Source organism: Corvus moneduloides, chromosome 2, assembly GCF_009650955.1.
Source record: "Corvus moneduloides isolate bCorMon1 chromosome 2, bCorMon1.pri, whole genome shotgun sequence".
Taxonomy (NCBI): Eukaryota; Metazoa; Chordata; class Aves; order Passeriformes; family Corvidae; genus Corvus; species Corvus moneduloides.
The window spans coordinates 29,438,428-29,577,562 of record NC_045477.1 but is presented as its reverse complement, the minus strand read 5'-3'; the positions used below and the strand labels follow the sequence as shown (position 1 = coordinate 29,577,562).

The window sequence follows — 139,135 nt, the reverse complement described above, 5'->3', positions numbered from 1 at the left end:
AGTCACCAGGTTAACAAGCAGTGTTCTGTGGCTATTTAGAAAACACAATTAGAATAATAAGAATGAAAGGAGACTAATTTTCTTCATAATCATATTTAATTGTTTAAACACAGAATTATTTGCTTAGTTCTTTGAATGCTATATATTCTTCCTTGCTAGTAAGAGTGACTGGGATATACTGCATGACACAGATTGTGCAGCTTCAGGGGCAGTTCAGAGCAACACCTCTGACAGCAGTGAACTATCACAGACTTTCTTACCAACTACCCAATTATCTTGGATCTCCATCTTATCATTGTACTGCCCTCATTTACCCCAAACCAAATTACAGCCTGGAAGGAGACTGCAGCAGTGATTTGTGTAACTTATCTGATGAACAGTTACATCATGTGGTCAACTCTGGAAAGGGTTCAAGAGAAATTAAGACAGAACCTTGTATAATTGCCCATTCATAAAGAAAGCACGTCAGAACAATGTCACTGATGCTTTGCCTGGGGAGAAAGGGATCCAAGGCCCTGACAATGCACCTAATGACTTTTGCATTCCCACGGCTGTTATACTATTCCTCTTCTCTGTATTTTCAATAAGCAAATGGACGGTTGCCTCACATTGTCATTTGCAAGAACCCTGGGTATATGTAGACTTCACCCACTTGGAGGCCCCATTCTATTGCCATACTTAGATATACATTAATTCATTAAATAATGACTACTAATTATAGTTATTAAGTTAATTAAATAGTCATTAAATTGTATCTTTTTCTGGATAGGCCTTGGATCATTTCACAAACAAAAAAAAATTAGCATCTACATCATAAAAGCTGAATAAAAAAGAGAGGTAGGGATATATGCAGATTCCATGGGAAATGAATACAACTTGCATTGTACAAACACTGCAATGCCTTCCACCAAAAGCCTACCGTGCATTTTTTGAGTCCCTGGATTTTTTGAGCTTTTTAAAAATTAGTTCCTAGATTTCGGTGCTAAAGAGAAACCTGAAAATATTAAGCACATCTATTCAGAACAAAAGGCAAAAAATATTGCCATATTGTGTTTCTTTAAATCTTAGATAGTTTATTAATTTTCTTAAGAACTTGCTTTTATGACTTTCACTTCTGAAATAATAAGAAGCTGAAATTCTTTTCAAGTAATTTATGTCTTATATTGTGTCTAAATTTGGTCAGGGTAGCCAGAAGTAAATTAGAAAAAACCCCATAGAACTGCTTTAAAACCAGCATAGTAAGGCTGTTGTAAAGGAGATTTCAATATTTATTGAATGCACATTGAGATGGCTGATGACAGACATAAAGATATTTGGATAAATGGTGTGAGGCTTAACAGTCCACACAGACCAGTGCCTCAACAATTAAAGCTTCTTCTGACTCCTGTGTTGATGGTGAAGGAATTGGGTGCTTTATGTATTTGAAAGAAGTGGCCCAGCAATCAGTGGAGTTGTTCTGATTTAGAAGCTTCCAAATGTGAACTTCCTCTTTTATCTAAATTCACTTTTATCAAAATTACAGGCAGGGTTGTTTTTTCCACTTAAATCTAGATGTTTTAAGAAATTAGTTAAGTCTCTGAGTAAGTGTAAAAAGTAACAGCTGTTTGAGCTGGTTGGAAAGGAGTGCCTTGTGGAGGTGACTATTTCTCTTGCTCTTAATACTAGATTTAATACAGGTTTAATTCATACTATGTATCTTGCATATGACTCTACTGTTACTGTTTTAGATAATTAATAGCAGTCCAAATGAGAGCAAACGAAAACAGGAATGGCACAAGAAGAGAATGAGAAGAGAAAGTGCTAGTACAACCCATGCCTCAGTGGAAATCCAATTTGCACTATTTTTTAAAATAATCATCTATCACTCCCAACTCAGGAATTTTTATTTGTTGTTACTGTGTCGTGGTGAGATAGACAAAACATTTGGGGTATCATCTCTTGCATGGGATGATACAACCTGGCTGCTGCAATCTGCTCTTAGAAGAAGCAAGATATTTCCATTTTCAGAATCCAGTATTAGTGGTGAAAAATGGCCACACTTCAAAACCCTTCTTCTCTTTTTGACCCCTCCTTCTAAATTTTCTTTTCACTGATGACCTCAGAAGCTGTGAATTCTGCATTAGAAAGCAGAGAGTGAGAGTACCTGCTTTGGGATATTCATGAGAAACAAACACCCACGGATTAGTCAGCATTCTGATGATAATGTGTGACAGGTAAAAGAAAAGCCTGGTTTGCTAGAGGGGAACTAGTTTCTGGGAGTTTGAGGTGCACTTTATGATTCGCTGCATCACAAGAGCAGTAGCCATAACACACAAGTGCCTGCAGTCCCTTCACCCCCGCCCTCTACTTACAACTGTCTGTGGCCCAAGCTGCAGCCATTGATTGATCTCAAATCTAACATCCATCATTCCTGTCTTGCAGCTGCCAAGTCATTCCCACCCTATAGTCATAAAACCCTCTGCCAGTTCCCTCTGTCCTGTCCTGTGTGTCTCCACTTATTTCTGTTCTAGAATCTTCACGAAGTTCTGCTTTTGCCGTTCCCCACTACATATTGCCTGGCTTTTGTAGTTCTGGGCACTCCCGAGGGAATTTGCTTTCAGTCATGTTCTGGAGTTCCCCGTTACAGACTGCAGTATATCCAAATTCTCCATCTCTATCAGTTTCTGATCCCGACATCAAAATCAGCCAGTAGGTGTGCCTTTAATTTCCTGGCACTATCCTGTTCTCTGAGGAATACAGCCTTGGGGTAGGATGCAGAAATTCACTGATTGTGATCTTTCGGTCCATTTCCTTTCTTCCCTTCATTGGCTCTTTCTTGCCTCAAGGCCCTCACTGCTCCATCTTGGGAATGACTTTACAGCCTCATCCACCTCCTCATTACAAATCCAATGGGGTTTTGACCTCACATAGGAGAGTCATCTGATGCAGACAGTGATAACCTTCCTGGTGCTGCCAATTGTCCTGTGCTTCACTGGACCGGAGAGCTGCTTTTACTGGATTTCATGCACCAGCTCTTTCAACCTGATGAGGGAGAAAGCATACATTAACTAGTCTGCTTTATCCCCCTCCCCCAGCCCAACCTGAGAGCAGTGGCCCATGTGCTGTTCTGACTTGGGTATTTTCATCGTCTTTGCACCACACACTGAGTCATGTTGCAGAATTTGCGAAGGAAGGAAAACGTGAAATACTGAGTCACAATCCCTAGAGAGAGAAATTATTGCTCTAACTGGTTTATCCAATTGTTTCAGTGTAGTCATCTCCCTCAGAGGCTGCTCATTCCCCATCTTTGTACGGACAGAGGAATCCATATCCACTGTTGTTCTCTACCTTGGAGCCTCAGCTTCAAAGGACTCCAAGGGCAGTCCTTTGGACTACTCTAAGAATCCACTCCACTGGCTACAGAAATGAACCTGTATCTCTTGGTCTGGCTAGAAAAGCACAGCCTTAGGCAGGAATCTGTTTTCCAGATCAGTCAGTGTGACAATAAACAGAAAGGACCATGAAGGATTCCAGAAAAGGACCAGGCCGTGTGAAGTGAGATTTTTGAAGGGGGCTCAGTCCTCTTCAGAAGCAAGAAGGGAGCTTATCCTACTCATGTGCAGACCAGGAGAGCCAAAGCAAAAAAAGGTGTTTAAAATATGTCCAATAGGCCCAATATCTAAAAACTTTTAAAACAGAACAGTTTATTGAGGATAGATTTTAAGAACATAGTACAGTCAATGGGGTGGCAGTGCTGGCAAAGGGTGATTTCAGTCTGGGAATAGAGATAAAGTGCGGAAAAAGGTAATTGTTAATTTAATTCTTTCAACCTTTTTTTCTCTATTGTGCTGGATGCATACAAATTGAAATTTTCACACATACTTGCATTTACACATGCAAAACACTGTAACAGAGAACAGCTGAAGAAATATATATACAAGGTCTGAGATGGTCAGATAAATATTCTATTACTGTCAGCCACACTGAGGAAAAAAACATTTGTCAGACAGTCTGATTCTCCATATTTATTTTTCTTTTAAAGGAATTTTGATTTCAAGAACTCTTCAGAGATGGAGCTGTGTTCGGAGAGCAAATCTTTCTCATTTCGCATTTCATCTTAGCACATCCTTTTCCTATTTTCATTATGCATCCTTTTCCAGTGAATACATATAACCACAAACAAAGGAAAACAGGAGTCAGAACTCTCTGTACTCGAGGAAGAATTGCGTAGTCACTGTTTCTTTTTAAGGCCACGGCCTCTATTGAATTTGTAGTGTCTGTCACTCAGTAAAGGGCAGTCCAGCCTTCCTCTGTCCCGCCCCAATCATTTGTTTCTGCTGGCTCGCTGCAGAGCAGCCTTTGTGTGACTGCACAGTTAACTGCATCCAAAACACACCCAATAGAAAAATGACCGAATAAAACCTATGTTTAAAATGGTTTTGTCACCTACTACACCGCCTTAACTGAGCCACACCAACACTAGTGTCAGCAAAGGAAAAGATGTAGGAGCGAACATCCAGTGGCAGGAACCCTTGTTGAGGCAGGAGCATGGGCTTATGCCAGAATGAATATGCCATCATGACCTCAGCCATAGTAAGAGTTTTCACATCTAGCATCTGTTTACTTACCTACTTCGGTGAAATAAAGAATTTCAGAGGTGCGGGTGAGGACTTGAAAGTATTCCACACTCCCTGTGAGGAATGCAGAGCACTTTTGAAACACAATCATATGCTGATTTGGGTACAGATTCCTTTACATGCAGACATCTCTGCAGGGAGCATGCCCCTTGAAGTTGCTTTACTAATTGCTCTGCAGGACTGAAAATTCCACGTTCCAGTCCCACTCCCTCTTATCCTTTCTGATGCAGATCTGTTGAAGCTTCTGTCCTACTCCTGTGTTAGAGCATATACCTACTGGTACCCAGTGTATTGAACTTGTTATTACAACATTCAGTAGGAGACAGTAGATAAGAAATTTATTTTAGAGCCAAATGCCTTATTTGTTTGTTGAATGTAGCATTCAACAATTCCACTCAATGAGTATTTCTGAAAAACTGATCTTCTAACCTCCTGAAGTATATTTCTAATGAGCACTTTCTGGGCTGAGTGTAAAATCTTTTCAAGACTAGCAGGGAAAAAGATCATTGAATGTCTTGGACAGCAAGCTGAAACTGACCTAAGACCACCACCTGGTGCAGAAATCTCAATGCCTACAAATCAGAGTGTATATATCCTTGCATATGCTTAAAACGGACTGTAGTAACTGTCATAGGCCTGGGATAATGATTTTCTTCGTTTGACAAGCTCATTTCCTTACCTGCCTAAATTCCAGACAGGTTTGTGGGCATTTAGGAAAAATATGTGAAGATCTTGAATGAAGGGACATTGCTAATAGTAGAAAAGAAAAAAACAGCACAAACAAAAAATGACAACCACCCCCTGACACCACCAAAAAACCCCTCTAACAAAATCAACACAGGCCAAAACCAAAACCAAACAAACAAAATGAAAGTAAAATCCGAGGGACCTTAACAGAAATCTGTATGTAAATTTCAGGAGTGTGAAAGAAATTTGGCACAGCAAATAATAGTTGGGTTTAAATGTGAGTTTGAAATAACCAGAAAATTGTCTTCCAGGCTACATGGTGAAAAGCCATCATCAGAGTTCTAAAATGCAATCTGGACAGAGATTTAATTAGAGTGGGCAATTTGGTCTGGCAAAGTCAGTGGCAAGGGTTAATGAGACACAAGATGCGCTTTTTCTCTGTAGAATAGGTGCTTTGCAAGATGAGCTGTTTCTGCATTGATGTTGTTAGATCACCATCTAGAGGTCATTTAAAACACATGCTTGTCATTAGACTGAATTTTTAAAAAAAAAATGTATTTCTATTCACTGAGGCTGTTTGAGCCAAACAACACAAATTACTGATAATTGTTTAAGCACTGAAGTGGGAAATTCATTACATTTTCCACTCCACTTTTACCAGTCTTATAAAACACTTCTTGTTCACTTTCAGTCAGTTGTCAGCTACAGAAAGATTCAGGATTAAGTGTGATTTTTTTCACATTAGGTAGCATCCTATTTTTGTGATCCTATCCCCTTCATTCTCTTTTTTACCTTTCAGCAGAGACATAATTTAAAAAAAAAAAAATGATTCCCAAAAACTTTCATACACTTTTCTTGCTTTGGGATCTTCTTAGCTACATAGGGTGAAAGTCCACAGTGTTTTTGTCGAACAACATGCGACACCTTTGTATGTCAGGTGCTGTCATGATGTCACAATGCGCCCCAAACCAAGCTGTGCTGGTACTTATCTCCAGACTCCATTACCTGAAAAGCAGCAAGGAGCAAAAGTATCTTGTGCTGGACAGGAAAATAGGATGGGCAGTAATGCAACCCTGATAATTTTCCTGGGATTTGCCGTCTATCTGACGAGTTTGTTCCCAGTCACTTACTGCTCAGTACCGGTGAAAATCCAGAGCACGATTCACACTGCCAAGAATGAACCACAAGAAGAAAGCAGTCCAACAGCAGGTGAGAGGATGGATTGAAGTGTGATGATGACAAATAAGGGGCTTGGAGAGAAGCTAAGGGCAGGATATGAGACTAGGTGGGGACAGAGAAGCTTGGTTTTGCAAAGAGAAAATCAGAGGAGGAATGAGAAGATATATGCCAGAGGGAAGTGGAGACCAGATGATCCCTAAGGAATATGGAGCCTGCAATAGAGTGGGATAGCAAGGCCATCCCACAGGCCCAAGCAGGACAGGCCTGGAGATGGCAGTCAGGGTGAGACAAGAGGTCACCAGGGAGGTCCACGATGTTGAGACAAGTCCAAGTTCAAGAAGGAATACCAGTCAGTGTCAAGACCAACCCTAGTGACGGTGACCAGGGTCAGACACCGTCCAGTGACTGCCCAACCCTACACTTACACGGGGCAGAGGACGTGGGCAAGGCACAAATTTAGGCTGGTCATAGATGTCAAGGCCTCTTAGATGGCCTGCAGTCCTGACTGCAGACTCCTGTCTCAGCTGTCCCCTGACACCCTACAGAGATCTGAAAGGAAAGGTCCAGGACACCCCTGGGGAGCAGGGTGAAATAATGAAAGAAAGTAGAGTAAAACACAGTCCCATGACTGCCAGACAAGTCCATAGTGATAAGGCATGTTCAAGGTCAAACCAGGAGGTCAGTTTGTAGGTCAGGATCTAGCACAGAAGGGTCCAGGCACAGCTGTGATGGAGATGGAGCTGGAGATAAGTATACTTGCAGCAGACCACAAATAGAGATCTTAGACCCAGACCCAAGCTTAAATGCATCTCCTGGATGCATGGGATACAGGTAAAGGCTCCAGCTGAGGCTTTTAAGGGCTGTTACAGTGTACTGCTATAGTCAAGGCCCTGAAAAGATAAAATGAAAACCTGGAGTGACTTTTGTAATGGAAAAGTACAGGAAAGGAGAAAAACATGAAGATGCAAGAGAGAATGAGGAAAAAGTGATTTCTAAAAGGGAAGATTTCAAAATCAGAATCATAGAAACAAGAAAAGGACAAGGGAAGCAGACAGTGGAAAGAGGTATGAATGAAAAGCTGCTTTTGAAGGAGGAAATGCACATACAGTGAAGATGAAATGGGTTTGAAAGTTTAGAAAGCAGGGAGTAAAAAGCAGGAGGGAAGTAGAGGTAAAAAGGATTCAAGTATGAAAGAAGTGAACAAGAAGAAAGGTTATGTTTTTCCCTTTTTACCTCATTTACAGGTTGGGAGGAAATGGAGGAGGCATTTGTGGCCTCCTCAACTGGGGAAGGAATGGAGGTGATCGATATGGTGCAGCCTGAGGACTCAGAGACACGGAGCAATTCAGCAGTGAAGGTTTTACTCTTGAATCTCGCTCTTCTCCTGGAGATTGTCCTTTTTTTATGCATGACATAGAGCATGAAATAATTTCTGTGATCGTGGATGATAACAATTTGAACATCTACCTATGTTTCATGATCACCTACTGGACAATACAGCTTATCTTCACCAACCACATCCCAGGGAATTGAACTAGAACACTGAAGATAAGGGCAAGGACCCTGTGCACATACTGAAAGTGTTTTCCTTTCTTCTTGAGAGACACAATAAATTCTCAGTACTTTTTTCTAAGCCAGACTTCCCTGCTTGCACTTCTCATATTTTCTTTGTGTAAAAACGTCATAGTTAATAAAAAGAACTGATTCAACTCACCAATTTCAGGGGTGAACCTGTCTTTTAAACGGAATATTATTAAATTCAACATATATTGGAAGAACAAGAAAAAAATAAAGCATATTCCAGGGAACTGTGCCTCCACATACACTTAACAAGATAGACCCCTCAAAATGCATACTGTCAGTAGCTTTTGCTTTTTCTAAACACTATAAACACAGAAGCCAAGTAGTCTCAGAACACTGAAACAATGTCTACATTACACACAAAGTGTTATGCAACATTATTTGCTATTGGCATCTAAAAGAAAAACTGTCTGGACATGCTGCTAGGAGAAAATCAATTGAAGGAGTGAAGGGAAGGAAGAGCATACTCTGTTTAAATGGTAACAATAAGCACGAGCCCAAATTTGTTATTTATAATGATGGTAAATAAGTCAAACTATTTTGAGGTATTCTTATTTATTACTTGTGAAGTTCAGCTAACAGTGCCGGTCATGTTGTGAACAGTACAAATACAGAAAAAAGAAACAGGCCTGATGATAGAGAGTTTGCAATCAAAGTAATTTTTTTTTCTCAGAAGCAACCAGTTTATTAGTATTTTTGTTAATTAATGAAAACAAAATCTCTGAACAGTCCATTCTTGGAAAACATTTTGCTCTGTTTGTCAGTACTTGAAAAGGATTAACACAGTTATTTTTACAATGCTTACATTGATAAGGGATGTTTCCACTTGCCATCACCCATTCCACAAACAATCCCCAGGCAGTCAATATAATAAGTAAAATAAAAATGTTCCCATAAACAAAAACAGTTTGAAGAGTATGCAAAAGGTGTCTTTTTTATAATTACTAACGTCGGTAAATTTTAGAACATTGGTATAAATTTTCTATTTATGAGAATGTGAAATAGATGTAGTTATTACACTGCTCTTAAGAATGTACTTTAGGCACTTCTGCTCCAAACCATGTTGCTTCTTACTCTGCTTTTGCTCTAAAGCAAATTAATACCTAAAATTCAATTTCAAGTAGAAAGTAAAATCCTGTAACAGCTCTACTCCTCTGCTTGGATGGTAAATGTTTACAAATGTAAGGAGAGAACCAGCTTCAGGATCCAGAGAAGCTCTTGGAATTCTAGTTGTTCAACCTTCAGAAACTTCTAGAAACCCCTGTGACTGTCCCACACTGCAACCTCTACCATATCCTCAACCCTAGACACTAAAAAAAAAGAGTCTTGTTGGAAAGAGAATCTGTTCTCAGCTCCCCAATCCCCCTACCATTAATGGGGATGCTTTCCTCTTTCCTCTTATGTCTGAGTTTTGCTGATGAAACAAAAACAGAGCAGAGAAGGCCTTCAGTAAACTTCATTATTAAGTGACTTACCTTTCAGCCTACAAATTGTAGCCACTGAGCCTTTCCTAGCACCTGTCTCCATTTATTAGCAAAAGAACAGAAGAGAATTCTTCCCTCTCTTGTAAGTTCTGTGTGGTTTGCCCGGTAACCCACAGGATTTTCCCAAGAGCTACTGTAAGATACAAACAAGTCTTACAGCTCCAGGTTGTTGACTTGCCCTTTCAACATGACAGTGAGGCTGCTGGAGCAGACAGGTAAATGCACTGAACAGAGGGACTAACAATGTAACAGTATTTCTGTACACAACTCCTCACAAGCTGTTGCCTACTAGAAACTGACCAGTCACCTTGCTGCCCTGAGAATTGTCACACATCTGGGACAGAGAGCTGAGAGCCTTGGAGGAGACCCCCTCCTTACGAGATCAGTTTAAGAATTTCCCTACCACCAAGTGCTGAGGAAAGGATAACAAGAAAACGAAGCCAAAGGAGTGAATAAGAGCACCATGTCACCCTAGAGGCCCTGAGAAGACGGTCATACTTTAATGTGCCAGGCCTTCCTCTCCCTGGGATCACATCTCTCTTCCTCCTTTTCCATGTGCATTACCAGATGCGACATTTGTTTTCTGGGTTCATTGGGGATCCACTGGGACATTGGAAGCTCTTGGAAAAGTCCTGGCTATTGCTGACAGGCCCAGACACACGAAGTGGCAAGGGACTATGTGGATCTGTGTTCAGGGAAGACTGGAGTTTCTCTGGATCCTGATGTCCACACATTGCCTGAAGGGAAGCAAAATAGAAAAGTCAGTTTGGCCGAAAGTCCTCGTGTGAACAAGACTTACGGCTTCTCACGCCTCTCACATCAGAGGGTGCTGGAGTAAACAAGGAAACATGCTTACGTGGCTGCCAACAATGTTCAGATCTTTCTTCTGATTGTTTTCCCTTTCCTTAAACTTCTCTGTTCCCATTTCACTCTCTGACAAGCCATCTGCACTTTTTCTATACTTCATAGTCCAGAACACAGAGAGTTTAGGCCACCCTGGCTAGGCTCATGCAACCTTGGACTCCATCTAAAATAGTGGTGAAGATGTCTCAGTGCCTAGATTCAGCTTCTTAAGTGAAATCAATGAGTGCTCATCAACAAAGGGGAGCACTTGCACAAAATCCCATTACTACTCAAGAGACTTGGGGGAGGATTATATGACTTTTCTGGTGTTAAGCTGGCAATCCAAGTCTTCATTCTCATTATTTCAGTCTTTATTTACCAACAAATGACGCAGTAGCTGCCAGACAGCCTCTGAAATGCAAATCTTGCCACCAAGACCCAATAAGCTGTTTATTTACACACTGCTCTGACTTAATGAACACACAAAACTTTTCCCTTTGCAGTTACACTGACTTACAAGGATGTGATTTTTTGAGCACAGAAATCCAACCATCTCTCATGAGGAACTTGACAGCACAGCTACGCATAGCTCCACAATTTGCAGAAATCCTTACTGCAGATTCCCACAAAAACCACAAACTATGTGTGCGTGTACTTCTAGTTCTCCAGCTCTAAATAACATTTGAACTCTTTTTTTCACTATCAGTCACTCAGAGTGACGTGACATGACATCCAGCCGTTCACCATGACAGAGAAGTGAATGAAGGAAAGGATGGACAGATACACTACTTTTGCAGTTAGGTTTCTCTTTCCATGTGTAGGATTACTCACAACAGAAAGGAAAGTAGTCAGAAGCTGGCTATGAAGCCTGCTTTCCCTGACACAGTTGGTCTGCTATGACTTAATTGTGGTGGATTTCAGTGCTTTGTAAAATATATATTTGCAGACAGGTCTTTTGTTAGCTTTGAGATCCATAACAGGTTAGGAGCTGTAAATATGAATTTTAGCTTCTAAATAAGATTCTGGATCTCGCAGAATCATTGGTCATTCCCAGTTCTGTGAAGAAGGAGAAAAGTGATTGAATATTGAGAAAGAGTGTGGGAGAAATGGAGAGTGAGAAAGACACACGATTAGCATTCATTACATGAGCAAAACTGAGGTAGAAAAGTTGATCATGTGAAAGTCCAATTTTAGGTAAATCCTTCTCTTCTTTGTGCTTTTTCATCCAATTCTTATAGGCCTGTGGAGAGATAAAAGGGATAATAATAAAGCTTCCTTTAGACAGTATTGCAAGCTCATGTCTTCTGTCAGTGAAATCTATTAATTTGATAAATATTTAATAAATTAGCAACTTTTTATCTCACTCTGAGGCTTTCTGCTGCTGGCCATGCCCTTAAAAAATCTAAAGTGGGAGAGTAACAATATAATTACTTTCTTTACCATTTCAGATGCTACTACACCGATACTACCACACACATTGTCATAAGATGTTGTAATTGTACTATAAAAGAATGAAAATTAGTTTCAAAACAAATCACAAATATTTGACTATAGATTAAAGAATTTCTACCTCCCAATGTCCTTCATGAAAAATGTAACAAGTACCGTCTTAGACCTAGGGGTCTCACACTACCCTCAGCAGTTAAACTGCTAAAGTACTGTATGAGGAAACAAAAAATTCTCTCTAAAGTACTGCTGAAAACATTGTTATAGTCATTTCACCACCACACAAAATTCTGTTTCATGTCTCAGCTTACTTCCTCAAGTATAACATAAGCGTATATACAATAGCATGCCTTTGTATGCATGACATAAACAGGGAAGTAAAGGTGGTGAAGGAGAGAAGCTGTCTTACATGGACATATAGAGACTATGAGCAAAGCTTTGTGAGGAACCTCTCTCTGGACTAAGAGAGGACATGCTGGGCTCATGCTTCACTGGCACAGGTGGTGTAAGAAACCTGGAACTGGAGAAGGATGTGGGAGAGGGAAGCAGCAGGGCAATCTTGTGTGTTATGTAGTGAGACTATGAGATTCCAGAAGTAAGAAAACCACAATACCTGGTAAGCGACAGCGAGCCCTCCAGTGTCAGCTGTATTCTCCAATAGTGTGAAGGTGCCATTGACATTAAAGCTGTAGCTTTCATAGTGTTCAACCAAGCAGTCTGTAGATCTTTGTAGTGCACTCCTGTTGCATGCAGGACAGTCCACAGGCAACACTGTGGGGGAAAAGTCCTAGAAGTAAAACTATTTATGGCATTCACCTGTGTTCCTCACATTAATCACTGATTCTTCCTAGTAACCAGCATGGACTGGAATGTGTTTTCCTTAAGTTCATCTAGCTCAATAATATATGTACACACTGATATAAGGACTGGGATTTCAGATCCTCTAAGCGAAAGTACCAGTGGGACCTAGAAGAGTAAATAAAGACACCACAGCCAGTACCCACCATAACCATAGAATGAGTGAAGAATTTCATGTGCCATGAAGACCCCGATGGCTCCAAAATTCACAGCACTGAAAAATAAAGATGAAAAGAGTGCTTTTGGAAAGAAAAAGAGGGCAGAGGAGCATTCTTTATAGCCACTGAGCACGACTGTGTGCTCCACAGGAGCATTCTGCTCTGGGACCCCACAGAAACACTTTGATTGTGTTGTCACTCAGATGTGTAAAAGTGCAAATACAAGTGTAAATTATCCTACCAATGCTTAAAATTGTATTATGGGCTTATTTTAAAGTATTTGTAGCTAATAAGCCATCATAACAATGAAGAGTCTATGAATGAGATTCTGCCTTCATTAGCTGTAATGACAGGTATTGTTGTTGAAGTATGTCCTTATTGACCCTCTACTGTCTGAAATGCTGCACAAACAGCAGCTACAATGGTAACCATACAAAAGCAGGATGTTTGGAGAAGCAATCTTGCAACTTTTGTCTAGTGAGAAAGAATACATAAAACTGGCAAGGCAAATTAAAATTATGATGATTTGACTGCAATTACTCTGGTCTAGCATTGGCAATCTTGCCACAAGCATGAGGTTGTCCTAGAGACCTCCAGTAGTTATTTCCAAATGGAATTTCTATGGTTCTATGCAATGAATTTACAGATACTCTCAAAAGGAAGAGAACACTCAAAATGCATTTCCATTATATGAAATTATGGACTCATTCTATCTTCCCGTGCACTGATTAACACAGCTGAAGCATGAAATTATCATACTGGATCATTACTTCATCACTGGGAACTCAGTAAGAGTTCTATAGCTGATAATTTATAAATGTTACTCAGAGAAGTTGTGGATGCCCCATCCCTGGAAGTGTTCAGGGCCAGGTTTGATGCGGCTCTGAGCAACCTGGTCTAGTGGAAGGTGTCCCTGCCCATGGCAGGGGGGTGGAACTAGATGATGTTTAAAGAAAGGTTCCTTCGAACCCAATTATTTCTATGATTCTATGATACTGTAACAATTGTACTGCTTTGCTGAGTTCTTGTTTTAAAAATTATCTTCATAGTCACCTGAATTAGCTTTTGCCAGTAAAGTTTAAACTCCAGAGCATCATCTGAGAAAATGCCATTGTACCAACTCACCAAAAGCTGATTAAGTTTTACTTATCAGTCTATTCAACTGAGGTGACAGTGAAAAGAATGTACTTTACTAACACTGAATACAAAAGGAATAAGAAGGCATAGACATTTTTCACAGAGGAAAAATACAGTGACAGCCCATACCACTGGAAAAAAAAATTATTTTCTACTATTCTTTTGAGATGTCCTTTTCTTCATACTATAATAAATTAATTAAATACTGCAAGGACTGGTGACTTCTAGATCACTACTGAGAAAATAATTACTTTTAAGCAATCTTAAGACATGTTTCTTTCAAACTTCAGCCTCTTGCCACAACGTGAGCTTATCTTTCAGTACAATGGTATTAGGACAAGTATCTATCCACTATCAGGCAAAAAGGACATTGAATGATATGTTTACAATCAACTGCTTGAAGTGCTTTTATTATCAGAAAAAATATTGCTTAAGAGATCTGTTCCATGTGATGAAAGAACACAACCAGAGGAGTATGATCTAGAGAAGTGTCATTATTGCAGGGGAAGACTCAGAATGAAACATCTATTTGCTTGGCAGAAAAGGTTTCTTAAAAAAAAATGAGAGAAGAACTGTGATACATTTGAAAAAGGCTTCTGACAAGAAGTTGCTCTGTGAGGCTCCTGTTTTCTCTGGGTTAGATTTCAGGAATCCTTGGAATCTAGAAAATGAGGGGCAAAGGTGAAATGTCTTCTTTGCAGTTAACCTACACATGACTTCTGCCTCTTTGCTCTGGAATAGTATCTTTGTCTTAGTTTAGTTTCACCTAGATTCTGATTTTGCTTCAGCAGAGTCAACGATCACTCACTCCAAGAATTCATCAAGCTTTAGAAAAAGCTGGGTTTCCCCCCGGGATGCAGTAAGAAAAACAGATTAAAGACAGACCACCCACTAAGATTCCTCCTGGAACCATGGTGCAGCCCAGGGACTACATTCAGCTTGAACCTCTTAAGCCCCTCCATACCTGGGAAACTCCATGTGGAAAAACGGACTGCGGAACATTCCAGCTGGAAAGACCACCATGTGGTGCCTTACTGAATAGTATGAATGCACACTCCAGGGGTGCACACGCCAGCTAGAAGCAAAATAAAAAGAGAAATTAGAGAATGTATTAACTCCTTATCTCAAACTTTGATCCTTTCTTGCACCGGCTTGCAAAAATAGTTCAACTGTTCACACAGCACCAGCAAATTATGAAATTCACATTATCTAGAGTTACAGGTGTTTGAAATAAATCTTCAGTTGTTTACAGATGGCCAGAACTAATAGCTCAGTTTTCATAGACATAAAGAGATTCTCCCTCACAATTTTCCTGACAAGTAAATTAGGATTAGTAACCTCCTGTGAAGTCCTGCACAGAATACTCTTCAGGAGGACTTAGGTCCAAAGCACGTCTGTCAATGCTGCCTTCCTTCTGAAGCATCCTATGTCCTGCCTTTGAGGTGACTCCACCAGCATTCATGTCATCACAGTGCTTTGCTGTTTGCTTTGTTGTGAAGCCCAGGAGAACCAGCTATCCCTCTTAATCAGGGGTGTATGGTCAAAAAAAGTGGGGTTTTTTCAGGGGTCTGGTGGTCTCTTCACAATGATGGGGTGTTTTGGTCGCATTGCTCAAGCTGAATGTAGGACAGGCTGCCAAATGCAAGGGTTTTTTTAAAGCAGGATGCAGCAATGCAGAGTTGCAGCAACATTCAGAACTGGTGAAACCACATTCAGAAGTACTGAGTCCAATTCTGCCCACTGGCCCCCGCCTGCCCTTCCTCCTCTTCCACAGTAAAAGAGAGCTATAGACATACAGCTATCACAGTTCTGAGTGACCTGAGCTAGTTGATCCTGCCTTGAGAAGGATTGGACTAGGTGATCCCAACAGGTTGATCTCCAACCTCAGTTGGTTCATAAGTATGTGATTCTGTTATATTTTTCAGATCACTATCTTACTTACTTATCCTGCGGGTGATGCTGAAGGAGCTTCAGGTAGGAATTTTCCCTCAATATTTTCAAGCAAGCCACCACATTGAGGAAAAAAGTGTCTTCATTTATCTCCAACTGAGGGAAAAGACAGGGAATGTGACTGTCACAGGGCATAAGCAAGGAATGAATTGAACAATTGAGAAAAAGAAAAAATTAGAAAAAAAAAGTCCCATGGATCAAAAAAGGGTTTATCAAAAGAGAAACCAATGGGATACTTGTAGGTTTTTTCTCTCCAAGTTCTAAAGACCTTCAATTTAAGATATGACAGGAATGTTATCTGAAGGCCAAACAGAACATACAAACAGGTAAAAAATTACTTCGATCAGGCCAGCCACTCTAAATAGGAGACAGTATAGGCAACAGCATAGAAGCAACAGATTAAGGTTCTCTGGCCCCATATGTTCCCAAAAAATGATAAGTAGGAAATGCGCTCCAGAGGTCATAGCCTCTTTTGTAAGCAGACAAGATAGCAGCTGATACAGGTAAACTGCCAGTAATGAGGCAGGCATGTTTACATTATATGCCTCACATTCTGGTATTCCAGGTTCACTTTGTCAGTCTGGAGTATGTGAGCTGGATAACCAATCTCCACTTGTAGTTTGGAAACCTAAAATAATAATAAACAAACAAACAAACAAACAAACAAAAAGAAACTTGATCAATAGGAGGCTTTACATTCTGCAAGTCCTTTTAAAGGCTATTTCCAACCAATGCAAGCAAGATCTGTGAGTCAGCTCTTTAAAAGGACAGCTACTCTGTTTCAAGAAGATATCTTGTCCTGGTGCTCTGCTGTCTCAATTCTACGACCTGAGGCCTAATGTTGTTCTATTCTTTTTCTTTGTATTGTCTTCTGCCATTCAGCTTTTTAGCTTTTAACCTTACTAGATGTATAAAATTGAATTGTATCTCAATAAAATTAATTCAGAGTATCTGTGGACAAACAAAAACTGAGCCTCTCTATGCCTACACATCAGTGTATGTGTACCTATGGCACTTACAAAACCACCTTCAATATTTAGTATGAATAAGACATCTATTTAAGATTGTGTGCCTGTAGAAGCAGGTAGGAATATATAAAGGTGCAGGTCTCTTCTCTTCCTTCTCCAAAGGCTTCAGGGAAAGGAAGGCCTCAGTACTTCCTGCCTTGTGCACGCACCAAGGCTTTAGCATTTTGGCGAGTCTGTTCATCCATCCACTCCACCTGATCCAGGCGGTCGTAGAGGGCATCTTGGATGGCAGAGAACATCTGCTCAGCCTGCCGTGGATAAAAAAAAGAAGGCATGGTCACAACTGCACAAAAACATTGCTCACTCTTAGCTACCATCTTCGCATGTTCCAGCAATTCAACCACAGAATAACTGAGGGAAAATTCCTTTCTTTTTGTGATGAAAGAAAATATTTCAGTTTCTACAGTGATTTAGGCTTAAGTTATTTGGCATCCAGTTTTTCCTCACAGGGCTCACTGTTCTCTCCCACACACCTTTTCATCTGGCCTCTCACAGTAACTTAGAGGGAGACAATTCCTTCTCATTCAATAATGAATAATTGTACCCCTTCATGAGCAAAATGAAAATTCAGTATCCACAAGTATTTCTTGCTGGTGTCTCCCTTTTGAAAATTATGGCAATCTGAGTTAATCCTTCTCAAAATTATGCTTTATTAATCAAAATTTATGCTTCACTACATGTAGTCTTGGTTTTCCCATTAGCTTTTCTTGGTGTTATTTACTCTTGCCACCTTATAGACTTCAAACTGTTTGCAAAACCTGATGCTACACTAACTTTCCTCAAAAGAGAAAGGAACTCTGACCATCACAGGATGAAAAAAAAGAAATCTTTTCCACACTGCAGGCAGGTGTTCTTTTTTACTGTAGATCCATTCAGAATGTTTTCATTTGAATGCTTAGTGTTCTTGTTGAGATATATCATGTTGGTGATGAATAGTGTTAACTAACTGTTAACTAACTCTTATTCCAGGGAGCACACAGAGATTGCATGCATTTGTACCGCTGTCATAGCTATTGGTACTGCACATATGACTTTTCTAACAGTTGGGACAAAGATAATAGCTGGTATTTAGCATTGATCATTCTAGAATGACAGCAATATCTTGTTCTGACATATTCCAAAAAAAGGAGGGAACTTGCGTAAGCAGAGGAATATATAAAGAGGCAGGAAACCTACACATGATTTTGCTGCCTTGATGTGGTCTTAAGGTGGCATGTCAAAAAAAGAAAGAGGTGAATCTGAGCTCTGCTTGGGGGTTAAGGTGATGAATACCTACAAATTTCTTGGTCTGCTCAGGGAAAATTTCTTGCACAATCATCTTCCCTAGAACTGGCTCAAAGAAAGAGCTGGTATCAGTCAAGCACTTCCTCCAGCGCTCAGCTAGCATCTGTAGGAACAAAGTAGAGACACATGAGAGTGAGGGCAAAGAACTAGGAAATCAGTAAAATGATATGTAGATGTGTGGTCGGTAGCATATGCACTGCTGACTAAGAATGACAGCAGTGAATATGTAATGTAGTTCTATTTAAGCTACCTCAGTAAACATTTCTACTAAAACATTTATTTCCTTATGATCTACTCCACTTACCTCAAGATGAAGATTTGTACGTTAGCAGAGAAAAATCCATAGAAGAAAGATGACCATCTATATATTTTTCCTACTCCATGATACAGTACACTCAGCTCTCTAAACTTTTGTGTGTCATGTCTACTTCCACATTTCTTTTGAGAAAAAAGAAGCACTTAATGGTTTGGGGAGAGTAGTTTTTCTCTCCAAATCTAAGAAACTCCATTCATCTAAGGCATCAAGGGAACATTCAGAAGGTATGACCTACAGTGTTCAGCTGTCAGGGAGGCTGAAGAAGCTGATAAAAGGCTGACTCACCATTCTAGATCCCATTTTTCCATAAAGGATCTTATACAGCTCCAGGCGTGCATCTTGGAATCGACTGTCAAGGGCTGGGGAGAGATTCCCAATCAGACAAACAATCATATAAATGTGAGGGACCCTGTAGGCAGAAGATTGAAGGCTGGTCACCATAAACACACAAGTGAGGCAAGCATCAGAGGAGCAACTTGAGGCAGAGAAATCCTAGGAACCTGAACAATGACAACAAAGAACTCTGAATGGAATACACCTGGATGCTATCAAAGGAGGATGATTGACAGGAGTCTACTAAAGAAACTCCACAAAACACTGTGGAGACTTAAAGGGTAACTGCCTGCTGGGGCACAGGATTCTTTACAGGAAGTTGGAGAAGGATAACTTTTAGGACTGGGTGAAACTTAGAGAATATTATGAGAGGTCTGTGGGATTCTGTAAGATTTATGATGGCATGTTTACAGGAAGGACCAAAGGCAGGGAAAGGAAAGGATCATAGTGGATTGGGAGAATATATGTGGGAAAAAGGAGAGGAAAGGTGGTAGAAAGGGATGGTTGAGCATAAACTTGTGCTTGCCAGGGCGTCTGTCTGATTGAGCTCTGCACATGGTCACCAGGATACATCCTATCTTATTAAATGCTGTTGTTAAGTAACATTCTACTCACTGTGTGTGGGGATGGAACTGGATGCTGGAGAGACAACGAGCCTGAGACTAGTGGAGGAACTTTGGATCCAGCTGGCTTCTGGAGAGAGCAGGAGTCTGAGAGCTGGCTATTGGAAATACTAGTGGTTTGGACCAGCTACTGAAAAGACCTGATAGGAGTGTTTGTAACAGGAAGACACCAGAGTACCAGCAACCAAAGTTGCAAGGGTTGCTTGCAAGTTTCTCATATATTCCATGCAAGACTCATATATTCCGTGTGATATATCCAAGTGGACACCAGGAGATCTTGGCCAGCTTCGTGACAGACTGAATACCTAAGACCAGCTATTGGAGTGAGCCGTATCATGTGTGTGCACACATATTTCACTAGTATTGAGCAATCCTGATCAGCTGGAGCTGAGGAATAGGATTAGTCTGGGTTCATGTTTGTATGAGTGCTATGGGTGGATGGGTGCCAGTCAATACACTGTGTTCCCTCTCTGTGTGACACACATAAATATATTATTTTATATGTGTGTTCAGACATGGTACATGCATATGCAAGCCTATTGGGAATATATGCTAAGCCATAGCACTGGCCAAACCTGTGGATATAAAGCCACAGCAGTCTTGCAATTGTTAGACTATTGGATTTAGCAGCCTCTAAGACAGACCTATTAAACCTATAGTATTTGAAGTAAATATTTCTTGGGGCATGAGCAATCATAGCTATCGACTCCTACCTTCCCTCGTGCCATTTCTTGATGAGCTGTGACATTTCTCTTAAGTAATCCATGTCATGCACTGCAATTGGCTGAGAGAGGTTCATTGGCATAGGATGGAAGACAGCCTGGAGACATGCCAGCCAGTCAATAGCAGGTGCCTTTTCCTGCAAGCAAAACAAAACTTACATGCTGAATTATGAATCTAAACTCGCTCACAAGAAATAACAGGAAAACTAGGATAGTCATCGTAATACTGTTAAGAGATACTTTTGACAAGTTAAATTGTTTTTATAATGTGTATCTTGAAGAGGGGAATTGACTTTTTTGAAAGGGAATTAGCGCCGGGGAGGGGAGAGAGTTGTGGGCCTGAAAAAATCCTGATTGTCAGTTAAAGACCGTAAGTTAAAGGGTTATTTAAAGCTCAACAGGCTCCAAGTGTAATTTGCAAGACAATGGCATGTAATAAGAGTGTCTGATATCTCTTTTCATCTGGATCTTCAGAATGAAGACATGAATGTCACGTGTAATTGTGTTGCTCAAATTCTAAGGCACAGATACCTGTAGCTCCCTAATGGTAGTGCGAAAGAACAGCATCCCCCTCTGCTGTCTTTTCTGCAGTGGGGTGACAACTCGCTGGAGGTTAGAGATGAAGGACAAGGTCTTGGAAAAGGAATCAGTGGGATCATCCTCTGTCCCTCCAAGTAGGACCCCCAGTTTCTCCAAATATGAAAGATACACACGGAGAACCTGCAATACAGAATATGTGACCAGTGGAAGATACATGACTGAAAATTAGTCACTCCATCCATCCATCCATCCATCCATCTTGACCGTATAAACTTCAATCTTTGAAAGCTACTGCAGGCCCGCCCCATTCCTAAAACTGTCTTCTTTCTGCAACATCCTTATGTAATTATTCATGTGGAATACACCTTGCCAAGTACAGTTCCTCTCTCAGTGAGGAACACTGAATTCCCAAAAGATTATTTTTTCTCACAATTACTTCACAATTACAGCTCACAATTACTTCAAATACTTGAATAATTTTAGAGATATAGGCCTGCCATCTCTGGAGTCAAAGGAGAGAAATTCAGTGATATAATGAGCCAGCTTTTCAATGGAGAGAAAATGTCAACTTCTTGTTTCTATCTTCATGAGGTTTCAGAGTAATGTTTATGCTGGCTCAGGGGTTTTATTGAGGACTTTTCTGAAAAGCTCAGAACAAGAAACTGAAATAACTCAGTTTATATGAATTTGGAGAAATGACAGGGTTTATTTTGTTGCAATGTCCCAAGATCAAAGTTGTTTATTGTTCCCTCAACTTATATTCAAACTTTTTAAAATATGCCTTAAAATGCTAGCTATCCCTCCCTACAACACACAAATTTTGTTATAAAGCCTTATTTTGGACAAAAACATCTTTTAAAAAACATTCAGGCAAGGCAAAAGCTAAAATGAAGCCCAGATTCAGATTACTTAGCAAGTAGAAATTAAAATTATAATTATAACATTCTGTTTCTACACTAGAAGTTTTCAACTTGGGATCTAAAATGGGCTACATTTTACAATCTATCCTTTGGAAAAGTAGAGTTTTGTAAAGAATTCCATCTGGATGCATTTTCAGAGGTCACTGACCATAACCCATGGAAACAGACCACTCTGAACCAGGAGGTAATTCAAGGAGATCCCTGCATCAAATAGCTATATCAGAGCTTCAGGCTCTGATATGTTACCTTAAGATAATTTTTCTCTTTGAATTCACTCTCAAGTGGAATCTCAAACTCAGGATGGTCAATCTGCAAAAAGGAGTAAAGGAAAAACTTATTATTATTTTCAGAAAGAATGGAAATGTGAGGATATTTTGGTAATCAAAAATTATCATGGAATTTGAAATGTTATTAACTTGCTTTTACTTTTGGAAAATGTTTGTAAATTCTTCAGAGAAGAACAAAGGCTTAACTTGAGCAAGCCTTGGTCTGACTCTTTACTCACAGGGCTTCCTTGATAATGCTCTTTCTTTAGCATACTCACCTGAATAATATTGGTCTTGGGGTCAAACGGACTAGGTCCCACAAGGACTCTAAAAAATGGGAAGGTGCTGTATCTGCCCATGAGAATCTGAAGAGTTTCATTAAAATCTTTTGTTTCCCCCACACCTGTGTTATGCCATCCACCAACCTAGAGAGAGACAAAAATGCTGCAGGTGAGAAAAACGGGTTGGATCTGTATTTAATTTTTTTTCTTTTACACCTATAAGCTTAGTCATTATGATAACTGAGAAGCAACAGAGCAAAAAGCACCAGGGGAAACTCATGAAGTGTTCTACATATGCTGCTGGCTTTAAAATGACCTGACACTTTCCCCTAAGCAAAGCAATGAACTGCAAAATGACACAAGGAAAAGGAATTGTAATTAGCAACAGAGTAAAGTGTGCAGGAAAAAATACTGGGTAAGCAGGAGACAGGAAATAGGTCTCATTTTTCTGAAGCCATTCAGAAGGACAAACAGGGATCAGCGATTAAAGGTCCCACCTCCCTGACAAGCAGATTCATAGGTGGGCCTGTAGTCACTGTTCCTCCTGCTGGAAGGTTCTGCATCCTCTTTTGACACAGGGCCTAAATGCTCTTTGTCGGAAGGAAGAATGTGCAGCTCCCCTTGGCATTGAGAGGAATCTCCCAGAATGGAAAGAGAAGGATTTTCTCCTTTAAACAAGCTCTCTTGGAAGCCTTGACTACTGAATGATCATCTAATTTTAGACACAAAAATTTCATCCATTCCAGGTGTTCCCTGAATATTGAACTGAATTTCTGAGATTAAACATGATCCCTCTTTGCAGTATTGGTTTTTTTGCCATCCTTAAGTAATACATAAGGTCATGAGGAAAGATTCAAGTACCTGATGTCAGAAAATCAGTTCTTGAAACAGCATTTAAAGCTACAGGATTTATCACTTAGAAGTTGTGCTGTGAACCATGACTAGGGTCAGATTCTAGAAAAATTACATCATGTAGGACTGTATGACCCTAACTGCCCATTTTCCTTCTCCGTGCAGGAATTCTCTTCCTGAGGGAGAGGAAATAGCACAAACATTCACCTGATTTAGGAGGTCCTTCAACGTCTGAGCTCCTTGGGATTCTATTCGTTCAGTATCCATGCAGGAACGATAAAATTTCATTGCTTTCTCCTTGGCTGAGCCTCTTATCCCAAACTGTGGACTTTCTGAAGAAAAAAAGTAGATTTAAAATTTAAAAATAAGTTAAAAAAGAAGTTGGGACAGTATTAGAGCAGAGAACGGTTTTAAGAAAATACTGTACTTTGATCCAGAACATTTTAATAAATACATCCACATTTCCCACAGTGACTCAAAGCAAGGGACCTTCTAGCGCCATGACTCTTCCTGAGACCAAATATGTGAGTTTCTTTGCATGGAAGCAGGAGTACAACAGGAAGATGGTGCATATCTAGGCTTCAGTCCCCCACAGAGACAGGACACATCATCAGAGTGCACTTTCAGACTAGCAGAGCAATAATGGCCTACTTTGACAAGGCAACAGGAAAATGGTTTGGGTTGCTGTCAGAATTTTAAAGCGTGACTTTCATCTGTTACACTTGGCAAGGGGAATTAAAATGTTTAAAATGCAGCTACTGTAATATGACATGCTCAAAAACAAATCTGTGCCTGTAATGATAGAAGAACAAAGAGAGGGGACTCAGTCCCTGTTAGGAATGATTGTGCTCTCAGTTACTACTATTGTCAGCTCTGACCGAGGCAGATGCCGAAGGTAACACACCAATCATCTGTCCCTACCTAAAAGCCTTTTCAGGATCAACAGGTTTTCTTCCAACAACACATCAAATACATTTAGTGATTCTTCTCTGATTCTGCTTGACTGTTTGCCTTCCCATCTGCCACAGGCATATTTGTAGAAGTTCTCACAGGGGTTTACAGTGTCATTCCTAGAATTCAGAAGTCTTTCCAATAGACCAAGATCTGACTCAGCATCACAGGATCCTGAAGAGGAGGTAAATAAGAGAGAACTGAGAAGTGACAGCGGAAAGTGAGAGCAACTCTGAACAAAACACTTTTAGGGGACATTTACCCCAAAAGACTTTTTTTTGGTACAAGCTCCTCTGCATGCAGTGTTGAATTCCTTGTAAGGTATTGCTGAATATGGATGAAGTGTGTTTTCTCTTTCACTTCCCAGGGAGATTGTCCTCTGTTTGTACTATCTAGGCAGCCACAAGTTGGATTATTTTGCATTTTCAGTGTCCTTCCCCTGGATCAGCCAAATTTGGCCACATGATAAACAAGAAACAACTGATGGTGTCAACACGTGATGAAAGGGAAGGACATAGCCCAGTGAAAGTAATGACATAAGATTAAAACAACTTTTTTTCAAGCATGGGAAACATTTCTCAGCAATGACATTTGCCAAAAGAGGACAAGGACTTTCTAGAATATCTTGCTTCGATCTATAACTCTCTTTTTCTTAACTGCTGCAAATCACCAGGTATATGTTCTCATTTTAGTTCAGTATCTTATATCAACATCAGATCAGATCCATTATTTACTGAAATAATCCACTTGTAAATCAAGGTGAGACTTCCCATACTATGGTTTCAAAGTTGACATGGGAGAAGGTAGGCAGAGTAGAAATGGACTAGATCTAAACTAACAGTTTTTCCTTGGTCTCTGAAGTGAACTGTCTCCAACACATAACAAGAGCTAAAGAAAAAAGCTAGGCAAAGAGTTAACAGTGCTTATTTTGGAGCAGGGAATACCTGTATCCACCAATATAAATGCACCTTCAGTATTGAGCTTTCTATATGCACAGACATTGACATGGACCATTCTGCAGATAGTTCTTTAGCAAATTTGGAAGGTAAATTAATGTTTCTGGTCTATACTCACAGCTTCTCCATTAGCAAGAAACTATAACTTCTTTTACTCTATGACTGCACTGATCTGTACTAGAAAACCAGGACTAAACTTAAGTCAGAGATAAAAGTGCAGAGGAGGAGCTCCAAGTGTCAGATTCAGTTCTGTTTCCTGACTATAGACAGAGCAGAACACACTGATGAGGTGCAAGACAATAAAACGCTGCTCTCCCTCTAAACTGGGCTCAGGCATATTAAATGGCAGGCAGAGGAGAACAGATGTGGAGGATCTCTCCCCACTGTGACCCAAGGAAGAGGTAGAAAAATGTACCTTTTTGACAAAAAGTGTTATGATTCCTGGAGATTCTGAAAGTCTGGTTCTTAATACTGATGTTAAGCTTAAAACAGTGGAGGCAGGTAAGAGATAAAGGGGTCTTAAAATGGGGTGGATGAGGAAGAATAGAAAAGGGTATCTCATATTATACCTAGAGCACAAGTCATCATGAGGTAGGTGATAAGCAATGTAAACCCAAGGAGAGTACTGAGAAGAAGTGCACACAGAAGTACGCTTTTCCCCTGAAGGCATCGTTCTTTCTTTGCACCTGTTCTCAGCTCCTGGTCACAGGTCTGAAGAGACAGAAAAAATTAAGAAAGAAAAATTCATATTAAGGTTAGCACTGATAATATACTCCATCTCCCACCTAATCTACTAGAAAATCACTCACAGGACTACTGCCAAAACGCAATAGTCATCCAAGTCATCTACATGACTGTATTCCCAGGGGCTTTCTCACTTCCTCATTTCCCTTTCTTTTCAAGCTATAACTGTTGCACAGTGTTATGAATTATGCATTGAAAATCCAGCTTGCTATGAGGAGATTTGTCCCTCCATGTTTCATTCTGTTTTATGGAATCACCTTGCATGTACTTCCTGAATATATCAAAGCCTTTTTGCATCTATAAAACTAGTAACAGGATGGCTAGGACTGGTGGTTCTTTATACTGCTACAGTCTGGCAACCTGAGCACTAATTTCAGATCTCTCCTGAAGAAATAAAATACTGCATCCTAAGCCCTCAAGTCCAGTTCAAGTGAGAGAAAAGATTTGTTCTGTTCTACAAACTGGAGTAAGCTGTAAATCACTGAGAAGATCTTATATACAGAGAGGTCTTATCTCACTCTAATTTAGTTTTGTTCATAATCTAGGTGTGTCTTTTTAGTCAGTGGAACAGCCTAGGCACCTAATGAGTACACCTTCTGTTTTAGATATCTGTTTTAGCATGAGCTGAAGCATTCTCCAGAGTTATTTGTCCTTTTCTCTGTTGACTGCAAAGGAAGCTAGATGACTATCATAGGATACACCCCTAGCATCTACCTGGATATAGTTATAGGAGATGACATTTTCTCTGGGTGTTCACTCCTTCTGCATACTTTGACGTACATAAGACTGGAGAACAGCAGTTTACAAAAGAACAGACATGTGAATGCATGCTGGTAATATATAAAGAAAGGGAAAGAACTGAAAAAAATGAAAAGTGGAATGACTAAATAAGAATAAACAGTGAGAAAGGGGAGGCAGAAGGAGGGAAAATACCCCAGAAGATAATGGAAAACCTCAGCTGTAGCAAGGAGAAAATCTCATAGCTGTGAAAGCTGATGGAAGTGCTACTGGGAGAGTCCTACATGTCAGCGTCAGGGCCTGTCCTGTACTGTCCCCACAGGCTCAAGTTTAGCTCCCTGTTCTATCCTGGTCCTCTGATACAAGAAATCTGTTTGAGAAACCTTGTCAGGCCTTGGAACTCTTTGAGGCAAAGCAAGAGGCAGCCTTAATGAACATGCCCCTTCTTCACTTGGCCTTTCTCCTGTGCAGTCTCCATCTGAGCTCTGCTGCAATGGCAGCCATGCCTTCATCTGGACAGGCATGCCACTGATCTGGGTCCTGACCATAACCTACAGACTTGATTCTGCAGGTTTGACCTGGAACCTGTCTCCTCACAAGGGACTTGCCTGGCAATCTACACTCTTGGTTGACCCTGGGCACTGTCACCAGGCCTGCCTTACACCCATACTGGCGTGCACCCCATGCTTTTTGAGGCATTGCTTCTTGCCTGCCTAGTCATGACTCTCAGGTTGCGGACTGTCATCTCTCTTCTCATGCTCCCTTACATGCAGTAGCTAAACCGCATTTGTCACCACACTCAGTATCTATGTTCTTTGCCACAAAACACGGAAACATGGATCTCAACAAAAATCACAAGAAATGGAGCAAAATCTTACAGGAATTAAGTACATCACAGTATATACCCTTTCACCTAAGGGAACATTAAGGAAATGAAGGAGTCTGCTGTTAATCATCTGGACTAATATACTACGGTACAACTTCTGCACAAAAACATTAACAGAACAGAAAACAAAAATAAGCAATAGAAAAACAGACCTCATAATTTTATAATCTTTCAAATGTGCATTTTATTCAATCTTGAATAAAAGCTTCTCAAAAGCTTACTCAGCTCCTGGAAATTGCTAACAAGAGTTGAATGCCTAACTGCTTTTCTTGTATAAATCCTATTCTCCTAACTTCTTCAGCAGGATACAGAATAACTAAATGGAGAGCAAGTACTTACAAGTGACTCCTGACATTAGAAGGTACTAGATACAGAACATGATCATACTGGCAAGGTACAGTGTACAAACTACAAAGGAAGAAATTCCTTTCATAAGCCCCTGTAGCAAAACACTTGTTTGAGTCCTGGAGTAAGAGAGTAAGTGTCACAACTTAACAGTATGGTAGGGAAGTGAGTGAAAGAAAATTAGCTTAGCTGATAAAGGAAATAGAAAAACTATTCTTTGGCATGCAAGCCTTCATGTCTCACCATTTAGGAAGAGTGAATGATTCATGATTTACATTCACAATTCTCCAGACTTCTCTGTTGCAACAGACCTTGTTTTTCACACTGAAAATCCAGCCTATTCCTACCATGAAATAATAGTAATTTTGCAATTATTTGGTTTCATGTTATCAGAGGACACCTGTTTCTCTCTTTTGAGTAATAAAAGGCATGGCTGTGGAGATGCTAACAAGAAATTGGTATTTCAAGACTGTTGATGCAATTTCTTATGAATTTCTGCTTAACAGTAGTTCTATTTCAGGCCCATACATTATGTTTATTTTGAAATGCAAAATGCATCACATAACAGATTTTTAAAAATCTCTAAGAGAAACAGCACTGCCCCCCTAAGTCTCCATTGCGAAACAACTAGAGAAGTACCTGGCTGAGAGCAGCATGCCCAAAATAATAACATAGCACAAACGAAATGACAGGGGAGTGGAAATGGGCTGTGGACCTGTACTTAGAAACTGGATTATGGCCGGTGTTATGTGAACCATAAGCATAAAAGGCGTTCTTCAAACACTTCACCTTCCATAATAAATGTCTTTCTAATCTTGCCTCTGTAACTGGGTTTGAGAGAAACAGTGGACCTACATAAACAGAGAAAAAAGAGGAGGGCAGTCATATTTAGTTCTCCTTTATGTCTTTTTCATGACAACAGCTGAAACAAATCTAGACACACAAATACCTGCTCTTTCAATACTCTTATACAGATGGTGACCTGAGCAAAATCCCCATCAGACTCTTTATCCAGAATGAACTTCACTTTTATGCCACACTGGATTAAGTGGTTCATACGCACTGAAATACAGACCCCTTCCTAAGTGAGTGATTCTTGGCCAAGGCAGGAGTGTGGATTGAACTAGATGGAACCAGAGGTGGCATACCAACACTTCCAGGGCACAGGCTGCAGGAACATTACATAGCTTACAGGAAGCAGCAGCACTTTATTGTGGTATGTTTTGAGACCTGGTTGCTTCATCCACCATGCTCCATATAAAGATACAAGTGAATGGGTTGAACAAGACAGTGGAAAAGGATAAAAATACTTCAATCTCTGACAGGGCTTTTCCTTATAGGCCTCACTTATGGATGAGAAGAATAATCAGTATTTGCATAAAGATGAATGCAATTTCCAGTACAGCTTCTGTTCTTTCATGTTTTTAAGCATGTGCAAAAGCTCAAATTTAAATGGCCTCACTGTAGCTAAGTAAAAACAAGTGGCTGTAAAATCGTTAAAAGATTAATTTTAATTTTTGTAAATTAGAAACATTAATAATTATAAACATAATTATAATTATAAAATTATGATTTTAAATTAATGTACTCTATGTATTGTCTGATTCAAATGTGAGCATGACTTAGGATAGCAGAATCATGACAAGTACTGTTATCACTAAAGTAAGAACTGTTTGATACAACTAAACCAGCCAAAGAATTTGATTTTCCTTCAGCATCTCCTTCTTTCTGTTTGTGAGCCGTTCCTGAGTTCTGAAGTGAGATTGAAGTTACTCTGCCTAATTCTTCCTCACCTTGCATTTTCACAATGTTTAGTGTATTACAGAAAAAAAAGCATCTAGCTTTCATGAAAATAAAGTAAATTAAAATAAAGAGATCAAAGGCAGAGAGAATTTGAGTTATTTTTCATAACTATTTACCAGAAAATTTAAAGGTATTATTTTTCAGCCAGTAGATTATTAATGAATTATCGACTTTGGCTGTTACCCAAATTGTGTTTATCACACTGCTCACATGGATGACATATTTTCAGACTAATGCCCCAATACCACAAAAACCTTCATTTTCTTAAATTTATCTTTTGTCAGCAAATTATTTAAGCACATAAATTGAGCCCATTAAATGTCATTTGAGAAATATTTTAGCCTATGTTTGAAATAGAGTACCTGCTCACATGAAATATGAGACAGAAAGATTGCTGAATTATATTCTGGAATACTAAAATTGTAGACCAAAACTATGGCCAACGACTAAAATTATGATTATGGTCTGATCTTCATCACACAGATATTTGGGAATAGATATACAAAACAAGCATTTCTTCAAATTCTTCAGCTGTAAAAATGCAGACAAGATAAAGATAAGTGACCGTTTGCATTACAGCAACAGTCACACTGAACAGATCTCAATGTAACAACACATACAAGTTTCTGTGTTTGTATTACTTAGTAACATAGAACACTTATCTCTGTTGCCCTTGAATGTTCTGTACTTTTTAGCAACCTTGAGCTAACAGTTCAGTGCAATTTGTCTGTACATATGCAATTAAGGCTTTGCTAGCTGTTTATATAAGACATCAAAGCAGAAAAAGGATACCATGCTTCATGGGAAGCAATTAGGCTCACCATGTCATTCTCACATTCCAAAAACTATGCCTTGCTTATCCACAGTTATTTGGGGGGGGGGGAGGGGAACTGCACGTTTCTGTGTAAGTACTTTCTTATAATACCCTGCTGAAAAAATGGAGATAGAATAAAAGATGTCATTATTTTTATTGTTGTTGTTGTTTTCATTATTACTACTACTAATACTTTTACTATTACTATTATTACTTGTTGTTCGGTGCTTCAAACAGTCCTCAGAACAGCCATTATGGTGACTAACAGGAAGGGCAAGAACCCCTAAATCATGGCACCATATCCCACATCATTAATTCTGAGACCCAGACAAGACCTTTCTGGATACAAACTGAGTCAAAAACTCAACTACCGCGGTCCTCCAAGGCAATAAGCAGTGTAGCTATGAAAGGGGAAGGAAAAGAGAGGTGAGCAATGAAGGTCCCTGAGCAGACTGCAAGACAGACCCATTTCCTTACCTGTGGAAGACTGCTCATCCTTGTCACTGAGCAGGCGTTGCTCCTGCGGCTACCACAGTTGTGAACTCTGTTTACTTGGTTGCTATCAGTCTTCTGGGCCCACACACTTAGCGAAGTTCAGAGACAATCTCGTCTTCCCAGCTTGGCTGTTTGCTGTGGGGAGGAGAAGAGAAAGGAAAAGCTCTGAGAAAAACACCCTTAGAGAAAATGGGAGGGAGGGAAATAGTGTTTCTGCAACTCTCCGCCCACCTTCTTAACACCTCTACTCCTCATAAAAGAATATTTTTCTTCCCCTTCTGTGTCTCTGTGACCCACCTGCCCTTCTGTCTCTTGGAGCTCCACCGAAATCTTTTTGAACAGAAGTATGTGATTCTCTATCTCCCTCTGCCTCTTCTCAGCTATTTGCTGTTTCTCTTCTCTCCAGCAGCCTCACTATCCTGCCCACCCAACAAGCCTGTTTTGGTCTGATATTCTCCCTGCCACTAGCCTGTTTCAACCTGCTGCTGCTCTGGGGCCCGGAGGCTTCTGCCTATTGCTAGATAGTGTGGGGTACAGATCCCAGCGCTCCTCCTCCCACAAGAAAAGCCAGGGTGCTGACTTGCTTCTTGCTCTCTCTCTCTCATCTGCACCCTAGTGTCCATTCGAGGGGTGAACACCACCTGACTCTTTCTCTTTCCCATTAAGAGGCATTAAAAAAAAAAATCATTAATTACTTATTCTATTTACAGTTATTCATTGTTTCTCAGGTGATGGCCAGCCTGTGTGTCTTTGCTTATTTAAGGAGGCACAGTGAGAAGATTTGGGAGGGAGGTTTCTCTGCTTTGAGGACTGGGAACCTGGCTCACTTCTCTGGCACATTAAAAACTGAGTAGTGGATGTTGGGATTTGAGACCTTCTCAAGTGGCAGCTGTGAGCTGAGAGAGATGGTGGGGACTAGCTTGGTGTCAGCTTCCAAAGTGCTTGAAACAAGCAGAATACCAGGATGGAACTGTTCACTCCCCATCTTGCTGGTCTCTGAGGGGAGTATGATATCTTGGTTCACTAGTCTGAAGATAATTTGGTATCTGCTCAGTTGTTCAGAGCTCCCATCAACCTGATTTTTTCCCTATTTCTGTACTGCTTGCATAATTTCTTAACCCTCCACCATCACAACAGATTTCTTATACAGCTGAAACCAGTTACTTACTCCCAGCTGTTTTTAGCATTCGGGTTACTGGTAACTGTGTATTTCTATATTTACCAAACAGCTCTAAATACAGTAAAAAAAGTCCTTGCATGCTGACAAAAAGATCCCTACCGACCTTTCCTTCCTTGCAGTGTGTCACTTCCCTTCAGCTTAACATCAGGATCTGTTTTGCAAATACTTCTCACATAAATTGGTTGAGATTTGACTTAATGAAAGTAACAAGACAGTCTTTTGTTAGCCACAAGTAAGATCTTACAGTGAAGATACCTTTGTAAACTGTCTGGAAAAATTTGTTCATGACAATATCCAGTTTATTTATCTGTCTTAACTGTATCTGAACTCTTCTACCTTCATAATTGCAGCATCTAACAGCTCCCAAGCTTTATGTAATGAAGCAAATTTCACTTCTCTTTTCTCTTTGAGCACTATCTAGGTTTTAAAATTTGCTTGGGCAAGGAATTTATTGCCTTTTTTGGTTATAAAATGGTTATGATAATTTTGAACATAATGTAATTAAAGCAAGTAATAAAACCTTGGCTGAAGTATTCACTTTTAAAATGACACTTGAGAAGACAAAAAAAGCCTTTTGTCAATATGCTGTAAGCATATGATTGCAGTTAATGTGGTTTCACATACCAGTATCTTTTAAACAGGCACTGTCATCTCCTCTTGATTAAATGAAAGTTTACCACATAATTTGGCAAAAAATTACATTGATATTGCCACAATGCATGAATTATGCCACACATGCTATCTAGAAACACAGAATGTGCATGTATGGATGATTTTTACAAGACCTTGTAAACTAATCAGGACGCCTCCTGAAAAGCAGATGGATCACAACTTCATTGCAAGAGTGCATGGAATGTGTCAGGAAAGGAAATGCACTCCTCTCTCAGTGAAGAGCATGGCTCTTTGAATTAGTACATGTTTCAGTGGTGCTGTGATGCTGAGAAAGCTGCCTTGTAAGATCAAGTGTGGAGGTGATACTTCTCCCCCAAAGGCATTACATACCATAGTAACATTATATATTGGATCTAACAGGCACTACTGTTGGATTCTGGATACTGTTAGAAAAGTATGCTCCTGAGTAGAATTCTGCTGTGTCAGAAGGAGTAGTGGACATTTGGGTTTGAGTTTGTTAAATAATTCAGTAGGAAAGTTGTGCTGTTATGGGGAGAATTAAGCTGTTAAAACTTCTATTTATTCCGAATTTCCTGTATTTCTTTAGAAAGAATGTGTATTTATTTCACATAGATGCTGCCTCTGTGATTTTAGTCTGAGATATCCAGGTATAAGACATATTTTATCCTAAATGATATGATCCACACTTCAGAAAAATCTGTTTGGCCATGGTTATCAGCCATGGTTGCGAAGTAATTCAGACACTGTAGTTATATATGTTTTCAAGCAGAGTTTCGTGAATCTATCGGGGTAAGGACAGAGCATATTTGCATCTGGTAGCAATAAGGCGGTGAAGCGTAGCTTACATATTCCACATTACCAATTGGATATGGAAATCTCTTTCAGGCTATGTGCTGCAGGACAGTGGCACTTTCTGTCTGAAAATGACAGCCTGTATATATATCTAGGCCTCCAAAAGCTCTGCCTTGGAGGGGATTGCATGCTGGCAGGGTATATCCAGTAAATACTCTGATGTGGTTTTGAACATAAAACCTGCAGAGCTTTGGGGATCTTGAGAGTTGAATGTGTGAAGTATTCACGTATACATGAAAATGGTGCTGTTGTTTTTCCTGCTAGCATGAAGGTTTCTTTGAAGACACTTTTATCACCTACAGAAAGAAAAGACAAAAAGTTTCCCCTAATTTTTCTAATTACAGAAGCAAGAAGAGGGGCTTGGGGGAGGGAGGGCAGGGAGAGAGAAGACGTCATAAGTAATCCTTATCAACTCATTCCCTTCTTATCTTTAAGGCACATATGACAGGTCTGCTCCCTCGAGTCCACGAATTAGTGAGAGAACCTCTGGCTTTTTTCTCTGTGACAGACACTTTCTCTTCTCTATACAGTGCATTAGCTTTTTCCAAATCTAACACCGATCAGCACATTGAAAAGAAAATAATGTTGGACATGCCTTCCAGCTGTTACACATAAAAAAGGTTAACAGCAATTATCTTTTAGATACCTCTTAGTATTAAATAGACATATGATTCAAAGAAAGATGAATGTATTAAGTGCATTGATGTGCATTTAACAGATGTCATTGCAAGTATTTCTCATGGTAATTTTAAATGGTTAGTATTTCAAATGGTTTGGAATCTAAAGCAGATTTCAGCAAATTATTTTCTTAATATCGGTCCTAAAGTGAAATTGAATTGGGACTTTGATCTTCTACATCATGTGAATAGTAAATTCCACTGCAACAGTTCAGTAGAGTGAAATTTTGCTTCATGGATTGATATTCCATCTTCAATGTTCCAAAATATGTATGTATCACACACTGCACAAAAGATTGGCAGCTTTATGTAATTAAATTTAAAAACATGGTGAGGCAATATTAATGTCACTGGCCATCTGGAAAGCTCATGAAAAGGCTATCTCTTACAAAGAGGCTGCACTTAGGTTTAAAAAAACTTATTTAACTCAAGCTCTTCTACCTCAAATGGTCCCTGGTGGTACTACCACTGAGCAGTGTAACTTGTGGAATAAAACAACATGAAAGGAAATCTCCTTTATATGAAAGATTGTCTGCTAAACATTAGTAATAATTTCAGTAACCATCAAAAGCACAAATTTGGTGTGAGAACATCAGAACACTGTAGCACTGGAAAAGCTTGTTCCTTCACTAAAGAAGTTCAGAAAACTGGAGGCAGAACAGTCTGGAAGCCATAATATTCCATTGTAGACTGGAGGACTGATGACAGGATAAATTCAATTTCAACAGCCCCTAACTGGAGCTGTCAGTCAAGGATCTAGCAGAGTGCTCTAACTGCCCCGTGGGTGACAGAGATCCCTTCCAGGGGAAAAGTGCTCTCAGACACTCTTCAGTCACATATGCAGATGGCAACTTTTCACTGCCCTTTTGTCCACCAATCACTTGCTCTCTCATCTGGCATCAGTCCATCAGTACACAGACTCACAGAAAAGCTTGGTTGGAAGAGACCTTTTAAAAATCATCCAGTTCAACCGCCCCACCATGGCTGCTTAAACTCTGTCCAGGCCTTGAACACTTCTAGTGATGGGGCATCCACCACTTCCCTGGGCAACCTGTCCTTCCACCTTTCTGGGACATCTTTATTCAGGAAAAAAAGGACAGAAAAGTCATTGATACACTTCTAACCACAGCTACCGGTTAATAGACTTTAGGTTCAGAGGAGGCAGGAAGAAGGGGAAAGACCAAAGTTTGTAACCACAGATTAGCTCAATACGTGGCAGCTCAGTTACCTGGAAGAATTTGTTAAAGACAATGAGGAAAAAATGTGGAATAGCCTGACATTTGTGAGTCCTTCAAACTAAGGATTCATCAGCCCATCCATAAGGAAGACTATACTCAAACCTGTGATCCAAGTGGGAAAATGGATATAAGGTATGTGAATTGGGAGGTAGGCAGGAAGGGTATCCTTGATGACAGAAAAGAAAAGGGATTGGTTTCAGGTACTAGAGAAGGGAAGTCAGAGAATGAAGATAGGAGAGTAGAGAAGATTAGGCAAGAAAGACAGGAGAAGCAGTTTAAATAAGAATGGCAGAAAACACTGATGTTGAAACTAAAAACACCTTATTTTTCCCTGTCCTACATGAATGTACATGAGTTTCCCTGGTCATAACCCTATCCTACATTAATGTCTTGTATTATTTTCTGTATTAATTTAATATCTCATTTGTTGCTTCATTGGGCACAACCTCTAATAATAAATAGCATAATTAGAATTTTACTTCAGGCTACTGTTAAAGATTTTGTAGTTTTTGTAGTTTCTCTTCTAGTGAGAACTTGATTTTTTTTTTCTCTGCAGCAGGGTAAAGATTGATGTTAAAAAAAGATTTTTGTGGTTGTACATCTTCTTACGGGTTCAGACATTTACTGTGAAACCATTCCAAAACACCCAAGAGGCATAGTTTTCCATTCAGATAAGTAAGTCCTAGCCTCTGAAACTTTTATTTAACATTAAGGAGAGCAAAAAAGAATAAAAGCATAATCACTGAATAAATAGCCACACAATCTTCTATTGAGGAGGCATGCTAAGACAAATGAAATATCTGAGTCCAGCAGACTGCCAGAGGGCTTCTCTTAGAATTGAGTATGTATCAGCTCTGTTCTCACTCCTTCACAGTGCACCACCTTTCAAAATACATCCTAGAAAACCATTTTCCGTAGCTCCTTAAAGTGCTTGCTATTGGCTTTGTTTTTTACAATTGCTTGCAGGCTGATTTAAAGGGATATTTCCTGTAAAATTCAGTGCTGATTCTGGAAAATGACTACAACAAAAAATACCCTTTCATATTCAACATAATCAAAAGTGGTGAATTTCATAATATAAAAGCTGTGTCCTGTGCTTTACTGTATTAGCCTTACAGCTATAATTCAGATGATAGATGACCTTGTGTGAGATGTGGAGTTGTACCTACTTATGGAAAACTCAGGCTAATTACGGTGCTTGGTGACAGCAAAATAGAAAAAATCCTTATAACCTAAATGATGTGTGCTAAAATGTGAGGCTAGAAAAGCCTTGAATTCCAGAGATTATGGGGCTATCAAGCGGAATCGATTACATTTCACATGTAGATAAAGTCTTTCTGGTGCAGAATCACTTGAATCATGACTGTTACAATGCAATAGCCACTAGATCACAACTCAGACTTATGTCTGAGTTGATCAAAATGTGTATTTTAACTGTAATGCCACAACAAGAAGTTATATGGAAGCATAGCCTTTGCAGCTACATTTGAAACTGTATGAACTTCCTGGCCATTCAAAATACTTTAGAAGGTGTCAGCAAGACATTGTTTTTTCAGGGTTTTTTTTGTTAGAAATACATCCATAATCTCTACCATTAGTTACACCTGTGGACCAGACAGTGAAGTGTCATCACTCATAAAAATTCTCTTCTGTTCAGCCCCCAAATCTGCTGTCCCCATTTGTGGTGTAGATCAAACTGAGATACTAAAGCTCTTAATATATTTTGCAATATCTCAAAGTAATGCTTGTGAAATCAAAGGCTGACATATTAAAAAAAAAAATTACCTCCTCTCTCCTGAGCAGAACCCTCAAGTCCTTTCTTCTATATTTCCACCAAAGTTTCATTTTATGTCTCCTCTTCTTACCCTTTTCATCCTCCTCAATATCTCCAGTTATTGCTCTGTGTTTCAGAAGTTAAGGCTTAAACTCAGGATTCTGGAGATTTCAGGTTCCACTCCTACCTTTGATTCTGATGCAATATGTGGTTTTGAGTCATCAAGTAACTTGCCAGTGCATCTGTAAAGAGGAGTTGTTTGCATTTGCCCAGCAACGTGGCATATTTTGAATTGAACTGAATAATTTCCTGTGTGACTATGAGGTATTATTAAGTATCAAAAACTTTGGTTCACCAAACAGCCTAACTAGCTGGGAAAAATTTTTGCCCAGACTGATGAAATGGAAACAAATACGTTTTTAGTAGATCGCTATATAGTTGGATGAGTAAGCTTTGCTTTCATTCTCTTCTCCAAGGCAGGATCAACTTTCCCTGTGACATTCCTGCAGCTTCTTGTTCAAACTCTCTTAAAAAGTTTGCAGTGAGTATATACATGACTTTTTTTCTCTAAGTTTTAACACTGTAATTGTAAAAAGGATCTGGCTGTGTAATTATGAAACCAGCCACTCCTTACCCTCTCCATAACGCACTTCAAGAAAAGTTTATTCCTGTATCTTCAGAGTTATTTTTGCATGTATTAGCCCTTTTGCAGATTTCTTCTTTCTAAACTAAAAAGGCTGTTGCTTGCAATTTTTATAGTTCCACAACACAACTTTATTTGAACTATATGGAAGAGTATGGTGCCTTCATTTATACAACAAACAAAAATTTCTGTCTGCATCTCCCAGCATGGCATTTATTTTTATTACAGCTTTCTTCACAAATTTATATATGCATGTGTTCATTCATATCTGTGGGCATTTTCCATATTTTATCAGACTGCATCTCCAGCTTTCCAAGATGATTTTGAATTCTGAACCTGTCCTCCAAAATTTCGTGGTCAGTCTAAGCCCGCTGTTATGTGTATATTTAGTAGTGTCCAGTCACTAGGAAAATAAAAGCCCCTCCAAATATTAGATGCAATATTCCAGATACTGCCTTAAAAAGCATGGAGGAAGAGAATCACTTTCCTTAATCTACTGGCTGTGCTCCTGTTAAACCAGATTAGAGTGCTGTACACTGTGTAGTTATTCTCTAGGCATTTATTGAACTACTTTATGCACTTAACTACCCATCTATTGTAGTAATTAATTCTGATTTCTTTGTCAAGCCCTTGGAATTTACTTGCATTGAATACTGCTGATATAATTCATTTTACCACCAAATGATAAAAAGATGGTACTGGCATGGACTCATTGATTTGATGTGTGTTGCTATGGTGAATATCTGCACTGCTTTTGGGATTTGGGCTGCTGGGTTTCAGAGCCAGTTTCCACAGGGCAGCCATCTGACCTTTAAACAAATTTCTGGGAGAAGCCTCAGTGGGGCTCGGACCCCTCTCCTTTCAGGAGCTGCTTCTAAGCTGGGTGCTCAATGCTTGAACTCTCCCTGAGCTCTGCTGCAGCTTTGCCTGGGCCTTTCCACCTGCTTAGCTGACCTGGATACTGATCCTGACCTGCAGAGTGGAATTACTGGCTTGATCTTGCACATGTCTTATCCCTATGGACACATCTAGTATGTCTGGACTGCTGATGCTGACCCATCACAGAGCTTATTTGCTACCCTTGCCCATATGTGGTGGGACTGTGTGCTTGACAGTCCTATCCTTGCCTGCCTTGTGATGCTGACTTTTTAGGTCCCCTTTCCTTAAGGAACAGCTCCTCCTCCTGCTCCTTGACACACATGGCCATTGTAATTTATGCTTCAGCCATAATTCTCCCTGTGGGCTTACAGGTTGTTGAGCAGCTTTTGAAATAGATATGCTGATAGTCTTTCTATAAACAGTGTATGGGGATATATATGTACTTTGCTAGTTGACTCCATGAAGATGGGGTGTTCAGGTTCAGCTAGCACCCACCCAATCTCTCTGATGTTGATTTTGACTAATGGGTAGACATTCTGGAAGAGGGCCTTAGTGACAGGCATGAGTTCACTATATAGAACCTTAAAGTGACCCTTTTCAGGTCAAAACTTGTCACTTCCTGCTGTTCCACCCAAGTGCATAGCACAATATGATCCCAGGAACTGGATAGTCATTTTCCACAGTGTGGAGGAATTATCTACTCATCAGCAGCTCACTTTGACCATTCCTGGAGAAAAACACTGGTCCGGTAATTTCTAGATAATTCCTGAGCATGAGCATAGTTGAGAGTACAGCATCAGAATAAAATCCAGCAGCTGGAATGGCAGCAGTGTCATTCAGATTGTCAGGCCATTGCCAGACAGGGTAGACTTGGCCTGGCGTTTGAGGTCTGCAGTGAGTAGAGGCATGTGAGTCACCCTGGTTCTCTTAGCTGTGGAAACAAAGGTCTTTTCCTGGTGTGGGTTACCAGGATAATATAAAGTTGCATGAAACAATTGCAAGTTCTGTAGTTTGCTGCATATGGGATGAATTGCAATTTACCAATACCCAACCAAATCTAAATTTGGAATTATTTCTGTAAGCAGTCTGCTGACACCATCTGTGTCCAATTCTTTTATTGTACAACATTAGGAGGGTAGTGCAGTACGTTAATAACTACTAACAGATGTAAGTCCATTGTTACATAATTTCATTAAATGTCTAACCTATCCTGTTGAAACATCTCCAGCAGAGATGGTATTTATGATATTTGCTTAGAGCAGTCTCTATACTTGCTGTTCTACTTAGTTAGATTCTGTCAAGTATGGGCTGTATTGCTACAAGTGGATGAATCCATTATCCTGATGATGCGTGGATGCTATGGCTCTGTTTTCTGGAAGCCAAGCTAAGAAGTGAGGCTGAGCACATACTCCTTGGGCAGGTATCCCCACCCATGGTGGGGAGGTTGGAACTAGGTGATCTCTAAGGCCCCTTCCTATCCAAACCATTCTATGATTGTATCATTCTATGATCTATAGAGACACACTCCAGCGCATACAGTCAGAATACTCAAACACACAGCTGGCCATGCAGATCACACAGACACGAAGTATTTGAAAATTTTACTTTGGGAATGCTTTGAAAATCTAGCTAATGTCACTTTGAAGCCATCAGAATTAGCAAGACATTTAAAATCTAATCATCCAGAGCATAAAGACAAATGTCTACTATTTTTTCAGCAACATTTCAAGCCATGTGACATTCAATTCAGTACTTTACAAAATTTCACCAAACTTAATGACAAATTTGTAGAAGCCTCCTTTGAGGTTTCTTGCTTCACAGTGATGCCTTAGGTTTTAACTTCCATATTTTTCAAATCCTGTACTGCCTAGTGGGTAAATCTGAGGTTTCTTCTGGCCTGTTAATTTCTGCTCTCTCATGCTAGGTAGACATAACAAAGTCTCTCCAGGCCTGCTCTCCAAGGACACTCAGGCCACCCTAGGCCCAAAAAGTATAAACCAAAAGCCTCTAAAGGGGGGGCAAGCTTGGGAAATCTACATCATTTACTGAAGCTTTACTTGGAGAATTAACCCCAATATGCAAATGAACCAAAGTTATGAAAGTGTAAAGAACTCGTGACCTGGGGTCCATCTTGGGGTCCTGCTACAGTAATCCCCACTGTAACAGGGTCCATCTTGGCAGTAGCCTCTGACTCCCCAGGGTGTACCTTTGAAGGCCCTTCAAATAAATACCTACCTTTATTCCCTTATTCTTGTCTAGTCTCTGGTTTTAGGTAGCCACTTCAGTCATAAACAACAAAAGACAAAATGCCACATGGTACCAGGAAAACACTTATTCTTCCTGCCATAAAAGGTAAAAATGGCTGTGATAATACACAGAAAGCAACAGAGCAGCAAACTGAAATGCATTCCTTTGTCAGCAAACACCATTAGCAAACGCATAGAAAATACTGCTGAAGGTTTGAAGAAACAAGCATCAGTACAAATTACACAGTGGAAGAGGATTCCTGAGTGGATGGATGAAAGTACAAATGTTTCTAAAATGCCTCAGACTATGGTATTTGACAAATTCCAGTAGTGAAATAAATTAAGAGCTACCTTCTGTAAGCTACTGAAGGGAAGATCTATCACAGAAGCTGTATCCTCGACAGTAAATCATTTCTTTAATAAAACTGCTTTCTGGAAGAGCTGTGCAAGTGTAAAGACCAGTGGAACAGCTCCTTTGACTGACATAAGAGAGGGATTGGGTGGTAAGGTTACATAGCCACTATTACACCTGGAATTCGTTCACTGCAATGCTCATAGAAGAGTTATTACAGCAATGAAATTGGAGCCAGACCTGCAAAAGGTGCTGCAGGATGTCATTGACTTAGTTCATTTCATAAAAACATGAAATGGTAGAACCCTTGCAATACTTTGCAATGACAGGGGAAAGACCAAGAAAATCCTTTATAACTGTGGTGAGTTGACCTTGATTTGCTGTTACATGCTCACCAAGCCTATTAGCAGATATTTGAATACAACTGATAAAGACAAGGACCTGTCCCAGTATTAGAAGAGGCCACAGTAATGACTCTCATAAACTAAGAAGCCATGACAGTGCAAGACATGGAGAGATTAAGTCAACAGACATAAAAAAACAAACCTAGGCATGTAAAGCAGGACATCAGAAACTGGACTGCAAACCTGCAGCTGTAAACAATGCATTTCAGATGCTGCACAACCTTTCCAATGCAAATCCCTTCACCAAACTGAAAACACTGTAACTGAACCTTTATCCAATTTGCATGCTTAGTCAAATCATCTGAGCTATCAACTCCAAAAACAACATGTAAAATAGCAGAAATATTAAATGACATTAGGATACTCCTGCCTCTGAGATAAATGGGTGAGCATTGCCCATAACAGCTCCTTGGAGCTGGCAGTGCCTGGCAGATCTGAGGCTTTCAGGAGCCCAGGAGAAGCTGAGCAATAATTGCAAGCTCTTGAGTTGCAATGGTCACATCTTTTGCTCTCCTTTGTCTATCAATTGCCATAATTGAATCCATGGCAGGAATTCTAGGAAATGGAATTATCTTGGCTGTCAGTGCATCTAGCTGCATTGGGAGCAAAACATGGTCTCCATATGATATGATCATGATCTCTCTGAGTTCATCTAGAATCATTTTGCAATGCTGGAATACACTGGATTTCTTAATGGCTATATTTTTTGAAACTTCCTATTATAAAGAAAATATTTTCATAGTTTCCGAAGTAATTTTTACATTTCTGAACTACTTCAGCCTCTGGTTTGGTGCCTGGCTTAGTGTCTTCTATTGCATCAAGGTTGCCAGTTTTACACGGCCTTTCTTCATCTGGATGAAGCAAAGAATTGCCAGGCTGGTACCCTGGATGCTGCTCACATCATGCCTCCACTCCTTTGCAGCTGCAATTCCCTTCGCCTTAGATCTCTACAATGAGCACAACAACTTCACTGCTCCTTTACCCATGACAAACTCTTCAGCAATGAGAACCACAAGGAAAGACAGCTTAACTTTATTGATTTATCTCTGTAATGCAGCTGTAAGTTTGCCTTTAATACTGTCTGTTGTTTCAAGTGTCCTGCTGATTCGGTCTCTGTTGGTACACACCAGACAGATGCAAAATAATGCAAGTGGCTTCAGGGATCCCAGCTTAGAGGCCCATACCAGTGCCATCAAGTCAGTCTGTTCCTTCCTCATCCTTTACATTACATATTTTATGTGTGTGCTTCTCCTCTTATTCAGTGATTTTTCAACTTTAAGCAGTGGAGAATCTATCTGTATAGTTTTAATGGCTGCCTGTCCTACTGGACACACATTGGTCTTAATTTGGAGCAATCCAAAATTTCAAGCGCTGACAGCTAGGATTTGGCACCACACTAAATGTCCATTCAGAACCACATCCACACAAAAGATCATGATTTAGCCATGACTTAGGGCTTTCTAGTTTAGATCCAAATGACTTAAAATGAAGTTGTCAAAGATACATAGTAATAGACACTGGGATGAGTAGATTAGAGCCCTGATCTGGAATCATGAAGAAGGTGGAAATTTGCTTGACTTGGATGTGAGTCTTGTTACGAAGTGTGAGTCGTCTCCTATTTGCTGTATTTTCCTTGGAAATAATCATGGTTTCTCTAAGACAACAGGAAAACAAGGCCACGAATCAGATTCCAGCATTATTCAGGAAAGAACAAGAAGGCCTTTTGATCCTCCTGCTCTTGCTGAAATAGTGATCAGTGCCAGTGCATTATTGTTACATCAGGACTGGAGCTTTGGGACCCTTTCCAGCTGCAGTGGGAGTTTATTTACTTTTAAACTGATTGTCCCTGAAGCATACATCACTTGAGCCTTGTGTTCACTAAGCCCATCCTGATGTAAAACAGCTGGCTTGGATGTTGTCAATCTGTTTGAAGCAATTTGACCTGAGTTTGTGACAGAATTGTTTAACTTTAAAAATTAAAAAATACCAAGTCAAAGGATAACTTGTGTTGGAGTCTTCCTTCCCCTCATGACAGAAATGTTTCACAGGTGACAGAAATGGCTTGCAGGAACGTTTTTTATGCCATTTAACAGACTTGCTGAACATTCAGAACATGGCAATGACACCCCAGCATGCCATTGTCAGCACCACTGAAACGTGCTGGCTCCCAGCTCAGGACCATGAACATTAACTAAGCAGAAGGACATCATGCAAATCATGTTCTCTTGTACCTCTTTCCAGTGAACATCCAGGAAAAAAAACCCACAACATTTTCTAGGAAACTGCTCACATGTAACATAAAACAATGAGGTCAGCATTTGAAACAAATCTCTTTCCCATTAAAGACACTCCTCTGGATTTCTATAATTTAATGATAAAAATAATCATCAGTGAGTAATTCAAAGAAAGACAGCAGTCCCCATTTATTTTCTAAAGCACAGGCTTTTCCAAGCAACAAAACAATAATTTGAGTCATTAGCTCAAGTCAATAAATGCAAATATCTACAGGAGAAATCACTACAGGATCCTTTTCTGATTTGCATTTCCAGAAGCACAGCTAGAATTTTCATAATGGAAATTCTGAACGACATGCAATGGACTCAGTTTTCAGTGCCCATCACAACAGGATTTAAAAAAAAAACAAAACCTGAGTGCCAGGCTGTACTGCTTGAAAAAGTCTCAGAATTTCTCCTTTGATCACTGTCCACAGCTTCTTACTGTGCTACTGACAGCTACTTCATCACTGCGTTTCTGAAGAGCCTTTGTGTGTTTTCTTCTGTGTTCTATCCTACAGATAAAATGTGAGTCCCAAAGCTTTTCACTAAACCCAAGCCTCTCCACTCACTTAGTAGACCTCCATTTTCTTGGATGTGGAAAGTGTTTGAATTCAAATTTTTTAGCAAATATAATTGAGTTTTAAAAGCATGGATGTTCCATATGGAAGCAAAATTGACTCAATTAACACTTGTGCCATTGCTCCTGTACGTAATGCTGTATATTGCCAGATCCTAAATTCATTAGGTAAATTCCACATCTTTTCAGGAGGCTCATGAGAAATGGGCCAGTGAAGAACTCTGGTAAAATTATTTTTCTTTTTTCTGTCCTTATCTTCCGACAAATTTATTGTTCTCTTTCAGGAGACTCAGAGGAAGCACACAATCATAATTACAACTCTTAAAAATCTCCCTATACAAAAAAAAAACCCAGGACAAGCCTCCTTCCAGCAGCCATTTGAAGATACCTGGTAAAGAAAAGGAGCTGCCTCAGAATTAGAAAATACCACAGTAATTACTCTTAAAAACTTTGAATTGATAACACTGCAAGACATGGAGAGATTAAGGCATCTGACATAAAAAAACAAATCTAGGCATGTAAAGCAGGACATCAGAAACTGGAGTGCAAACGTGAGGATGGAAAAACTCCACTTAAGCTGCTGCACAACCCTTCCAATGCAAATCCCTTCACCAAACTGAAAACACTGTAACTGAACCTTTATCCAATTTGCATGCTTAGTCAAATCATCTGAGCTATCAACTCCAAAAACAACATGTAAAATAGCAGAAATATTAAATGACATTAGGATACTCCTGCCTCTGAGATAAATGGGTGAGCATTGCCCATAACAGCTCCTTGGAGCTGGCAGTGCCTGGCAGATCTGAGGCTTTCAGGAGCCCAGGAGAAGCTGAGCAATAATTGCAAGCTCTTGAGTTGCAATGGTCACATCTTTTGCTCTCCTTTGTCTATCAATTGCCATAATTGAATCCATGGCAGGAATTCTAGGAAATGGAATTATCTTGGCTGTCAGTGCATCTAGCTGCATTGGGAGCAAAACATGGTCTCCATATGATATGATCATGATCTCTCTGAGTTCATCTAGAATCATTTTGCAATGCTGGAATACACTGGATTTCTTAATGGCTATATTTTTTGAAACTTCCTATTATAAAGAAAATATTTTCATAGTTTCCGAAGTAATTTTTACATTTCTGAACTACTTCAGCCTCTGGTTTGGTGCCTGGCTTAGTGTCTTCTATTGCATCAAGGTTGCCAGTTTTACATGGCCTTTCTTCATCTGGATGAAGCAAAGAATTGCCAGGCTGGTACCCTGGATGCTGCTCACATCATGCCTCCACTCCTTTGCAGCTGCAATTCCCTTCGCCTTAGATCTCTACAATGAGCACAACAACTTCACTGCTCCTTTACCCATGACAAACTCTTCAGCAATGAGAATCACAAGGAAAGACAGCTTGACTTTATTGATTTATCTCTGTAATGCAGCTATAAGTTTGCCTTTAATACTGTCTGTTGTTTCAAGTGTCCTGCTGATTCGGTCTCTGTTGGTACACACCAGACAGATGCAAAATAATGCAAGTGGCTTCAGGGATCCCAGCTTAGAGGCCCATACCAGTGCCATCAAGTCAGTCTGTTCCTTCCTCATCCTTTACATTACATATTTTATGTGTGTGCTTCTCCTCTTATTCAGTGATTTTTCACCTTTAAGCAGTGGAGAATCTATCTGTATAGTTCTAATGGCTGCCTGTCCCACAGGACACACATTGGTCTTAATTTGGAGCAATCCAAAATTTCGAAAGCTGACAGCTAGGATTTGGCACCACACTAAATGTCCACTCAGAACCACATCCACGTAAAAGACATGGGCTTAGCCTGGGCTTTCTAATTTACATTGAAAATATTTCAATTGAAGTCATCCAATGCATAAATAGATGCTGGAATGAGTAGATCAGAGCCCTGATCTGGAATCATGTAGAAGGTGGAAAATTGCTTCACTTGCATGTGAGTCTTCTTATGAAGAATTGTGTAAGTTGTCTCCTATTTGCTGTACTTTCCTTGGAAATCATCACGGTTTCTCTAAGACAACAGAAAAACAGGGCCAAGACTCAGGCTAGGATGTAATCACTTGAAATTATGTAAGTTACAATTTATGATACAAACAGAACAGACTTGTTTGAGCCCAGGCATGGTCTCATTTTATTTGTGAATATTATGCTTGAATGCTGTTTCTGCTTACTACAAGCTCCTATTGAGGATGCTGAGGTATTGCAAATAATTTTGGAATATTTTGCTGATAATTTTCAATTCTGGTTGAATTCTAGAAAAATATTTGTTGATTCTAAAGGTGTCTATTACATCCCAGTATGGTACAGGAAAGAATGGCATGGCCTTTCAAGCATCGTGTTCCTGCTGAAGTAGTGATCAGTGTCAGTGCATTATTGTTAAATCAGGACTGGAGCTTTGGGACCCGTTCCAGCTGCAGTGGGAGTTTATTTACTTCTAAACTGACTGTCACCGAAACACACATGACTTCATCCTCATGTTCCCAAAGGCCCTTCTGATGTAATGTAGCTGGTTTGGATGTTGTCAATCTGTTTGAAGCAATGTACCTGTATTTGACCTGAGTTTGTGCCTGCCTTAAGACTTTAAAAAATACCAAGTCAAAGGATATCTTGTGTTGGAGTCTTCCTTCCCCTCATGACAGAAATATTTCACAGGTGACAGAAATGGCTTGCAGGAACGTTTTTTATGCCATTTAACAGACCTGCTGAAAATTCAGAACTTGGCAATGACACCCCAGCATGCCATTGTCAGCACCACTGAAACGTGCTGGCTCCCAGCCAAGCACCGTGCAACACCCATGTTGGGAGGGTTGGTCCATCCTCTGCCCTTCCCTGCTGTCCCCTCACCAGCCTTCAGGAACAAACCTCAGACCTCTCCAACCCCACCAACAGGCAAAACACGTGGGCTGTGCCCAGCCCACAAACCGTGTGTGCTGTCCTGCTCCTGGCTGAGCTCTGAGGCACACGGCTGCTCAGCAGGGACACCCTGAACAGCTGCTCTCACATGGTTTAATTTAACTTCCATTATTCCACATTCCTCATGCCCATGAGAATTGAAAGTGCTCCCTGTGCTATTTTCCTGCCTCTTTCAGTACATCTTCCCTCCAAAGCTTTCTTTGCATACAATTAAGTTAAACACTTACCAGTTCATTAACCTGCATTTGGGAATCTAGGAGGGAAAGCCGACAGAAATACATGTAAAATATATAAACAAATGTACATATATCTGAGGTGGATGCTCACAAAGTTTTACTCCTACAGGTGCATGATCAAAAAGGTTTGATCACTGCCCTAGGCAATCATTGATCACATTAAGCACTGGGAAATGCAATCTGCTCAAAGAAACAGCCTTGAAAACACCTCAGAATTTCTCCTTTGATCACTGCCCACAGCTTCTTACTGTACTGCTGACAGCTACTTGTGTCACTGCATTTATAAGAGCCTGTTGATGTGTTCTGGGCTGCAGATAAAATGTGAGTCCCAAAGCTTTCCACTAAACCCAAGCCTCTCCACTCACCTGTTTCTTGTTGTCTGTGGAAAGTGTTTGAATTCACTTCTTTTAGCACATACAAAGAATTCTAAAAGCATGGATGTTCCATATGGGAGCAAAATTGATTCAATTAACACGTGTGCCATTGCTCCTGTATGTAATGCTGTATATTGCCAGATCTTAAATTCCCTAGGCAAATTCCACATCTTTTCAGGAGGCTGGTGAAAAATTGGCAAGTGAAGCACTCTGGTAAAAGAACTTTCCTTTTCTCTGTCCTTATCTTTCTGCAAATTTATTGTTCTTTTCTGGATCATTCAGAGGGAGCATGCAAAAATAATTATAATGCTTAGAAATCTCCACACACAAAAGAAAAATATGATAATCCTCTTTGCAGCAGCTATTTGAATATATCTGATATAGAAAAGGAGATGACCCAGGGTAAGAAGAGGCTGTAGCAATTATTTCATACCAGCTTGGAAACCATCAACAGTGCAAGACATGGAGAGATTAAGGCATCAGACATAAAAAAATAAATCTAGGCATGTAAAAAACAAATCTAGGCATGTAAAGCATAGAAAAGGAGATGACCCGGGGTAAGAAGAGGCTGTAGCAATTATTTCATACCAGCTTGGAAACCATCAACGGTGCAAGACATGGAGAGATTAAGGCATCTGACATAAAAAAACAAATCTAGGCATTAAAGTATAAAAAACAAATCTAGACATCAGACACTGGAGTGCAAACGTGAGGATGGAAAAACTCCACTTAAGCTGCTGCACAACCCTTCCAATGCAAATCCCTTCACCAAACTGAAAACACTGTAACTGAACCTTTATCCAATTTGCATGCTTAGTCAAATCATCTGAGCTATCAACTCCAAAAACAACATGTAAAATAGCAGAAATATTAAATGACATTAGGATACTCCTGCCTCTGAGATAAATGGGTGAGCATTGCCCATAACAGCTCCTTGGAGCTGGCAGTGCCTGGCAGATCTGAGGCTTTCAGGAGCCCAGGAGAAGCTGAGCAATAATTGCAAGCTCTTGAGTTGCAATGGTCACATCTTTTGCTCTCCTTTGTCTATCAATTGCCATAATTGAATCCATGGCAGGAATTCTAGGAAATGGAATTATCTTGGCTGTCAGTGCATCTAGCTGCATTGGGAGCAAAACATGGTCTCCATATGATATGATCATGATCTCTCTGAGTTCATCTAGAATCATTTTGCACTCTGGGACTATACTGGTTTTGTTCATGAGTATATTTTCTGAACACTTGTATCGTGAAGAAAATGTATTTGTAGTTTCCAATACAGCTTTTATATTTCTGAACTGCTCCGGTCTCTGGTTTGGTGCCTGGCTTAGTGTCTTCTATTGCATCAAGGTTGCCAGTTTTACACGGCCTTTCTTCATCTGGATGAAGCAAAGAATTGCCAGGCTGGTACCCTGGATGCTGCTCACATCATGCCTCCACTCCTTTGCAGCTGCAATTCCCTTCGCCTTAGATCTCTACAATGGGCACAACAACTTCACTGCTTCTTTACCCATGACAAACTCTTCAGCAATGAGAATCACAAGGAAAGACAACTTAACTTTATTGATTTATCTTTGTGAGGCAAGTACAGCTTTGCCTTTAATACTGTCTGTTGTTTCAAGTGTCCTGCTGATTCGGTCTCTGTTGGTACACACCAGACAGATGCAAAATAATGCAAGTGGCTTCAGGGATCCCAGCTTAGAGGCCCATACCAGTGCCATCAAGTCAGTCTGTTCCTTACTTATCTTCTACATTACATATTTTGCTTGTTTGCTTCTTCTCTTAAGCAATACTTTTTCATTTTTAAGTGATGCGCAATCAGTGTGTGAAGCTGTAATGGCTGCCTGTCCCACAGGACACACATTGGTCTTAATTTGGAGCAATCCAAAATTTCGAGAGCTGACAGCTAGGATTTGGCATCACACTAAATGTCCACTCAGAACCACATCCATGTAAAAGACATGGGCTTAGCCTGGGCTTTCTAGTTTAGATCCAAATGAATTAAATTGAAGTCATCAAATGAATAAAGTAATAGACACTGGGATGAGTAGATTAGAGCCCTGATCTGGAATCATGAAGAAGGTGGAAATTTGCTTGACTTGGATGTGAGTCTTGTTACGAAGTGTGAGTCGTCTCCTATTTGTTGGGGTCCCTCCCCTGCCATGGAGCCCTGGGAGAGGGGCCCTGAGGGCACAGACACGGGGTTTCCCTGCCCCTGCTCAGCCTCGTTCCCATTGGTTGGTTTGTGTTCCCTGCGCGGGCAGAAGGACCCTTGGTCCCGTGACTGGAACAGTTCCTCGGCAGAGCTCCGGCCATGCGGCTGGAGAAATAAACATCTCTGAAACAGCTATCAAGAATCTGTCTGTCCATATATATTTCCTTTCCACGGGACTCCTGGTTTGGTATATGCATGTTGCAGGATCCCCACTGCAACATAATGGTGGAGAATTATGAGCAGAACGATGCCCGATCCCTAAGCGACTGACTTGTGTGAGTAAACCCTGGAAACTTTGGATTCCTCTTCTTGGTTTTGCTTTGCTATTCCGTATCTAAACTATGGAGGAACGGTGGGAAGACTCTTGGCTCTCAGAGCCGCATATGGACATTTATCTTAAACTTAAAATGATTCTTGAACAACGATTTGTGAATTTTAGCTTGATTCAAGCTCAAAAAGAACTGAAACACTTCCTGGCATGGTTGTTTAAGAACTTTTTCTATGTTTCTTGGGATTTAATTCTTACCAAGGGCTTTTGGAAAACCGTTTGGACACAGTTAATACTGGAGTCAAAATATATGCCGATGGAAGAATATTTTCGTGAATATTATTTAGTTACCGAGACGGTTGAGCAATGTCAGCTGTGTCCTGTCGAAGAGAAGCCTGGCGCAGGGACCGTGCGGCCCAGGCCACGTGCACCGAGCGCTCTGCGAGCAGCAGCGAGGCAGTTCCCACGCGCGGGTGGAGCCAAGCGAGCCACAGTGTCGGCGGCGGAGCGAGGAGCGGCGGGAGCGGCGGGACCCGGCGGTGCCCGCCCGGCCCAGCACAGCGCGTGGTGGAGCGAGCCCCGTGAATGCCCGACCGAGAGGGGCGGCGTGCGGGCGGCGGCGGTGGAGCGGAGCCGCGCCGAACCGAAACGTGCGCTGGAGCAGGGAGCGGGGGGGTCGTCGCTCGGGGGCCCGGCCGAGACGTGGGTGCAGCGCCCGGCATCGGCAGCGAAGCTGCGACCAGAGGAGGTGACGCACGGAGAACTGAGCAGCGCGGCCCGGCCCGGCCCACGCAGCCCCGAACGCGACCCCGGGAAGAGTGCGCAGGCACCAGCAGCTCCGACAATTCCAACACAGGAGCGACCAAAGGAGAGAGCAAAGACGCAGCGAGACAGAAAACAGCAGCCATTCGGAAAAAGGAAAAGATCATAGTAACTAAGATCTTAGGGATAGTAAAATGGTATAATGTTAAGCAAAATTATGGTTTTATAACAAGGTGTGACAACCAGCAAGACATATTCGTGCATAGAACTGCTATTAAAAAGAATAACCCTGAAAAATGCATCCCAAGCTTGGGAGATGGAGAAGTCGTGGAATTCAAAATTATACGAGGTAGAAAAGGGTTACAAGCATCGCAAGTCACTGGGCCTGATGGTGTTCCTGTAAAAGGCAGTATATATGCAAAAAATCGTAGTCATGTTAGACAGTATCTCTATTGTAAATCCCTCCTACAGTCTCCCTTTCCTAATCCCACCTTTCCCTTTTACCCTATGTCCTATTACCCCCAGTGTATTCCCAATCCGTTTTTTCATCCATGGTTTCCCTCACAAAACCATGCTTTTGCCAACTGTTTCCCCAAAAATCCCTTTCCAATGCCGAGTGGGGGATGAAAAGGGGAAGGGAAAAAGTTAAACCCTCTCCTGCCGCAGTTTCCCCACAAAGCATGCTCAGAGAGTTCTGTCTCCCTTCTGTCAGCCCTAAGATGTTCCACAGAATCTGTTTGGACATTTATAGACTCAGGAGGGCGGCTTGTTTTGTTTTGAAACTGTTCTTGTTATGTTTATCCAGTTGTTTTCATTCTCCTTTTATTAAAATAAAACGGGTGAGGTGTTGGGGTCCCTCCCCTGCCGTGTAGCCCTGGGAGAGGGGCCCTGAGGGCACAGACACGGGGCTTCCCTGCCCCTGCTCAGCCTCGTTCCCATTGGTTGGTTTGTGTTCCCTGCGCGGGCAGAAGGACCCTTGGTCCTGTGACTGGAACAGTTCCTGGGCAGAGCCCCGGCCATGCGGCTGGAGAAATAAACATCTCTGAAACAGCTATCAAGAATCTGTCTGTCCGTATATATTTCCTTTCCATGGGACTCCTGGTTTGGTATATGCGTGTTGCAGGATCCCCACTGCAACACCTATTTGCTGTATTTTCCTTGGAAATAATCATGGTTTCTCTAAGACAACAGGAAAACAAGGCCATGAATCAGATTCCAGCATTATTCAGGAAAGAACAAGAAGGCCTTTTGATCCTCCTGCTCTTGCTGAAATAGTGATCAGTGCCAGTGCATTATTGTTACATCAGGACTGGAGCTTTGGGACCCTTTCCAGCTGCAGTGGGAGTTTATTTACTTTTAAACTGATTGTCCCTGAAGCATACATCACTTGAGCCTTGTGTTCACTAAGCCCATCCTGATGTAAAACAGCTGGCTTGGATGTTGTCAATCTGTTTGCAGCAATTTGACCTGAGTTTGTGACAGAATTGTTTAACTTTAAAAATTAAAAAATACCAAGTCAAAGGATGTCTTGTGTTGGAGTCTTCCTTCCCCTCATGACAGAAATGTTTCACAGGTGACAGAAATGGCTTGCAGGAACGTTTTTTATGCCGTTTAACAGACTTGCTGAAAATTCAGAACATGGCAGTGACACCCCAGCATGCCATTGTCAGCACCACTGAAACGTGCTGGCTCCCAGCTCAGCACCGTGCAACACCCATGTTGGGAGGGTTGGTCCATCCTCTGCCCTTCCCTGCTGTCCCCTCACCAGCCTTCAGGAACAAACCTCAGACCTCTCCAACCCCACCAACAGGTAAAACACGTGGGCTGTGCCCAGCCCACAAACCGTGTGTGCTGTCCTGCTCCTGGCTGAACTCTGAGGCACACGGCTGCTCAGCAGGGACATCCTGAACAGCTGCTCTCACACGGTTTAGTTTACCTTCCATTATTCCACATTCCTCATGCCCATGAGAATTGAAAGCGCTCCCTGTGCTACTTTCCTGTCTCTTTCAGTACATCTTCCCTCCAAAGCTTTCTTTGCATACAATTAAGTTAAACACTTACCAGTTCATTAACCTGCATTTGGGAATCTAGGAGGGAAAGCTGACCGAAATACTGGAAGGCACCTTATAGGGTCAATCTCCTGGTAGACCTTTCTGTCTGTACCTGACCAGCTAACTAACTATTGGCATATGAATAAAAATATCTTCAACATGCATTTTATCGACTGTATACTAAATCCCTGTGTTCTGTTGGGTAAATTATAACTTTGGTCAGGATTTGTTCTGGGAAAGAAAATAACAACCCCTGTACTAGTAGGAAAATTACAGTTACGAGGATTATGATCCTTTGATGTCATGCATCTTGTCTCAGAGGAAGCATTCTTCTTTTTTCTCTCTTCTGTCTGGAAGCTGAAGGTTGGTTTGGTTCCCCCACCTTAAAGCTACCAGTTTGCAACCTGAAGAAAGTTTCAAAGTCATGGACTCAGACCCTTCCAAAACATCCAAACTATGTCCACACACACCGGTGCCACATAACTGCAATGGCAGCTCGATTCAAGCCTGGAACAGGAAACCAAATCAGTAAACAAACAAAATTCAGAGCTCATCCTGCTCTAACACTGCAAGAAGGACATCAGGCAAATCATGTTCTCTTGTACCTCTTTCCAGTGAGCATCCAGGAAAAAAAAACCACAAAATTTTCTAGGAAACTGCTCACGTGTAACATAAAACAATGAGGTCAGCATTTGAAACAAATCTCTTTCCCATTAAAGATACTCTTCTGGATTTCTATAATTTAATGATAAAAATAATCATCAGTGAGTAATTCAAAGAAAGACAGCAGTCCCCATTTATTTTCTAAAGCACAGGCTTTTCCAAGCAACGAAACAATAATTTGATTAGAGTCGTTAGCTCAAGGCAAGAAACGCAAATAACTATAGGAGAAGTCATTACAGGATCCTTCTCTGATTTGCATTCCCAGAAGCACAGCTGGAATTTTCATAATGGAAATTCTGGAAGACATCTGATGGACTCTGCTTTCAACACCCATCAGAACACGATTTAAGAATAGATAGCACATGTACATGTTGGCAACTGGGCACATTATATGATGGTCCTTTACCAGCTCTGCATGCACATATTGAAATGAAAGGCAGGAATGGAACATTTAACTGGATAGTGCCTTAAACCAAAATACACAGCTATTCAAGGGACACCGTTTCTTCATCAAAATTCCTTTTCTTCCATCTCAGTGGAGTTTAGTTTGTTGAGATATGGAAGTGCAAGAGTTACTTTTGCATACAAGTTGCAAGAGTCTTACACAAATTTTGTTGTTTATTCAGGCAAATTTACTGAGCTCTTTTTGTACCTTTTACTTATGCAGTGAAATCTCTTAGAACAGCATCTTTTTTTTTATGAAGGGAAGTTAAATGATGCTACCTGCACTTAGCCTTTGAATTATTTTCATTTATGCTTTGAAATAGAATTACTTTCCTTTTTTTGACACCTGGAACACTGTAGTAGTGTTGAAAGTGCTCAGTAAATTGAATAAATTTCACATGTTAAGCTCAGAGTTGAAAAAATAAAATTCTATTATCTTCAAGCAATTGCACACATATGTAAATATGTGCGTATTGAATTAATTTAAAATGCAGGACTGGCAGAAATTTCAGTTCAGCTATGACAGCATATATGTGTTTGTGAAAGCCCAGGAGCAGTTAACATCAGTTGCTTGAAAAATGAAGGAAATTTCTGCTTAAGGTCGTTGTCAGCAAATCACTGTTTTTACCACAGTCACAGAAAGGGTACAAGTACATCTTACACTCATGGATTCCCAGATCACTTATTTTACAGGGAAAAAAAGAGACCCGAATAGAAAACCTCATCATTCGGTGTTACGGAAGTTGAGCTCGCTAAAGAGTCACCAGCAAGTGTATCAGTAAAAATCAGATTTAATACTAAGCAACAGCATGACAAAGTTCATTGGCAAGGTTCACTCACTAGCCAGTTAAGGCACAACAAGGGTAAAAAAGCAATAAACGAAATGCACTCAAAACAGAAATGAACCAAGAACTATCTATGTGTGTGTGTATGTTTAAGTATGTGTGACAAAAGGATAGAAAGGGCAAGAATAAAAAGGAATACAGTCTAAAAGCTTAACAGTACCCACTTTTAACAGTACTTAAACTTAACTTGTACCTTAAATGTAACAATTTAGCAAAGGAAAAATACTTAACAGCATTTAACGTAATTTAGCTTATACCTTAAACTAAACAATTTTGCAAAGGAATAACGTGCAACAGCATTTAACTCAGCTTATAACTTAAATGAAACTTGCTTACAGGCCTAAATTACTTAGATATCTTAGGTGCTTAAACACCTAAGAGAGCAGCATTTCTCCCCTTTTGCCATAGCATAAGCACACTTGTATGCACACAGACATAAAGAGTCAGTGCAAGGTACCTGTGAAAAAATTCCCCTTGAAGGTAGTGAAATACTCACTTCAGATGCCTTTGCATCTCCTCCATGGGCAAAGGGTTAAGCCTTGAGGAGTGGGGGTACCAGCCCAGGATCCATCGTTCTTTGGTGATCTCCGAGTGCAGCAAACGAGAGTTCACTGGCTCTGAGAGGCCTCGCTCAGAGGGAGGTCGCTGCTCACAGCCACTGAGGTCCAGGAGAGCTCCAAGGGTCTCAATTTGGACTGCTGTTTATAGGCCACAAGCGAGTGGGCCTCAGTCATAACAATGTTCCATCCTGGCCGCACTTGCAGTTGGCAACTTTCTTTCAAAATGTGGGAACAAGGATGTTATGCCATTAAGGCAAAAAAAATAGTTTCCAGGGCTGTTCATAAAAAAGCCAGGAGCTCGTTAGGCAGTACAAGCTCCTGGGAGCACTCAGTGCTTCTGATAAGCTCAAGAGAAGCGGGGCCCAAGTGCTGCTCATCAAGGCAGAGACCTAACGAGCATTTCTCACATCACAGTGCAGCCTGAAAAGGCAGGGGGCTGGGGAGATGAACCACCACACCCAATAAAAAGCTGAAGGGACAGACATCAGCCTAAACAATCTAAGAGGAAAGAGCTACCAAATCCTTTTCCCACATTGTCTGAACAAAAGCTAAGAAGATCCCATTGCATAAGAATAAGGCATGAAATAACTTGCACTCTCAAAAGTGGGAAGAGAGTTGCAAGGGAAGATAAACACGACACACAGTCTTGGTACAGGACCAAGAGAACAAAAGGGTCAGAGAAAAGCTGAAGGGAACGAGGTAGACTATTGTATAACAGGGTGCAAGAGAACAGTAGTACAAAGGGAATTAATTAATTAATTAATTGGTGGAGCTTTCCTTAATTATCTGTTGCTTTACCTCAGCATCCAATTACATGTTTCTTCATCATTTATGTTGGACACCACCACAGTTTTCAACTCCTGGACAGGCAGGATCATCAGTCTTCAGTGTTTGACACACTCCTTCTGACCAGAGGCAGAAGCAGAAGGACACATTATGTATCCCTAAGGGGATCCAATCACTTTGCTTTACCGAATCAATTTTATACAACCTTCAGAGCCTTGGTTATTAATACTACTCAGGTTGACTCTATTCTATGTGTATGATGCTCAATTTTTCTTTTGTAGTCTCTTCAGACAGCAGTCACAAAGCAGATGCAGTTTAATTAATACAGCTTGCACTGAATTCATGGGGTTTTTATTGCCTGTTCTTTCTGGGCACAGTATGGAATTTTAAAGGAAGATGATCCACAGGTTAAACATAGAAAGAGTTAAATGAATATGCAGGCAACCAACAGAATATACAAAGAACTGTTTACTGTAGTTTGCATCCTTGTGATTACTGGTTGGGCTTTTACAATCAAAGCATTCTATCCTCAGCTAAGTGAAATGGAAAAAGCTATTGGATTTTTGAGGCTTTCCTGGACATCCCAACTTTGTCTTTTTCTGAGTATATACCGTAAGAGCAATGCTATTATCCTGATTTTAGTTTGATTACTGCCTATACACAGATGATACATGTGAAATGTGACAAATAACACAGCATCTTGAAAATATGCCTGATACATTTGTATATAATAAAAAAATTATAAAACCCTCCAAATATTAGTAAAAAGTGACTAATCATATGTGATGCCTAAATTTTCAGTGCTGAAATTATTGCCTTCTAAAGATATAGTCATTCTTCTATTTTTCAAATATGAAAATTTAAGGATTCAATCAGCCATACGTAATAGCAGAATTTCCAAATCTTGAACAGATTTTCTCTTTCTATATATCAAGATATGTGACGTAAGGTTTACTGCAAATTCCATTTTCCTTGACAGAAGATTATGCCATGGGGAAAGAGCACAAAAAATATTGACTTCAACATCTTTTATTACTTAAGAGGCTATTTTATTACAATACATTTTTAATTAATAAATAGCTATTCACAAAGCAAATACACTTAGCTTGCATAGTTCCCTCTCTCTTTCTTTCTGTCTCACATGCACATGCACACACACTCATAGCAACCTGTAATGGAATTCCAAAAGGAAAACAGATTTAAATTATTAGCAATAATCTCTCACCAGTGCTGAAGGAAGAAAACATGCAAAGATTGCAAGCAGCAGTAGAATGTTGATTAATGAGTGATTTGCATCCCTCAGAGCACATCTGAAATCCCTTTATTAAGCTAGAACTGCGGTGTTGTGATGGTTTAGGCTGGAGAAACTGTGGGTCTGGAGACCTGCTCCCAGAGAGACCTGGTCCACTGTTTTTAATTTGTGCCTTCAGATTCAGGGATGAAAGATTTAAATATTCAGAGGAAAAGTTTAGAAACCTTATCTTACAAAAAGGGATAAATACAGACATACACGTCACCTGGTTCCTACTGAAACTTGATTTTGCTCTTGAGAACTGAGATGCTGGCATTTAATTAAAAACTAGATGCGACCTCACTATTCTTTAAAGCAAAGGTCAGAGCATAATCTGCCATAATTTATGCAAATTTTCAGTGGCCATTGGATCAGTTGTTCCATTGTTAGCTGACTGCATACTTACCATGAAATCCTAGACAGTTACCTCAAGTTAATTTTAATACACATGGTTTGAATAAATATTGATCTCATGAGTACTTAGAATTAACAAAACTTGAGGGGGAAAAAAAAGTAACAGAGAATAATACAAAAAGATTTTTTTAATTATTGTTTTAAGAAAAATAATACGGAAAGCAACAACAGTCACAAAAAACCCCTATGTATGAATTAAAATGTTTCAGGAAGTGTAATGAAAACACCTGCCTTAGACCACAATTCAAAGAAGTCATTAAAACTTTGCTTTCAAATTGTTTAACTCTTCATTCAACTCTTCATTTTAACTCTTCATTCATAAGATCAAAATACAGTTTATTCTGAAACTGAATAACATGTTATCTTTTTTTACAATAAAAATCATATTGGCTTGCACTTGAAGTCTCCCTGAAATCAAATTTTGCCAAATATTAATATTTCTTCAGAGTATACTTTCTTCAAGTCATACTTTCACTGAAAAACTGACTGACACTTGTCCAAAAGCATTTGGGCTCACATGACAGTAAATATACAACTAGCTTTTGGAAGGTTTTGACAAATACCTTCGTAAAGATAACACAAAGGTAAATACCACTCCAGATAACTTCATTTCAGATGTCTGTGTAAACCATTGTCAGTTTGAGATATAGAGATTAATCCATCTTGAAGCTCAGGTTTATCTTAACCACAGGATGCATCTCATTTCTCTGAAACCCAAAATCCCTCCACACAGCCTGAGTAAGGAAGAAAGTGGTTTCCTTCCTAACTGCTTGTTTTCCTTCAGACAGCCCCATCTTTGCCTTAGTACTTAGTGTATTACCTTCATCTCTTAGCTCCATCTGTGTTTTGTTTAAAGATAATGGCTGTTCAAAAGCACATGTACTTACACAGCCCCAAAACAAGTTTTGAAGCAGCCTGTACTGACTCTGGACCACAAGACATGCATTTGGATGTGCTTATCTTTCTCACTTTCGCAGGCGTATGGGACTGACAGTCATAGAGACCTGGAGGAAGCCTTCAGAGATGTGTACAGCCTTCTGTACAAAAGGGTTCATACTCTGAACAGAAACAATCAGGCAAGAGTGGTTTGCCTCTTAGTTATCTTGCAGTGAGGGATGTCTTTTGAAATTCTATGTTATAATGTAACAATAAAGGTATAAATTTCACATAGATACAAGAGAACTACGTTCAGAGGGATTGAAGGTAAAGATTATTGCTGCAAGCTGAAATCATGGGACAGGACAGTGTTCTGTGGGAAACAGATGGCTTTTGGATCAACTCTGGCTCTGCATTTCTGTCATAAAAGCCCACATGGGGTGAATTTGCATGAATGAGCAGGGCCTGTGTGTGTGTGTGATACCAGAAACCAGATCAAAGAAAGAATAGGTAGGTGCTGAGAGGCAGCAAGTAAAACTCTCCTAAGAATACATAAGGTCTGGAGACTCAGTCCTGTGGATTCACAAGAACAGAAAAACTCAGAACATCAAGATTCTCAAGTCTCTCAAGGCCACAAGCACGTCATGACACCAGGTAATTGTCAGTGAGTGTCTGAGTGTGAGGCAATAACTGAGCATAATGTGTGAATTGTTATCTGCTATTAATAGTAACAGCTTGATTCTACTAACAGTCTAACTAGTAAGAAGTGATCTAATAGACATTGATTGTGATCTTTTTCTCTCCTGACTTGAACACCCACCAGGAAAATTCGCAAATTTACTCATGAAATCACCCTATCCTTTCTTGACTCCCTAGGACTAGCACAGGCTAATTAGTGGTTGCCTGCCTGAGCCCCATCTGTACCTCACTTGACCAGTAAATATTCCACTAATCCTGCTCATTGTCCCTTCACTGACCTGCCTACTTTACATCATGTGCATCAGGAAAGTCTGAGATTTTGCATATCCTCAGGGCAGAGTTGGTTGTCAAGTACCAGATAAAAATCCTATATGGTCACTCTGGAGGAGCCATTTTTCGTGTGCTCTATGGCAATCTTCTCTTGTATCTGCAGCAGAAGTAAGATTTATTCTGAAGGTCTGTTGTGGTAATTCCTGAACAATGGAGAAGGGGTTTAATGGGACTGTTGCAGTCATCAAATCTACATTTGTGTTAATCGAATGAAACGTGCTTTCAGTGATTATGACCTTGGTCATTACTGCAAAAGCTCTTTCTGTCACAATTTTGACTGGGAACTTATTCCGGGGCCTTATTTTTCTGATTGTTAGAAACCTCCTTGTGACATCCAGTCTTACATGTCTTCATAGCAACATTATCCTTTTCTTTACATTATATAGTCCTTGTTCCAGTTAGTGTTAACCTGTCTCAAAATACTTAGAAGCAAAAGTTTGTTTTGTTAGGCTGACAACTTTTTGAAATCTCTTCATTACCCTTTGACTGTAAGATGGATTTTGTATTCATCTGATCATCCCTGAAGACCCTGTTCATATTGTTCCAACTCTAGCACATCATTTTGCTGAGCAAAGTATTGTGTTCAGTTTCTAAACAAAATATCTCAGAGTAGTTCTGCTATTTTCTGCTTGATTTTCCCAGAATCATAGAACCATTTTAGTTGGAAAAGATATTTAATATCAAGTCCAACCATTAACCTAGCACTAAACCTAATGGCCTGTGGCCCTAAGTGCCTCATCTACATATCCTGGAAATAAATCAAAGGATGGCGACTCAACCACTTCCCTGGGGAGCCTGTCCCAGTGCTTGACAACCCTTTCAGGGAAGAAAATTTTCCCAGTATCTCACCTGGGCCTTCTCCAGCACAATGTGAGGTAATTTCCTTTCATGCTGTCTCTTCTAATATCCACGGGCACTGGCACGTACCTGGTTACATGGACATAGGGCCCATAAAAGAGGCTCTGGTCATCAAGGGCCTGTATGCTGAGACACAGATCTTACTCTTAGGCTTTCTGGGTTGGGTTTAAAATGTCAGTGAGAATTCAGTTGGTGGACATCAATCAGCAAAGATTAGTGCTAAGTGAAATCACTGAACCTCAGTACAGGAACAGACATAATAATGGATACCTTACCTGTCTCTCATTAGCACGATCTGTAGTGGGGTTTTCCCTACCCTGACCATATTTCCAATGGAGTGGCAGTGACTTTCTGTTTTTCAGAGGTCTGTATCAGGTGGCAGAAGCAGGATGCTCTGCAAGGGAAGGCCAGCCAGGAACTGAATCTGATAGCAAACCAGGCATGAAGCAAGATCCTCACAAGAGGTGCAGTCCCATAGTACCTGAACTAAAACAACCCTCCAGAATAGGTCAGCAACTGCAGCAAGGTTAAGCCAGTAGTCCAGACAATCCAGACAAAACTGTAGTAAAATGGTAGTCCAAGATCAAGCCAGAAAGTCAAGTCAGCAGATTAGGGTCAGTAGCAGCAAAGTTCATGGCCAGACCCCAGCCTGGCTGCCCTGTAGCTCTACCAGAGACCATAGACAGATATCTGACCTCCTGAGCAAAGAACGGGCAGCCCCTGGCCAGATTCTCTGTTCTTGCTCATGCAGCTCTTTCTGCAGCACTCTGACCCAAGGCTACCCTGCTGCAAGGTTACAAAGACCTTGAACAAGCAAAGCCCAGTGAGAAGGGGAAGAGGTTGCAGAACTTGGTGTTCTAAGGACCTAATAGCATGGATGTTACTGAACTTGGGATTCTGGATAAGGAACAGATAGATGCCATCAGACAAAAGGGGGATCCTGTCAGTGTCATAAAAAGGAATATGTGTTTAGACTGGTGTAAACAGCACTCTTGTTCCAGTTGTCAGAATGAGTCAAGCAGCCACTGTTTAATTAACAGCAGCTTTTATTTCCCTAAAGTTGGCATTCTAGAGTGAATGAGAGAGGGGGTAGAACTACCAGCAGTGGTCACCTGAAACAAAAAGAAATTCAGCAGAAGAAACAGGAAGGCCTGTAATTCAAATCCTAAGGAAGATGGTCTTTTAAGAGCTTCTGCCCACAAAGCTTTGACAAAATAAGGAAGCTCTGAGCCTGCCCCAAAGACAGAGAGGGTATCGTTTTCTACTCACCGAACCACCTCTAGTGATAAACACCATTTCTGTTGATTGGAGTACAATTTCTCCCAATAAGATGGACAAGCTTCAAATTTAGGGGCAATCTTTGCCTGTTTCTCTTCTGAAGTGATTCATAAATGACCAGTGTTCTGCACTTTCAAATTCCTTTGTCTGGTGAGAAATAACCACATTGCGAGCTGCTCTGCCTGTGCCACCAATGTTGGTCCCATAGTAAAACAATTCTGATGAAGACATCAGATACGCAATCATCCTTCATATAAGGTCACAAGCACACTTTTTGAATTTTATTGGAGGCTTTGGTTCCTTCAGATTGGAGATTAATCTGCTGATAACGTCTAAAAAGGTGAACAATATTTCTATTGGTTCCTTCACGTAGTTCGTGCTAGCACGTGAATCTATATATTTCCTCCTTTGTAGTTGTTTGCGAAATACAGGAATGCCCTTGCAGAGTTTGATCTAGGGAATACCTGGAGAGTGAAGTTTCATCTGTCTGTGGTTAGGATGGCAATAAAAGAACATCTTTCTACTCCAGTGTTGTGGTTTCTTCTCCTCTCCATTCAAGTCTCTCTGGGTAAGTACATACTTTATTTCACTTAAGGCAGTGAGATAAGAAAAGTATGCAAATTTAATATAAATAGGTTGTTATTCTATGAACCTGTAAAGCAAAGTGACAAAAAGGTGTTCAAGTATGTTTCTGTCTTTGATTTAATCTCCTTGGTAATCCTGAGATAAAGAAGGGTAAGCCATTTGTAAAAATTTTGTATTTTACTCAGACAACAGTGACTGGCTATTCTCATAAGAATTCAAGTCCAAATTTTGTAAACTGTTGAGTTGTACTAAAACATGGTTGGGTATTCTTATTACTGTCTTATCTCTCCTGCTGAGCTCTTTGTAGACAGAATTAATAATTCCAGGTCTTTGTTCAACACCAGTTAAAATGATGTGTCTCTGCCCTGTGTGTCCAGTGGAGTTTGGATAACACAACATCCCCTCAGTTGTGCCTGCATATCTGAAGCTTATCACTATTTGCCTCTCTGCTCTTCTAGACCTATGTGTACATGCTTGATGTTGGTGATGAGAGACAGATTTTGTAAACCTCATTTTTTTCTCTCTATACATGGAGGTGACATTATGGCATTGTGGTGGTGGTTCATCCCCATATGAGGAGAACAAGACTTCACGGTTGATGCTTTGCTATGGCATGGCCCTAGTCTTGAAGGTTCTCTCCAGTTGTGTGGATGCAGTCAGAGTTCACATGGCAGAGAACAGAAAGCATTCTTGACATACATTTTCATAATACGAAACATTTTTATCTGGACACCTTTGTAGTGATGTTTTCATGTCACCTGAGCTGTACTGTAGAAATGAGAGTGAGTTTTCTGCCAATTCCTTGCTAACATTAGGGAACAGTAACAGATGACTGGAAGATGCAGACAAGAGTAGCTTTACCTTGACAACATCATCAGCACCTACAACCCTCATCTCTGCTCCAGTAGCACTTGCACTCTCCATGCTACTACAGGAGTTCTGATGTTCCCCAGGCATGGAGCACTGTGCAGAGCAGTGCAGGAGCCACTACCCTCAGGGAGTGAGCTGGCAATCTGCCCCTGAGGCAGCAGGCCTTGGCTGAAAACCTCCTCTTAGGGCTTGGGGACAGGAATTCATGCTGCATTCTCATCCTTTGCCTACAAGAAGAACTGGGTCTTCAGCTGGAGCAAGCAGAAATCTCATGCCTTCTCAGCCAAGCCAAACACCCAACCACTGAATTCAATGAAGGTATTTGTGGGACATGCTGTGGTGTGTGAGGAAATACAAAATTGTCCCTGTATGTATTATAAAAAATTCAGAGAAGACTGATTACAGCAAATGATTGCTTTTTTAAGGAAATATTTAAATCTGTCAGTTGGGTTATGCCTACCTCTGCATGCAGTCTTGCATGCTGTTACATGTTGAAAATGACAGATATACAATTACTTAAAAATTCAAGTGCAGAGAGGTTATATGGTTGAGTGAAGAGCTGTTGGTTTTGCTCCTGGATATGGCTAATAGAAATAGGTTATCTGGTTCCTTTAAAAATGTATGATGAATTCAACTTTTCTTAGAATTCATTTCTCTTTTAAATGTATCAATGTTTTAGCTGAGAAAACTCTTTTTTTGGACTATGTTCTTCAAATAGCCTGGGGGTTGTTCTCCAGAATGTCTTTCAAGAAACTTACAAGACTTATTACAGAAAGATTACGCTCCCTCTGAGACAACATGTTGAAGGCACAAAGTGGTTTCATAGTTATCTGAGGGTTGTGCTATGTATGTGACTTTCTAACTCAGGAAACTTGAGGAGAGAGAATACTTTACAGAAAAAAAAAGGGGTTGGAAGTTACCAATTGTCACTTGAATAACCACCTTTCTTCTTTTTCGTTTCCAAATCTAAATGATAGGCCGGAAATTGCAAGGAAATTCAGCAGTGTTAGGAAAGAGGTAAAGCCTTTGCTGTGTATAAGAGGCTATCCTGTGTCAAAGCCACATTGTCTGTGTCTGATGAAGCAGTTAAAAACCACATGAAGATGGAGGCAAAACTGCTTTCCAATTGACTACTGCTAGCAGTTTACTCTGCAATAAGAAATGAAACAATGGTTAGTTTTGGAAAGAAGTGGCTGCACTAGCACCAGCTCATGGGCTGACTGACACACGTGCACTGAGCAGAGAGAGGAATTAGATTTGTTTCCAAATGCAAAGAAAAATTATATAATGTCATTTCACAATGTCAGACCACAGCAAGATGTGTGATACGTAGAAACACCTCTCTCTTTGGAGGAAGAGAGGGAAGGTGATATTTTACATAACGGATTGTCTTGAAAAAATCTTACAGGAAAACCCAAGGCTCTTAGTGCAAATCATCTTTTGTCACTTATCAAATGCCATCATTGATAGATGATCTTCCCAGACTGTTTTCAGGATTTGCATAGCTGCATTGCTTTCCATTCACATCAGTGCCCAGTGCTGGGTATGCAGGAGTACTGCAGGTTTCTCTTGGCACCTGGTCACTGTGGCTGTGAGTGCAGATCAACAGGGCCCATAGCCAGGCATGGCTGTGCCAGAGTGGACCACAGATGCACCTGCCACATGGCACAGGCAATGGGAGAAGGTCCATATCTGTGCTTAAATGGGCCCACGGGCAGAGGATGTGGGTGGAAAACCCAGGTAAATGTTTGCTTTAATATTCCATTGTGTGACAGGTGTTGAAACAGTGAAAATTTGTGCCCAAAGTTATTAGGCTTCTTATGTGACTGTCCTGTAAACCTCCTTTAGCGATGTGGTGAATCTGAGTAATCCTCCAGGCCCAAAAGAAGTTGCCAGGCCTCTTCAGGGATTTAGCTGTTTCATAACATGCTGAAATGCAAATCTGACCAAACTGAGGACAAAACTCAGATGTAGTGGCCAACTTCTTCCTGTTTCCTTTGCACATTTAGCTTGTAGTTTGTCCTTAACCTGGGAATACAGCAGACCTGCATGTGATTTTCTACCATTTGATTTTCCACCATTTGATTTTCCACCTATTTCATGGGTATCCCCTTTCATGCTCTAAACACCAGCGACTTTGACTCCAACTGGTAGTGAGGCTAACTTTTAGTCCAAACAGCCACACGTATGTAATACTCATATACAAATGTATACCCACACACACCACAGCTGTACATGGCTGCCCACACAGACAGAAACATGCGACATGTGACACATGTGACACAAACATACACAGAGCCAGTGGCCTTATAATGATCTATCAGCTTCTGTAAAGCCTTAGACATGGTCCCACACAACAGTCTTGTCATTAAATTGGACATATGTGGGTTTGATGGATGGACTATTCAATGGATAAGAAATTGGCTGGATGGATGCGTCCAAAGAGTTGCAGTCAATGGCTCAATGTCCAAATGGAGATCAGTGACAACTGGTGTCCCTCAGGGGATGGGAACTGCTCAAAATCCTTATTACTGACATTAGTAGTGGGATTGAGTTCACCCTTGGCAAGTTTCCAGAGGACACCAATCTCAGTGGTGCAGCCACTGAGGGAAGGAATGCTATCCAGAGGAATCTTGACAGGTTTGAAAAATGAGCCTCACCCCATGAAGTTCAACAAGGCCAAGTGCAAGGTCCTGTACCTGGCTCAGGATGCATGGCTTGAGAGCAGCCCCGTGGAGAAGAACTTGGGGATACTGGTGAGGACAAATTGGACATGAGCCGGCAGTGTGCCCTTGAAGCCCAGAAAGCCAACTTTGAGTTGGGTCTTTCAGCTGACCCCCTCACCTTACCACCTCTGCAGTAGCTGGCCTGGCCCCTCTGGTCCCTGTAGTAGCCAGCTCCTCCAGTTATCCCACTCCCAAAGACACACACACAGACTTGGCTTCCAGGCCAATTAACTCACAGGAAAATGAAGCTTCATCTACCGTAGCAATCACACACTGACGTGTGGCCCCCTCACCCACTCCAGTTGGCAGTGTCTATTGTGGCAGGCTTTGTGAATCACAAAGCAGGGACATTACTCGGCATTTCACAGCCCTGATAAGTCAGTATAAGAGAAAGGTTGCCTGTCATTAGAAATAACTTACATTTTAGCAGTGCAGTTAGCTCATGCTTGTAAATACACACATAATTCCTTGCAAAAAGCCCCCAAACCTTTAACGTTGGACTATTTAGAAAAGTGAACCAAATAAATCCGATGTAAGAGTAAATTAAGAGTAATAATAATCTCATTAACATCTGCAATAGATAATCATGATTGGGCTCTGTCCTTTCTATAACCTTGTTCTATCTAAAGGTGCTGATGAATTGAGGCTGTCAAACGGAACGGGCCCCTGCTCTGGGAGAGTGGAAGTAAAACATGAGGAGCAGTGGGGAACCGTGTGTGATGGTGACTGGACCATAAAAGATGCTGAGGTTGTTTGTAAGCAACTACGTTGTGGATATGCTGTTAAGGCCCTTAATCGAGCTCCTTTTGGAGAAGGAACAGGACCGACGTGGTTGTACCGAGTTGATTGCCGTGGTGATGAATCTGCTCTCTGGAACTGCACACATACAGGATGGGGTTCTTTTACCTGCCCCCATTACTTTGATATTGGAGTGATCTGCTCAGGTAAGAAGTGATCCAAATTTGTATAATGGAAGAAAGATACGAGCCTGGGATCAAACTTTGTCCAGGTTGGATAAAGCCAAGTACTCCCTCTAGTCATCCAAAGCAAGTTGCTTCAGCATTGAATCTTCTGCTGACTGCAAGTACAAGTCTACTTTGCCTGGACACAGCAATGACATAGAATGGGCATATTAAGTGACATAGAACAGGGGGAAAAAAAGCATTATTTGTTTCTACCACAGCTCTCCCAGGCAACAGGAGAGCAGTACTGAACTTGTCTATGACCAGGAATGGGGGCTAAAAAAGCAGTCGTAGGTGGAGAAGCAAGAAAATGCAGTGTTATGTCCTACAACTGCCCTTCTTCTCCAGATCTTCACGTTAGCTAAGACAGGACAGTCTGCAATGGCAAAAAAAGTCCAATATCTGTCTGGCTGCTCCCTATGCAAGATTTTACTCTTTGGAGAAAAACCATTGTAAGAGGTTTTTCCTTCCCAGCTTCAGGACTTTACATTTGTCCTGTTTTGATTTTTGTAAGGTTCCCGTCAGCCCATTAGTCTAGCCTGTCTAGATCTCCCTGAATGGCAGCTCTGCCCTCGTGGTTATCTCCCTCCCCCCCCAAAATCATAAGAGTGTACTCCATCACCTTGTCCATGAAGAGAAGACACTGAGGAGAACAGGCCCCTGGAAAGACACAACAAGTGATATTCCACTTGCTGACCATCTTCAGGTAGAGATTAACTCACTAATGACTGAGCCTGACTGTTCAATTAGCTTAACCATGTTGTCCTTCCACCCAGACTGTAACATCCTACTTTTTGGACATAAGAATATTGTGCAAGACAATGTTAATGGCAGTGCTAAATGTGAGGTAAATGACATGTGCTGCTGTCCCCTCATCCATAAATCCATTATTATCAGAGAAGGCAATACAGTCTAACAGGCATAATACACACTTGATAAAATCATGCTGACTCTTCCCATTCATCTCCTTGTGCCCACAAATGTGTTCCTGGAAGATTCACTCCATATTTTTCCCAAGTACCAAAGGAAGGCTGGTCAGCCTGTAGATCTCCAGACTGTCTTCTTAGCCTTTTCTGAAACTGGGTAGAACATTTCCTGTTTCCTCTTCCTAGGGTGCTTTAGCTTCCTACTCACTGAAATAATGAAGTCTCAAGGACACACACTAGTAAATGACTATTTGTCTATTTATCTACTTGGGGATTGCTACTTCTCAGTCATTGGCAGATGTTCAAAGCTTCCCTCCTTCTTTCCCAAAGATTTAGTGTTTTCACATACTGAGAAATGAGCAATCTCATACACCATTTTCTTTCTTATCAGTGGTATACAGGAATTGCCCCAGTCACAATTTAAAAGTATCAGTGATCCTCAGAGAAGTGACATGTGTCTTGCCCACTGAGGTACAGGAGTTATGAAAATAGGTTAGTACAACCAACCCTTGATGCTGGATTTCTTGGTTTTTGGTTTTTTCCAGGCTTCTCTGATCTGCGTCTGACTGGAGGGGACACTGCCTGCTCAGGACATTTGGAAGTAAAGCAAGAAGAATCTTGGGTGACTGTCTGTTTTTCACACATTGATTTCAAAACTGCCTCAGTTGTATGTAATGAGTTAGAGTGTGGCCACGCTGTGGATACCTTGAGAGGAACTCACTTTGGAGACAGACATGAACTGATCTGGCAAGAAGAGTTTCACTGTGTAGGGAATGAGATTCACCTTGCAGACTGTCCCAGGAACATACACCACACTAACACGTGCTCTCATGATGCCACTGTTGTGTGTTCAGGTGAGACTTTGGGCTGATGGACGTAATTCACCGGTGTCCTCTATGCCTTCTTCCTGTTAAACCACAGTTCAGAGCCTTTGCACACTTCTATGGTCCTCAGGATCCCTGGATGCTTCCCCCATCATGCCTTGAGCCATTCAAGGGGGACCAGGAAATAACAGAGAGTAGTCCCACTCACTCATTCACTCTACTCAGAGTCTGCATCTAACATGGGCTGTTCTAACCACTTCACTACTGCACCAGAGGCAGACTCCAAAAGGGCTGTCATTTCTTTTATGCTATTAGAGATAAGCACTCAACAGTGCTAAGAATGCTTTACATGTCTTTCTCTTATGAATAAAAGGAAAAAGGGCAGAGCAGACAAGCAGGAATATTCAGACATTAATTTCTTTCCTGTGGTGCCAGTGTGTATGTTAATCCCTGGCTCTTCAGTTAATTATAAAACTGGGAGAGGTACCCTATCGCCAAAAGGTTGAAGGAGGCACAAGCTACAACTGTAAGTTATTAAAAAAAAAAATAAATAAAAAGGTTTCCAGAGGCCTAGATGACTTTCATTGTGACTGGCAGGTAACATTACTTAAAAACTCCACACAGTCACAGCTGCTGGGGGCTCTGAATATGGCTCTGTATTGCAACCCGCTGCAAAAGCGAAGATTAGACCTAGCAAACACAACTTTTTTCCTGAGGCCACAGTTCTAAAGGGTAAAGTAAACCTGGGGCAGAACTGCTGGCAACTTTCTCACAAAACAAGCCTGGAAAATGATTGCACTTCATGTCCATTGTCCAATCAAAGGTCTCCATTCTATTTCAAGATTGCCTTGGACACTGTACCCCTAACCACAGTGACCTGGACCACTGGCTGGAGAGCTGTGGCAGCCAAATAGCTCAGTTAAGGCATCTAACAGGCCTTGGCTCCTGCTTCTGTCTTGCAAGAGTCTTAGTCAGAGTCTTTCAGTCAGAGCTGAAATCCTGGTCTCATTAGGGGTACAATGCAAGGACAAGGTAAGGGTAGAAAGTAACAGTGTGAGAAGACAGAGGGACTGCATGGGGCTGGCAGTAGGACACCACAGTGCCACCCAGGCTGCCCTTAATTTATTGCGAATATGCTGATGGATATGGCCTGTGGTGTTCAGAGCCTTTCTGTGGGGCATGGAGGAAAGCTGAGAATTCCCCACTGCAGCTTCTACTTACCAGGAAATGTGACATGACCAACTACTGGGAAAGAGAGTGACAACAGTTGCTCCTACTCTACCATGCGTGAGGTAGTACTGAAACTGCCTCTGAAAGAGAAGATGTTGTAAGGTAGAAGCAGTATTGAGGGGGGAGGAGAGAACAGAGCAAGGAAGAGACACTGAACTTAAAGAGACAAAAGATTTTTAGTCATACAGTGCAGGCTACCTCACAAAAAATATAGACAGGTTTTTTGGAGCTGGCTTATCAGCATCCCATTCCAGCATGCTTTCCAGTAACCTGACACATAAATAAGTGCTAGTTCCTTGCACTTATCGAGGTCTCTTACAGCTTTTAGTGCAACAGCACAGAAAACCAAAAGTAACTGCTAAGCTCCTTTGTTCTTTCTGCAGGCTACGGTGGGTACAGGCTGGCAAATGGCAGTACTGCATGCTCAGGGAGAGTAGAGCTTCTTCACGGAGGGACATGGGGAACCCTGTGTGACTACCTGTGGGATCTACCAGCTGCCAATATCATCTGCCAGCAGCTAGACTGTGGAGTTGCACTACAGATACCAAGTGAACAGTCCTTTGGGGAAGGAAATGGGACTGTCTGGAATGGCACATTCAGCTGCAAGAAGAATGGGTCACGCCTGAGAGACTGTCCTGTGCGTGCTCTAAGTCATGATGAATGCCCTGCTGGAAAAGAGGCTCGTGTGGTGTGTTCAGGTGAGCAGTGGAAAGGTCTAAGGAGAAAATTGAAAAACTCCTTCCTTGAGGAAAAATATGGACTCAAAATTCAGAGGGTGTATGTGGAGTCAGGGTGTATGTGGAGGGCGTATGTGGAGTCCATCTTTTGTCTGTTGCAACAGGAGTCAAGGCTGCACTTCGCCTGTACCACAAGGTTGCTCTCTCTGAAATGCTCCTTGTGTCAGGCAGCAGCAAGAGCAGGGCAGCTCCACAGCTCAGGATGAGGGCACAGAGGCTGAGTACAGCACAGACAGAGCCCTTGTCACCAAGGCACAATCCAAAGCACCTGCACAGAGGAAGGTACTGGTAATAAGGTCTATGTGCAGCCCCAGAGAAGTCAAATCAATCAGTGAGATGTAGGGTCCAGCTGGAGAGGACAGCCAGGCATAGCATGAGACAAGACTGGAGACAGTTACACCTTACTTGAGGCAAGGACTGAATTCCTGGTCCAGGTTTAAGTGAGGACTTGGACCAGCAGTTGAAGGATGCAGAACTGTAGGCCCTTGGTGATACCAAGGTGATACCAATACTGAACATTTAAGGTCTATTGGTTGACCCAGAGCCCCAAAACCTGGTGCCCTGATTTTAAAATTTGCAAATGGGACCTGATCCTGATTTCTAGTCATCCTTCTCAGTAAAATAGGATGGACTGAAGTCTTGTTATGGGTATGGAAGTTTCTAGTTACAAGTCTGGCCCAGTTAAGTCATTTTTACTACTGAATGATAAGGAAAACTCATTCCCATTTCCCAGTCACTTCCAGGTCATGCCCATGAGCAATTGCAAATGTAACACTCCAGTACTCCCTTTCTCTTACATTCAGGGTGTCCAGGGGGCAGGCTGGTGAATGGCACCACATGCTCTGGCATAGTGGAGATCCGCCATGGAGACACGTGGGGAAGACTCTGCCGCTCCCACTGGAATTTGCAAGCTGCCAGTGTTCTCTGCCATCAGCTGAACTGTGGCTATGCAAAGTCAATCCAGATGGAAGATGGTTTTGTGGATGGGAATGGGCCTATATGGAGAGATGCTTTTCACTGTGAAGGCACAGAGTCCTGCCTGTGGGATTGTGCTCAAGTGACTTTGGGCAATCCAACATGTTCAGTCAAAGAAGCAGCCACTGTAACTTGCTCAGGTAAGTCAGCAGTGGCCTTTTATGGGTGGTGCAACTTCAGACCAAAGCAGTGCTGGTGATCTCACTGACAGGATCTAGACTATGAGCTGGGGAAGCCTTTCTCGCTTCCCATCACAGGCCTTTGTGTGCATGAAAGCAAACAAAGCCTTAACAGGGACAGTCTCCTTAATCAGTGGTGAGAATTAATATTTTACCAGCACAGAAATTTGTCTTCCATAGCTCTCCTGCAAGTTATTCCTACTGCAGTAAGAGCAGTAGATGTTACTCAATATGTTTTCCAGCTCTCTTGAGCCCAGGTCTTGCTGAATCACTCAGACTCTCAGGGGGCGAGAGCCGCTGTGATGGGCGAGTTGAGATCTTCCTCCATGGCGTGTGGAGCAGAGTCCTGGATGATGACTGGGACATCAAGGATGCTCATGTGGTGTGCAGACAGCTCCAGTGTGGAACTGCCGAGAAAGCCTATTACCTTCCAAAGTCTGAGCGAGGGATGGGTCTTGTTGGCCTAAGGAGTGTCCAGTGTACTGGAAATGAGACTCAGCTGATGCTCTGCAACACCTCCCATCATCAGACAGTGCCAACAGGAGTTTCTGAAGATGTTGGTGTGATTTGTTTGGGTGAGTCACTGTGTGAAAGGTACAGAATGTTTCCTAGGGTTTCTTCAGCCCACCTTGTGGTGTCACCAGATCTTAAGTAGGCATGAGTCTGAGCTTGATGATAGTTAAGGAAGCAAGTGTAGTTTACATAATACTTTCGTCATCTGAATTTCTTACAGAATTATCTTCCAGAATCAAAAAGAACTCTTAGAACACAGAAGCCATAAGAACACTAATTTGGCTATGATTGCCAAGCATTCTTACTGCCACCTGAGAAGTAAATATCTTTTATTTTGTGACATCTCCATATGTATAGATACCTGCAGCCTTTCTACAGAATATTACAACTGTTTCTACTCTTCTCTGATTTTGTAACCCATCTGCAACAGGAACAGTCTCTGTCTCTAACTAAATGAGTATAGATAGAAAACAGGTTGTCTGGCTTTCTAAGACAAGGTGGCCTCTATGTATACTTAGTATGATTAGACACTCCTTGTTGCAACATCTCACAGAACTTATTCAAACATCTACCTGATGCACGAGTAGGCCTTTCCCTTTATGCAGTTTTAGCCTTACAGGACTTCTGCCCAAGCAACCATAGCAGAAGAATTGGGATATAACAAGAACATGATGTCTTAAAAGTGCTTCAGAAACATTGCCATTATGCTGACCTGTGCATTATAGTTGTGTTGCATGTTGGCAGCTGGATTTTCTTCCTACAGGCAGCAGGCAGATGAAGCTGGTGAATGGAACAAACCGCTGCGCTGGGAGAGTAGAGCTTTATCATCATGGCATCTGGGGCACCATCTGCGATGATAACTGGGATCTATCAGATGCCAATGTTGTTTGCAAACAGCTTGGATGTGGACATGCCATCGAGGCATTTGTCTCTGCTCACTATGGAGCAGGGTCAGGGCAGATCTGGCTGGATGACGTGAATTGTACTGGGGCTGAATCTGATCTCTGGGCATGTCCCTCTAGGGCATGGGGCCAGCACAACTGCCAACACAAAGAGGATGCTGGAGTCCTGTGCTCAGGTGTGTTTGGAAAACCCTCTTTTGAGCCTGTGGGTTCAAACAGGAGGGCTGCATGAACAGGAAGTAGAGAACAGTGGAGACTTGCTAGGACAGCCTCTTGCTGTCTTGATTACTTGAGGCATAGCTGGTCAGCACATCTTCTTGGTCCTACCAGGGTGCAAAGGATCTACAGAAGCCCATATTAAGCACCAACACACACATACATACAAAAAAGACTGTGGTGTGGTAGGATATTTGGGGGATAAATTGGACAGGTTTGTAAAGATTTCCACTGCAAGGAGCAGTGTGCTCATTAGTCAGTTACAGCTGCCTCTGAAACCAATGGAAACAACCCACTGTGCACCAAAGCATCAGACAATCCAAGCAGTTTATGGTGGTTCTGCTCACACATATTTAAGACAGAATGGCAACAGCAAGAGAGAGGAGAAATAGAAGAGATGTGGAAAAAAATACTGATGACCCCTGAAGGGAGTGCAAACTGTTAGGGCCCACTATGGAGCCAGTACCAATCCTAAAAGGACTGCAGCCTCTGAAGCATCCATGCTCCACAATACAGGAGAACCAATACAGGCAGTCAGCACTGTAAATGAAGTGTTATTACACAGGCAGGGAAGAAACAAATCACAAGAAGTTTGTGGCACTAATTCCATTTTTATGTCTTCACTTCCAGATTTCCTGGCTCTGAGGCTGGTGAATGGCAATGACTGTGCTGGGCGTGTAGAAGTTTTCTACAACGGGACGTGGGGGAGCGTTTGTTCCAATCGCATGTCCCAGCTCACCGCAGCAACTGTGTGCAAACACCTGGGCTGTGGAGAGGGAGGAAGAATAGCAACAGACTTCAAATATGGCAGAGGGTCTGGGCCCACGTGGCTGGACCACATTGAGTGCACTGAGCAGCACAGCTCTCTCTGGCAGTGTCAGTCAGACCCCTGGAATCCTCAGTCGTGTGATAACCGAGCAGAAGAGACCCATATTACTTGCACTGGTGATTAGAAATGCATTTGTATATGGCCAGACATATACATTAACATATGCATGCACATGTGGACATTGCAGTAACTACCTTATGTTCACTTGTTATCTGGTATATATTATTTCTAGTTTCATGCAAATGGCAGCAACATTGTTCTTTGTCTATATCCTTGACTCAAAGGAGTGAATTAAAATCACAGAGTGCTGTCACCCAGTGAAATCCCAAGGAATTCCCTAACAGGATGGTGCCATTGCATATTTTTTAATGCAAAAATCTATGATACATAGTCAGTCTGTGAGATCTGAGTTGGGATGAGACTTCCCAAGAGGTGTAGAGGCAAGTCTATGTTTCTACATGTATGGAGGCATATCAGTGTATACACATAGCCATGGCCAAGTGTACAGATCAGTTTGGTTCTAAAGGTCCCTTTCTAATGCCTGCTCTTATGACAGCATTTCACACCTGTGGGCATCAATATCTGTATTCATATACATTCACTATAATACAAATGAATTCTGGATGACATTCAGATATCCTGAAAGAGATTGCAGCTGCCCCATGAGAAGGACAGCATAACCAATAGGAAAATTATTACTCACAGCAACAGCCAAAGAGCCATCCACCAAGAACTAAACAGGCCATACATATTTCAGGAAACAATTAACTTGATGGTCAATCTTCAGGTATTTTATACTTCCTTGATTTTTTTCAGAGAAAAATTATTTACTTAATTATTTAAATTCTGCAGGAAGAAGGGAGGCAACATCTCCAGCTGCACTTGCTGAGTGTCCAAACTCTACAAGTTGTTCAGGTACCTCCACCTCTTTGTTTTTCTTCATTGGTCCCTGTGGACCTTCCTGCTGTTTCAGTAAAACAGAAGATTTCTGTGTTTTGCAGACCAGGAGAAGTTGCGAGTCATGGGAGGAGAGGATGAATGTTCAGGCAGAGTGGAGATTTGGCACCAGGGTTCCTGGGGAACAATCTGTGATGACACCTGGGACATGGCAGATGCCAACGTTGTATGCAGGCAGCTGGGCTGTGGATCTGCTGTGTCTGCTCTCAGTGAAGCCGCCTTTGGGGAAGGAGCTGGTCCCATCTGGTTGGAGAAGGTGCACTGTAAAGGAACAGAGCTGTCTCTTTGGGACTGTCCTACCAAGCCTTTGTTTGGCAAAAACTGTGACCATAAGGAAGATGCTGCTGTGAATTGCTCTGGTTAGTGACTGGTCCTTTATTACACAGGTCTGGGAAGGAGGTGGGTAGGGGAGAATTATGCCAGCTGTATTTCCCAGTGACTAGCCCTTTCATATTTTTGACTGCAAGAACCACACAAATTATACGAAGCTGATCTTCCTATTTTTCACACTTGCCTCTTCCCTAATCTGGACTCACCTTCCTTTTGCAGGTGTGACAGAAACAACAGCATCACCCACGAGAGCAGGTAAATTCCTTCCCCCTCCTTTCTTTCTCTCATCAAATGACAATTTAATGTCCCTGATACTTAGCAGATAAAACAGCAGTTTATTTCAGCTCATCAGAAAGCACTTCCCACAGCCTTTCATAAAGGAAAACTGAATGGCACCATCTCCAGCTGCTGAATTCTATCTGCTTGAGCAGGACCCGTAACAGAGCAGCAGGTGCCCTGCTCACCCTACTAGCATGGGCACAGCAAGAGGCTGCAGAGGAGCAGCCCTTTGGGACATCTGATTCTCTACCTGTTTACCCTTCATTTCCATTCAGATCGTCCCCGCCGCCCTGCCACAGGCAGCACAAGACTTTCAGTGCCTGTCATCCTCTCCATTATCCTAGGGACTCTTCTCTGCCTGGTCCTTGCCATTCTTGCTGGGCAGATCCGACGTGCCAGGGCACAGCAGAGAGGTGGGTCTCTCAGGACTGGTAAGAAATACCTCCTTTACATGGCCCCAAATGTTTACCTTGCTGGGGAGGCAGTGGGGGTGGGTGACTGAGATGAGCAGCATCTGTTGCCACACTAAGATTTTTTCACTACTTTCTGGCAGTGAAAGAGCCCAGAGGTGCTTATCCTCAGTCAGCAGCTCTTGGTGCCTTTCTAGGCGCCAACCAGGCCACATAGACCCCTTTAAAGCACTTCTCCTTTTCATGACCCCAGCCTGAGTATGAGCAGAGACTGTGTAAGTGATCATTACCTTTTACTTTCAGGCTCCGGACTATCCTACGATCCCTTCTCCGAGGCTGTCTATGAAGAGATTGATTACAGCCTGATGAGGAAAAAGCAGGGCGTGACTTTCCTCTCAGGTCTGTGTGTGTGTCATGCTCTTCCCAAGGGAAAGCTCCTCCTTTCTGATCCCAGTTTGATACTTTGCAGGTCCCAAATCTACTGGGAAATTAAAAATTCCTGGATTTGAGGAAAGGAGTTTCCTGCCCAGTGGACTCTGTCAATTCCTCTCCTAGGGACAATTTGGTTTTTGCAGTCCTCACTGCAGTCATAGACCATAGATCATCATACGTCAAGCAAATTTAAAAAAAAACCCCTTTTGCCGCAATTATTTAAAGCAGGGACAAAAAAAGGAATAATTTGCATCTCCCTCACAGCAACTGGGTCCCTGTAGGTTTCCTCCTGTGGATTGCTTTTCTCCCTTTGTGGCTTACCTCCCTCATGATCCAGTAGAGATGTTATGGGGCCCCTGAGGGATTCTTGGTTATTCCATTGTAAGCCTTGCAGAAGTAATACTGACTGCCAAAGAATCTGTTGGACTTGGGTGGTATTAGTGGAGCCTGATCTTTTTCTCATGGTGCAGTCTTAGCACTCAGGAGAGTTTAATCTGATATCACGCTCTTTCTCATTTGTCTAGATTCTTATTCAGAGAGCTCAAAACAGGTCTATAGGGGGGTCAGTGATGAAGAAAATGGTCCTGAAGCAACTCAAGGTGATGAAAGAAAGGGTTTGTACAAAGAAAGAGATTCCAAATCAGGGTAACTTTTAATATCCAAAGCATTACGAATGATTCAACTTTCACTTCATGTGCTAGTGATGTTTTGATGTGAGCCAAAATTTTCTGTGTAACTCTTGTGGTGGAAGAGTGTCATACAATCTAATATAAAAGTGCTAGTTTTCCTCTTCTATATTAGAAATTCAAAATAAATGTTTGTTGGTAGTTTTGCACACACTTTACAGGATCCAGTCACGTGAGTAAAACAGTTTGACAACTGTTTCTCTGAGACATTGCAACTGTAATAGCTTATAAGCTGTTGCTTTATTTCTGAGAAAAAGGAGGAGAATTAAAACAGAGGAAAGACATAAGAAGAAATAGGAACACTGGCATATAATTTGAGCTAATTCGGGAATTTTAATCCGAGTGATCTAAAAAAAATACAAGCACTCTGAAGAAAATCCAGATTCCTAGCTGTGGGAGTTTTGGGGTGGTTTGGGTTGGTTGTTGGTGTTTTTTTTTTAATTTGAAATAACTGAGGGAGAGCAAGTGTTTGGAGAAGAACTGCATTTTCCTAGAGCTGATCACAAAGCTCTCTTAACTATTGCCTGGTGTCCAAGAGATCAACTACTAAAAGCACAAGCAGTTTTGGACATCAGCTGCCCATATCCCGGATTCTGCTGCATCATGTCTTCATTTTCTATTGCTTTCTTATATTAAAGACTTCTTCTAGTTAAAAATAAACGAAAAGCTTTTCCTTAGTTGCTTTGAAGTGCTTATAGAGAAGATAATTATTCCAAATACAGTCTCTTTTTCTTATTCAGATTGAATATTTTTTGCTAGGCAAAAAGTGAAACAGGAGTGCTTTGATTTACTCTTATATTTACACATGTATTATTTGTAAGCATACGTACATACAATAAAACTGTGCACACTAACGTTCTCTGAGGGATGGATTCCACTTAAGCACAGACATGCCAGTATTACAGCCCTGTGTTGCTGGATCATCAGCTACTGCTTTCCCCAGTGGAAGATCTCTCCCTGCTATAGTTAATAGCCGTACTGTTCCAGAGACCTCTCCACCGCCTGAAAATGCCCTGGAAGATGGTTATGATGATGCAACTGAAGCTCACAGACCTGGAGATGCTTCTCTTTCTGGGCAGAATGAACAGGATATTATTGGGATCCCTGGAGAAAGTGACAGAAACAAGGATTCACAGACAGGTGAGGCTAGAAGAGCAGTGCAGTTCTGTTCTTACAGCCAGCTAATATATACCCATGCTCTGCTTTCCTTATAGCCATAAAATTCTTGCCTGTGGCCAACCCAAGCTAAGTTTTCACTGCTGCAAGTTAAAATTGTTACTTCTTATTAGAATGACCATGGGGACCGAGGGTGGCAGCCATCTTTGTAACAGCCTTTTAAGTGCTTGAAGACTGATAACAGTTTGTTCACAAACCTGTCCTCAGTTCTGTTTTGTATTTTGTTTCTATAGATAGCCACAACCTAAATTAGTCAACTTTCTACTTAGGTCTTGTTGACAACACTCTGCTCATTATGTGTCTCCATTCAGTCCGTGTTAGACAGTCCATATCTTTCAAAAATTGTTTCAAAACCAAAATTTTACAGTATTTCTTTACAGCATGGTACTGAGATCTTACTAGTGTCAAGTAGAGCAGAAGGACCAGCTTTTATTTCTTACAGCATATCCTTCTGTTTATGGATGCCAGTGTGATACTTCCTTCCAACAAGAAGACACTCTTGAGAATGCTCAATGTCTGATGCAGCTTCAAATCCTGCTCTGTAGAATACTACCTATCACTAGACATGGATCTTTCAAACGACGCAGTTGAGTGTTTCTCCCTTCATCTGTAGCCTTCTATGTGTCCTTATTAGATCTCGTTCTATGTTCATCAAAACTTCGCCAGGACGACTTGAATTATAGTATAGTAGGTTATCATCTGGAAAACATAACAAGAATATGTGTCTTTTATCTTAGGATTTAATAAAAGTACTTTGTTGTATTTAGGGGTGTCCAAGAATCTTACCAGCTGCAGTGAGCTACACCAGGTATACCACTTTTGACTGAATTTGTACCCAGTCTACAGAGGTTTGGGTTAGACTATATTTCTCTAGAGTATGTACAAAAATTTCATGTGTGTGAGTTAAATGACAATTTGTTCTACTCCCTTATAAAAGGACTCTTAGACAATCAGAAAGAAAAATCAGACTCAGCTGCTGGGGATTATTTTTGATAAACCCATGTAATCTGTTATCTGCCTGTTTGTTCTTTTGCTCCTGTCTCCTTACAAGTAGTTCATTTGTTCTCATATCTTTCTGAACTTGAACTTTCTGTAACTCCTAATCCTCTTTCTTCTCCCACACATGCCACCTTAAAAATTAGCATGTGTTGCTCAAGTTTTCCCAGTCTTTCAGAGCCTGTTCTCTGTGAGTTCTTAAAGACAGTGGATAGTGCCTGGAGGATGGATTCAGATAGGTTTTTAACCTAGCACTAAATTGTCAGGTCAGTCCATCAAATCCAGAAAGAATTACCAAAAAATATTTAAGATAGAATTTTCTTTATCTGTGCATTTAATATAACTGCAGAACACCTTCTGATCTGAACTCTACTTTTTGGGGTAGGGATAAATATTTCTGGCCTATTGAGGACATGGAAAAATAATGAAAATATAGGACTCCAAGTAACTAGAGAGACATTAGAGATTTTTTTTTAACAGGCCATGAATATATTCATTTTAACATTGTGTACAAAGCTTGATCCTTGGATATGCATATACGTAGTGGAAGGCAGAGTGACATAAGCATTTCTCAAGTCTTTCACAGTCACTCATAAAATAGAACTTAGGTTCTAATTTCTGGAGGAGACAACTGACAGCTACACAACCACAGAGGTAATACATACAGGATGTGCATTTATATCTCTCAGTCTTATTCCCTTCATGTTTTCAGACTGGACTCCTAGGAACAGGACCTCTGAGGCTGAGACACCTTCATCCCCTGCTCCTGAAGATACAGGCTATGACGACATTGAAGAGCTGCGACACTGATAGAGACGGCTGAGCTGTACTGACTTCTTCTGGAAATACACCACTGTTTATAAAATGCTAATCCTGCACTAGTAGAACCAGAACAACCTGCTTTTAGGATTAGTTTGCATAAGTTTTAAAGAAGTGATTACATGCTTAGAAGATAAACAAGCATGGCAGTTAAGAAAATCTTTCAAATTTCTCTTATAATTTCTTGTTGCTAAGATTTACTGGACACTTTTTGCTTTTATTTTTAAATACTTTCATTTAAATTATTTTTTTACTGAGTTAATTTTTAGAATTATGATGTTTTATTATTAGAAGCTGTCTGAAGATCTCAATTTTATGCTCTTCCTCCCAGATACATGGGACAGCTTTCTGGGGATTATTAGGAATGGAGCCTGAACTGCAAGAAAATCATCAAAATTCTGTTTCAGCCAAGTCTTTGAGAAAGAAATTCTTGATGATTGCTTCTGCAGCAACATCAACAAGACCTAACAGGTGTGCTGCAGGCATGCTGTGAGGCACAGAAGGTGGGAAACTCATACACCCATGGGATTTAATTGCATCATGCAATCTACTTTTCCTGGTTCACTAACAGGAAAACTGGGAAAGTAGAAGGTGTTTGCAAGGAACAGGAAAAGGCAGCAGAAACTGACAGGGGCAACGGATTCTATGCCAGAAAAAGGTGTAGCAGGCTATTTGCCCCTGTCAGAACTATCTACACAGGACAGAAGTTCTCTCCAGGTACACCAGGCAGTGACAACAAAGAAGGGATCCTTGGGGACTCAGAGATGGCAACATCTGATGTCATTGGAATGATCCAGTTGAGCTGAGTGCTTCCCAGGTAACTGGGGTATATAATCCTCAATGCGACAAGTGGACTGATATTGGAAATGTGTTAAAATTTGTAGCCAAAGTCTTACAGCATTCTGTCTGCCCCTGAATGGGATCTGCACAAGGAAATATTTAGGATAATTGGAGGAATTGGATTGAAAGCATATTAACAGCACAAGATTAATAAAAGGTGTAAAATGGCTTAACTGTGGGATCTATCAGGCAAAATTTCTGTCAGACAGGATGAAAACAGATGCTTACAGGATGAAACCCAAGAGAATCCGGCTATACCTGAGCTCATCACAAATCCATCTTTCAAACTTTTGAAAAAAACAGCTAGGAAAGGAAATTGTGTGTGAGTGGGGTTACAGGCAGCAGTGCTTGTTGCAGTCTGTGTAGCCGGCTGTGTTGGAGTCATCTCTGTGTGTACATATTTATTCCTCTGGGACACACACTCAGCCTCACTACTATCTGAACCAGCACTTGGGAAAGCAGCAGTCACATCCATAGGCTCCAGCGGCCTGAAGAGAGGAGCCCATAGACCTCAGAGGATGCCTGAGGCAGTGACTTATACCAGCTCTTTAAAGTCACACTCTGCAGTATTTCTGACCACTTGAGAAAAATGTAAGGCAGGATTTCCCTTTGGAGAAGCCCTACCAATTATCCTAAATAGAATTTTTATTCAGTCACTTATTCCTTTTTTTTTTTTTTTTTTTTTTTTGGCCACCAATATGCCTGGTAAAGACTTCACACTTCCCGGCTCTCTCCAAAATCTTTTCTTAACGATTGGCTCACTGCCCGGTACTCAGGTGTTAATAAAGACTTCAGTGAGGGGCCACAAACTGTTGTTGGCAGTTCATATTTTTCATTCTTGAGTTGAAGTTACTCATAATTCAAAAAGCTACTTTGTTAAAAAACCAAGATTACAGCCGGAGGAAGGATCCAGGAGTACGTTCCAGATCGCATCCAGAACTTACAGGGGCTGCTGCGCGGCGCTGGGAACCCTGGCAGAACGAGAGCGGCTCGGCATCGCACAGGACTTCCTGTGGGATGGGCAAGGGAGGGACCAAAGGTGAGGAAAGGGAAGGGCTTAGGTGAATGGAGGAGGAACAAGTGTGGGAACATGGAGGGTAGGGGGATAAAAGGACCGGGGCACGTAAATCGCTTGCTGATCCGGCAGGGAAGCCGTGCTCCCGGGAAAACATGCTGGACTGCTCCGCTGAGTCAGCTCCCGGGTTCCCTCCTCGGGAGCCTGCTCTCCCCAGGCCTCGCCATGGACAAGGGCACAGGCTGGCTCCGGTCCCCCTGCGATCCTAGCCCTCCTCGCCCTCCCGGGCCGGGATTCGCCGGAGACACAGCGAAGTGAGCCGCACGGCCGGGCCGAGCGAGCAGCAGCTGCGGGGAGGCGGAGCCGGAGGGGCGGCGGGGGAGGATCCATCCCACGGGGCGGAAGGGCCGCCCCGCTCCCTGCCCGGGGCGGTGCCGCGGCCGCTGGGTGCTGGGGAGCTGAGGCGCGGCACGGGACGGGGCCAGGATGGGCCGGACGCTCGTGGAGCTGTTTTACGATGTGATCTCCCCGTACTCCTGGCTGGGGTTTGAGGTGAGGGGGCGGCAGAGGGCGAGAGGCCTCTCCCGGGTCTCCGCGGTGCCTGAGCGGCTCTGGCGCCCGGCCGGTCCCGTCGCCGCCTCCCCTTCGGCAGGGCCGTTCAAGGGCAGCTCGCCCGGCCGGCTGCAGGCAGTGCCCTTGCCGGCCCGCAGTTACTTTTTCTCTCACCTCTGAGGGGTGCCTGGGCTTCTCCCTCGCGTGTTGAAGTCCAGGGACACGAGGGAAGCGTGTCCGAGCCAAACGGCAGTGTAGGAGTTAGTGCTGAACATTCTGCTTCAGGGATAGTTTTCATGTTTAACAAGTGCGAGCCTCCATTCATGAGCTTGATCTTGCCCTTACTTAACCCTAGTTAGACTTATATAGTCGTGGCACGAATAGAGACTCATCAGTTCTTCTGAGATCAGAGTTCTCTGGCAGCATCCAGAAAAGGCTTTAGGACTAGCCCTAATACAATGGGAAAGGATTTATCTGCAGTGTTTACTGCCGTAGCTGCACACAGCTCTATCGACATCTCTTGACTGTGAATCCATCGCTTCTCTTTCACGTTGCAGGTTCTCTGCCGGTACCAGCACATCTGGAATATTGACTTGCGCTTCCGTCCAGCTTTCCTTGGTGGCATAATGCAACAAACCGGTATGGAGTATAGGGAGGTTAGCACTGCAGGGAGATACCTTTTTCACTAGCACAGCACTAGTGTGCAAGCCCTTGGTGTGTGCAGAGCCCACATAGAGCCAGCTCTGAACTACCTTTCGGCACCAGTAACTAATTAACTATAGGACTGTGGAGCTCCAGAGGGATTGAGAAATAAGTCACAAGGAATTTCACACTGTTGCAACTACACTGACAGTCTGTGCCGAAGTTCATCAGTTCTAAAATACAATAATAATAATAGTAATAATAATATATGGAGTGTTTTCCTACAGTTAGATTTTTAAACCAGAACTAATTTGTAGAACACTTGCACTTTGTAATATGCAGGAAGGATACAAGGATGTCCTGAAACAGTACTCGTGGCCTTAATTAGATCACCAAGAGTTACAAATCATGAATCAACAAGTCTTTGCATCAGTTTACCCATGCATTAGGAGTTCTCAAGCGTAAAAGTAATCTGTCTGAAGCAACATAAATCCCTGCTAGGACATTTGTACCTTGGTTTAAAACTGATTCAGCTATCTTAAAGGCTTGATCAGTGCAAAACTGAAATAAACCATGTTTAAATCATAGCATTATATTTGGAAAAGCTGAGTATGTTCCAGTAAGCCAATATGAAATTTGACTATGAACTTAGATTCTTCCTTAGGCACATATATGCATGAGGCATAATTTGTTCAGTGTTATTATAATACAGTTGGAAATCTCAACAGAACTTTTTCCTAAAAGGTAACAAGCCACCAGCAATGTTACCAAAGCGTGCTGAATACATGCTGAAGGATCTAAAAAGGATGGGAAAATACTACCAGGTGCCTGTACACATGTCTGGAGATGACTTCCAGCGTATCCTTGCTACAAGTAAGAAAGAGTTTTAGCTTAGCTGGTATTACTCATCCCTAGCACTTCTGGTTTGAGTTCTCCCTACCAGTAAAGGTGGAGATGAATTCCCTGTGTGCAGCCCTTTCCTGAACCTGTGAGCAGTATGAAGTCTGTGCATTCTAAGCCATGAAAGAAATCTCTGGAGAAATATGGCTGTGAATGATACTACCGTGGGAGATAACTGTGGATCAACATGAGCTACTACAGACTGTGGGTTTCTCAGGACTGTTAACAGGGGAGATCATGCTGTTTTTAGGTGGCACTTGTGCAGACCACCCCTGCTCCTGATCCTGTGCCTTGTCTCTGTTCTCTGTCTCCCCACGAATCCAGGCAGTCTGGCGGCCATGCGCTTTGTCACAGCCATTGACATGACAAACCCACAGTACCTAGAACCCTTATCTAGGGAGTTCTGGATGCGGTTTTGGTCACAGGTCAGTATTTTATGTGGCCAACTTCTTGACCCTTTCTTGTCACCTTTCCTGTCCCACATCATTCAAATGTGGAATTTCAGCAAGAGGAAGAAAATGTCTTTTAATGAAAAGTCATAGCAGGAACTTAAAGTCACAATGGTTCAGGAGCCACTATGAAAAGAACAAGCTTATAGTCAGCTTAATGTGCCTTCTTTTAGGTCTATATGGTCAGTCCAATGGGCTGTGTGGATCAGTGGTTCATATCAGAAAACACTTTAATACATTCCTAGATTAGCTGACTTAAGACCTTTTCTGAGGTCATTTCTCCAGCAACTAGTATTGGGTTTGTTTCTGTTTTCTTAGAAAATTTGCTTTTAAGTCCAGAGCTGAGCTTTTGTTTCTTAAATGCTGATTTACTTATTTTATTCTTTCACCAGCATGAAGATATCAGTCAGCCAGAGAACATCTTGGCTGTAAGTGTCTCCTTTTTCTTGGTGCTTCTGCATTTTTGATAGAGACTCTTATTGATGACTTGGATCAGTAATAGACATAAACACAGCTTAGTCAAATGAACACTTGGAGTATTGGAAAATTTCAGGTAGAAAAAAAAAAAATTTAATTTCCCTAGCAGCTCTGTTTGGAATGTTTTGGGGTTTTTTTTTTCCTGTCATGCTTTGTATAACACTCAGAACCAGAAGCCACTTTTTTTTATTAATTCATGTGGCAAGATACCCAGGAGGGACAATGAGTTATCTGTTGATATTATTTCATTAACAGTCATGAAAGTATGAAAAGTTTCTGTAGAATGCATTGAGGTATTGCTGCTATATGAAATTTCCAGGTGAAATGGAACACTTGGGGAAGCTGACTTTCCTTGGAGTGATGGAGTCAGGTTTTCTATTAAGCTCAGTGCTGTATTTCCCTCTTATATGCCTGGAAATTATACTCTTGATGTACTTTCTTTTGCTGTTTCGATTTTGTTTATTACAGTAAAAGCTGTGATGGCAGGTAAGTTAGTATACCAGGAGATCCTCTTGAAGGGCTCTCCTTTCTACATTTTAAGTTCTTGGAATATGAAGAAAAGAGAGGAATTGTCCATGACTAATCTCTCCTATCCAAGGTCCCTAGCTGAAATCTGAAACTTGCAGTCTTGCTGTTCCCCCCAAGTCTAGTCCTTGCACTTCAGCTTCATCTTAATGTAGCTTTTTTTACCAACATTTCAGCAAATGTTTGCATTTTGCTTTTTTAAGAAGCATGATTTGAAGGATAAAATTAAAGTGTGGCACTTTCACTGTGGTAGGCAGCCAAGCACCACACAGGTGCTCACTTGCTTCCTCCCACTGCCCAGGAGGACAGGGGAAGAGGAAAAGAAGAATAGAAGACAGAAAACTTGTGGGTTGAGATAAAATTGCTTAATAAGCAAAAGAGAAGTGGAAGCAGAGTGAAAGAAAACAAAGAACCACCTCCTACATGCAGACTGATGCTCAGCCAGTTCCCAAGAAAAAGGTTAACCTCCCTAAACCACCTCCTCACCAATTACTGTTGAGCATGGTGTATCTCTGGTTAGTTCAGGTCATCTCCCAGCCTCTGGTGAAGCCCCAGTTTATTCACTGTGGGGGAAAAGTGAGAACCAGAGACTTCCTCAACACTGTGCAAACACCATTCATCAATAGCTAAAATAATTAGGATGTTATCAGCATTGTTTTGGTCACAGATCTGAAACACAAAACCATAGCAGCTGCTGTGAAGAAAAGCAGCTCCATCCCAGCTAGACTCAGCACAAAATTATATACAGAACATTGTCACATAGCCTCTGAATCCATCATTATTTAAATAAAGCAAGGACATGCAGAACTTCAGTGCCACAAACTCCATACTCAGAAAGATCTCTAATTTAGTCACAGTTTGGCAGCCAGTGAGTATCCCCCCCCGTTCATCAAGGCAGAGGGAGGTGTCCCCTTGTCTGCTTGTGTCTGTCTTCATTCACTCCTGCAGCAAGTACTAAACTTTCCTCTCTTCTGGAAATTTGTCATCCAAAGGTGGATAAGAGGGCCCAACCCAATCATCTGAGTCTTTACAGGTGAATTTATTTTACACATCCGTCAAGAAAATGGAACATATTTTACTTGGTAATAATTCCTCAGTATTTTTTTTACTTCTTTATTCAGTCAGCAGTAGCTTCACATAAATTGCTATAGCAGCAATGTACAGTCTGAATTCTGCTCCAGCCCACTTACACACTCTTTCTGCCCTGAAATGGTGAGGACCAGATACTACATCACTGTATAAATACTGCAGTCTAAACACTGTGGCTACCAAGCATTTTGTTCTAGTCCAGGGCTACACTTGTTTAACCTCCTGTTCAAGCACAGTCAAAAAGCCCTCCTCATTTCCCTGATGTGTAAGTGGGAGAAGGTACAAGAAAATGTGGGTGCTAAACAGAAAAAGTGATTGAAAGAAAGAAAGAGTCATTAACACCTGCATGTGCAGGCTTACTTGTCCATGTGCAATATTGTATTTCTTTTTTTTCTTTTTACCTTTTTTTTTTTTGTGTGTGTGTGAAACACTTTATTAATAGGGGTACTTATAGTTGTGTTACCAGATAAACATTGTACCTTTGAATTTGGCTACTTAGTCTCATTCCTGTGTGGCAGAGGCACAGGGGAGGTGAAAAAGATACAGCAGTAACACCGGCAACTGTTTAACCTCTGGGATTTACAGTGTCCTTCATGTAGTATCACTTACAGATCCCACATTTGTCACACGAACTGTTTGTCTTGGTAAGCTTGTACAGTGAGATTTTATTTTTCATAACACCAGCTTGAGTTTTTTTGTAAGTTATCTGATGAGTCATTGTATCAAAGGTTTTTTTTTTTTCTTCAATTTCAGAACTACTGGGGAAAAAAGTGCTGATTTGGGACTTGGAAGTTTAAAATGTCTCTTCTGCTTTGTATCTGAGAGTTGTTAAATGATGAATAGGTTGGGAATACAGCAAGACAATTGTGCAAGAAGTGCTTCAAGAGTATTTTTGAATTTTTTTGGCAGTAGACCTTAGGTGATAATACTGAAGATTAAATTAATTAGACCAGGGTAGGAATTAGAGTATTTACTATTAGAGTATTCTTAATTATATAATCTTTTCTCAGGTTGCCCGACAGGCTGGGCTCTCAGCAGAGCTCTCCCAGAAGGCACTTGAAATGATTTCATCCCCTGCAGTGAAGGACCGACTGAAAGAGACAACAGCTGAAGCGATTAAATATGGGGTGAGATGCTTCCAATGGCATTGGGCTTCACAGCTATGCATTCCTTCCCTATTAAGAATACAGGGAAGCAAGGAACAATGAGGGTGATGATTAGAAAGCACTATATAGACAATCCCTTCAGGGTGCTCCTTGTATTTCAGTGTGTGAAAGCCACCTCACCGTTGTTGGTAGTTAATCTCGCTGTCATCTGGGAAAACAAGGTTGACCCACTCAGCTCATTCCAGCTGGACAGCAAGGACAGGACCAGTACTAAGAGATACCATTTACTGCTATTTGAAACAGAACTGTGGATTAATCAGGTTGTTTTTTATGCTCCTTCAAAAGGGGCACACAGGCTCTGGAGAGACATCTACTTCCAAATGGCTTCATTAGACTTATCTTTAAGAATGAGAAGGTGAAAAGAAGGGGAGGAGAAAAAGTAGAAGTTATTGGGATTTATTCCTGGAGATTGATGATGTGTCTGCAAGAAATTCTCTCATTATAACATTCTCTGTTTCATCTCCATGGTGTCAATAGGCATTTGGGATGCCTGCTGTTGTGGCACATTATGATGGGGAACCTCATCTCTTTTTTGGCTCCGATCGTTTAGAGCTGCTAGGCAGTGTTATAGGTAAGTCTACCTCATAACATCACTTTGGTTTTATGCTTTCACCCTCTTGTAATGAAATATGTAATGCAGCTGAGTAAAACACTCTTAAGGGCTTTCAAATGTTAAATATGGTTATTCTTCTCGTGGAATGAAAATGCTGACTGAAATCTGTCTCAGTACACTTAGAGTGACCAAATTTTCCAGACCAGAAGTAACTTGAGTTCTCCATCCTCTCTTGGTATGTTTCAATGCTTTGTGCTCCATGTGCCATTCTCAAACTACTACTGAAACTCTTCAGTTCTCAAAATATTTGTACTTAACCTTTTGGTACTGGACAATAGGCCTTGGCTAAGATTAAGACTATGGCTGGTGCTACTTTTTTTCTTTTTTTTTTTTTTTTTTGTAGTTCTAACATTTTCACATTACAGCTGTTCTTTCTTAGTAAAAGTACATTATTACAGCTCCCCAATCCATAACTTGTGTCTACCTACACAACTTTTTAAAAGCTATTCAAATACTGGCCATCCTTCTTTTCATTTTTCTATTAACAGAATACACACTAAATTCTTTAAGGGATTGAAGTAGGTTGTGATAAATAATAAAACTAAAGTCACCTGTTTTTATGAGTTAGAGGACATTTGACTATTGAGCTCAAGATTTGGCACTTGAGAGAGTACGTCTCTAGAAAGAATTATGCACATAATTAGCTCTGATGCATTTGTGGAAAACATTCAGTAGAAAGTATTAATTCATGCAAATTAGTATTAGTCATAGGCTTAAACAGAAGGGAAATTTTTTGAGGGTTTTTTTTTTTTTTTTTTAGTCTTCTGGATGAGTTCCTGATTCTATAAAATATTCTTGATGAACATGAGAGTGAGGAAGAAGAGTACCCAGCACCCACTACAGTAGTCACTAATACTGACTGGAATGTTGTGGCCTGGTTTCTCATCTCAACTCCAAGGACTTAATCAGATTTTCCTTTCGATTCTCTGACTCCCCAGCCTTGCACCCTTTTTTTGTAACTCCCAGCCCCCCAAAAACGAGTCCTAAAAAGAACTGATTTGACCTTCATGGAATACCCCAGACCTGCAGAATGTCTCATCTGTCATAGAGGAAAAGAATTCTTCTGTACAGTTTCAATTGTGACTAGACAGTTAAAGATTTATGGAGCTGGCTGAAGCATGCCAAACAAGATATAAATCTGTATCCCATCACCAGTAGTTACTCTTCAAAAGAGTAGGAACAGCAATCCTGCTGCAGAAAAATGACCGGCCAATCACTTCTATGGATTACATTTTAACTGTCTCTTTTGTGCTGGTTTGTCTTGCAGGTGAAAAATGGCTGGGACCAGTTCCAAGCTCCAAGCTGTGAAAAGTCCTGGAGAAATATATAGGAAGGAAAATATATATGACAATCCTCAGCGATTATCTGAATGTATTCAATTTTATGGAGAGATGGCTTTCTCATCCTTAAGAGTTAACTTTACAGCTTGGTCGCATCTCTAATTTCGAAGAGTTTCAAGGCTTGCCAGTATTACCAGCCAGGTGATGTGTTTGCCAATACAAATGTGCTTCCTTTCCTTCAACAGATCGAAGATTAACATTAGAGATTAAAGATTTAACTTCTTGCAGAGTGAACATTCTTCTTTCCTGGTTGATTTTCTTTCCCTTACCCTAAAAACATGAGGATTACATAGTTACTGGACGGCAATCTATGGATTTCTCATGTCTTCCTGCTTGTCCTTTATAAACACACACACACAACCTAAGAGAAGCTGGCCACATTCCGCTTTTATTTTAAGTCCAGTGTACTACATAGACAGATGAAGCACAGGCTAAGGTATTAATGCTTCCTTTTACTTTGCATCATGGCAGCTGGAAAGGACACAATTCAAGCCCAAACAAGAGTCTAGGGAACCAATCAAGTATTTCAGAAGGAACTGTCCCCATCCTGGAGAATACTTGATACACCTTGCTCTGCAGTGACTGACATTTGAGGAAACCATCACACACGTGCATTCTTGGGCACCAACCCTAAACCTTGCAGGGGTTTTTAATTAATCCAAGTTTTACAGTAATGTCTTTGGAGGACGATGGTGAGCACCATTGTAGGTTTAGCTGGTAACTGAACTAGACTCTGTTTTGCTTCCTCAAGGATGCCCTTATGTAGTCTGCAGAGGGAAAGGTATGCAAACAGTAAAATTAAGAAATTTCACATGGAAACAGCTTGAGCCTGGCCCTGTATTGGCTGAATTGGAATAAGACACAGAAATTTGGTTCATATGAAGTTTGATTTCTCAGTGATTCCACACTGTCTCTGATGCATCACTGAATGAAACAGCAGCAGCTGGAATTCCCTTTTTTGTCTTTTTCTGAACTTCAAGGTAAAGCATATTCACGTGTTTTCACTTTAACAGCAAATCCTGGAACAAAGCATTAGAAAAAAAAATCTGTATCCTTCATGTTCTTAGAGCTGTAAGTGTCGTGGGAGTATCATTTGTTTCCCCATCCACAATTTTTACTTCTTTCAGCTCTTCAGGAAATACTCTAGGATTGGAGGAGTCCTTCCTCCTTTCTACCAGTGCACCCGTTAGTCTTTGGGCAAATCCAGCCTGAACTTAAGGAAATCTTTGTGAGAGATAAGAGGAGTTAGAATGATGGGAAAGTTACCATGTATGTGGGTGCCATGTATGTAAGTTTCTTTGAGTCCCTTGTAGCCATGTTAAAGAAATTTTTTACCATTTCTCCCCTGAAATTCGCTAGCCTCCAATCTGTGCTATCAAACTGATTCAGAGGTTGTGATAAAATGGAATGATGAAAACATCACTTTAAGCCAGTAGTGCTGTCTCAGACATGGGTAAAATGCCCTTTTATGAAAATAATGAACTCTGTTAAGGAGCTGGGGAGAATTCAAAGAACATCTGGAAATAATCTCACAGTGAAAACCAGGGTCTCATGAAACTCTGTTCTTTGAACCAGATCGATTGAAAAATAAACAGCCTTGGTGGCAGAACGTTGTTGATCTGGCAGAAGGACCAAAAGAGATGGATCCTACAGACTGAAATATATTTCACAAAATGATCTTAAATGCTCTTCAACCTACTTCAAATCTGGAAATTAAATGCTCAAAACCCTTAAGCATTTAAGGCATTTAAGCACTACTGAGATACATTGCTTATTGCCTGTAATAGCCACCAGTAAATGCAAAACCACAGTCTTTGTATCAGTGAGTTTGCATGTTGTTGCAATTCTGACTCCGTACCTATTTTGAGCAAAATTTGCCTGTGTGGGAGCAGAACTTTGAGGGAGTTCTGCCCCTTGTTTAGACAACCCTGCTCCTGTGTTACAGACATGATGTGAGCACAAGCTCTTGGCAGACACTCTGGGGGTGACCCCAGTAAACTCTGGCTGGCAGCTGCACTGTCATGCTCAGTTCTGATCTTTGTCGTAGCACACACTGAAGCAGTCTCAGTGGTGAGTACCAGCTCCCCTCTCTGAACTGCTGTGGCACCAGTGGCCACCACCACATGGAGCTGAACTGTTCACCTGACTGCTCTGAATGCCACAAGGTGGCAGGGCAGCTAAAACTTGAGCACTGAGGATCTAAACAGCAATAATAAAAACTACAAGCTATTTAGGAATATTTAGGAATAGCTGGAAAAATTTTCTTCCATAAAGATAGTATCTCTTCTACTCAGCTATATACCAAACTAGTTCCTGAGAGGCTCACATCACCACTTTCAAGGCAGCTGTTTAGCTGTCAGGCCAGAGAAGATACTGGGCAAGGAAAGGGACATTGAGCAAAAGGAGACTCTCAGCAACACAGGAAGAACTGGACTATGAATTCTAGGGAACAAACCTGCAGTTGTGTTCCCTTTTGCTCTGTTACAGACCTCACCAGGAAATCAAGTCCCACTTCCCATGTCTGGAAAAGCTGTGAAACTGGCATGAACAAGTACGTCCCACCAATGCTAGGCTGAAGGCAAATAAGCAAGTGTACAGATAGGCACATCATCAGAAAATGAGCAACAGAAAGGGGGTCTGTAAGGTAATGAAACTATAAAAAGCAGAGGTTAGGCACAGAGAAAGGTAGGCTGCATCTGAGCAAAGAAAACTGAACAATCAAAGACAAAGAAGAGAAAAAAACTGTGCCTAGATTAGGGCAAAGAGAAGAATCTCAATGGAAAATGCTGTTCCCTGAGAGGGACGAGGCAACCAAGGAAGGGAGAGCTTAGGTAAATCAGATAGGCCAGAGTGGCTGGCCAAGGAAGATCACCTGGGGAAGAAGGTAAAGGACTAACTCTGTTTCCTGAGCAGCTGTACAGCATTTGCTGCACTGTTTCAGTGAGGCAGGGATGGCCAGGGGCCCGTGGCTCTCCACCCCGTGTCCATTACCTGTGCTCCTCACCCCGCGTGCAGCAGTCAGTCCTCCAGCGCTGACATCACACACAGCACAAAATGGAGGCCTGCAGAACAAGGCACTGCTTTAGCCTCCCCCTGAAAGCGCCTTCCTACTGCTCTTGCAACCCCCAGCGTGCAACTCCTAAAAAAGTCTCTCTCTTTTCTCCCATCCTTATCTCTGTGCAAGTGAGAAGGAAACATTTTATTAAAGCACTTACTGGATTATGGTGCTGAGCATCTGCTTTGCTGCCTTTTCCTTTTCCAGTGGAGCCAGCAACACTGCTGGAAGGAAGCAACCTGCTTCCTAGAAGGGAACCAAGCACAGAACAATACAGAAATAATCAAGAGGGTATCCCAGGAGCTGCACACATAGCTGGTTTTACCCCAAAGTTTTCACAGATCTGTGGCTCATCCACAGGTAAGAGTGAAAGGAATGTATCTGTGCCCAAACTGACTAGTGTTACCTTGACCTATTTATCATTCCAGCTTGAAACATGAGGAAAGTGACTGCTTTCATTTCATTTAAAAAAAAACCATCAGCCACTGGTTCCAGACAATCTGAATGCCTTATTCCCAAGGAGACACATTTGTGAAGCAGACTCTAATCTTACGCTCTCACGATGTTTGTCTTCCTTTTCCCTCTGACCCCTCCCTTGAGATTCCCACATCTGACCTCAGGGTTTAAGGAATTTGCCTCTCATCACATATCAACACCATGGCAAAACCAGGGATTAAATACTCCACAAAACTCACAAATTACAAGCATTCTTTTGTTTTCTGTAATCAGTTTATATTCACCATAACACAACAGACTTCTTAAACCATTCTAAATTTATTCTTAGGTGATTCTCCATTCTATTCATTCTGTGGTTAAAACTACTAAATATGGTAATTTCATAACCAGTAACATTTGTGGGAGTTTATGCATAAATGTGTCACAACAGTAAATCTGTATCATAACTCTTTTCTTTAAATCAGAGGAAAATGGGAAGAGTTTGAATTAAAGAATTCATATCAGTGTGGAATGTGCTAAGGGGTAGAATGAGCAGGTGAATACCTCTGATGGCATATCTAGCTGTCTTTCAATTAGGAAAGTGAAGAAAGCAAATGAGGGATTCCTGCAGCAAGATGGTAAGCTAAAATGCTTTTCCCAGGAACACTTTTTTCTTTTTGACTTATATGTCACACCAGTATTTTCTAGGAAACAGATGAGATGCAACTATTTTTTCAGCATTTTTTCCAAGGCAGACTATCCCCTTTCCCAGTTTCATTATGTAATTTAAAACTGAGATTTAAAAACTAAACTGGTAAATCACTGCCAAATGTTGCTAAACTCTGGTTTTAAACAACATGAATTTACAGTATGAGGGTTCTTCTCTATTTTGTGTATGTCCCAGGTCCACTATGCTGAAATTTAATTATGATACATGCTTTTTGTAGGAAGTGACTAATAGGCCAAGTAACTGAATAAAAACACACCTAACACTACTGGAAGTATCTAAGGGTTTAAGGAGAGTTATAGCTGAATTTTTATCCTGCCCTTGAGGCTAGGGGGAAAGTCACCTCTGCCTCATGTGATATGCACTGGCACATGAGACATGTTGGTGCTTCAAAGCCAACTCAGAAAATATTTTGGCAATGGCAGTTCTCTATGTCTTGATCTGGGAGCATGATGACCACAGACTGCTGACATTTTCTTTTCCTTTTCCTGTAACTTTGCCCTCTCAATCTGAAAGCAAATTGGAGAACCCAAGAATGTGTGCATGGGTTAGGAATGCTTGAATCATTCAGTGTAGGATCTGGACTCACAGTGGGCTTCCATTAAAAAAAAAGTCAGTTCAGACTGATTTAACCCAGTGCATTAACTGTGGCTGAATAGTTCCTGGATAGCTCAATAAAGGGCAAAACTAAAACACCAGGATACTGCTCTCTGTCCCCAGGCTTGTAAAACCTAAAAATTATGTTGAACTTTACATTGCATTCTCTGTAATGATTATTCTCAGTGATGCCTAATAATGATTTATATACTGAGAGACAATAAGGAGTGAGCAAACAGGCAAACTATCTGTGAAGAGTAGCAGAGGCCACTGGAAAGCATCCCTGCCTCCAGCATCCACAACAAAAGAGGAACAGAAGTTTCTGCAAAATATCTGACAGTATCACATCTTCAGTGGTGTTGCTAAGATACAGACAATTTTAAGCAGGGATCTATCTCATGGCCACTCTTGATATCTCATATGCGGCAGCTGTGGAGCCTGAGACCTAACTCTTTCTTCAAAGTAAATTGGCTCCACTGTCTGACCCTTGTAATCTTTACAAACAATACTTTTTCACACAATTCCTATAAAGATCTCACGGTTCCTTCCAACCAACTCTCTTCCTTGCCATACACATAATCCCTAGTATCTCTTACCACCTCAACATGCTCCTATTCCAGTCTTTCAGCAACAGATGTTAAATTTTGCCTTTCACAGTTTCTAATGACTCTCCAAAGATTAGTCTTTTCAATCATACTTTCCCAAAATCTTACACAGCCTCATTCTCAGAAACAGACTGAAACTCATTTAAACCTTCCCTAATTTTAGTTTAAGGCTGATGCTCAACAAGAAGTGCTTCAACTCAAACCAGTTCATTTTAACAAAGGGAAACACAACTGCAAACAGAATCTGAGATCAGGGCAGGTGATCCAGCTCCACAGCAGGAAATGCAACAGCTGTCCCTGTTACGGGACTGAAGAGAACTGCTAAGGACTATAACCATCCCTGCACTGTGAATGGATTCAAGCTGACTTTAATCAACTACATCAGCTTTAATCAAGTATTAGACTAAGAACCTAGCCTTGGCAAAAAACTCACAGTGCAGGTTAGCTCCCCAATTACCCACCTTCTCAGGAGCATACTGCTTTGTTCAGGAAGCAGTTCCTATAATCCCATATCCAAACTATCTAGTTTATATGGGAACTGCATTCAGAAGTGCAACCACAGCTCTCTACAGAAAACACATAAACACTTTAATTCTTTGCAGTCTACTGTAACTCCTTTTGCAGTACGTACAGCGCTATTTATTCATGCCCCTGAAACATTCTTTCCCCATTAAACTTTGCATGGCAGCTTCTCTCCCCATTTTCCTGGACTATCATCTACCTGTGCTTCTAAAATATTAAGTACAGCATACAAAAGATTTGGCTCAACCTCTCATATGCTTCTAGAAGTGTAAGTAGAGGGTTTTTTCTATTTTTCTTTCTTTTTTACCTGGTGAGCTAGAAGTACTGGGTGTGCAGTCACTGTCATCCAGCCACATACTCTGAACCATTGAATCCTGTTTTGGAGGGCCCTTAAGTGAGCACATCAGCTCCTGGAGAGGGCAAAGAAGACGTGTTTTAATAATGCACCTGGTAAAATCAGGGAGGGTAGCCTCTGTTTGTTAGAGATCATACACCCACCCTGTCATTCTCCTCTTCCTCAGATGTTCCATTTTCCCTCAATCCACTACAACAACTGCTTACACTGGATGATGAACGTGAGAGTGGCTGCATCACACAGTATCCTGAAGTCTGACTCCTGAGCATTCTGTGAAATGCAAGCATTCAACATCATCATGCTTATTGTTACACACAGGCTTAACTTTTTGAGGCATAGCTTTATTATACAGCAGTCAGAAACAGTAAGAATGAAGTATTCATCCACAGCTTGTTTTTCCACCTAGGAACAGAATTCAGGTGAACTGGCAGGCATACCTTAATTTCTAATTGCTACATCACTTAGGAGAAACACCAGTTCTCTGTCTCCATTCTAGATAACTGTATGAAAGGACAAGTCTAAATGAATTTTTAAGGCACAGACCTAAGTGTAATAAAGAAGAGTGAGTCAAACCACCTGCATTTAAGTACTAAATACATCTAGACATTCATTAAAATCAACCAATGCCTTATTTTGGAGATCAGAGATTTTAAGACCCTTAAATAAAGTATGAAGAGGTTTTAAACTGAGTATAAAGGGCAAGTGCAACCTAGTCTGGGCCACCCATTCCCACAGCCACTCTCAGGCTGTCCTGTTTGGTCTTATGTGAAATTCCAGACAGAACAAAGGGCCCATAAAAAGCATACTTTTCATGTCATAAAGCTTATAAACTGTTACTGCTGTTTTCTGTACAGGTGTTAACAGGAGGAGGCAAGAAAGCATACAGACATTAGCAGTGTAATAGAACAGTTAAATAAGAAAGTTTAAGGAAGCAATGGGGAGGTAGAAACACATTACTGAGATCTGCATTATTGCAGGATGTCTCAGTGTCAAACTATTTAGGATCAAGTGCCAAGCTCTTGCACAGACAAGTCAGAGCCTTCCTCCTGCTTACAGAAAGGAACACACCTAGGACAGTGTTCCCATCCCAGTGATTTTCCATGTGCCCAGCTGCTGGTAGACTGACTCCTGTAGGTTCATCCCACTAAAATTTAGCTCCCACAAGGCCATTTAAAGGGGACATTCAAAGCAAACTGTATTGGATCACTTTACCACCACTCTCTCAAATAGAACAGACACTGAGGTAGCCTAGTGCATGTTTCAGATCTATCAGAAAAGACCCTTTAAGGTCAGCTCTTCCCAGCTGAATTTGGGATCCATTGCTTACAGTCATCCAGGAGATAGAGCAGTCCATGAGGCTGAGATGCTTGTATAGTAAAAGGTGCACTGTGCATGTGAGCCTCAAATTTATGGTGAAATACTCACTGTCTGCGTAAGAGACCAGCTAGTAAGAGAGAGATGAAGTGCTTAAAAATGTTAAGGAACAAAAAAAACAGAGGCAAGAAAGATAAGACACCTTTAACATACTAAATATATTTATTCCTTCAGAAACACTGCAAAATGTGGCCAGTCTTGACCTACAAGCAGTAATGAAACCTGAAGTCCCAGGCATATTACATGCCAGCATGCAACAGGGAGAACAGTAAAGACAGGGCCAATATAGGCCAAAGATATTTCCTCAAGAGATTAGGAAATATATTTCGGAGGAAATGAAGGCCAACATGCTTCTCCCTCAGCAGAGCAAATCAGTAACATGAATCTAAGTGAACTGGGATCTAGATTTCCCCAAAGTATCTCCTCCTCAGCACCCTTCCTCAGCAGGTTTCTCCATCCTCCTTCTCTGCACTGCATTTCTTGACCTGTGTCAAGGCACTAGAGACAGAGGTGGAATTGTGTTCTTCTGCTCTTGCCTTCTGCAGGCCAAACTATTCTCACTCATCTGAGGGGAGAGAAGGGAAGAGAAGGGGTCGCACTCAAGGTGGCCTCCATTCCCCATCATTAGTAGAGGTTGGTTCAGTGGCTGCTGATTGGGCAATGGGAAGGGCATAGAGCCAAAATGCTCCAACAGGAGCTATCTGTCCATCTCCCTCTCACAGAATTCCTGCTCCAGGAACTGCCAGTGGAGCGTTACTTGGTGCCACTCGGTCTCTCCACAGTCCTTGAGGTCCTCTAAGTACATTCATGCTCCTCTTAGCCAGGACTCTGATTTCACCCCAAAAGTCTTGCCAGTGTCTTCAGTGAGGTACCCAATGACTGAGTAGCATCCGGTCCACTCCTGATTGGCTTGATGTCCCCACTCAGATGTGTCTGAGGAGGGAAAACACACATACAAAAAACCCATGTACTCTTCCTAGGATATGGACATACACAGTACAGTGCTTGATTTATCAGATGCAACCCAGAAAGTCGTCTGATCCTCAAGAGTTCTACTACTTGGTTACATAGGCTGGGTTCATTCTTTTGAGTCTGTCCCTTGGGAAGAAGGATTATTTGGAAGGCTACCTGGGCAGTAAAGCAGAAAAACTAAGGGCAATTGTCCCTGTATGTGGGAGAGAAGACACGGTTAGCTCAAGTGAACAATGCAGTTTAATGAATTGCTGGCTGATCACTGCATAAACGTGTGTTAAACTCAGCATGCGAGAAAGTAAGTGCTGCTTTGCCTCTACTGTAAAATAATTAATCTATTACTAATGTGTTCCCTTTGCATTTATTTCCAGGTTGGTTTTAGTAGAACACAGGTGAAGAGGTTGATCATTCCAAGCTTGAATCTGAAATGATTACTTAAGACCAGTAGCAACATGCTGGACATTTCTGTGGTAACAGAAATTTCTTGTGACTCTATGGAGAAAACCAGGAGTGGATTGATGACACACTACCAGGGATAGCCCATTCTGTTATCTAATAGGGACTACATAAATTATTCTAGAACCAGGCAGAACTCTTTTGCATTGGAAATATGCCTACATCTTGATCCTGGTTTCATAACTGATGAACAACAGGTAGGCTATTTCAGCAGAATGCCAGTAAACTGTCTCCAAGACAGATTTTACACTCCCAGCCTTTTCCTGCAATATTGTGCTAATACTGTCTTGCTGAAAATGGTGGGCTTTACATGGTGGAATTACATGTTCTTAATTCCCTGTCCCAGACGTCATGCAAAAAGTATGGCTGCACATGGGCTAGTCCCTAACTCTGAGATCACAACTCTGACTTATCACTAATTGTGCAAAATTCCATGCTGCATCCCACCTTGTAAATGAACTTGACAGGAATGAGCTAAACCACCACAGCTATGAAAATACTTCTTTTTTTTCTGGTGATCCTAAGTGGTTTTGAGTCCATGACTGGGAAAAGAATCCTGGAGACAGAACTAGACAGACTGGCAAAGCATACAGGTCATGCCTCATGTGCATAAACAATATTCATGCAAGTATTGTTAGTAAAATCCCATGCTGTGTTTGCTCTCTGAAAGCATGTGGATACCAAATTGAAACAGCCACTGCAGCAGCTCACCTCCTCAGCTGATGGAGAATGGGGGCTGGCAAGTGGGGGAAGCAGAGTTCTTGGTGATTATACAAGGTAATCAGCGATCTAATCAGAGCAAGAGTCCCTCGCACATGCCTGTCAGGAACTTCTAGCTCACTAACAAGGTCCCAGGCAGGATGAGGAAGGGAAGGTGGAATGACGTGGTAATGCTGGAAGATGGGGGGTGCTGACCAATCAGCAGTTCCAAGTCCTGCATTCCCTCTAGTCCTTAGCTGCCAGAGCTAGCACCATAAATGGTCTGTATCTCCTAGATGTGCTCCCATCCTCCTCCACACCAAAATTCTGGGCACGTATCCAACCCAAAAATTAGTACACACACAAAAACATACCAGAACTCTGCACCTTAGCTGTGACAAAATTCAGGACAGCATACAACCGGGTAGCTGAACTGCTGCAGATGGTCACCAGCTTGTAATTCCTAGGGAGCATTGGGTCTAGTTGGAAGGGAGGCCCTTCCTTGTCAAATTTGGCACCTGTAGCAACTATAACCATAGACACGTGGTTCTAGGGCACCTCTTGAAATTTTATTAGGAGTCTCCACAGTCATGAGAAAGAGAAATGCCCTAATACAAAGAACTTGGTATCTTTTTTGCCACAGGTCTCATCCAAATTCTCTTGAAAAAAATAAGGTGTGGCAAACTGTTCCAGAAAGTCAGCTGCAGCCTTCGATTTAGACAGGGTGTTCTGGAGTCATGTAAATGTAAATGGGTGGTTTCCCTGAAGTATTCTAGGTATGATCACATCCCAGTATAATATGGCTTAGCAGCAGCAAAGCTCCACTACCGAGAAATTGCATTTTTCCCGTTTTTGACAACCAGAAACTGGAGAATTAACTTGCAGACTACTGCATGAAGTGTTTTGCACATACCACTGGGTGTGGTATGGCGTGCTTTAGCAATGAAACATAGGTGCAATACATGGGACCGTGCTGGAATCCTGCTGTAACACTTTGGGAAGACTGGAGACAGGTTAGTTCACGCTGGTTGGGAGCAGCGGCATGAATCCTGCTTAAAGGGGCAGAACTTGAATACAACCCAACATCCCAACATACCCTTGTCCAAGCTTCTCCATGAAGCTCCAAAATCACTCCACAGCAAACTATAGAGGAAACATACACATGAGTAAACATGGATAATTGGATGGCTAGAACTTTGTGTACCCTGTTGGATGCAAGCTAACATTACAGTAAAGATACAACCAAAATCAAGTGGTCCAATCTTTTATCACAGTCTTTTTAAGAAAGCTGAGTTCCTGACAGGCTCTGAATTACTGTGCCACAGCCAGACATCCAACTTTTGAGATGCTACAATGCCTGATGTGGACAATTTCAGTACAGCCTCCAACAGAGCGAGACATGCACCACACTTAAGCCAATACCAGAGACAGTGAGCATCTTTCAAATACTGACATTTATTTTCAACTCACTTGCTCTTCCTGCTGGGGAACTCTGGAGAGCTGGGACTGGATGATCCATCAGACTTCAAGTCAAAGAAAGTTCCTGGACTGTCCAACACCCTCTGTATCCTCTCTGCGGTGTCTCTGCTGGGAGAAAAGAGAAAGCAGCTATACTCCAGGGCCAGAGTTAACTACCATCTATTCTAACACTCCCTTACAGTAAGACACAGTACAAAGCTGTATCTCCTACATACATGTAAAAGGGAAGCAAACACAGTTGTGCTGAAAAGGGCAGACTCCTTAGATTGTGACATGTGACATCTAGAAATGGCCAACTTTAAGCTCCTTTTGAATTTATATAAAAGCCTAAATTGGTTTTAGTATTCACCTTTAGTTTTTTAACTTTTTTTTCTATCCTCCCCATTTCACTGGCCTTAAGAAGCTATAGGATTTACTAGAGAGTTTAAATATGATGGTTACAAAAGTGTTACTGCTACTAGGACTTGTCAAGATACCTCTGAAGAAAGCTGTGTGAGTAACTGAAATGAAAGGTACATTTAATTAAGCAAAGGAAAACTAAGGGATTTTGGGGTATTTTTTAGGGCTTCAGTGATGGAGTTTGTCACAAAGTTCTTCCTCTGCTCTCTTGGTCAGTTGATCCTATCTGTGCCCCTCAAATCAGAGTTTCTGATACCCTCACTTATGCTAATACAATTGTTTGTGAGATTGGAAAGTACCCTGACAAAAACTAATTCTAAAATTAAAACAACCCTGAAACTCCTACAACACACTAACAAGTGGGATGGACTGGGTCAGTCAGCTCTGTCAGCAAAGCCTGCATATTATTAAGTTACAGCTCCAGGGTGAAGTCACAGGTGACACTTGGAGCTCACTGCTCCCAGAAAGGGAGCATGCTCCAGCCTCTTTCATTCTTGCTGAGTGCACTTTCCACCAGTCCTAGTACCTATCAAACTTCTCCACAAGCCAGTTCATGGCAGAACCTGGCAGACAATTAATCAGGGAAAGAAAGTTGATACTTTTTCTATTTGATTAATGGGCTGACTCTGCTCCATGAAAGACCCACTAGGGATCTGAGCAATCATCACAAGGAATAGTCAGGACTGGGTAGTTGAAAGGGACATAGGGGAACATCTACTTTCAGTAACAATGAACTGTTAAAGCAGTCACTACTGAAACTGCACTTTCAAGAATGACCCAAGAAGTCTTTCAGAAAATAAAAGCTAAGGCTCCCTGTTCCTCACATCTAAGTTTACAAGTAAGCAAAAGGAAAGCTAAATAAGCCAATTAGTTCATCAGATCCCTCCAAGCAAAGAGCAGGGGGAAAAAAAAAAAAGAAAAGAAATCCAGGGGTTTTCCTTGCAGTAGGAAAGTTTTACAGATCCTTCAAGGGGATAGAGAAGATTGTTGTACACAAAGTAATGGAGTGAGGGACACAGCTGCCTAAGGTACAAAAGTATTTAAAGTAGTGAGGAACTGTGGCTACTATGTTGGCTTAGACTGTTACAGGCCAGCTGTCTCTGAAGATTTAATTTTTCTGAAAAAAAGTTCTATTTTTATTCAGATTAGGTCATAGGCACCTCATTAAGAAAGAAGGGAAAATACAGTAATTTTCTCCTAAAATAACTAGTTTCCACATTAGAGATGACTTTCCCCCTTTTGCCCCCAGTCTTTAAGCTGTTTCCTGGAATTCTTGCAACTGGGAAAGCTGCATATTAGATGCAGAGCATTCATGTGACTTCTGAGACTCGTATAATCTTCAAAAGGTGTCTCAGCTAGAGCTGAGAGAAATTTATAAATTAACTAAATAATCTTTTGTGACCAGTAGACAACTTTTGAATGGTTATAATTCTGTCAAATATGCCAAATCACTCCTTGAAGCTGTATAGTATCCATTAGTTATAATTATTTCTCAGATGATCTAACTTAAACACTAGTCATTTTGACTTAAAGCTTTTTTTAAAAAATCCTTTAAGTTACCAGAATTTTTGCCTATTTGAATACTTTAACATGAAAACAAACAAACTATCAAGCATCCCCTTCCCAAATACCAGCCTTTCATCTGACTCTCTTCTAAAAGTGGTGAGTAAAGAACAGGAAACTCAAGAGTCCTGGATCATACTGCATAATATTTAGGAGTGTCTTACAATGTTCCTCCACCCATTTCCTCCATTCTTCCTCCAGTACTGATTCTCTCCAATTCCAAACATCCTCTTTTAATTTTGTCTGCTTCTGCTACTTGTCCATTTTTCCATCAGTCGGTAATCAGTCCCTTTTCTTCCTATTCCAACCATTTCCATTTCAGTTCTCTTTCCTGATGGCTCCCCTTCTGCCTGTATGTGCCTTTCTATGTTCCTTTTCTCATCTGCTCTTGGATTTTTTACCCTCTTTGTCTCATCTTCCCACAGCTCATACCTCTTTTCCTCCTGTATGTTTTCAATGCCAATGGCACTACTCCGTCGCCCATGGAAGCGGCTGGCTCGAGTACGTGATGGGCTCCTACCAGGCAAGGCAAAAGACTAGAAAAAAGGAAAGCGTGACAGAAAGGAGAGGAACAAGGCAGGAAAACCTGTGGAGAACTGAAAGCACAGGAGAAGAGTTTGCAACCTGGATCCAGATCTTCTCCTTTACTCTGCAATACAAGAGCTCAGCTCCACCTGTGCAAGGAGTACTTTCTATCAGCAAGCAAGAGCAGCCAGGGCTTACAAAGGTGGTGTGAAAACGGTACAGAGATATAAAGAAACAAAGGCAGAACACAGCCAGTATGCAGAGAAATGGGCTTGGGAAGGGAGGTATCCCCATATGGTGAGAGGAGAGGCAGAACCAGAAAGGTAATGAAAACCAGAAGTTAAAGGAGCAAAGTAGGCAGCAAACCCAAGTCATTAGTACTCTGTGACTTTGTTGTATTGACATAAACATGCAACCAAGTAAACTGTCACCAAGAAACCTTCACACTGAAGGGCACCTTCTTGGCTTACTCAGAGATGGTTTTTTTGTAGTTTGCCTGTATTGACATCAGTAGTGCAGAGATCACAACCAGCTAGATGCATTTTGGTGAAGGTAACCATATTTTCAATATCAGAAATATGGATCCTCTTCTGGAAAGATCTGTTATAGATTTTTAATTCATTGGTCACATATGTTTAGTATCCCTATCAAATAAGAAAGGCTTTGATAGTGACTAGAAATATTCATTCTTTTTCTCACCCTAAACTTTATTAATTCTGCTGTTTGTCCTCAACATGCAAATTCTATTTACAGCAAAACAGCACCTTGCGTATCTTATGCACCTGTTTATATTACAGAAAATAGTCTGATTGGTGAAATCGAAGAAAATGAAACAGTTCTAGTGTCCTTACGTCCTCAGCTCTTGCCATATGGCAATACAGTACCATTCCAGCCAAACCACAGTGCATGCACTTTTTAACACATGGCACCATACAGGATCTAATCCAGGATAGCAGAGATAGATGTCTGATGTAGAACCATGTTTGGCTTTCTTCTCCCAGTCTGCATCAATCTCAGCTCTAGTTTACACATGAACTCGGGCTAGAGAAGGGCACAGACAAAACAGACTGCAACACATGCTGTCACCACTTGTGAAATGGGATGATACAACAAAAAGATTCACAGTGCGACAAGAGGACAAACTAATAGGGAAAGAGAAATAAAATGTATGAGTGGTTACAAAGGTATGCCGGGTTCTCTTCTTACAGCCCACCCGAATACCTTACCGCAGCAATGGCCTTAGGGCCCTCGGCGACACTCTGGCTGAGGGCAAGGCCAGCTGTAGCTGGGCGGCTGGGCAGGGTGGCTGGCTGCTGCTTTCTCATGGATATCCCCATGGTATCCAGGCTCTGGCTGCGGCCTCTGATCACCCGCTGAACAGGAGGGAGGCAGGGAAACAGACAAACACAGATATACACATAGAGACAAGCACATGGTAGGGTAGTATGAGAAGCACCACAGATTGAGTGGGAAGTTGTGACAGACCGACACCAGAACCACACAGATCCTACCTCCTAGAAGGCAGCACCTTAGATACTGCCCAGTTTTGGTCCTAGCTGATTCATGGAGCTCTGGGAAGAGCTCCTCCTCAAGTATATTCTCTAGTTTCGCTTCCCTTCTCCTATTGCAATGAATAGAGAATTCCTCCCAGTATCCCTGCATACTGGATAAACCAGTGTCACCTAGAGCACTCCTATCCAGTACAGGCTATAAAACACAAAATCAAACTCCTGTTCAAGGCTGTAAGGTTCAGTCTCGTACGAACTTGAGTTTTGGTTTCAAGGAGAAAACAGCCATATCAAAATCTGCAGCATTTGAAAAAGCCATTTTCTGACTTAACTCAGCCTCTTCCAGCCTTTTACAAATGTCATCTGTGTACATGACATGCAAATCACAGCATCTGCTAGAAGTCAGAAAAGGACATTTTGGGGGAGTTAGTGTAAGACATGGATGGGTTAAAATTCATGGTTAGCAGCAAAGGCAGTTTGTGTGTAAAAATACCCCTCACCAAAGCAACCCAGACCTGACCAAAGCTACGCACACAGCTACCAAACCTATACGCAAACAGGTTAGTTTTACAGACCTTAACCATTATGGTGGTCTAATTAGCCCACCATATAAAGCCATAAAGTCATCTAAAGAAATGCTATTTATAACACATCTCTCTTTCCAGACAGATAACTCATGATATAAAACAAGTGGCAAGGCACTTGCCACAGAAGTGGAAAAGGGCAAGTAGGTAAGATAGGAAAGAGGATATAGGATTCTCTCTACATAACCAGTTCAAAACTCAGTTTCCCAATTCATACAAAAGCTTTGCTTTCTCATTTCAATCATCTTGATCACTTTTAAAAGAAAGTTGTCACCTAGTTTATCAAAAAATCAACAAAAAAAACCCCCCAAACATGTCATTTACACTGAAAAAGGGAAATTAACTCTGGCTTTTAGAGGGTAATTAAAGCATCAGTTTTTCTAGACAGTACGCTCACAGATAGCTTGGAAACTCCTTCAGTGGCTCCTGCAATTCTTTCAGTTACAATGAAAAGGAATTGAAAGAGATCTGCTGTAGGAACTGAAAGCCCCTTGCTCCTAGTTATTACAGTTCCTCTTGAAAACACTGACTCCTTTTTCTGTAAGTCATGGAATAAAACCACATCTGACACTTGACACCAGCACAAAGCATAAAGTGTTTGACTTCTAAGGGCCAGTACGGAATTCTGGACCACACTGTAGGTCTGTAGAAAGGCTCACCTTGAAGTTCTCAAGGAAGCCCCCGCTGCCATTCTCTATCTTGTCATCCTCCCCTACAGGTAATCCCATCATGCTGCGGCTGCGAAGCTGCAGCTCCTCAAAAAGGCTCTCCAAGAGGGCACTCCGTGTTCTTTCCTGCATCAACATTGGGAATGAGAACAGCCTTTATTGGGAGCAGAGATTTTTTTTTCCCTGTTTTTTCAGTGTCTCACATCCTTTTTAAAAAAACCCCAACAAACAAACAAAAAGCCAAAGGACTAACCATGACAACAACAAAACCCCATGAAAATTACTTTAAACAATATGAAGTGGTTTTAACTGCATAGTTACAGAATATATTGCAGTAACACCCAGCCCTTTTAAACTCATTCTGAAGCAAGGCATAAAGGACAGTTCTTTAGAGCTGATGAAACAGGGACATGTTTTTTTCTAGATCAGGCAACAGCAGAGTCTGGAACAGAATTTTGGTACCTTCAACCAAAAAATCAGTGATACCAGCATGCATCCTGTAGCATAATACTGAATTTCAGCTAATACAGAATCTCCTCCAGCAAAATGTATGTTTCATATTCCCATCCTTACCTGAGGATTAGATCTTTATATTAAAATCTACCTGTTCATATTCTATCACACCTGCTAAGAAATATGAAGGAAGTATCCCATAACATATATAATCACATTTCATCAAAACAAAACACAAAATTAGAAGTCAGAAATTTTACTGTGTTTTCTTTATCTGATAATAATATATTTACTATATATGTATATAATTATAATTTTTAATGGAAGCAGCCAGGAATTAGACCCACCTCTAATTTAGCAAATTTCTCAGCTCGATAGCAGCTGTACTCGGCATTGATGAGCTTGACCAGAAGGAATTCACGAAACTCTGTACTCTACAAGACAAGATGAAGACTAGACTAAACTGGAGATGAAAACACTAATAAAAATATCACATTATAAAAGCTCTGTTTACTACTGTTTGGACCTCCAAAGCCCTCTAGCCAGACTGACAATAGCAACTAAGAACACAACCACGTGCACCACATCCCTTGCCATCTAACACTCGACCAGAGACACAAACCTTTTTAAATATGGCTGGATTTGGCAGAGGGGGTCCAAAGAAGGGGACATCATCTCGGGCGGTGACTGAAACCTGAAATAATATAAGGGGAAAAAAATGAGTATCGGAACACAAGTGAGACCATCAAACTACTATGATATATATGATTCCTCCTAAATAATTTACATATAAAAGAGATGTTATACAGCGTCCTGTGCATCCCCCCTCTGTTCCTGAACTCAGTGGGTTTGCTCATTTATCTCCCAGAAATTTAGTCAGCTAGATGTGCACACGGTAAGAGCAATAAAAAAAACCTGAACTGACTGCTTTTTAAAAAATTGTTTTTAATAATAACTAGTATAAGCAGTACATTTAGGAACAGAAAAATGGTCCTATTCAGTCTGCAAGATTAACCTCCACTAGAAGAATCTGTCAATTTGCTTGTACTGACCTTTTTTTTTACAGAGAATCCTTGGTGGAGATACACTGCACTTTGAGGGGAGTATCTCAGTGCCACTGCCTCTCTGAGTCACAGGTGGTAAACATGCAAAAGCATTTTCCCAGGAAGAGGTAAGTTTCATTTGTTTCATTTTTAGCATGCTCCTACCTGACATACCAATGTCTAAAGCCATAACTGAAAAGCAGTCCAGCCACTTGTTTCTTCACAGCACCTACCTATAATTGTTTGTAGCTATCTTACCAAATACATCCAGTACTTCACAATATTTCACTGGGGTTTTTTTTGTCATGTTTGAGATGAAACAAGACCATTATTTGTTGTTTCCTACAAGTGGGAACTATGTCATAACAACCACAACTGCCTCAAAATAACAAATAAATGTCACAGAGCCACTGAGAAGTGTGAGTTTAATGAGAAGAAGGAGGAAATAGCCTCTTGATTTAATTCAGATTTCTCGTATTTTAGGCCACCTCCCCTAATTACAAAGCCTCCATCTCTCTCCTAATAGATATCTGCCAGTTAAAATCCTGCTTTGCATTTTTAATTTTCTGATTGCAAAAATAAATTCTGTGAAATAAATTCCATTAATATGCCAATTTAACAGTAGGCACTAAAGCTTAAGTAAATGGAAGTAAGGGATGGCAAAGAAATCTTCCAGATGGCAATCTTTTCTGTACTACAATGCTCTCAAGGCAGCATCAGTCAAAGCCCCTTTAGAAAAGCCTTTACAGAAAACTCTGCATTGACTCTAGGGTGACTACTAGGATGATTTCTTCTTCATGGAATGAAGCAGTCCTATTACACTAATAAAAAAAAAAAGTACTGCAGACAGGCAAAGATGAAAACAATGGCAGGAAGACACATGACAAATAGCAAGCTTTCCCAGCTATTTTCCTGTCATTAAAAAGTCCACTGAATTTTTGTGCCCTATAAAACAGAGAGCATGAGGAGAAATGGAACCCCATGGCCTGATCAACACAAGGCTTTCACTACAAACCAGCTGCCCAAAGCATAGGGAACAAGGGAAGGTGGCTGCTCCACCACCAACACCCTCTGGTGGAAGAGGAGATGGGGATCCTGTCCTAATTTTGATATTCTTGGTGTTCCTGTAGACCTCCAAGGCATAAGGATTCACCATCACCAAATCAAATCCCTACATAATACAACACATAGCGCTTGGCTTAAAATGTTTCTACAACGGAAAATTCATCACAAATCCAAGTTTCTTTACATTTTCTGCTCTCTCAGCATGACTGAAAGTTGAACATAAAGTTATACAGATATCCATACAGAGTCATGTCAGACAGAGAACGAGTTGTGTCCAAAGGCTGCAGATGATTAATTTGGGCTGTAGCAGGGCTCCTTTCAGCTGGAGGGCCCTAACAGGTAACACTTCCTTGTCAGATGGGCATCAGTTCTGGAATGCTCAGAAGCAGGTGTAGCTGGCTTGGATTCCATCGTTAGGCCAACCAGCTGTATCTGACCTGCAGCCTCAGGCAGTGCAAGCTGCAACCACTGTGCTGCGCAGCACGAGAAATGCAGACATGAATTTTACCTGACTAATATATATATAATGTAAGCAAGACAACCCCCAAAATGGGATCAATTGTGCCTTGTGCTCTTTGATGTAAACAAAATTTTTTATCTCAATTCTTTCTGCTTCAATTCCAAAGCCTTAAGCTTCAGAAATTCATCAGCTGCTTTGTAAAGCGTACAACTACACTCTGCTTTCAGGTGTAGATACTCAAGAAATCAGGAAGAGATCTGGCTGAACCTGCACCTCTCCCAAAGGCCCAAGAACCAGTTTCCACTTCAAGGATCAAAATCAGTACAGGTTAATCTATTGATCCTGGTTACCTTGTAGAGAGTGTCCCCAGTGGTGCTATGAGTGAGCTGAACTACCACATAAGCATGTAGGAAATTAGAAGCAATCATATCAGGGACAAAAGGTGTACTTTCATCCTGGAAAATGATGGCTACAATGTCATTCCCAATGTGACGCTTCCGCTGAAGCTGGAGAGGAAAGAAATAATGAAGAGAGAAGGCAGGTGAAAAAGAGCAGAACAGTGAGCTGGGACCTCAAGCACCAGTCTGCCTAACATCTCAAACCCATCTGTTCCACCAAACCCCTCGTCACTACTTTTGCCATTACTCCAGCCATAATTCCCAACATTATACAGTTAGTCATTCTCCCCTCTATGCAGTCCTTCTTCAAACACCTCTCCTCTCCCAGCCATGCTGTTGTAATCCTTACTCCTCCTTCTGATACCTGCTGGGAATCTCCCTCTGTGAAGGGCAGCTTTGTGGACACATGAAACATGATCTCCTTCCCCCGGAAATTTGTATAGACTGACTCGGTGCCTGTTTGACCTCTGGTAACATCCAAGCCTCCCCGGAACCTGACCAAATCCACACCATAGGTCAGGCAGTAGAGAAATGAGAGAGCAGAGAGAAGACAGACAGTATCAGTAACTAGTACATCAGGACTAGACAGACAGTATCAGTAACTAGTACAACAGGACTATCAAAGGTACTTTTTAGGAAATCAGTGATAGAGAGGCACAAATCTTCCCCAAACCAATGCACTGACTGAAGCTGCACCATGTTTGTGCTGGTGAACATACCAGCTTGCTAAAAGCTATGAAGCTAAACCAGGGATCCTCAAGGTAGCTACTTTCTCTGGCATTCTTCTGAGAAACACACTCCGTATCTTAGAACTACAGAAGGCATGGGCTGCCCCACAGAAAGAGCCTGAAACAATACTGCCCCATACCACCGTGAAACCATCTTGTATTTGCACTGCCAAATAAAATTATTCTTGGCTGATACTGTGGGTCAGATTGAGATACCAGGAGACCTTTAAATCAAAATACCAGCAGAGACCTAAGCTCCAACTAGTTCCCAGACATGATGGCTGACAAAAGCATCCGGGGCTTCTTCACCTGCACTGGGATTTAGAAGACAGCACTTTTCTAGAAGTTGGGCTGTAACAAGAGTCCCAGCCTCAGAACACATGATGTTCCCCAACTTAATCTGGCTTTCCAGCTGCACTGGGTACGCACCCACGGAAATCCTGCAGCTGAATCTTGTCACCAAGGAAATCCAGGAACTCCAGGAAACCCTGACTCTCTACTGTGTTACTGAAGACTTCTTCTTCAGTTGTCTACAGAAGGAAAGCAGAAGTAGTAAGAAACACAAGGAGTACAAAGAACAGGCAGTAATTTCTATAGGCAGTTCAACCAACAAACATCTCTGCTTGAATACATTTGCAATCTGGGCCACCCGTGGTCCTGGAGTCCTCTGCCTCAGCCCCAAGCTGCTATGAGGGTTAGAGTTAGGGCTCAGAGATCCACAAAGCCTACAGCTCCAGGGACCTGGGGGTGGAAGAGGCATGCCAAGGGCAGCACAGCACTGGACCAACATCACTGCCTCCACAACCTTCACCTGGCCCACCTATGATGCTGGGGACTTCCACCTCAGCCCCAAGCTGTCATTAGGGTTAGACTTAGGGTTTAGAGATCCACAAAGCCTACACTGCCACAGACATTGCAAGTGGAAGAGGCATGCCAAAGGAACCACAGCACTGCACAAACACTGCTGCCTCCAGGCCACTGCTTCTGGGCAGTGCAGACCTTGCCATTACATTCTTTAAGCTAAGAAAACTGACTCTGCATTTTTCCTCAAGTAACATGGGATCTGATGGATCTTACCTGTCCAGGTTTCTGGTAGATGACCCCAAATTTGAAGTTATTGCTTATGACATGTTCATCAAATGCAACAATAAGCTGAGAAGCCTGAGGTAATGAAAACAGAAATTATCAACTGGATGCTATTAGCCAGAGCTTGATGGAAAAGTGATATACAGACATATCAGAACACTGTACCTTGGGATAGAGGACAGGGAAGAAGCGTTCAACATTCACATCCTCACACAGTAGCTGTTGAGTGAGAGAGACAGGGAAACAGAAGTGTGATTATCATGTGCCCTGGCTTGCTGCAGGCATGAGAGTGTAGGCACTGTTTATAATTATCTGACAGGAGCCCCTCCAGGCAAAAATTCTGAGGTAAAATTAGAAGAGAAAGAAGAGAAGGTAAATGGAAGGATAAAAGGGAACTATATGATAGTTCTACTGGGGAGTAGTAGAAGAAGAGGGAAATGGGAAGACAAGGGTGAAAGTAACTTGAAGAATGAGGCCTTAAGACAAACAGGCAAGCATGAATCTCACCTTTGCCATCTGAACAGCATTGGGAAACTCATTCAGACAGGAAATGGGAATTAGGTCATGTTTGGTGCCAGTACGAGTCCTGACACAAAACAAAAAAGGCATTAGAGACATGGCTGAAGGGAGACACAAGCAACACTGGCTCTTTAAAGAAAGAGTAGCCATTTCTTCAGAGTATCATTAAAGCAGTTAATTCCAGAGAGTTAATTTCAACCCTGGTGCATAAAATCACTGGAAAAGCAAAGTATTTTCAGTTCTTACTGCCCAGCACTTGTTGTGGTGAGCAGAGGAAGACAAAACAGGAGCCCTTAGCCTCTTTGCTCCTTTGCACTCCTGTCTACCTTGAAGAAATATTTTGCTTTCCCACACACACCATTTTCACTCACAGAAATCTAAGTATCAAAATACAATTCATGGTCATAGAATAATAAGGGATTCCCACGATCAATGAAGGCTTGGAAGATTGTTAAAAGGTCTGTTAGAAACAGCCTAGGAAAGCAGAGTAAAGGAGGTAGAAACTGGTGTAGCATTGCTCCAGAAAGCTGACAGAGGAAAGCTGCCTTCCTCTTTATGTGTGTATTTAAGGAGAGATATCTTTCTAAGGAAGAAGAAATATTGGGTTGTCAAAAGCCTCTTCAGACCATTATAAACAAGCTATTGAGCAAAAAGTACTGCATATAATAAAATATCTTAATAGAGCAATAACTACCCTTTTGTTCCTTCCTGGTGTCTTCCACATAGGAAGATAAACATTCCCAGGCACAGCTCACAAACAGGCTCTCTCTTTATTCCCAGATTATTGCTGGCAGTCTGGAGCATTCTCTGCAGACACTCAAGGAAACCCACCAGTGATTGTCTTATAGCTAATTCCTATGCTGTAGGAACCCAGAGTGCTGAGAATATTTCTCTGCCTGTTTTTAAGGGTTCTTACCCCCCTGAACAACACTGTTTTAACCTCCAACCTTGGAAAAAATTACCAACAGTCAGACAAGAACTAGAAAATACAGTGGTGTGAATTAGGTGATAGACTACTATGTAAGATTGTCACAGGGTGAAAAATTTAGAGGTTTTGGGCTTCTCTTTGTAGTAAATAGATAAGAGTAAAAAATATCAACATGGAGGATTGTTGTTGTTCTCTAAACCTTCTTCTTCTTCTACTACTCCATGTTGTGCAGTAAAAGTAGTTTGGAATGACTGGATAGAGAATTCTGCAGTTCCTGCCCGTGTTACTGAATAATTGGTAGGAAAGTGAAAATAATATACGTTTTTAGTAAGTATTGGTTAAATTATCTTTAAAAGGCCATGTAAATCTTGATAATTGGACTTCTCTCCTGCTTTCTGTGCTCTGTGTTATGCCTGGGCCACGCTAGTGGCTCTGTTCCTCAGATAAGACTTAATAAACAACTATCCAGCAGCATTGAAACTCCAGGAAAAGTCTCGGTTTATTCTTTGAAACTCCTTGCAAGGACTTTTAGAAAATTCTCTCCCATCAGGAGGGATTTGATTTATGGCATGGTTCAGTGTCACTATTGCAACCATTTTTTTCCCTCAGTCCTGAACAAATCCTTGTCAGTGGCAACTGTACATCACTTGGTTCCAGTAGCATATTGCCTACTGGGAGTGCATCCAGACTGTAGTGTGGTAAAAAGCTTCTCTGCAGCAGCCTCTCACCTATGCAAGATCCTTCTCTGTTCTCCTTCTAGTTCATTCAGCAGCTCTCTCTAGGTAGTATCTCTCTTCAAAACCCTCTCTAAGGGTTATGGCTTCACAGACTGCCCTGGGAATCTAGGGAATGTTCTAGATCACCTTCAAGGTGATCTCAAGTACAAAGCCTGGGCTAGGCTGTCCTCCATTAGGCAATCCATATTCTCCTAGAGAGTACTCACATGTCTCTTAAGTACACAGAATAAACACAAAAACTTTCCATTTGAGGGAAGAACAGGTATTTTTCACACAGGTACTACAAAGATGCACCTGTAAGCACCACACCAGCTTCCTTAAGGAAACTGCTGAGAGCAACTCAAGAGCAGGAGGCAAGGAAAAAGGGCTCAAAGGTTTCTTTGCAGTTTCTTTTCTCTCCAGAAGAAAGACATGAAACTCACACCCACATCTATGCAGAGGAAGCGCAAGTTATGTGCACGTCAATAACAGGCACTGTTACCTCAGCAACAGGCGTAGATTTTCCTGCTTCTCGATCTGTTCATACTTCACAGAAAGTACTAGGTACCCCAAGGACATGTCACTGGAGTAAAAGTTCTGGTGCTCCTGCAAACAGGAAACCAAAATGTATTATTCCCAACACACTTCCTGGAGAAGTTCACCAGGTTATTTTTTTTGCGTACAACCCGTCACTCAAGATTAGTTAATTTTTAATTTAATTAGCAATAGCATGCTTCAAAATGTGCATATGTTGTCTTCCAGACCACTTGACCATCAGTGCATGAGCATATCAGTCAAAGTGCATCCAGTCAGTTCAGTTCCTCCCCACCTGTCCAACATCAGAAGAGCTTCTGAGAAGGAAGAGTATTAGAACATTCAGTAACACATTTTGAAGAAACTGAGTTTCTTGTAAATAAAATCGTATCTTTTGTGGACTTTCCCTGTATCCATTCAGATTCTGCATGACTAAGCAGTGTCTCCCACACATTCAGCTGGATGTGGCTGTGGGAATTTTCTGTCTAAAGAGTAATGATTGCAGGATCAATATGGTATATGGTTGACCTCCAAGAGTGCTCACATCTCAGGAAGGATACAGTCAGTAAGCAAAGAGGTTTTGCAGATGAAGACTGTTCTCCACAGTGCCACTAACACTGCCCGAGCTTTAGCGGAGTGTGCCTGGAACACTGTCACTCAGTCAAACAATGAAACATACTGCAAACATTTTCACAGTCTCTATACATAAGTGGCTGTGGCCATACATTTCTCCTGGGTATACAGCCATGTTCCAGTGTATTTTGTATATTGCTATATCATATATATTGCTATATCATCTCTAACCTCAAAAGGCTAAAGCCTTTTGACACAGGATATGAATGGAAACCTCCAGCACAACAAAAATACTATTTAGGTGAAATCGTGCAGAAATGCCTTGATCGCTCCCACCATCCTAACGGAAAAGCATCCTCATGCATGACACAGAAGTGGGACAGTAAGTTGTATTCAGTTGTACAGTCAAAACTTGCACGATTTGGAGTATGTTCTGTGAAAGGAATACTCCAGGCACAATAAATTAGTGAAGAACTCACTGGGACCAAAGTGTAATTTGGTAAAAAATGTCAGCTCCTTCCTCAGTCTTTTGCCTAGAATATATAGAATATACATATATATGTATATGCCTAGAAGGTCTGCTCTGGCTCTGATAGATCACAACCTCTCTCAACACACTGGTAAGATTGTCTTTTGCTGTCTAAATTTTTTGTATTAGTCATAGTTCTGACTCACTGTCAGAAATAAAGACACATCTAGTGAAATACTCTGATATCTATGAGGACACAGCCAACTTGAAGTTAACAGACATAAACCAATCCTCTCCTTGAAACAAAAAATAGGAATAAGTAAGACTATAGTCACTATCCTAAACCAAAATGTGAAGATGTTGCTATCTAACTTTTTTAAGTATTAAAGATGCCATTGTCCTCGCCTCCTCTTTGAGACAGAAAAAAACCAACACCAGAACTGCCCTGTTACTGACTTATGGACAAGAGGTTCCATGGCTGATCAAACGAGACAGTCTGGAAAAGGTAAGGTCTAAGAGCAGCCAAGATGCACACAGAATAATATGGCCTCTAGCTGCAGTGTTCAAATCACAGAAGTCCAGTGTGATCTGTCACACTGGTCAATAATAGTACATGGGAGGAAAAGCTGAAATCAAAGGAAGCCACAAAGGACAGTTTATTTCTCCTGACCATGACTTTCAGGATACTAACAGATTTTTGGGATGTGAACGAGAATCAGGTGCAGTAACCAAGGGCAGAAAGACAGAGCAGCTGAGGAATAGAGACAGATTCAAGGAACAAAGCAAGACCATGTCCCACAGTGAGTTGAAGTCTAGAATCAAAATTCATAAACCAAAGAAGTCAAATGCCAGGCTGGATGCCCAAGACAGGCTGTAAAGGAAAAAGATGGCACAATGCCAACAAAAAACCAGAACTAGAGGGCAAAGCAAAAGAAGAGGAACCAAAGCCTGAGGTTAGCTGCAGCTAAAAGTAACACTGAGTTGCAAAGACCAGAAATCAAGATGCCTTTTGATGAGATTTCTAAGCCAGACCCCAGCAGATTTGATAGAGAGGGATCTCCGTTGCTTTGGAGACTGGGCTATCAGCACTGCAGCTGACATAGCCAGGCAGAGCTGCACAAATGGGTGCAATCCTCACTGTGGAATGGGCACCAGAATTAGTGGAAGTCTTAAAATAACTGAATTTTTGTCAAAGCCACTCTGGCTATGTAGCTTGATCCTGAATGTAAGCCTGGGGTTTAAACTGAGATCTGAGCAATTGTATGGATGAATAAACCTATAATGTACTCCTTATGACTTTCTTTCTCTGTAAAAACACACAGGCAACAGAAGTCAGACTCAGATTCCTTCAGTGGACAGCAGCCTTTATTGTTACCTGTCCTGGAGTTAGAGAGGAACCATCAAAAGGCTTTACAGTTGATACTGAACATTGCAAGTCAGTGATGACAAGATACCCTGGAGCTGAGATGACCTATGTATTAAGTACAAATTTGTTCAGCCCCAGAAGCAGTTTCTGTAACATTTAATATAGTCTGAAAGCCAGATCTAGATTTCAAATAGATCTCTGTTAAAACAATTAAGTATCTTCCATGGGCCAAGGGAAAAGACTAACAGAACACGCAAGGAATGCTGACAGTTTGCCCAAGAAGTTTTGAAGCCAGTAAGACATCTGCCATCTGCAGCAGCTTTAACCAGCACAAAGAGAGGACAGCATAAAGGAGAAATACATGATTACATATGAATGCATAGCAGAAAGCTTCTCTCATCAGCACTGAGAGCTGCAAGTGCTTGTGAAACTGCACCCTAAGTTTATTTGACTGGCAGTTCCACGGTGTACCTTTACTAAATCCTTCACGGCTTCAGGCTACTTCTCTTCATTGCAGCCTTCAAAAACAACATAGACATTGAATAATTTTCACAGTATAAGACATAAGGTTTTATAGCCTTCTTCCTTAAAGGCTAAATTACTGTGTAATTACTGTGTAATCATCATATAAAATACATGAGGTAAAGAAAAGGAACTGAGCTATGGCTTGAATGTTCCAGCACTTTTTTTGGTGCTTGTTTTACAGGGTCTGCTGTAAGATGTTCTGCAAAAAGTATCACAGAATTGTCCAAGTCTGAGCGATCTACACATGCACACCCACAACAGAGACATGCATATTAAGTCTGTAGTACCACACAATACTTTGATCTCCCATCTTGCTTAAAGGATATTCCCTAAACCATTGTCTATGCCTCCCCCACCACATGATGCTTTCAGACTCTTCTTCAGCTAAGAACTGTTTGCCATTATTCAAAGCATGAGACCTTTCCTGACATTGCTGAAATAATCTTCCCATGTTATCAGCAAAAAAAGGACCCAACACAGCATCAAAATCACTGCTATCACTAACTCTCTGCACTGAAGAAATACTCTTCTAGTGGAAAAGCACTGAGCTCTCACCTTAACTAAGCTTTTAAACCATGGGCAAGGTTTTCTCATCATGGGTAGAGTTTTTTGTGACAAGAGTCCTGTTCACCTTGTTCTTTTCTGACAGTAGCTTGCTCAAAAACTTGCATGTTTAATTGAATATGGACACAACATTCATGTCAGTTAAGGCAAAGAATAAAACACTGGACACCAGAAAAGGAAGAACATAGAAAGAGTTTTTCTGTAGTACTGAGGCACCGATGGTTGGGCACTTCGCAAATGTGAAGCCCGATGACAGAGGAAGTCCTGGATCTAACTCAGAAGGAACAGTGATGATATGACCTTCCTTGAGCAGGACTATGGACAAGATGAGCCCCAGAGGTCCCACCCAACCTCAACTGTTTTGTGATACCAGGTCAGCAGTGAATCCCACAATCAGACTGAAAAAATCATATCCAAATTTGGCTATCATCCTATCTGGCTCTGGAAGCCTTCAAGTACAACCCTAAATTTACCATGACAGAAAAATAATTACAGGTGGCATACTGAAAGCTTCCAGAAGGTTACAGGATAAATGTCCATGAACAAATTACACAGCAGATCTGTCAGTCTTGAGGGGAAACCTCCAGGAAGGCTTCTTTTTTTCCCCTAATTATTTATAGATCATATTAATATCATTTTCCACTGCTGCGGAACAAGATCTGCTACAGAAGATCACTCTGACAAAAGCCCAAATACTGTAGAACAGGTCTCCAGCACTGTGCAAAGCACCACCTATTCCTGGTTTTGAACTTACTGAGCAGTCACTGAGGGAGATCACCGAATAAGATGCAGCGTGAGCATCCTTGTCAGGCTTTCTTACCTCCTTATGCCATGAACCAAATCTCAGAAAAGATCATGGGTTCTTCTCACTTGTTCTTTATGGCTAATATCATCCTGAGATTCAATCTGGTCATCAACCGAATCCCTAAACAGGCCTGCCCAGATGGACCTTAATGGCTGGCCACTTAACATTCACTTTATGAAGTCTAGCTCTGTTTCCCTATGTGTCAAATTGGAATTTTTAAAGTCATGGAACATTTAGCACCAAACTTACTTAAATCAACAGCTATAAAACACATGGTCCAGTTTCATCATATACATTCCGTAATGAAGATACACGGAGGGAAATGGACTGTTCTGCTTCCTAGTGAGGAGCTTGCACTGTCAGTGCTGAAGTCCCCTCTAAAAACAACGCCATTTCCAATACTATTACACTTTTTTCCACTTGTTACCCCAAGGTTGGTATCTGTATAGGAGCCTCAAAAGACCTTCTTAACTAAATAAAAGCATTTCCTGTGCAAATCTTTCTATTAATGCACAGGATGATGCACATTTCACAATGGGACATGACCAATTTAAAACACCACAGATCATATTGTAGCGTGCACCTCATTTACATCAGTTCAAGGCATCATAAGGAACTGAAATGTAGCAGCAGTGCAGACATTTTTAAGTCCACCAGAAAAAGTCTGAGAAACATTTCAGCCTTGTGGCTGGGTGGGCAAAGAAGGCTCTGAAGGTCACCCTTACCTTTCCCAGAAAATGTTTGCGGTACAGCTTGGCTGTAGGGTCACTTTCCAGTTTCACTTTACCACTCCAGGAAAAGGGTACCTCAGACAGAGCTGGACTCAAGCTGGAGAGGTTGTGGCTGGTCCCTTCAATCCAGTAGCCCCCAAACTGGGGAAGGATAATGAGAGGATATGGCCACCCTTTCTGTAATACCTATTCAGAAGGACAGAGAACAAACATTAAAACTGACAAGTCTGTAAGCTGGAAAGCCAATAAGCTGAAAAACCAATGAAGTCAAAGGACAGAGAGAGAAGAGAGCAGTACTAACCTACCTCATGGATGCTGGGGTAAGGAATATACTCCTCTTCTGTCTGAAATCAGAACAGGCCATTAGCAAAAAACATGTGACATCTTTTAAAGTATTATGCTCTCATGATTGTGCAAGCTGTGCCCCCAGCTTCCATTCTGCCCTAGGTCAACCTTAGAGTTTTACTTCAGGACTTAAGGTCAGACTACATTTCCAAGGTCTCAGCATTATCATATAAAACTTTGAGAACAATAAATTTAGGAGTCAGATTTTACCCACCCTCTTCCTTGAAACTACAGAGAATATAGGCATGCAAAAGAAGGAAGCAGGCAAACCATAGACAAATTGGATGTGGTTAGGAGTGACAACCTCTCTCCTTGCCTTCCACACAGTGTTAGACAGCTGCTGTCCTGCAGACAGGGATGACAGTAGGAATGGTAGAAAAAGTGCTGTTATTTACAGTGAGATTGAGGCTGTGTCATCTCCATGGCTGATCTGTGGTATGCATCCGAGCAATGCTGAGGTGTGACTCAGAGAACAGAAGCAGTATCTGAGCCAATTTCTGCCAGTTGGATGCTCCCTCCATCACCACAAAGAGCACTGACTATCTCTGTCAGAATAAAGCTATGTCAGTTCTCTCTGTGACTTTTTTATACGTCATCCCAAGATCAAAGTCAAGTTTGATTTTAAGGTTAGTGGGCCTGAGCTGAGACTGAAGAAATGGAGAGGAAGCATTGAGGATTTAAGATGGGAATCTGTCCTTATTGCCTTAATATTGGGCAAAACAGGTCAACTTTCTAGTAGCATCTCTATGAGTCATCCAGCGGACTACTGAAATAAGTACTATGTGTTTTTATAAATATTATTACAGCTCTTAAATTGAATAAATTTAAGAAACTACTTAATCAAAACTAACACTTTTAATAATAATAAACTCTTACTGGAACCACTTAAATTAGAAAAAGGGAAGTGTTAATTCTACTTCATCCACATAGTTTCACCCTCCTGTGCTGCAACTAGGAAAAAAAAAGAAAATAAAAACGGCAAGTGTAGAAGTGTTCTTGGGATGTTTGTAGACTCCCTGTTCATTCCAGTATGAAATATACTGCAAGCCAGGTCAGTAATTATCTGCCATTCTCAGCAATTTAAGAGGCAATAACGACTTGGCCTGACCTTGAGAGGAGCTGGAAGGGAACACCTTTGTTCATCCAGACGACTCCCCTGGAAACATAAAGTCACAGACAGTGAATCCTGTATTTTAGCAAGTTTGTTTCACTTACCCTCTGTGTCCTTCTTCATATCCTCAATACACATATTTTGTCCCTCTATAAAATCTTCCATTTTAAGTGAAGTTGGAAGATCGGTATAAAAATGAAAAGTGAAGCTAGAACTTGGCCAGTCCCCTAATCTGGCATTAAAACTGAAAAGCTACCCCCAAGCTTACACCTCTTAAAAAGCAGACAACTGGCAGATATTAAAAACAATCTCCCAAACTGATTCTCTAATCTCTTCTAGCTACCTTCCTTCCTATCCCAAGGGGGGAAAAAAAAAAAATTGAATGACTACGAGGTGGGTTGGTACAACAGGGCAAAAGGCTGCCCTAGTTTCTTCCTGAATCAGGAGTTGGCATCCAGACTTGATTTTCCTTCTTAAGGCTATTCCATCCTCTGCCTTCTCACCATGGCAAAGTAGCTCACTTCCACCACACCTCTGCAGCGGAATCACACAAGAATAGGACAATTTTAGTGAAGAGAGCCCCAACATAGACTGAGCAGAGGCCCAGACCAAAATATATGAGGGTCAACAGGCCATAGTCCAAGTGAGCCTCACAGACAGAAGAGTAAGAAGCAGAATTTGCATCATCAGGTAGGAAGGTGAGGACCAGGATTTAAAATGTAGGTTCCTCTTACACACAGTACATGAGTATTCAACTACTGTCACCTAAATCTTGGAACTCTCATACTGGAACATGATGCTGAGACTACATTTCTATGTACCATCAGTGACTGCTTAATGGAGTGGCTAACCAGGGATTCCAGACAGGATAAGCAGCTCTTGACTTTGTTGTGAAAATAAGCAGGATTGGATTGATAACAGCCATGCCTGTGCACATATTCTACAGTGGAACTAGCTTGTCAACTAGATTCTGGTAAAAATAGGTAAATCTCAGAGGAGCTCTACAGTGGAGACCTAGGAGGCTCAGGAATAAAACTTTTGGACAATGTTCCAGCTGTACAGGATGCAAAAACTGCTAGCATAGCACCACTAACACTGAGCAAAAGCAACCTTACTATTGAGGGTTCATAATAACCAGGATGCTCTTTGCAGGAGCAACAAAGAAAAAGAAAGAAACCCAACATCTACTTCACATAAAAACAAGGTTTTAGGAAAATGAGAAAGTTTATTAAAAAAACCTAAGAAGAAGCCATAAGAAAACCTAAACTTTCATGAAATCATGAAGAGCAAGACCTTGAGTACACAACAAATGCTTAACACCTTTAAAAAACTCTTAAAAACATCAGAATTAAACCAGTATGGCTAAACTCCAGGGTAAGGGAGACTAGTTGTGGATGCATGAGGTTATTCTTCAGAAGTCTGAGGTTGAGTTCAATCACAAAAAATAGCAGTAACAACAAATTTCAATTGGTTAAATATAGAAACACAGTAAAGCAAGGAAGGAACAATGAGCAGATAACAAAAAACCAAATTATTTTCCTTAGCTATAATAGGAGAAAGAGGCTTCACATGTTATCTACAGGGTGTCACAAGATCAAACCACAAAAGCTGAGCTTTGAGACAGTTACACTCCCTCCCCAGAAAAATTGTTTTTCTTTTGTGTTTTCAGCAGTGGAGACTAAACAAATACCAGGCTGGAAATACTCTTCATAGCAAAACTTTAGAATGTATGTTTTGAATTGTGATGTCAGTACACAGCACTGACAAAATGAACAACCAACTATTAGGACGTGGTGAGTTGTGAAATTAAGATGGAAAACAGGGTGACAAGAGATCTTTATATTTTGCAGAGGTAGTAACCATTTTGCATTTAGGGAAGTTGTGAAAGTGGAAAAAGTCGAGTGCATGGAATGTACGTGCTAAAGAGTGTTTTGTTGATGTGGTCTCGAGTTTCAGTTGTCAACCTTCTGAGTTGAGGTTCACAAGGAAGACCAGGTTCTGAAACAGGGATGTGGAAAACAGACAGAAAGTCCTGTGCACTGTCAAAACAGGACTGAGACAGGAGGGACACATAGGTACAAAGCAGCAACAAACTGTGGGAAGTACAGGGACACACTGGCTGTGCACAATGAGCTTTCTGCACTTGAAAATGGAGATTGGGAAATTGCAATTTTCTAATATTTCTCTCTCCTTCCTTGGCATTTTTGGCAGATCTGATAATGGCAAGAACTTTCCAGTTTCAAAGGAGGTCCTGGTAGGAGACCAGTATCTCAGCAAGGCCTGAGGGAAAACTTTATGGGCTGCTGTAAAGGAGCTCTGTATCAGAGCCTCTATAGAGAGTACAGGAATGTACCAGCACATTCCATGACTCTGCACTGTTAAGGAAGCTCCTGGTAGCCTGGAAGCAGAAGATATAAGTTCAAATCTACCAACCTCTCCTCTGGAGTGAAGCTTAAGGTAAGAATAATGCAGCCCTGGGCTGTACAGTCCAAAGCTTTATTTTAAAGGCTAACCAGGACCACAGGAAACTTACAGCACAAGTTGTTGCAAGAGTCAAAGCATGGGGAGAACAACTGCTTGATGAACACTGTCATTCCTCAAAACGGAGAGGAATAAACTGCAGCAGTCTCAGCCACTCCTTGAGACATCCTTCTGGTTGGATTTGGTTTGGCTTGCAGCACTGCCTTTAAGGAAAGGCTTTCCCTCACTGTTTCCCTGGGTAGCTTACTGGAGACAGCACCAGTCTGGGAATCTCATATTCCCAAGGTCTTGTACAGGGGAAACACCTGGCCTGAGCAGGATGGAAGAATGAATGACAGAGAAAAAAGTGTCCAGACCCAGAGTCAGGGTCCAACGTGGCGTAACAATACATGATAATGCACATATTTTATGGGGAAAGAGCAGTGCCTTGAGGGAGCCTAGTTCAAAATAGGCAACTTGGATACAAAAGGGGATACAGGAAAAAGAACAATGAAAGTAGTTGTGAGAAAACAAGACTAAAGAATATGAAGAAACCATAAGAATGCAGAACAGAGGTAGTGAACAAAAGCAGTCAAATGAAGAGGCACTGGCTATGCAAACATACGAAGATCTGAAATATCTGAGCTTATTGGATGAAATAAAATTTCCTTGTTTTCCAATTGCCTGCACTGCAAAGCAATCCAGGAACAACACATTACTAAGTGTCCTTAACAGAGTATTTGTTGTGACTGCACTATGTCTGTAAGCACAGAACAAAGTGACCAGTAGCTCATTCATTTCCAAGAAATGTATAATAAAATTGAAGAGAAGGAAAAAAGAGAAAGAAAAAAAAAAAGGCAAACTTCTTTCCCAGATCTCGGGGTTGGTTTCAGTGCAAAAATTAAATTACCTGTTAATTCATCACACAAAATGTGAAATGGCTATCCTAGTTTTCAGTTGAACAATTATACTCCAATCCAATTGTTAAAGTACTCAAAAATCAATTCTATCCTGAGGCTTTTTTGTTATTATTTTATAGGAGAAATGTTCAAGTCTCCTGCTTTGGCTTTTACTCACTTTGATTGCTTATGAAAATCCCATATTTCGTTTGCAAGAATGGTTCAACAAATCTAAAGGATAGTCACAGTCATATGGAAGGAAAGGGAAAGCAAAAACAAACAAAAGAGAAAAAATAACTAGTAAAAATCTTGAAAAAGATAATAAAAATATTAGGAAGAAATATTAGGATAATTTTTTCTTTTGGAAAACATTTAACTTTCAAAAAGTCTGTTAGACAGCAGTTACTGATTCTCCTAGTGCAAGTCAGGTGACAAAACAAGCTTAACTAGAAAAAAACAAATGCTATAAAGGCTTAACAATGGACAGCTAAGAAAACATCATAGATGCAAAATTAGGCAGTCTGCATGCCTTGGAAATTCTCATCACCTCCCTGTTATCTCTCTAACTAAAGAGGTGCAAATCCAGTCAGATTTTCCATATGGTAAACTGGGAGCTGAGAAACACTGACAATCTTAAGCAACAGTCTTCCACTGTGGGACACACGGTAGTGACTCTCTCTTATCCATATTTCAAAAGGCCTGGGAAGGACCGTCATAACCTTTCAATATGTGCTTGAACTGAAGCAGATCTACATGCTCAAGCTTACTTTCCTGCACAGAGTTAAATGAGCCAGGCACACTTACAGAGCTTGCTACTCTAAAGCAGCAAGAATACATCCCAAACATAGTCTGGATGTCAGTAAATTGGTTGCAAGGTCTGTGTCTGTCTACACATGAATACATGGCAGATACACCTTCAGCCCCTCCCTCTCACACTCCTCCTTGCCCAGTCTGCCAAATGGGACTTCAGCCTCTTAACTCTATACTCAGCATTTTGCTGCTACCTTCTACCTCCTCACCTTTATAGTCTCACTAAAGTCTGGCATTTTCCTCATATGCATAATCTGATTACCCAAATTCCAGAAAAGAAGTTAAATGGTTTTGGTAAGTTTAATTTCTGCACATAATAAAAGGCAGGAGTTATGTGCCACGCTATGTGTTATGTTAGGTCAAGGTTAAGCACAGCACTTTAAAGAAGGTGCACCACTCAGGGAAACTATTGGTAACCTGGCAAGGATGCTCTGAGAACACATAATCTGAAAAATTTGAAGACTTTATTGTTGGATATTTAACGTATATAACAAACCTATTATTATATTACTATTTCTTTATCTGATACAGAAAAGTGGAAAAAACCAACTCGGCCCTATTTTAAGTTTATAACATTAAATATGCAGCTAAATGCATGTATTTCTGTGTAAGAATTAAGCCAGAGTCCTTCTTTCTTGCACAAGTTAAAGACAGGACCTATAGTAGTTATTTATTAAACTGTCTGACCTTGCTAAATGCAGTTAGGTTAACATCCCATTATACCTGCTACCCAGCAGAACAGAGTTTCCTGAAGAAGATGCCAGAGATACCTTATTGCGACTTTGATTTTCTCTCAGAATCACACTTCTGCAAAGAACAGACAGAATTATAATAACCTGTGTCTATTGCTTCCATCATGCTGACTGGAAAAATGAACACAGAAAAATGCTTTTGAAATCCCATTGAAGAGTAAGAGATTGAGCCTAGAAGACCTAAAAATTCTGCAAGCCCGCATCAACGGGTATTCTGAGTGAAGTGAAAAGACAAATAGTAGCTGATTATTTGTTTGCTACAAAAAATTAAGAGATCCCAAAGTTTGACAGAATTACTTCTCCTTACCTGCATTTTTTCAATCATCTCAAACAAGTCCGCAGTCTGTGAAAAGGGAAAGACAACAGGGAAAAGTAATTTGACATTTGCAGAAGCTAACATTATCTTCTGGTGACTCAGATACTGAAGAAGCCAACAGTTCCTTCCACATAACAAAGGAACTACTTGTTTGCTGAAGACATGATGGAATTGTTCTTCCGTAATTGGCAGCATGGACAGAACAAGTGGCCAAATTGTCTTCAGTTTGTGTTGCAAAAGCTTGACCTGAAGCCCGGTCAGTTAGGTATCAGGAATTTCTCTATTTCAATAGGTCAGATTGACTTGACACAGTATGGCATAAGAACTGATCAAATTAGCAAGTTTAGGATTCTCACAGAAGGAGGCAACTATAGCTGTAAGACATGCATGCACACGAGCTTGATTTCAGTCATTTCTTCAGCACACGCAACTTCTGCTCAAAGCACACACCAACCCTGGGCCAAACATGGTCTGCTTTTACCTTGTTGGGGACAGCAGGAGTGAGGACACATGGAAAGCCTTCAGTGGGAGAGTCTATAACATCACTGAAACCCTGCACTGCCTCCTCAGACCTCCTGCAAGAGACAGAGGCAGAAAAGGAAAAAAAAGAAAGAAAAAGTTAACTCTTAAGAGAATTCAATATGTCAGTGCTTGCCTGCAGTGTCTCCTTTGCCTTCTGCTTACCATTCCTCTCCCCAGGCCATTTCTTGCCTGTAAGGAAGCTGTCATTCCCTGTGAGAATCCCAGAGGCGGCTGAACTTGCAAACATCCTGGATGTAGCAGCAAAAATTTTCTGGCTTCTGACTGCTCTGTCTCTGCTCACATACAATATTTTCCTCACAACTGTCATGTAAGTGCTGAATGATCTTTCTCTGCCAAGTTCCTCTTCCATCATGGATTTGGAGCACAATAAAGACGTCTCATGAGAAGCTTTGTAATCAGATCTCACAACAGAACCATATCAAAAAGGATGAAAGTAGTTCTGAACCACCACTGAAATCAACTCCTAAAGGACAGCCCCAGCTGCCACAGCCTGGGTATTAGTCTCAAAGACAGGAGCATAACAGAGATGGCACTAGAACAGAACTGGTAACACCCTACAGAGAGGCAGGCACAGTTCTGTGTTACCACTGCTGGTACAGCCAGCATGGAGATTAGGTGAGCTTTTGTTTGCACATCTGCTATGGAAAATATGTTAGTACTATGGTCCCTGCTGGAGCAGCAGTGTGTACAAACAGAGAAGTGCGTACATTCAAAGAAGAGAAAATAAAAAGCCATACAAACAATATGCTGTAGTTTAGAAGACATATATAGCATTGCCCACGGCACTACAGACAGTCTCACTGCCAGCTGCACCTCTCCTGCTGTTACTTAATAAACATTCCATGCCACTCACAGTTTTTACTAGCAGTCACAAACTGAGGTTAAGCCATGGTGAAGGCCACATAGGTGAGGCTGGGAACTAAGCACAGGTTTACAAGAGACAGGACTCATTTACTTTGTAATGCAATCATGAATGTGATTTTTATGTGGTCATAGAATCACAGAAGGGTTTGGGTTGGAAGCAACCTTAAAGATCATCCAGTTCCAACCCCTCTGCCAGATGTCACCTACTACATCAGATCGCTCAGGGCCCCATCCAACCTGGTCTTGAACACTTCCAGAGATGGGCCATCCACAGCTTCTCTGGGCAACTTGTTCCAACGCGTCGCTATCCTCTGAGTAAAGAATTTCTTCCTAACATGTAATATAAATCTCTTTTCTTTTAGTTTAAAACTGTTCCCCCTTGTCCTGTCACTACCTGCCCGGGAAAAAGTCGCTCTTCCTTTTTAATAAGCCCTTCTTAAGTACTAGAAGGAAGGTCTGCCCTGGTCCTTCTTTTCTCCATGCTGAACAACCCCAGCTCTCTCAGCCTGTATTTGTAGGAGAGGAGCTCCAGCCCTCAGATCATACTTGTGGCCTCCTCTAGACCTACTCTAACAGGTCCACATCTCTCTTGTGCTGGGGATCCCAGAGCTGGGTGAAGTATTCCACGTGGGGTCTCACAATAGCAGAGTAGAGAGGGAAAATCACCTCTCTCAACCTGCTGGCCACTCCTCTCCTGATGCAGCCCAGGATATGTTTGGCTTTCTGGGCTGTAAGCACACTCTGCAGGCTCAGGTCTAGCTTTTCCTCTACCAGAACCCCCAAGTCCTTCTCCACAGGGCTGCTCTCAATGAGTTAATCTCCCACTCTGTGCCCACGTCTGGGATTGCTCTGAACCAGGTGCAGCACACTGCACTTGGACTTGTTGAACTTCACGAGATTCTCACAGGACCACTCGTCAAGCTTGTCCAGGTCCCTCTGGATGGTCCCTTCTTCTGTTGTGTCAACCACACCCCTCAGCTCTGTGTCATCTGCAGACTTGCTGAGGGTGCACTCAGTCCCACTGTCTATGCCATTGATAAGAGATACTAAAGATCACCAGTCCCAAGACAGAGCTCGAGAGACACCATTCATCACTGGCCATACAACCATCACACAATACATATAATAATCCTATAACGCAATCAAGAATTGCTGTCCTGAGGCTATCAGATGCACGACTGCTACTGCTTCCATGCTGAGACTGGTCATGCAGACCCTTGCTTTGAAAGCAGTGGCTACACTCCCTCTTGTACGGAGGTACAACATATTTCTGTAATCTTGAAACTACTCTATCACAAGCTCTTAGAATCATAACGCTCACCAGTTCTCTGACAATTCACAGTTCATTCTAGTGGCCCAATGGCATCATGTAACTTGCATATAGGCTCCTCCACACAAAGTAACACAATGCTTCCATCCCACAGTTTTCTCCTGAAATTCGAATGAGAGAGATCTGTGTAATGCACCTAGAAATTAATGCCATAAAATACCTGGGAGGGAAGATGTAGGAGTTAGTCTTGAAAACCTAAAATAAATATTTAAATAGTTTGATGGCAAATGTAATTTAAATTAATATTAATACTATACTAATACATGCTTTATTTATCATCTTATTCATTTACTTGAAGAATGTTTGGGATGAGCAAAATTTATGTCCAAGGCAGTAGATGAAACATTTTCACTGTCTCTTAAGTTTCTGTTCCGTGAGCCCTAAAAAGGTAAGAGCTTAATTTGATAAATTCTTGTTTTCAGAAAGAAGTGTAACAATAGAACCTTTTGTGCAACTGGATGTCCTGGGGCCTTGTTGCATGCTAGTGTTTTCTTTGGCATGTCGCTGAGTTGAATGCTGAATCATTCAGAGGAGTTAAATACACACCTGCATCACGGAAATCTGGCGGTTCCTACATGAGGTCAGTGTGGCCAGTCCTGCCCCTGTCCTCTCACCATGAATTCATCTCAACACTTTGGACTGACTGGAAAACTTTGGGCAGAAACTGTTCCTTACCACTGAATCCTAGTACAGTTCTATTGTCCAGCTGAGTCCAGAAGATGCCAAATTCATCAGTCTTACCATACATTTAGAGATGTTCACAATTCTGTAATTATCCCAAATTAGGAATATGCCTCGGGCCTTTAAAAATCCTAGAGAATACCTTAGATTTCACATTATCTTTAATAAAATATCACAAAAAATTGGGGCTATTATAATTATTGCTTTAAAGTCCACATTCAGTTTCTGGAATTTTTAATTTCTGGAACGAAATGCACTAGACTGTATTACAGAAAGGGAACATACTTCTTTTAAAATTGGAACTTCAAACTCTTTGATCACAGAAAAGAAGAACATCATCCTTCTGAAAAAGGAAAGAAATTCTGCAGATTGGGAGAGGAATATTTATGTGCAAATGTATACTTGCTGAAGCTTTATTCTTAGGACACGGCAACAAGGGGAAGCATAAGGCCTAGAAAATGCAGAAGGCTAAATTGGGATTTTACTATTGACAGTAGCCAGTGCATTAATTTCAATCAGGCAGTCAAACTAAATGTAGGCAATGCTGATCCACTGATAAATTCCACTCTCAATTCTGAAATGGAACAAGAAGAACCTGTGCAGATCTCTAAGCCACTACAACTCTTCTCACGCCTTCTATTCCTGTCTTGCAGCATCGTCTGCTATTTCAGTCACGGGATCTCTCTACCCAGCTTCCAAAATCATTGCTATCTGCTGTAGCTGAGCCAGTTCAATAACATAGTCAATGCAAATATTTGCTCTAAGAAAAACACAAATTGGACAGAATTTCATACATTCTTTCATAAATATTCCAGAGCACACGGGGTTTTGTTGAACTCTAAAAGACAAGTGCCCCAAATCCTCAGGTAAGTGTTTTCCTGAAAGTTCACAGGGAAGCAGGTGTATAGCTGTTGTAAATACTTTTGCTAATCTGGAAGCCTTCCAACAGGAGAAACACCACAGCATGATTTGCAGCTATCTATGGAACAACAATCAGTATAATAATTGGTGTCCCAGCCTGATAAGAGTTTCTTGCAGGGAGACACTAATACATTTTTTAAATCCTTCACTAGAAGGGACAGGCAATTCCAAAGAACTGAAGGTAATGTGAGAGAAGAACAGGCCTGAAATGCTCGTAATGAAAATTCTGGACAACCACTTCTCTTGAGCAACACCTTCTGTTGTTTCACTCCCTTGTTCCTGCCTTAGAGAGATGCGTTTGCTTTACCAAATACAATTGTTAGGTATTTGGTGGAGACAGCTGAAAACATGACACGAATAGCCCTACTCTCAGAACACCTGTACAGCTTTGAAATTTGCTTACACATAGATTCCTCGAACTCAAGAGAATTAATTACTGAAGCAGAGCTAGGAAAAGGAAGCAACCACTACAGATGAAAGGCGTTTTGCTCTCAGCTGGTCACAAACTTTTTGCCCACAGACTTTGACTTCCAGTAAGGAACCTCTCTTCCACCCGAACTCCTCTCTGGCTCTCTCCCGTGGAGGCCGCCGCTCCCATTCGTGGGCAGCCTGTGCTAAGGACTTCGTGCACCCACAAAGAGGTGGGCAGAGTACCGGGAGGGCCTGGAGAACCCCGCCAGCTCTTCCTGCCTGCCAGGTACTGCCCTACGGGGCAAGAGAAAGGAGAACTCCAGAGAGAAACTAATCTTAATTGAGAAGTCCCAGTCGGAGAGATGCCCCACTCCCACGACGGCAGAAGAAAGCCCGCCGAGCCTCCCTCATTCCCTCCCAGGAGAGGAGCACCCGATGCCGCCCCATGGCCCGCCTCCCCCGGCCGGAGCGGGGCCGGGAGGGACGGAGGGAGGCAGCGAGGGCCGGGCCCACAGCCAGAGCCGGACCTGCTGGCTGGGTACGGCCATCGCCTTCTCCCCTCCCCGGCTCTCCGCCCTTCCAGCCAACCCGCGAGGACTCTTCCTGCTGCTCCAGCACTGCGCTCCAAACGCCGGCAGCCGCTGCCCTCCCCGTCCCCGGGCTGCCCGGGAAAGGCAGGGCCCCAGGCCCCGCGGCCGCCGGCACCGGTCCCGGTACCTACCCTCCGCTGGCTCCGGCAGGGAAGCCGTGCTCCCGGGAAAACATGCTGGACTGCTCCGCTGAGTCAGCTCCCGGGTTCCCTCCTCGGGAGCCTGCTCTCCCCCGGCCTCGCCATGAAGAAGGGCACAGGCTGCCTGCCGGCCCCCTGCGAAGCCGCGGCTCCCGCCCCCACCCCTCCTCTTCCTCCCGGGCCGGGATTCACCGGATAGACAGGAAAGGGGCCCGCACGGCCGGGACCGGGCCCGGCGGGCAGCGGCTCTGGAGAGGACGGAGGGGAGGAGGAGGAGGAGGAGGAGGGATGGAAGAAGGGGAGACAAGGGGGGATGGGGTGATGACTTCTGCCCCTCCTCCGCTGTGGCAGAGCGGTTCCCCCTGGAGCCCCCCGTTTTGGGAGCCCATGGATGGCGCACAGCATGCAGGAGCAGCTGGTGGGACAGCCGGGCCAGGGACGCTGCTCTCCGGGCTGTCCGTGAGGGTAGCACAGCCACAGCCTAGACAGGGACAGCAGAGCCGTCCCTTGTTCAACTCTGCTGTAGAACAAGATCATATCTCCAGGCTCTCAGTGTCCAGTGAGGAAAGTGAGCATCAAAGCAGTTCTCCAGAAATCCCCATTCTCTTCAAGGGAAGGCTAGGAAGATACTAAACCCACTAAATCCAAATCCTTGGCATTTGGAGCTGACCTACATCAAGTACCACAGAGATTTGGCTCTGCACCCCTTATGAAATAGCTCCCTGATCCAACGTGAAAACTAGGGAAGCTCAAATTTTCAGGGGTCACAAACCCCTTGACCACATGTATTTGCATTGACTCATCAACAGATCATCATTCCTGACAAAAAAACTGAGCACGAGAAGATGGTCTGTCATAGCAAGAATATGCATGTACCTGTGTTTAAATGAGAACACGGAGTTCTTCTGGACACGTATTTTTTCCTGTGCTTGTCAGTTTCATTCCACAGGATGATGTCATGTTTTCTCTTTGCATCAAGACCTAAAAAAGCAGCAGCTACAACCTTACGCCAAATGTCAGCCTCGCACCGGGTTTGTTCTAACTCATGAAGGGGACATAAGGAAACACAGAACAGGAGACAGAATTTGCCAGAAAGCTAGAAAGATGCAAAAGAAGAGTGCAAACAGTATACAGACAGACCAGACAGAAAATATGAGATAGCAGATAGAGATGGGGAAGAAAATGAAAATGCAGAGAGCAAGGAGTTATATCAAAGTTTTAGGGATGAATGCAGCATTTTTATCATAATGCTTCCTATAAACTGTACTCATGAAAGACCTGCATAGAAATGATTATGAGGACTCCAAGGGTCTGTGGGTGGGCAAAGAGACTGTAAGGAGCAAGGAATCAAAATAGGTCACAACTTTGAATGGACAAAGAAAGGGCCCGCTTGCTGTTTTTAGTAACTTGCATGAAGTCCAGGTGACTCAATTTCCTCTTGTCTACCTCTTTTAATTCCCCAGAAGATCTGATGCTGGAGCATGGGCCAATTAATACATCCTCACTCCAACCCAAATGCCTCACAGATGGGCCCAGGGCACTGAATACAGCAGCTGCCCTCTGAGCAAGCAGGTCTTACTCATTCACCTGAATCTCTGAGCTGAGATGTGACTCGACCAAGGCAAAGAGCCAAGCTTGCCATTTCTGCTGCATCTAGGAAGGAGGAAGAGACATTATTTTTTGCTGTTAGAGAGAGCTGCCAGCAGTAACTACTGCCCTCCCCCATCTCAGGGTCATTATCAGCAGCACTATCAAGCCTGGCCATGGTGAAATCAAAGCATACAGAGAGGCTCAGGTCTTTCTGCCATTCTTATTCTTCGGCAGCTTGCCACGACAGACAAGAGCCAACTTTGTTCACATACAAAACCACACTGAGCTCAGCTTTCATTTAACTGTCTCACAGCTTTACCTAACCTTCTGTCTAACTCCAGTTGTGTACAAAGCCCTCAACATGCATAAGCAAAACAGCAAACAATTATTAAATACCCTAATTGCTGCTCTAATTAGCCTCCTTTAGCAATAACAATATGAATAAATCATATGTAGGCAAATCACAGGACCCCTTTCTGTTCCTCAACTTACAATCAAGGTAACGACTGTTACTATTTACCCTGCTGATGCAAAAATATCACCTAATGTAAGCCTGGAGTTCTACTAAGTAGAATCAGCTCCTATTGATACTTGCATTCTTATATGACTAATCCAGTGTACTCACAGTCTCAGATTTTAATCCCTATACGTGTCCATACTTGCATAGTTCGTGATGCATTTTATAGTTATTGCATGTTTCAGGGACTGGCATATAAGTTTTTGTTCTTTCAGGTATCCTTGTAGGCACGTTAATATACGTATCACAGTAATTGGTGTCTATACCTTTTGCTATGTATTTTCCCAAATTTTGTTAGCAGATTTTTTCCATGCGTTTAATTTTATTAGCATTTTATCTTGCTCTCATAGGAAAAGTCTGTGTTAGCTGTAACACAGAAACTGGTCCCTGCAATTCTGTTAATTGAGTCATTGTAAGAACATCAGCAGCTCCATGGAAGCTGCGCAGTACCACATAAACACAGCAGTATATCCTTCAAGGGTAAACTCTTCAGGGCAAAACCTGTAATTTTTTAAGTTTTATTTCAATATTACACAAACTCATAGCTGCATCCACAGACAGAAATATACATGTTTTCACATCAGCTGTTTCCACAGATCTGTGCACACAGCTTCTAAATATAGCACCGGGTGTGCACAGACAGCACCTCCCGCAGTGCACTTGGACTCCTCATTTTGTGTCCAGGACTGACATAATCAGGGTGGGATTCCTTTGAGTCTGGGCAGACCCTGTTTCATGCCCCTCTATCCCTTTAGTTTGTTTCATTTCCTACACAGACATCCGCTCTCCCCACCTCCACTCTCCCTTTCTCTCTCTGCAACTGCTTCTCTACACAATGCAGAATAGCACAATGTCTTTTAAAAAGCACACAGACACTTTCCCTGATGAGGCTGAAACTGCCCCAAACTCTATCCATTACACAACGCCACGTAAGCAGCAGAGAAGATCTGGATCAACCCTCCCCCACCTATCTTTGCTCCCATTCCTTCTAGATGCAAAATATTTTTAATTGGCATTGCAAGCAAGATGAGAATAAAAGCAGCTAAGCTGTTCATCCCCTACCTGAGCAAGGATCTCTCATCCCCAGCTGGTGAGCAGATGGAGACAGGGAACCCAGCTGCTCTCCTTTCCTTGCACTATCAATTATTCACGTAGGTTGCAGTGTCCTCCCTCTCCCTCCCTCCCTCCCTTTCTCTTCCGCTGCCCCCACCTGCAGCTGAATGGAGATCGAGCAGGTCGGTGCTGTCACACTTGAAACTAGAGATCATTGTCGACTGAACAGCCAGCCTGTGGAGCAGCTGTGCTCTTAAGCAGAGAAGATTTGCCCTGGCAGAAGGGGACAGACTGGCAGCTCCAGAGGTGGAAGACAGGCAGCTCTGTACATCCACATCCTGCTCCCTGTGCTTCTAATCCCAGACCTGCAGGGATGACCTTTACAAATGAGAGAGGGTTTTTGCTTTTTTTTACCATAGAAAAGCACATTTTTCTAGTCCTCTCAAGTATAATGACAGTTATTTGGTGACAGTGAACTGGGTTATGCGAATTCATGTATATAAGATCAGAGTAGGAAGGGAAAGTAGAAGACTGGAAAAATCTGAAACATGATTACGTAGTACTGATGTAGTCCCATAGCAAAGGCACTGGGAGAGGATAATTTAAGGGGACAGGATGACATGGTACTTTCTGTAAATGCTTTTGGAAATCATGAGTCATGAGACGGACCTGTGGGTTGGAATGATTGTTCAGTCACAATTGTTGTTGATAATTAAAGGATTCTTATGTGGTACCAGTCTTCGGCAAAGGTAAAATGAGTTCTGGCAGACCTAGGTCAAGGTGTTTAAAGCATTTTGCCTTTGTAGAGGGCTACTACCCACAACTGGGTGAATGTTCTAGATCTGCCTCACAGCAAAATTAGGTTCAAGTCCCAGGACAAATTAACCACTCCATTTCGCACAGGAGTAGCTCACCCTGAATCATCCTGGTCCCATCAGTCTGCTGGGGCACCCTCCTGCTGTGTCATCTCAAACATCACAGTAATTTGTTCTGTCAATTCTTCCCACGACCATAGCTGTGGCAGAATCACCACAAATAAAAACCCCACCACACTAGGATGCTCAAATAGTAGGTCATCAAGGCTTTTCTGCCCTATTTAACTTTTCCCATCTTTTGAAAAAAAAATGTCTGCAGGAATTTTACCAGAAGTAGTAAAGAGTTTCCTGAAATTGCATTAAAAATAAAATGCCTAATAGAAAATGTTGGTATTGCAACCACAATTGTGAGTAAAACTCCTGAAAACCAGCAGCTCTTTTTAAGAGGGCACTGGGATTGTGTTTAATTATCTTCTTGTTTTCGAAACTCTACAGATCAAGCTTTGTCAAGCATTTCTCCACAATTCTGCAGGCTGGAAATATTTAATTTTAGATAAAGTCATCACCTTTTTGTTTTCATGTGAGCATTGGAACCACCAAGTTCTACAGATGGAACAACAACAAATTTTCCGAAGATTTGTTTTGTGCAGTTGTTCCAGGTCCAAGAACTCTAATTCAGTCTGCTGGAGCACTTACAAGACCCTTCTCTTGTGCTGAATCTTTGATGAGGTTCACTTTGATACCTTTACCTCCTTTGGATCTTTTTTCCCAGTTGACTATTTTAATTAAATTTATAGGAACCTTTTATCCGAAGTAACAGGAAAAAAATTCTCTTTGATATACTTATCAAAGAGATAATTATCAAATTATCAGAACATAATTTTAAGAAAAATCAAATCAACAGATTATCTTTGAGACCTTGATACCCTCATTTTGGTAGAAGGTAACTATTCTGGAAGTTACAAAGGGATAATGTTATACATGCACAGACAGACTGTCTAAAGTGTGCTTTATTTCCAGAAAAGTAGATTAAGAACAAGACATGGTAAAACTCAATAAAAGAAAATCAGCATTGTAAATATTAGAAAAGCAGTCATTTTTGGCTTTTCAGTAAGCAGCAAATATCAATACCTGTGCATCTACCTACAGATATAGGAACATAAATTTACACACTTTTTTCTGAATATTAGACTCATATTTGGACTAATTGTATGACTATTTTGGTATCTTACAATTTAGTATTATTTGTATTATATACAATATACAATTTATATACTATATATATACAATTTATATACTATATATGATTTAGTATTATTAGTATTATATACTCAAAATTAGTATTATTCATAACCTAATCAATACAATTATAACATCCTGCCATTTATACAAATCTTTAAGTCACCCTTAGATTATAAACTGACTGGGTCTTCCCATATGTCTGTAAAGACTGTAGAATAAATTGTTTCCATATAAATACTAACACTTCACATTTCCTTGCCACCTTTATTTGAGTATCTCACAATACATTACTGATATTGGTTCCTGTTATTAGCAGTGTTCCCCATAAGAATAAACTGGCACAGAGATACTGACCCTCACTATCGCCCAGGGTCAGAAAAAGGAAACAGAGCTCTGAGTCCATCAGTACAGTTGTATAAACAGCTTGAGCTGCCTGCATGCCATGCTGACAGAGGAGAGGCCCACTCTGATCAGCCAGTGGATCCAGATGACATCCTGAATGCCAGTGCTGGTGCAATTAAGGGGACTGGAACAAGTGGCCAGTGATGGAAACGGGATATGGCAGGACTACTTTGCAAGCAACTGAATTTTAAACAGTCCCATGACAGTGCAGTATCAATCTCTCAGCAGAGCCCTTAGATAACAACTCAGTTTATTTTCAAGCTTTGAGCAAAGTTGCCTGCTAGTAAAACTTAATTATATGAGAAATATTTATCAGTTTATCTGTCTGTCAGTACTGTATGAATTGGGGGGATTTTGACAGTATAACTTTGGATATTTATCAACAGGGAAAATTCATTAGGAAGGAAATTATGGGATTACTTGCTGATTTCAGAGATGACTGGAATGGCCACAATTCAGAAAAGATGAAACAGCTCCTCCACAGAAGTGACATCTACGTTCATCACTGTAGGCACAGCAGAAAGACAAGTGACAACATTCAGGTTGCACCAAGGAAAATTTCAGCTGTATTCAAGGAAACTTTTGTTCTTCCTATGAGGTTGATTCAGAACTGAGAAGTGCTGAGAGAGACTGAGTAATATCATTCTTGGAGATCTTCAGAAAATGTATATACAAGGCCCTTCTAGCTTTGAAGTTGACCATTTTGTGCACAGTAATTGACCTAAATGAGACCTTTTCATACTAATTTATTCTATGGTTTTATTCACTGCATGATAGAAAATCCATGGCATAAAGTGTTCAAAAGCTCAAAGTTCATCATTTCAGCGCAATATGTAAGAGCTTCAAGTTCTTCAGTGTATCAAATCGTAACCAAGTCAAAATTCTTCACCAATGTCTTCCACCCAGAAATCAAGTTCTCTAATCATTCAGCAGGTAAAAACTTTCTTGGCATATGTGAAAGTACTTGGATAATCAGAGTTTGTATCATCCAGCAAGTCTTGCCCTGGACATATATCACAGGGATGCAACAAGAGGATAACTCAGGGAGATGGAAAACACAAGATGTGAGGACAGCTCTAGCAGAGGAACGCACTCTAATTAAAGACCATATTTTGCAAACAGTACTGCAGTATCTATATAATAATCATGGTTAAGAGAAAGGACTTACTTCTAGGCTTTACTGCACCATTAACTTCATAATTGGCTTTAACTAATAAATTTAACAAAGGAAAACTCTCTACACTCTCAGTAAGCCCAG

General features: G+C 41.5%; 7 protein-coding genes across 26 annotated transcripts; 5 read left to right on the top strand and 2 right to left on the bottom strand.

Annotated features, from left to right (window-relative positions):
* Positions 1–8,599: 8,599 nt before the first annotated feature.
* KEL (Kell metallo-endopeptidase (Kell blood group)) lies at positions 8,600–37,332 on the bottom strand. Of its 6 annotated transcripts, none has more exons than XR_004238145.1 (19): positions 31,134–31,395; positions 30,819–30,971; positions 25,581–25,722; positions 24,026–24,229; positions 23,312–23,436; positions 22,250–22,396; positions 21,952–22,014; positions 20,777–20,965; positions 20,237–20,382; positions 18,853–18,976; positions 18,244–18,354; positions 17,117–17,215; positions 16,490–16,567; positions 15,932–16,035; positions 14,954–15,064; positions 12,841–12,908; positions 12,450–12,607; positions 10,404–11,630; positions 8,600–10,284 (listed from the first exon to the last, which is right to left on the bottom strand). XR_004238145.1 is itself a non-coding variant. In XM_032098849.1 (19 exons), exons 2-19 carry the CDS (start codon positions 30,834–30,836, stop codon positions 10,108–10,110), a joined length of 2,160 nt encoding a protein of 719 aa, XP_031954740.1. In that variant the 5' UTR covers positions 30,837–30,971; positions 37,202–37,332; the 3' UTR covers positions 8,600–10,107. The 6 variants fall into 6 exon arrangements, 5 of the variants coding, with proteins under 5 accessions (XP_031954740.1, XP_031954739.1, XP_031954738.1 ...); XM_032098849.1 differs by lacking the exon at positions 31,134–31,395 and adding an exon at positions 37,202–37,332 and having other exon boundaries at positions 11,535–11,630; XM_032098848.1 differs by having other exon boundaries at positions 11,535–11,630; positions 31,068–31,393.
* A 4,758-nt stretch (positions 37,333–42,090) lies between these two features.
* Positions 42,091–43,157, top strand: LOC116439854 (taste receptor type 2 member 40-like). Its single transcript, XM_032099894.1, has one exon. The coding sequence runs from the start codon at positions 42,207–42,209 to the stop codon at positions 43,155–43,157; it is 951 nt and encodes a 316-aa protein (XP_031955785.1). The 5' UTR covers positions 42,091–42,206.
* A 2,026-nt stretch (positions 43,158–45,183) lies between these two features.
* On the top strand, positions 45,184–46,363 carry LOC116439853 (taste receptor type 2 member 40-like). Its single transcript, XM_032099892.1, has one exon. It carries the CDS (start codon positions 45,428–45,430, stop codon positions 46,361–46,363), a length of 936 nt encoding a protein of 311 aa, XP_031955783.1. The 5' UTR covers positions 45,184–45,427.
* A 2,633-nt stretch (positions 46,364–48,996) lies between these two features.
* Positions 48,997–50,048, top strand: LOC116436348 (taste receptor type 2 member 40-like). The gene has a single exon (XM_032093385.1). It carries the CDS (start codon positions 49,113–49,115, stop codon positions 50,046–50,048), a length of 936 nt encoding a protein of 311 aa, XP_031949276.1. The 5' UTR covers positions 48,997–49,112.
* Positions 50,049–62,930: 12,882 nt separating this feature from the next.
* Positions 62,931–81,186, top strand: LOC116439852 (antigen WC1.1-like). Its single transcript, XM_032099891.1, has 15 exons — positions 62,931–63,000; positions 67,243–67,557; positions 69,047–69,355; positions 70,939–71,253; positions 72,096–72,407; positions 72,704–73,021; positions 73,723–74,037; positions 74,708–75,022; positions 75,759–75,821; positions 75,908–76,222; positions 76,413–76,448; positions 76,748–76,885; positions 77,186–77,281; positions 78,967–79,167; positions 80,885–81,186. Exons 1-15 carry the CDS (start codon positions 62,931–62,933, stop codon positions 80,980–80,982), a joined length of 3,216 nt encoding a protein of 1,071 aa, XP_031955782.1. The 3' UTR covers positions 80,983–81,186.
* Positions 79,790–135,558, bottom strand: LOC116439386 (rap1 GTPase-activating protein 1-like). Of its 15 annotated transcripts, none has more exons than XM_032098837.1 (24): positions 132,250–132,522; positions 127,260–127,353; positions 126,770–126,805; positions 121,539–121,586; positions 120,391–120,429; positions 120,080–120,271; positions 115,021–115,124; positions 112,863–112,941; positions 112,521–112,574; positions 112,347–112,430; positions 111,699–111,799; positions 110,906–111,035; positions 110,494–110,649; positions 108,198–108,269; positions 107,923–108,009; positions 107,114–107,248; positions 105,589–105,735; positions 104,270–104,373; positions 101,867–101,983; positions 97,039–97,165; positions 96,848–96,950; positions 93,815–93,900; positions 93,591–93,661; positions 79,790–79,875 (listed from the first exon to the last, which is right to left on the bottom strand). In XM_032098837.1, exons 1-23 carry the CDS (start codon positions 132,291–132,293, stop codon positions 93,638–93,640), a joined length of 2,163 nt encoding a protein of 720 aa, XP_031954728.1. In that variant the 5' UTR covers positions 132,294–132,522; the 3' UTR covers positions 79,790–79,875; positions 93,591–93,637. The 15 variants fall into 15 exon arrangements, 9 of the variants coding, with proteins under 9 accessions (XP_031954728.1, XP_031954730.1, XP_031954727.1 ...); XM_032098839.1 differs by lacking the exon at positions 79,790–79,875 and adding an exon at positions 89,581–90,869; XM_032098836.1 differs by lacking the exon at positions 79,790–79,875 and adding an exon at positions 90,966–91,618.
* GSTK1 (glutathione S-transferase kappa 1) lies at positions 83,260–90,833 on the top strand. Its single transcript, XM_032098846.1, has 8 exons — positions 83,260–83,398; positions 83,956–84,037; positions 84,785–84,913; positions 85,265–85,365; positions 85,782–85,817; positions 88,491–88,607; positions 89,124–89,217; positions 90,527–90,833. The coding sequence occupies exons 1-8, from the start codon at positions 83,333–83,335 to the stop codon at positions 90,565–90,567; spliced, it is 666 nt and encodes a 221-aa protein (XP_031954737.1). The 5' UTR covers positions 83,260–83,332; the 3' UTR covers positions 90,568–90,833.
* Positions 135,559–139,135: the final 3,577 nt, after the last annotated feature.

Excerpts from the sequence above, each read along its gene's own strand:
- LOC116436348 (XM_032093385.1), top strand. The coding sequence starts at position 49,113 with ATGGTCACATCTTTTGCTCTCCTTTGTCTATCAATTGCCATAATTGAA.
- LOC116439854 (XM_032099894.1), top strand. The coding sequence starts at position 42,207 with ATGGTCACATCTTTTGCTCTCCTTTGTCTATCAATTGCCATAATTGAA.
- LOC116439852 (XM_032099891.1), top strand. The coding sequence starts at position 62,931 with ATGGCAATAAAAGAACATCTTTCTACTCCAGTGTTGTGGTTTCTTCTC. Across the intron at positions 67,558-69,046 it reads TATTGGAGTGATCTGCTCAG|GCTTCTCTGATCTGCGTCTG; the intron begins GTAAGAAGTGAT and ends GGTTTTTTCCAG. Across the intron at positions 69,356-70,938 it reads TGCCACTGTTGTGTGTTCAG|GCTACGGTGGGTACAGGCTG; the intron begins GTGAGACTTTGG and ends TTCTTTCTGCAG.
- KEL (XM_032098849.1), bottom strand. Across the intron at positions 18,355-18,852 it reads GAAAAATGGGATCTAGAATG|ATGCTAGCTGAGCGCTGGAG; the intron begins GTGAGTCAGCCT and ends TTGTTCCTACAG. Across the intron at positions 12,608-12,840 it reads TCACTCATTCTATGGTTATG|TGTTGCCTGTGGACTGTCCT; the intron begins GTGGGTACTGGC and ends TTTCCCCCACAG.
- LOC116439386 (XM_032098837.1), bottom strand. The coding sequence starts at position 132,293 with ATGTTTTCCCGGGAGCACGGCTTCCCTGCCGGAGCCAGCGGAGG. Across the intron at positions 120,430-121,538 it reads CCCTTCCAGCTCCTCTCAAG|ACAGAAGAGGAGTATATTCC; the intron begins GTCAGGCCAAGT and ends TTCTGATTTCAG. Across the intron at positions 108,010-108,197 it reads ATCCAGCCATATTTAAAAAG|AGTACAGAGTTTCGTGAATT; the intron begins GTTTGTGTCTCT and ends CTTGTCTTGTAG.
- LOC116439853 (XM_032099892.1), top strand. The coding sequence starts at position 45,428 with ATGGTCACATCTTTTGCTCTCCTTTGTCTATCAATTGCCATAATTGAA.
- GSTK1 (XM_032098846.1), top strand. The coding sequence starts at position 83,333 with ATGGGCCGGACGCTCGTGGAGCTGTTTTACGATGTGATCTCCCCGTAC. Across the intron at positions 85,366-85,781 it reads GGATGCGGTTTTGGTCACAG|CATGAAGATATCAGTCAGCC; the intron begins GTCAGTATTTTA and ends TTCTTTCACCAG. Across the intron at positions 89,218-90,526 it reads GCTGCTAGGCAGTGTTATAG|GTGAAAAATGGCTGGGACCA; the intron begins GTAAGTCTACCT and ends TTTGTCTTGCAG.